General features: G+C 45.1%; 2 protein-coding genes and 1 long non-coding RNA gene across 3 annotated transcripts; 2 read left to right on the top strand and 1 right to left on the bottom strand.

Moving 5' to 3' along the window:
• Positions 1 to 20,734: 20,734 nt before the first annotated feature.
• On the bottom strand, positions 20,735 to 58,292 carry LOC142259203 (uncharacterized). Its single transcript, XM_075331697.1, has 5 exons — positions 57,993 to 58,292; positions 52,949 to 53,200; positions 24,740 to 24,863; positions 24,543 to 24,656; positions 20,735 to 22,445 (listed from the first exon to the last, which is right to left on the bottom strand). Exons 1-5 carry the CDS (start codon positions 58,290 to 58,292, stop codon positions 21,880 to 21,882), a joined length of 1,356 nt encoding a protein of 451 aa, XP_075187812.1. The 3' UTR covers positions 20,735 to 21,879.
• Positions 58,293 to 73,017: 14,725 nt separating this feature from the next.
• LOC142259206 (uncharacterized) lies at positions 73,018 to 85,923 on the top strand. Its single transcript, XM_075331699.1, has 4 exons — positions 73,018 to 73,109; positions 73,193 to 73,290; positions 73,488 to 73,578; positions 82,924 to 85,923. Exons 1-4 carry the CDS (start codon positions 73,025 to 73,027, stop codon positions 83,787 to 83,789), a joined length of 1,140 nt encoding a protein of 379 aa, XP_075187814.1. The 5' UTR covers positions 73,018 to 73,024; the 3' UTR covers positions 83,790 to 85,923.
• Positions 85,924 to 95,637: 9,714 nt separating this feature from the next.
• Positions 95,638 to 97,516, top strand: LOC142259207 (uncharacterized). Its single transcript, XR_012727935.1, has 4 exons — positions 95,638 to 95,847; positions 95,943 to 96,088; positions 96,207 to 96,350; positions 96,850 to 97,516. It is a non-coding gene; the product is annotated as an uncharacterized LOC142259207 (long non-coding RNA).
• The last annotated feature ends 20,240 nt before the right edge of the window (positions 97,517 to 117,756 follow it).

Genomic DNA, 117,756 nt, shown 5'->3' with positions numbered 1-117,756 from the left:
GCCATCATTGTAAAGCTCCATCTCCCCTGCTATCTTCTTGTAGTCTGCCATCATTGTAATGCTCCATCTTCCCTGGTATCTTCTTGTAATCTGCCATCATTGTAATGTTCCATCTTGTCTGCTATCTTCTTGTAGTCTATCATTGTAATGTTTCATCTTCCCTGGTATCTTCTTGTAGTTTGCCATCATTGTAATGTTCCATCTCCCCTGCTATCTTCTTGTAGTCTGCTATCATTGTAATGCTCCATCTTCCCTGGTATCTTCTTGTAGTCTGCCATCATTGTAATGTTCCATCTTCCCTGGTATCTTCTTGTAATCTGCCATCATTGTAATGTTCCATCTTCCCTGGTATCTTCTATCCATCTGCCGTCATTGTAATGCTTCATCTTCCCTGGTATGTTTTTGTAATCTGCCATCATTGTAATGCTCCATCTTCCCTGGTATATTCTTGTAATCTGCCATCATTGTAATGCTCCACCTTCCCTGCTATCTTCTTGTAGTCTGCCATCATTGTAATGCTTCATCTTCCCTGGTATCTTCTTGTAGTCTGCCATCATTGTAATGCTCCACCTTCCCTGCTATCTTCTTGTAGTCTGCCATCATTGTAATGCTCCATCTTCCCTGGTATCTTCTTGTAGTCTGCCATCATTGTAATGCTCCATCTTCCCTGGTATCTTCTTGTAGTCTGCCATCATTGTAATGCTCCATCTTCCCTGGTATCTTCTTGTAGTCTGCCATCATTGTAAAGCTCCATCTCCCCTGCTATCTTCTTGTAGTCTGCCATCATTGTAATGCTCCATCTTCCCTGGTATCTTCTTGTAATCTGCCATCATTGTAATGTTCCATCTTCCCTGGTATCTTCTTGTAGTCCATCATTGTAATGCTCCATTTTCCCTGGTATCTTCTTGTAGTCTGCCATCATTGTAAAGTTCCATCTCCCCTGCTATCTTCTTGTAGTCTGCCATCATTGTAATGCTCCATCTTCCCTGGTATCTTCTTGTAGTCTGCCATCATTGTAATGTTCCATCTTGTCTGCTATCTTCTTGTAGTCTATCATTGTAATGTTTCATCTTCCCTGGTATCTTCCTGTAGTTTGCCATCATTGTAATGTTCCATCTTCCCTGCTATCTTCTTGTAGTCTGCCATCATTGTAAAGCTCCATCTCCCCTGCTATCTTCTTGTAGTCTGCCATCATTGTAATGCTCCATCTTCCCTGGTATCTTCTTGTAGTCTGCTATCATTGTAATGCTCCATCTTCCCTGGTATCTTCTTGTAGTCTGCCATCATTGTAATGTTCCATCTTCCCTGGTATCTTCTTGTAGTCTGCCATCATTGTAATGTTCCATCTTCCCTGGTATCTTCTATCCATCTGCCGTCATTGTAATGCTCCATCTTCCCTGGTATCTTCTTGTAGTCTGCCATCATTGTAATGTTCCATCTTCCCTGGTATCGTCTATCCATCTGCCGTCATTGTAATGCTCCATCTTCCCTGGTATCTTCTTGTAGTCTGCTATCATTGTAATGCTCCATCTTCCCTGGTATCTTCTTGTAGTCTGCCATCATTGTAATGTTCCATCTTCCCTGGTATCTTCTTGTAGTCTGCCATCATTGTAATGTTCCATCTTCCCTGGTATCTTCTATCCATCTGCCGTCATTGTAATGCTCCATCTTCCCTGGTATCTTCTTGTAGTCTGCCATCATTGTAATGCTCCATCTTCCCTGCTATCTTCTTGTAGTCTGCCGTCATTGTAATGTTCCATCTTCCCTGGTATCTTCTTGTAGTCTGCCATCATTGTAATGCTCCATCTTCCCTGGTATCTTCTTGTAGTCTGCCATCATTGCAATGCTCCATCTTCCCTGGTATATTCTTGTAGTCTGCCATCATTGTAATGCTTCATCTTCCCTGGTATCTTCTTGTAATCTGCCATCATTGTAATGCTCCATCTTCCCTGGTATCTTCTTGTAATCTGCCATCATTGTAATGCTTCATCTTCCCTGGTATATTCTTGTAGTCTGCCATCATTGTAATGCTTCATCTTCCCTGGTATCTTCTTGTAGTCTGCCATCATTGTAATGCTCCATCTTCCCTGGTATATTCTTGTAGTCTGCCATCATTGTAATGCTCCATCTTCCCTGCTATCTTCTTGTAGTCTGCCATCATTGTAATGCTTCATCTTCCCTGGTATCTTCTTGTAGTCTGCCATCATTGTAATGCTCCATCTTCCCTGCTATCTTCTTGTAGTCTGCCATCATTGTAATGCTTCATCTTCCCTGCTATCTTCTTGTAGTCTGCCATCATTGTAACGCTCCATCTTCCCTGGTATCTTCTTGTAGTCTGCCATCATTGTAATGCTCCATCTTCCCTGGTATCTTCTTGTAATCTGCCATCATTGTAATGCTTCATCTTCCCTGGTATATTCTTGTAGTCTGCCATCATTGTAATGCTTCATCTTCCCTGGTATCTTCTTGTAGTCTGCCATCATTGTAATGCTCCATCTTCCCTGGTATATTCTTGTAGTCTGCCATCATTGTAATGCTCCATCTTCCCTGCTATCTTCTTGTAGTATGCCATCATTGTAATGCTCCATCTTCCCTGGTATCTTCTTGTAGTCCATCATTGTAATGCTCCATCTTCCCTGGTATCTTCTTGTAGTCTGCCATCATTGTAATGCTCCATCTTCCCTGGTATCTTCTTGTAGTCTGCCATCATTGTAATGCTCCATCTTCCCTGGTATCTTCTTGTAGTCTGCCATCATTGTAAAGCTCCATCTCCCCTGCTATCTTCTTGTAGTCTGCCATCATTGTAATGCTCCATCTTCCCTGGTATCTACTTATAGTCTGCCATCATTGTAATGTTCCATCTTCTCTGGTATCTTCTTGTAGTAATGCTCCATCTTCCCTGGTATCTTCTTGTAGTCTTCCATCATTGTAATGTTCCATCTTCCCTGGTATCTTCTATCCATCTGCCGTCATTGTAATGCTCCATCTTCCCTGCTATCTTCTTGTAGTCTGCCGTCATTGTAATGCTCCATCTTCCCTGGTATCTTCTTGTAGTCTGCCATCATTGTAATGTTCCATCTTCCCTGGTATCGTCTATCCATCTGCCGTCATTGTAATGCTCCATCTTCCCTGGTATCTTCTTGTAGTCTGCCGTCATTGTAATGCTCTATCTTCCCTGGTATCTTCTTGTAGTCTGCCATCATTGTAATGCTCCATCTTCCCTGGTATCTTCTTGTAGTCTGCTATCATTGTAACGCTCCATCTTTCCTGCTATCTTCTTGTAGTCTGCCATCGTTGTAATGCTCCATCTTCCCTGGTATCGTTTTGTAATCTGCCATCATTGTAATGTTCCATCTTTCTTGCTCTCTTCTTGTAATCTGCCATCATTGTAATGCTTCATCTTCCTTGCTCTCTTCTTGTAGTCTGCCATCATTGCAATGCTCCATCTTCCCTGGTATCTTCTTTCCATCTGCCATCATTGTAATGCTTCATCTTCCCTGGTATCTTCTTGTAGTTTGCCATCATTGTAATGCTTCATCTTCCTTGCTCTCTTCTTGTAATCTGCCATCATTGTAATGTTCCATCTTCCCTGGTATCTTTTTGTAGTCTGCCATCATTGTAATGTTCCATCTTCCCTGGTATCTTTTTGTAGTCTGCCATCATTGTAATGTTCCATCTTCCCTTGTATCTTCTTGTAGTCTGCCATCATTGTAATGCTTCATCTTCCTTGCTCTCTTCTTGTAGTTTGCCATCATTGTAATGTTCCATCTTCCCTGGTATCTTCTTGTAGTCTGCCATCATTGTAATGCTTCATCTTCCCTGCTATCTTCTTGTAGTCTGCCATCATTGTAATGTTCCATCTTCCCTGGTATCTTCTTGTAGTCTGCCATCATTGTAATGCTTCATCTTCCTTGCTCTCTTCTTGTAGTTTGCCATCATTGTAATGTTCCATCTTCCCTGGTATCTTCTTTCCATCTGCCATCATTGTAATGTCTCATCTTCCCTGGTATCTTCTTGTAGTTTGCCATCATTGTAATGCTTCATCTTCCTTGCTCTCTTCTTGTAGTCTGCCATCATTGTAATGCTTCATCTTCCTTGCTCTCTTCTTGTAATCTGCCATCATTGTAATGTTCCATCTTCCCTGGTATCTTTTTGTAGTCTGCCATCATTGTAATGCTTCATCTTCCTTGCTCTCTTCTTGTAGTTTGCCATCATTGTAATGCTCCATCTTCCCTGGTATCTCCTTGTAGTCTGCCATCATTGTAATGCTCCATCTTCCCTGGTATCTTCTTGTAGTCTGCCATCATTGTAATGCTCCATCTTCCCTGGTATCTTCTTGTAGTCTGCCATCAGTGTAATGTTCCATCTTCCCTGGTATCTTCTTGTAGTCTGCCATCAGTGTAATACTCCATCTTCTCTGCTATCTTCTTTCTATCTCTTTAATGCCCTGGTGTAATCATTCACCTTGGTCTTCACTCACAGCTGCCAAACTTTCAGGAAAGTTGTCAAGGTGGGAATGGAGGAAAATGCCCTTTCAATCTCAGCAGGCACCTATAAAGCTTGAAATGCTTTCAGAATTCATACGACGATCTTTTTCTAGTTAGGATCTTTGTTATTGCCTAAAAATTTCTCTATGACCTCTTTTTTTTATCATTTTTTTATTTCCAAAATACGTACAGTACAGACCAAAAGTTTGGACACACCTTCTCATTCAAAGAGTTTTCTTTATTTTCAGGACTCTGAAAATTGTAGATTCACATTGAAGGCATCAAAACTATGAACTAAAACATGTGGAATGAAATCCTTAAAAAAGTGTGAAACAACTGAAAATATGTCTTATATTTTAGGTTCTTCAAAGTAGCCACCTTTTGCTTTGATTACTACTTTGCACACTCTTGGCATTCTCTTGATGAGTCAGTCTTGAAGGAGTTCCCAGAGATGTTTACCACTTGTTGGCTCTTTTGCCTTCACTCTGCGGTCCAGCTCACCCCAAGCCATCTTGATTGGGTTCAGGTCTGGTGGTGTAGCACCCCATCACTCTCCTTCTTAGTCAAATAGCCCTTACACAGTCTGGAGGTGTGTTTGGGATCATTGTCCTGTTGAAAAATAAATGATGGTCCAACTAAACGCAAACTGGATGGAATAGAACGCCGCTGCAAGATGCTGTGGTAGGCATGCTGGTTCTGTATGCCTTAAATTTTTAATAAATCCCCAACAGTGTCATCAGCAAAGCACCCCCACACCATCACACCTCCTCCTCCATGCTTCACGGTGGGAACCAGCCATGTAGAGTCCATCCGTTCACTTTATCTACAAAGACACGGTGGTTGGATCCAAAGATCTCAAATTTGGACTCATCAGACCAAAGCACAGATTTCCACTGGTCTAATGTCCATTCCCTGTGTTCTTTAGCCCAAACACGTCTCTTCTCCTTATTGCCTGTCCTTAGCAGTGGTTTCCTAGCAGCTATTTTACCATGAAGGCCTGCTGCACAAAGTCTCCTCTTAACAGTTGTTCTAGAGATGAGAAGGTGTGTCCAAACTTTTGGTCTGTACTGTATATATAATATTACAACAGTACAACAGGTAACAGGGAACAATCCATATAGCTTATGTATATCATCATTCTGAGACATTAAATGTCCCTGTTGACCTCAATAACAGAAAATGAAAATAAGAACCAAGGAGGGGAATGGGGGGGTAAGGGAAAGGAGGGAAAAGGGGATTGGGAAAAATAAGGAAAAAGGGGTGGTTGGGGGGGCGAGCAGCCACCAACATGAGAATACTTTGAGTAACATTGGATCTGATTCAACATATTTAGCAAAGAATTAACCACAGTATGGTAAACATTATGCGGAATGTGAGGGGCTTGGAATTGGGTTTGGAGGAGAGTTGACGGGGTGTAATGCAGATGACAAAGGAGAAGTCGTCCAAAATTCCCATTGTTTAGATACGGCAATTTTCCTATGTAGACTAGGCGCCAAACTCAATTCATACACATAGTGAGCATTGAGTCTTCCGACCAGTTCTTCCTTGTTTGGAGGGGTTGAGAATTTCCACCTATATGCAATACATTGTCTACTTGCAATTAAAAAATGGGAATTTGTGCTTTTGAAGGAGTCTGGGATTAAATCAATACCTATATGAAGGATCGCCAGAGCAGGGTTGAGGTCTAGCCGGGACCAGTAGTCAAGTGTACCATATCAAAGACCATTTGCCAAAATGTAAGTATCTTGGGGCAATACCACCACATGTGACTAAGTGAACCTCTTTGATTACCTCCTCTCCAACATAGTGGGGGATAGTTGGGCAAAAAGGCAGCAAATTGGGATGGGTCCCTCTATGACCTCTTGAAATGCCATCCACCCTTCATTTTGAGGATCTGTCATGGTATTGCTAAACTCTCGATCAGCTATCAGCCTTCTAATTTCTGGTCCGAAAGGCCTGGAAACTTGGTGACCAAGTATTTGAAGCATTGTCGATCTCTTGATAGTAATTTTACAAATTGCTTCATCAATCCTCATTTTATGTGGAGAGGTGGTAGAAGAACTTTATGGGAAGGTACCAAAGTTTCTCGGAGGACATTTTTTTTTCACCAACTGTGAGCACCCTCGGCTGCCAACCCTTATTGGTCAAGTGATTTCGTTGATCTCGACTGTCCCATAGACTCAGAAAAGGGTATTTAGTATAGCCAGCTTGTTGCCCGAGCAGCATGCACAAGACTTTCAAATCCCTGCACACTTGCCAACCGTATTCTTTATTTTTAAGTTTATGAAGAACCAATTCCAAGTCTCGTAGGTTTCCATGAGGTGTACGGAATGACCTACAGGGATGGAAGCATAAAGACCGCCGTTGTGGAGTAAAACTGCTTTGAGACTTCGTTTTGAAGAATCTATAAAAAGACACCATTGTGCTGAATCATATTGGATTTTGAATTGAGCCATCAAACCTTCGACATTGATGCAATAAACCAGCTTGTCTTCCTGGGCAAAGTAAGGAACGAACTCGTCTTCACGATGTCTGAACCATGAAAAAGACACTCACTCCTGGCAACAGTAAACTCCTGCTTTTGAGTCTTGATCTGAGTAATGCCTGCTTTACACGCTACAATAAATCTTTCAATCCGTCGTCGGGGTCAAGTTGTAAGTGACGCACATCCTGCATCGTTCGTGACGTATTTGCGTGTGACACCTACGTGCAATCAAGATTGAACGAAAATACGGTGATCGCATACACGTCGTTTATTCCTCATATATTGGACGTTTTGTTGTATGAACCTAGTCAATTGAAACGTGTGACATCCCTCATACGATTTTGGTGTCTGATGCTATGTGCGCAAGTGTGCGCTCTGCACCGCAGCTTAAAAAAGGTCTGCTTCAGAGCGCAGCTGAAAAGCTGCGTTCTGAAGCGCCTCACAATGTCTGTCATTCACTAATCTCTGTCAGTCCGTCACTATCTCTGTCCCTCTCTCTCTGTCCATGTCAGTCTATCCCTCTTACTCCCTCTCTCATACTCACCGATCTCCTATCCCCGGCCCGGCTCTGCACGGCATTCACACTGCTCCGGCGGCTTTTACTGTTTTGAAAAAGCCGGCCGCCCATTAAACAATCTCGTATTCCCTGCTTTCCCCGCCCACCGGCACCTATGATTGGTTACAGTGAGACACGCCCCCACGCTGAGTGACAGGTGTCACACTGCACCCAATCACAGCAGCCGGTGGGCGTGTCTATACTGTGCAGTGAAATAAATAATTAAATAATTAAAAAAAACGGCGTGCGGTCCCCCCCAATTTTAAAACAAGCCAGATAAAGCCATACGGCTGAAGGCTGGTATTCGTAGGATGGGGAGCTCCACGTTATGGGGAGCCCCCCAGCCTAACAATATCAGTTAGCAGCCGCCCAGAATTGCTGCATACATTAGATGCGACAGTTCTGGGACTGTACCCGGCTCTTCCCGATTTGCCCTGGTGCATTGGCAAATCCCAGCCCATAGCTGCCAATAAGTCCTAGATTACTCATGTCAGGCGTCTATGAGACACCCTCCATGATTAATCTGTAAATTACAGTAAATAAACACACACACACCCGAAAAAATCCTTTATTAGAAATAAAAAACACAAACATATACCCTGGTTAACCACTTTAATCAGCCCCAAAAAGCCCTCCATGTCCGGCGTACTCCAGGATGGTCCAGCGTCGCATCCAGCGCTGCTGCATGGAGGTGACCGGAGCTGCAGCAGACACAGCCGCTCCGGTCACCTCCACACAGCAAATGAAGACAGCCGCGCTATCAGCTGAGCTGTCACTGAGGTTACCCGCTGTCACTGGATCCAGCGGTGGATGCAGCGGTGGCCGCGGGTAACCTCAGTGACAGCTGAGCTGATCGCGCTACTCACCTCAGTTGCTGCGTGGAGGTGAGAGGAGCAGCGGTGAGTAGCGCGATCAGCTGAGCTGTCACTGAGGTTACCCGCTACCACCGCTGCATCCACCGCTGGATCCAGTGACAGCGGGTAACCTCAGTGACAGCTCAGCTGATCGCGCGGCTGTCTTCATTAGCTGTGTGGAGGTGACAGGAGCGGCTGTGTCTGCTGCAGCTCCGGCCACCTCCATGCAGCAGCGCTGGAAGCGACGCTGCATGATCCTGGAGTACGCCGGACAAGGAGGGCTTTTTGGGGCTGATTAAAGTGGTGAACCAGGGTATATGTTTGTGTTTTTTATTTCTAATAAAGGATTTTTTCGGGCGTGTGTGTGTGTGTTTATTTACTGTAATTTACAGATTAATCATGGAGGGTGTCTCATAGACGCCTGACATGATTAATCTAGGACTTATTGGCAGCTATGGGCTGCCAATAACTCCTTATTACCCCGATTTGCCAACGCACCAGGGCAAATCGGGAAGAGCCGGGTACAGTCCCAGAACTGTCGCATCTAATGTATGCGGCAATTCTGGGTGGCTGCTGACTGATATTGTTAGGCTGGGGGGCTCCCCATAACGTGGAGCTCCCCATCCTGAGAATACCAGCCTTCAGCCGTATGGCTTTATCTGGCTGGTTTTAAAATTGGGGGGGACCGCACGCCGTTTGTTTTAATTATTTAATTATTTATTTCACTGCACAGTATAGACACGCCCACCGGCTGCTGTGATTGGGTGCAGTGTGACACCTGTCACTCAGCGTGGAGGCGTGTCTCACTGTAACCAATCATAGGCGCCGGTGGGCAGGGAAAGCAGGGAATACGAGATTGTTTAATGGGCGGCCGGATTTTTCAAAACAGTAAAAGCCGCCGGAGCAGTGTGAATGCCGTGCAGTGCCGGGGATCGGGGATTGGTGAGTATATGAGAGAGGGCTACTCAATTCACTTACTCAGGAGTTTAGCGATCACCGGTGAGCCCTTCACAGGTGACCGCTAATCAGGACGCGACACAGACAGAGCCGCAGCATGACCATGAAGTCGGGTGAAGTTCACCCGAGTTCATTCTGACAGTGCGGCTCTGTCTGTGTCTGCTGTCATCTGCCATTCAGCTCTGCTACATGGCTGTCTGTGTCTGCTGTCAGCGGCCATGTAGCAGAGCTGAATGGCAGATGACATAGTAAAAACGCATCCCTACACATTACACACGCTTTGATAAGGCCGTAATTTAGGTTGATGCAATCTAATCATGCATCCCTCTTAAACTGTCTGCAGTCCAAATTATGAGTCACTCGTGGTAGCATGCATTACCCTCTCTTTCGCTCACACCAGAGAGACGTACTCAGATATGAATAGAAAGTAAGACCGATTTATTCCCGGAAGTGTTACAAATATATATAACCTTATTGGCTAGGTGCCAAGAATACGTAACACGTCTCCTATTGGATAAAGTAGAACAGCTTATTCTGTGATATACAATTTACTGTAATGTGCTTGGTTCCTCATTTATATTAAGCAATGTCAGCATTATTCACTTGTCACAAGAATAGCCCAGACTGTCTGTCTGAGTCTTATGCCAAGAGATATGTGGGGTACAGTTCAAACAACATCTTAAATCTTGTTCTTTATGGATATCTCCATGTAACTCCTATATACTCATAATAATGATAATCACATCCCTAACAGTCCCCCCTTTGGAGATAGCCAAAAAGTCTTTCCTTACGTTTCCAGGTCTATTGATCTGTCCTAATGCTGATGGTTACCTCACTCACATACGAGATACCCCATCCCTTGTGGATGAATCTCCCCACCCAACAGACTATGCATAGGAAGCCAGATCCTGACCGTGTTCTCTAGACTGTCCTCATGGCTATGTTCCCCTGGCCCACGTTATTCAGGAAGGGGGAACGTGGCACTAGTCCTTTAATTGGCTAATATTTATCAGGGTTGGGTTCACTCAGAGTCTCATGCTCCTCAGTCCTCAGGCGGTAATGGTGGGACATCAAAGGTGGGATGTAGAGTCGTCTTCCAGTCCACATGCTTAGATATCATCATCCTGGCACAAAGTATCGGGTAGAAGAGGGAAGACAGCCATCTCCTGGTCTCAGGCAGGTCCGACATCTCTTTGTAGTGGAATGCATGGATCTTCGTCCGAAAGAAAAAGAGTGAGGGAAGAGAGAAAGAAAAGAGAGAGAAATCTAGATCTGGTTGGATCTGGAGGAGAAAACTTCAAAAACGTGTATTAGCATCTCCTGGTCTCAGGCAGGTCCGACATCTCTTTGTAGTGGAATGCATGGATCTTCGTCCGAAAGAAAAAGAGTGAGGGAAGAGAGAGAGAAAGAGAGAGAGAAAGATTGAGAAGAGAGGGAGAGAGAGAGAGGAAAAGAGAAAAGAGAGAGGAAAAGAGAGAGGAAAAGAGGAGAGAGAAAAAGAAAAGAGAGAAATCTAGATCTGGTTGGATCTGGAGGAGAAAACTTCAAAAACGTGTATTAGGCAAATGTTTAAACAAACAACAAGCTTAGTTGAAGTATCTGGGGGTACTTCTAAACAGGATTTCATAGGGTCTCAACCTAGTGATCCCTGCTGAGGTGTGTCTGACACTGAACAATTCAAGTGAAGACTCTCATGCCCTTGCCTTCTACACTGCCCCATCCTCCCAACCTTCCCTCTATTCTGTGGCTGGTATGGGGTGTGTAGAGTCAGTTCTGTGTCTAAGGCCTGCCATATCTCTTTGGCTGGCAGTGAAAGCAGGTCACTAGCCACTTTCCATGGTCTCCGGGAGCCCACAGCTGCACCCTATCTCAGTCCTCTTCTTCTGGGACTTGCTCTTGTAGGGTCAGGACAACGTTTTCTCAAGACTTTCCATCCTTCCTTTCTTCTTCACATCTGGGTCATTCGAAAAGCACAGATTGACTGACTATTTCTCTCGTAAGTGGTCTTGGGGCTTCTTTGGATGTTCTGTCAGTGAGGGCACTTCTTACTGCTTCCCTTGACTCCTCCAATGTAGGCCTCAACCCTGCTCACCGCGACTCTGTCTGGCAATAGCAAAGCTTCCATCCGTTCTTCTATGGCCTCATGGCGGCGTACAGTTCCATTGTCAGTGATCAAGTCTCTTATCCTCCACAGAGTAGATGCTGGCTGCCATCTTGCAGGCTTCAGCGAGAGCACATACATCTGCTTCTTCACAGACAGGCATGCGGGTAGCGACTGCTCTATCAGCACAGCATCTTCTGCTACCAGCACCATACCCATGTGGAACCGTCTTCTTGATGCACATCTTGATCCATCCGCAAAGATGTTAAGTCAGGGTCCAAAGGTGTATCCGTCACGGTATCGAATCCAGAGTTTCAGCTATGCCAGAGTCGACTACCTCTTCCACCAAGGTGTCAGAGGTGGGACACTCCCCCCTTGGAAGAGGGAGAAGTTCAGCAGGATTAAGGACCGCACACCGGGAGTTGGTGACTTTGTCAGGGAGCAGTGATGTCATACGGGCACTGATCTTCAACTGGTGCTTTAGGTAGGTGTTCAATCTGGCTGAGTAGTGTTCAAAGGACTGCTATCTTCCTCCATTGCAAACATGTAGAATGACTTCTGGGCTGGAGATGACATGATGATACTCTTCAGGTGACTGTAACTGTAACTCAGGTGACTGTGACTGTAGCTCAGATGACTGACTGTAACTCAGGTGTTACCAGCTGTAGTTGTTTGCATATGGGCTCTCGGAGACCTGATACAAAGGACTATACCCAGGTTTGTAAGAAAGAGCAATGGGTGTAATTTTGGGGTCAGGAGAACATTGAAATTCTAAAAACTAAAATCCCCTAAAATCCCGGGGAAAGAGAAAAGAGCACAAGAGGGTTTGGAAACTACCAAGCAGCACCCCCTGACTACATCTACACAACTAGGAAAAGCAGTGGAGCGTATCTACTCTACCTCTCCTGTGCTGACCCTGTAACTGGGGGCCCTGCACTCTCCCTCATCCCGACGGTAGACCTGATGGTGGTCAGGGCCGAGCCTCCAGCGTATCCCTATCTCCTGTCAGACCCTGCAAACTAAGACACAAAGGATTACTGGGTGCTGCCAACGAAAACTTTAATATATGTCAACTCCTGATGATCAATGTCCCCTTGGGACCACATGAACCTCCACCCTCTCTATCAGGGAACTCTTGTGCAAGACACCAGGCAGGATAACATACAAGTGAAAATATCTCAAAACTAGGCTAAGTAACAACTGCCATATGCAGAAAAATATTCACTGTCCACCAGGACTAATAGTGAGCAGTCTATATGGTCTACTAAATTGTATAACATACAGAAAAAACAAATATGCAAAAGTGAAGGGAAAAGGTCCACAGGACTATCAGCAATAACCTCTGCTAAGGTTCATTAGTGGAAAAATGGAGTGTGTGTGTTCCAGGTCCCTGTCTCCCCCCTCTGCAGTCCCTGCTATGTCGGCAATAAACAGAGCAGTGACTTTGGCTGCTAAAACAAAAAAAATGGGGAACTGGGTGTCGGCTGGACTAAAAATGGCGTCTAAAGATGAACTATGTAGTGTCTGAGTTAAAACGTCCACTAAAGATAATTACCGATAAGAAACAGCCGCTAAAAGAGGAAGTAGGTGTTGGCCAAAAATGGCGTCTGAAGAGTCCTGGGAGGGAGTGAAAAGAAAGATGTCATGTATTGTGACATCTACATTCAGGAGGTATTCAATCTGTCACCGGGAATATGGATTATATAGGGACCCCTGGGCTGACCCTGTAACTAGGGACCCTGTACTCGCCCTCATCTCGACGGTAGACCTGATGGTGGTCAGGGCCGAGCCTCCAGCGTATCCCTATCTCCTGTCAGCCCCTGCAATAATATCCCCATACCATACCCCACCCAGGGCAGAGTGACAGAAAGAAATCTACATTCAGAACAGAAAATAATGGGGTGGGGTAAGTCCACCCTATCTATCAACTTATGTTTCTTGTTTCCTATTTTCACAGACAGGTAAAATACACATAGTGCAGTTGCTAGATTCAGAATTACTCATCAATTCACATCTAGAATTCTCCATTTCAATATACATAAAACATCTTCCAGTGTCACTTGGGTGATAAGGTACATACACCCTCACTGCAAACCTGGCTCCATTACTGGCCAGAAAGAATCCCCAGCTTTAATCTGGGTGAAAACATCTTTCAGGGAAAACTATATATGAGATATTATGTCAGAGAGAGAATTCACGATATACATACACCTCCATGAGAACGGTCTATCGACTACTCAATAATTCCGATTAAGACCAAAGTTTAGGGGTCTTCCCCAATGTATTCAATTCTAGGTAAGAATACATTGACATCTACTAAAACAAGACCAGTGAGTACGCATACAACGTTCAACTCACTGCTTAGCATGAAAACCGTACCAGGTAACAGTCTAACAGTCAGGGCTCTTTCACCCACTTGTTCCTTAACACTGCACCTGTACATCAGGTCCAAGGTATCAAACATCAATTATTGATGACACGTCACTCATAGGTGTATATATCTCAGTGTTCCTTCACAAGGACTGCAGCCTCTTGAGGCTTCCATGTCACATATTTAGGGCGTTCTTGTCTGGGACTATCGGAATAATGGTGCGATGCCATGTGTGGCCTGACGTCCTCAAATAAGGACAGCACCTGTGGTTTACCTCTACTAGAGACAGTGTTGGTGGTGGGGTGGATCATTGTTAAATCATTGTCATCTTCCTGCCCCCCCTCGGTGTCTTCTGTTGCCCCAGCAACAAATAGGCCAGTGGCCTTGGGACTGAAGATGGCTGGAAAAGGGAACTAGGTGCGGCCCAACCTGAAATGACGTCTGGGCAGGCTAGGGAGGGCGTTTGGTGGGCAGGGGGAGCAAGAGGTAGTAAGGGGGGACAAACTACACAAGTCCAACCCTCTGGGGACGACTTATAAGGAGGGGGGCGTTGTTTCCTAATGGGCTTGGCCACTTCCTGAGATGCCATTTTCTGATCTCATTTTCTGATCTGGTGCAATATAGAAATATCTACTATGCCAATTTTCTATCATCTTTTGACGTTCTATACCATGCCTCAGCATCCATAAGGAGATCTTTATCTTTCAAGATCCCTCGCTTATTTAACAAAACTTGACAGGTGTGGACTGATTAGACCCCATGCTTCAAGGGTATACAACCCAAAACTAACACGTCAATCTGGATGTCTGCTATGCCGTAATCCACTTCCTCTTTTGGACCAGCGACTATACACATCCACAGAATACACAGAATTTCTACCTCAGTCCACACACCACAAAAACAACGGGCTGTCCTACCAGGAAGAGGTGTCACATGGGTGATCGATACTAAATTCACCCTCACTATCTCTTACTTCATGTACTAGTAACCTCTGTTCACACTATATACACCTTATTCTAACGGTCCGTCCAGAACATCAATAATACTGTTTAAAACCAAAGTCACGGGATTCTGCCAATGTTCCTCCTACCTAGGATCGTAGAGAACATCAAATTCCACCGGATACAGTCAGGGTCTCACCATGACGCTGTACCGGCCAAAACCAATCCCCCTATCGTCTCCTCTCTGTGGAAGACGCACCAGGATTCTGCCAATGTTCCTCCTACCTAGGATCGCGGAGAGAACATCAAATTCCACCAAATACAGTCAGGATCTCACCATGACGCTGTATTGGACAAAACCAATCCCCCTATCGTCTCCTCTCTGTGGAAGACCACCAGGATACAGTCAGGACTCTTACCATGACACCTGTACCTGCCCTTCAGTCTTATCAATTACTGACTATCAACCGGACACGTTACGTTACACACCCGTGTATACTCTATATACTCAAATAGAATACTTCAAAGGTACATTTTTCCTTTTTTTTTTTTTTTCTTCACTCAAAGACAGCTCTCACTACATTACGTGACACTTCCTCTTTTTCCCGTAAACCAGCAAGTACTCCACCTGCTGCAAATAGACAGACATTTCAACAGGTAGACACAGGTCAACACAATGACATAACAATAAGGACACTATATACACCATCCAGGTGGCTGATCTCACCTGCAGATATAACCATATATATTCATATATGCAGCGTATATAACAACTTCCTCATTTTCCCTTGCCGTTAAGTCAGAGAAAAATAAAACACAGAACTTCTGCTTTTCTCCTAGAGCAGACAAAAACCACATTACATTTCATGTGATTTACAATTACATTACATAAATTACAGACAGCTTAAGGTGAACCTGACCACCTTGGTGTGAGATCTCTTAGGACGGCTTATCTCATGCGAGATGGCGGTCATTAGGTGTCTAGACTGGGACAGCCCAACCCCCCCTTCGAAATGCAAGTACACGCATGAGGTTTGCAAGGTGAGATCATACAAATTTTCTCACCTGCGTTTGGAGTGTGCACCTCCACCTCCCGTGTAGTTGCCTATCGACTGAAGGTGTCAGCATGGCTGTCCGCCATCCAGAGCTCCGTCCTAAGGTTCGTTGGGCGCCAAATGATAAGGCCGTAATTTAGGTTGATGCAATCTAATCATGCATCCCTCTTAAACTGTCTGCAGTCCAAATTATGAGTCACTCGTGGTAGCATGCATTACCCTCTCTTTCGCTCACACCAGAGAGACGTACTCAGATATGAATAGAAAGTAAGACTGATTTATTCCCGGAAGTGTTACAAATATATATAACCTTATTGGCTAGGTGCCAAGAATACGTAACACGTCTCCTATTGGATAAAGTAGAACAGCTTATTCTGTGATATACAATTTACTGTAATGTGCTTGGTTCCTCATTTATATTAAGCAATGTCAGCATTATTCACTTGTCACAAGAATAGCCCAGACTGTCTGTCTGAGTCTTATGCCAAGAGATATGTGGGGTACAGTTCAAACAACATCTTAAATCTTGTTCTTTATGGATATCTCCATGTAACTCCTATATACTCATAATAATGATAATCACATCCCTAACAGCTTGACAAGTCAATAAATGAAAAAAAAAAAAAGGTGCCCAATGCATACGTCACAGAACACATGATCTAAAGGATCGCACACAAAATTGACCAATTTAACATAGACTACTAACGCTCGTGTGACAGCAAATGAACGACCTATGTGCAATCTCATTCAATCGCATATGCGACCTGGGCGTGTCACATCGCATACGAGATCGCATACCTAATTGTAAGGTGTAAAGCTGGCTTTAGGCTCTGTGCCCACATGTGTGTATTGCATGCAGTCACGCTGCATTCTGCACCGCAGCGTAACTGCATGCGTCCTGCGTCGCCAGCACAATCTATGAAGATTGTGCATAATCCATGCGCACGTTGCGTTTTAGAACGCAGCGATTTGCATGCTGCCAAATCGCTGCGTTCTAAAAAGCAACGTCACTTATTCCATGCGCTTTGGATGCAGGTCCCGCTCTGTCTATGGTGGGGGCTGTATCCAGAGCGCATGAAATCGTCTTTTCCACTGCAATCATACGCAGTGTTTTTGCAGCGATTTGAAGCGCACATGTGCTGTTCAAATCCTTGCAGAAATGTCTGCAGGGACAGGACGCAACGTGCGCACATAGCCTAACTCACCGGCATCTTTGGGAAGATTCAAGTCTCTTACCAAATCATTCATCTCTTCCTGGGAAAACAATGTTGGTCTTGTATCATCTTCAAAGTAAGAACTTGATTCATCTTCTGGTTCAGATATAACTCCACCTTCCTTGGAGATAGTTATCTCTTTCAAGGTAGCAGGGACCTTGAGTACTGGTATATCTGTGCCATGGGGATTGGGACGAGTTGCTGAGTGAAGATTGGGGTATGAAGTGGAATGAATGGGGAACGACATCTTGAATGCACTGATGTGAATTAATTAATAGTATTTGGGCTTTAAATCTGGTTAAAAATCTAAGATCAAAAAAATACAAAAAATTGAGTGAAAAACCTACTAAATTTGAAGAGAATTTTGCATTTTGTGGCAAATCCTGCCGTCCAGTATTTTTTTCTATATATTTTTTGGTTTTCAGGACGCCAAAATACATGGAAATTAGATAAAAGTAATCAAACAGCTTTTTAGTCTCGCACCTGTACAATTGTAATCCTTTAGTCTAAGGAGTTGGAGAGAATATTCTGAGCTTTCTTATATACCGGATTTTTCAAATTATAAGACACACTTTTCCTCCCAAAAATTTGGGAGGAAAGTGAGGGGTGCGTCTTATAATCTGAATGTAGCTTACTGGGGTGGTGGAGAGTGGTCGCAAGAGGCCGGGGGAATGCTGCGGTGGCTGTGCATTGCCTAAGGCAGCTAGTGTTGGGTCAGCGGCGGATGGTGCAGGGTCTGAGGCAGATGGTGCGGGGTCTGCAGCAGATGGTGCTGGGGCGAATGTGCAGTGCCTGCAGCCGCTGTGCGGGGTCTCCGGTGGCTGCTGCTGCTGGGGTGGCTGTGTGGTGTCTGCAGCAGCTGTGCGGTGTCTGCGCGGAGTCTCCACCAGTGTGCTGCAGTGTCTGCACCAGTACAGCCTACAGTTTCTGACACACCCACCACCCCTGCCTCCTGTGACTCCTTCACCACTGCTACTGGCCCTTTCGGTAAGACACCAATGGATTACAAGGCGGACCCCATTTTTTTTCACCTTTTTTGTTCTGAATTTGCAGTGCGTCTTATAATCCGGTGCATCTTATAAAACGAAAACCATGGTAGTCATCTCTGTTTTGGATGACTATTCCATTCCCCCTTGGCAGCTGATATAGTTACTATATCTGAATCATTGTATAATGATTTTAAAGCAACCTTTTCTTTTTTATCTAGGCTATTTTGTGTAGATGAGAGTGTAAAATGTCTGATTTTATTGAACTCTTCAAGCACCAAGTCGAGGCAAGTGTCCAAAAAACTGACCTCGACTTTCAAGGGGATAAAAGCTTGATTTGGGAAAAAAACAATATGTAGTCCTGTGTCATAGAAATAATAAAATCCATAAAGACTCAATAAGACGCTTATGAATCTGACCCCCTCCTTTGGAAACAGGTAACTAAAGACAATCCTCTAGCAGATGTGAGGCCATTCTCAGCTTGAATGCACAAGAATGCAGAAAAGGACAGATTTATGACCGGTAGAGATAAAAGCAGCAGTTGAACAGAAAAATAGCGGAGGAATGCAAATCCTTTTTTATCCCCTTATAGAAAATATGAATTGAGAACTCATCATTTTCTAAGACCTAAGGGGGCTTTACACGCTACGACATCGCTAATGCGATCTCGTTGGGGTCATGGAATTGGTGACGCACATCCGGCCGCATTAGCGATGCATTAGCGATGTCGTTGCGTATGACACCGATGAGCGATTTTGCATCGTTGCAAAAAACGTGCAAAATCGCTCATCGGTGACATGGGGGTCCATTCTCAAAAATCGTTACTGAAGCAGTAATGAAGTTGTTCCTCGTTCCTGCGGCAGCACACATCGCTGCGTGTGACGCCGCAGGAACGAGGAACCTCTCCTTACCTGCCTCCTGGCCACAATGCGGAAGGAAGGAGGTGGGCGGGATGTTACGTCCCGCTCATCTCCGCCCCTCCGCTGCTATTGGGCGGCGGTTCAGTGACGCTGCTGTGACGCCGCATGGACCGCCCCCTTAGAAAGGAGGCGGTTTGCCGGTCACAGCGGCGTTGCTAGACAGGTAAGTATGTGTGACTGCTCTGGGCGATGTTGTGCGCCACGGGCAGCGATTTGCCCGTGTCGCACAACAGATGGGGGCGGGTACCCACACTAGCGATATCGGGACCGATATCGCAGTGTGTAAAGTGGCCTTTAGACACATCCTATAGTTATCTGAAGTCCAGCCCTGTTATGAGTCACCAGAGGGGAAGTATGTGGGTGTAACTTGTGTTTATAAAAAGCTAATGCAGACTATCATCCTTGTTCAATGAAAAGAACATTGCTGTGCAGGATTGCTCCACGTTCCATTGGAGTCCTCCCCTCCAGAAATCAGAATTAATTTCTGTGACCCAGGTTCAGTAATTTTTCTTTTGTTATTCCCTTTTATTTTATGTAATTGCATATGCTGTATTATTTTGTTCCCCTTTGTAATATGTATATTTTTATAAACACTGCCTACTTTTCAGATTAAATATATAACATTTAATAGCGTATGGCTTTGGATGTGATTTATAGATTAAGAGTAACAAAGCTAATTGTAATGTGTGTCCAATCAAACTATATAAGCAGAGACCCTGATTCCAGCGATGTGTCACTTACTTTGCTGCTTGCTGAAGTTTTGATAAAGATCAGTTTTATTTGCTTAAGATCCACGAGTTCTCGATATGCTGTTCTATGTATAACCTCACCCACACCACTGATTGGCAGCTGTGTACAATGAGCATAGACAGAAAGCTGCTAATCAGGTGAGGGCTGGGTTATACAGAGCTAATGGAGATGGAGGATACATGGCAGCAGTTTTACTAGTTCTCTAGTGATAATAACCTAGCGATAATACAGTGATTTTATCAAAACTACAGCAAGCAGCCCAGTAAATGACATATCATTGGAGTCAGAGTCCCTATCTGTCATGGGTAACAGACAGACCTTTGTTGTCCGGCAATAGAAGGTCACAGTATTTGGCTGCGCAAAATACTCTCTGACTTTTTATTTTTTCTGTTGTCAGTATTCAGTGTACTTGTATCTCATCTGTTGGGTTTTCATCCTTGTTTCTTTAGGACACAGGGGAGCTCCTCTTTATTTCAGTTGCTAATAATCTGTATTTCCCCTTGGGTTTAAATACTCTCATTTTCTCTGGACTTGTACTGGAGATATTTATTTCCTTCACAAAGTCTGGATGCAAGCAGGTGGCTTGCATGCATCAGTAGGATAGTAGCTGCTATTTACTGAACTTCTTACTGAGTCGTCTTGCGATAAGTTGTTTGTTGTTTTCCTTTGTTTATTATCCCTGTGTGTCCTTTAGTGCTTGGTGAGGTTGACAAAGAGCTCATCCGAACCGCTCTCTACCTAGGGCCCAGATCAGGGTCAGCCTAGGATTAGGTATCTGGCGCAGCGTGGTGAGGGAATCCAGGGCCCAGTGGTAGGCTTGATCAGCAGTCATCATCTCCTCCTTCCCTAGACTCAGGGTTTCCCCTCCCTTACTTTGTTTGCTTGGTACTTCCCCGTACCTAGTGTGACACTGTCTTTATATATTATTCTGATTTCTAATTAAGGGTTAAATACTTAGTGACAGATTGGCATTTAATTCCCAAAATCCCAGCATAGGTATCATAAATGTTTGTGCGAAATGTCTATAAATCTGCGCCAACCCCAGAGGTTCTGAGGCAAAATCATCACATCTAGACAATAGAGAAAGCCAGGCATGAAGAATATATATTTACAAGCATTTATTAACAAAACAACAAGCTTTGAAATACAATTATATACAATGTGATATACTTCAGAGTTCCAATCTCCAATCTGGGGCTGCGCTTTTTAGTAAATAAAGCAGTGGGCAACCTCAGATTAGTGAATTATCTAAATATAATCCAGCATCAAAACCTTTCATAAATGTTCCTAAAGGCTCTCAAAAGGGCTAACAGTGTGCCAGCTAAAAAAGAAAATGAATATTCACTGCTCCCCACGCCATAATCCCGCCCACCTCTAGGCAGTGAAACCAGCGCCAACCAAGAGGTGGGTAGTATTATCATGGGGAGCAGCGAATATTCATTCTCTTATTTTTTTAAATTATTTTTTTTTTTACTGCACGATATAGACATGCCCACCGACAGCTGTGATTGATTGCAGTGAGACAGCTGTCACTCAGCGTGGGGGCGTGTCTGATTACAAGCAATCATAGGCGTCGGTGGGCAGAGGAAGCAGGGAATAGGAGATTGAATAATGAGCGACCGGCAATTTCAAAAGAGAAGCCGCCACAGTGTGAACGCCGTGCAGCGCAGCATCTGTAATCGGGGAGTATGAGAGAGGGGGTGGGAAGGAGAGACCGACATCGACAGAGAGAGAGATAGAGACAGAGAGAGAGAGAGAGAGACCAAAAGACCTGCGTTTTTTATTGTCAAATAAACATGCAAACGTTCTGCTTAGCATTTTGGTAGCGTTTTTCTACAACTCATTGATTTCAATGGGTGTAGAACGCTGCCAAAATGAACAAAAGAAGTGACTGCTACTTTTTTAAACGCAGAGATTTTCTCAAATTTTTGACAATCAAAACATTGCGTTTAAAACAGCATCGTGCGCACGGATTTTGCATGATTCTCATAGATACTTTGCTGGTGAAGCAGCACGCATGAATTTTGACAATGTGACGCTGCAGCTTAAAATGCTGCAGAAACGCAAAAAAAAAAAAAAAGAGCAACGTGCGCATGAGCCCTAAACATTTCAATTATTCACAACATGAAAAAGGTTCTTTCCCTGTATGGCTTCAGCAAATGTTTAACGAGATCCGATTTCTGAGAATAACATTTTCCACATTCAGAACATAAAAATGTTTTTTTGATTGATTTTTGATTTTGTGTGATTTTTTTGATGGTAACCAAGACATAATTTCCTAGTAAAATATTTCCCACACTCTGAACATGAATATGGCTTCTCCCCTGTATGAGATCTTTGATGCACAACAAGTTTTGATTTCTGAATAAAACATTTCCCACATTCTGAACATGAAAATGGCTTCTCCCCTGTATGAGATCTTTGATGCACAACAAGTTGTGATTTCTGAATAAAACATTTCCCACATTCTGAACATGAAAATGGCTTCTCCCCTGTGTGAATTTTTTTATGTCTAACAAAGTTTGATTTCCGAATAAAACATTTCCCACATTCTGAACATGAAAATGGCTTCTCCCCTGTGTGAGTTTTTTGATGATTGGAATTTTGGACTTGTTTGAAAAGATCAGATGATAGATCAATCCTAGGAAGGACTGGAGGTATATCTGGGACAACAGCATGCTCCTTATATGTATCATGTGTGATACTTTCATCCTCTGTTATAAATTCTGAAGATATTAGAGGTCCATCTGAACTCCCAATACAGTCATCTGCTAAATATAAACACAATGTTATTAGTTTTTAATGATATTTTGAAAGCACATTGTGTTTTAAACCATAACATCAGAAATTAAACTAGGAACCAAATTATTCTGAATCTATTTTCTAATTTCGAGATCTTAGGGTTACATCTTCGTTAATTCGGACCTCCCATTCCTGTCTCCAAAATATCTCTCCAGTAGCACCAGTTCTCTGAAATTTCCTACAGTAAATAATCTGATTTGTCACGATATGAATACAGGATAGCGAGGCACAAGGGGCTCCTATACTGTCCCTCATGCTAGGAGACCTTAGGCTCTCTCTAACTTCTGGATTACTCCTGTAAGTGGAGATGCCAGAGTCTTGGGCCTTACTATTCTCCTGACCAGATGACAAATCTGTTATCCCCCTAGGGAAGGAAGGGGCAGGAATATGATGGAAAAAGATTAAAACAAATAAGAAAACCAAAATTCATACATACTGCAAACTCACAGAATTAAACAATGAGAGACTAAGGAGAAAAGCAAGAGCAGGAAAGCAGCAACATAAAAGACAACAAGGGTTAACACCAAAACTGGTCACAGCAACAATTCACAACACCTGACCAGACCAGTATAGGTAAACTACAGCTGGCATTAATGGAATAGTCCACCCAGTATATACAGGAGGGGAGCGAATGACACTGGCTCCCCTACAGCATGTAATGAAAGATATTAACAAGCAGCCTAGCAGAGATTAACTCTTGCTAGCCTGCCTAAGCCTGTGGTTTCATGCCTGTGTCTACTTGAGCTGCTCACAAATATCAAAGAAGTTAGCAGGCAGAGTGCAGTATCCACAGATCCTGACGCTGCCATGCCAGTTGTCAGAAGCTGCAAAATTCTCCTAGTAACATTGACACACAACATAGACAATTTCAATGAGGGTTTTTTTTAAGACGAAAATAAAATAGATAAAGACAGATGTCGGATATTTAACAGTGTTGTCCGGGACTGTAACGTTGATGGCCTATTCTGAGGCTTTTTAACCAATGCAGGTAGCAGGGTCTTGCGGTCTATACAAATATGTCTTCAAACCAAAAGAAGAAAAAGGGTTAATCCCGCACAATCTGCCAGAATAAAGGCTGCTTTACACGTTTCAATTAAACGTGCGATCGCATTTGTGATTGCACCCGCCCCCATCGCTTGTGCGGCATGGCCAATTTGTTGCCCGTGTTGCACAATGCTGTAACCCCCCGTCACACGTACTTACCTGCCATACGACCTCGCTGTGGGCGGCGAACATCCACTTCCTGAAGGGGGAGGGACGTTCAGCGTTACAGCGACGTCACACACCAACCGCCCAATAGAAGTGGAGGGGCGGAGATGAGCGGGACGTAAACATCCCGCCCACCTCCTTCCGCATAGCCGGCGGGACACAGGTAAGCGGTGTTCATCATTCCCGGGGTGTCACACACAGCGATGTATGCTGCCTCGGGAACATTGAACAACCGGATGTTCAATTTTTAGAAAATGAACGATGTGTATGCGATCAATGTTTTTGCGTACAATCGGAATCGCACGTAGGTGTCACACGCAACTACAACACTAACGATGCCGGATGTGCGTCACTTAAGACATGACCCCGCCGACACATCGTTAGATATATTGTAGCGTGTAAAACCCGCTTAAGATGTGGAAATGTTAAAAGATTAATAACATCATGTCACATGACTCTGATGTGATCAAAGGTCCTTAAACAATCAACTTTAGAATACCTCTGATGGCGTCCCTAAGAGAGTGCGGTTCCTGAGAAATTGCGCAGTTTGTTTCCTCCCAACACTGGTCCTGACTGTAACTAGATCTTATTATTTTATTTCAACCATTCTCCAAAAATCCCAACAAATCATGCTAGCTCTTATTTTTGGTGTAGGTCGTCTTTTTGGGGAAACAGGATATTCATGAACCCTCTGCAGGTCTTTGAGTTGCCTTCATAACGACATAAAGAAGGCACTAGAAACAAACAGCAGAAGAAGCAGAAGCAAAGAAAATACAGCTGAAAAACCAGAGCAGAAAGTCTAAAAATGTAAACACAAAATTAGTGCAGAAAGTACATGAGTAGATATCTCTTACTGGATAGAGCTGGAGGAAACACATCCTGAGGAACATCGGGATCTTCTTGTTTACAGTCCTGTGGGAGAAGAGGACGGGGACATCTCTCTGGTGTTGTCCTCTTACTGGATAGACCTGGAGGAGACACATACAGGGACTGAATTCATTCCTTACATACAGAGAATTATAGGCCGTGTGTATTTAGTCCTGTCTATTACCTGGTGATGTGAGGGGCTGTGGAACCTCCATCATGACGTCCTTGTACAGCTCTTTGTGTCCTTCTAAATACTCCCACTCCTCCATGGAGAAATAGACGGTGACGTCCTGACACCTTATAGGAACCTGACACATACAATGATACCGTCACCCCCGATCCCTTCATAGCGTTACTGTATAATGTCCCAGCATTCCCAGCAGTGTCACCTCTCCAGTCAGCAGCTCAATCATCTTGTAGGTGAGTTCTAGGATCTTCTGGTCATTGATGTCCTCATGTATCGGGGGGTGAGGTGGAGGCCCCGTGATTGGGCTCAGGGGTCTTCCCCATCCCTCAGACACAGGGGCCTGACAGCGCTCACTAGAGGTCTTCTTCACTACTGTGTAATCCTGGTTATGGAGAGACACAGTAATAAATCTCACTCCAGACATTTCCAGAGTCCTCACCTCTCCAGTTCTGTCCATCTGTTATTCCCATAGATAAGAATGATGTAATGCGACGTCATCAGAATCTCTCACCTCTCCAGTAAGCCGGAAGAGGATCTCTAGGGTGAGGTGTAATATCCTCTCCGCCATCTTGTCCCTGTCCATATCCATCCTTCACGGGGAAATCAGGAGAATTCTCTTCTATAGAAGATCTCCACTGAGAGGATCCGATATTATAAGGACCTGAATGGGAAGGAGATGAGGCGATATGTAAAATTAATGGAGATAAGGGAGGTGAGATATTATTTGGGTACTAAAAAATATTCAACATGAAATGTGCTATGTAAATAGTACAACTGTGAAAGTAGCACATTATCGTTATAAAAAAACAATCCTTCATACGACAATGTGAATGGAAAAATAAAAGAGTAATTCCTTCCATAATAAAGCGGGCTTTACACGCTACGACATCGCTAATGCTAAGTCGTTGGGGTCACGGAATTCGTGACGCACACCCGGCCGCATTAGCGATGCCGTTGCGTGTGACACCTATGAGCGATTTTGCATCGTCGCAAAAACGTGCAAAATCGCTCATCGGTGACATGGGGGTCCATTCTCGATTATCGTTACTGCAGCAGTAACAAAGTTGTTCCTCGTTCCTGCGGCAGCACACATCGCTGCGTGTGACGCCGCAGTAACGAGGAAGCTCCCCTACCTGTCTCCCGGCCACAATGCGGAAGGAAGGAGGTGGGCGGGATGTTACGTCCCGCTCATCTCCGCCCCTCCGCTGCTACTGGGCGGCAGTTCAGTGACGTCGCTGTGACGCCGCACGGACCGCCCCCTTAGAAAGGAGGCGGTTCGCCGGTCACAGCGACGTCGTAGGGAAGGTAAGTATGTGTGACTGCTCTGGGTGATGTTGTGCGCCACGGGCAGTGATTTGCCCGTGTCGCAGAACAGATGTGGGCGGGTACCCACACTAGCGATATCGGTACTGATATCGCAGTGTGTAAAGTGGCCTTAAGAGTAGGAAAATAAAAAAGTACAAAAACAAATAATTTCCCAGTTTTTCAGTTAAGAACAGGACAATGGGATTAGGATTCGATGTATTCTTGTCTCTAACGGAAGAAGAGGGGCCACACATGGCGTACGGATCTGTGCACTCGCTGACACACAATTTGCCACCCATTGCTTGTTTGAAGGCAGCAAAATAGTGAAAATTACCCAATTACAAAATGTGCCCACATTATATTTCACTCCTAAACTAGAAAAATTATGTAAATAAAAAAAGTTTAGATATTCTAAACTGGTTTCGGAGCTTGTAGACTTTAACCCCTTAACGACCGCAGGAAGTAAAATTATGTCCTAGCGTTCGGTGTTAATCCCCTCCCGCAGCTGCCGGCAAGCAATAAAGAAATCAAGTGTATGCCGCCCCCCCAACATCGGAAAATTTCAGTGGTTTCATCTACCAAGGGTAGCTCAGTCTCTGGAGACCACGATTCGGGCAGAAAAAAATGATTTATCTCCCACCTGGCATGATTAATCATGTCAGATGGGAGATAAGTCGCCTCCCCCGGTCCCCGAATGTGGCCAAACTGCCCCCCCACCCAATCAACTAAAATGGACCATCCTTCTCCTCTGAGTTCTTTCGTATCTGACATGTCAGATGCAACATCAAAGTTCTCCCCAGGTCCAGCCAGGTCACCCCCTGTCAATCCCAAGTCTCCCGTTTCCTTCTGCAGTGACGATCCCCCACAATCCCTCCTCTTCCTTCTCAGAAGATCCTGTCCACATATGCAGAGCGGCTCTCAGCCGGCTCCCTGCTAGTAGTGACACTGAGCTTACTGCAGCTCACACTGCCATGCTGTGGACCCGGGAAGTGTGAGTGCAGTTATCACTGCACCCACACTCCTCCCATGGAGGGTTTGCACTTCCAGAAAATGGGGGATACGTTCTCAAAGTGTGCGACCCATATTCTGGAAGGTACAAAATCGTTGTAGGACCTCCAAAATGGATTACGGCAGACCGGAATTTTTTTTCTTTTCAATAAATTGCTGAAAGAGGGAATGTGTTGGGGAGTGTTTTTTCAAATAATTTTTTTTTGTCCTTTTTTTATTACTGACTAGGTTAGTGATGTCAAGTATCTGATAGATGCTGTGACATCATTAACCCTAACCCCAACAACCCTATTTATTTCCCCATTTGCCACCGCATTACGCCAATGGGAAGAGTCGGGGCGAAGGGCCAAATAACCATGGGTCTTTCCACCCTGAGAGTACCAGACCACAGCTGTCCACTTTACCTTGGCTGGAAATCCAATTTGGGGGATGTCATGGTGTGATATTGTGGGTTAAGTACCATTTTGTGTGGGTTCATGTTTTGGGCGTGGTGGTCTGTCTATTCGATATATTGTTTGTCCTGTTAAGTCAGGATTTATTCCCTTGAAGTGCTTCTGTGCCTAGGTCTGGGGGAGGGGACCTGGAATCCACCTAAACTCGGTTTACCTGAGAGATTAGTGATTCTGGGTGAGACTTACAAGAAAGAGGAAGCTAGATTGAACCTCTGAGGGAGACGCCGAGGCTGCAGCCAGCACCCCAAAGACACTGTGAGAAACCCCGATTTCCCTGGAGAAGGATTGCTGGAGGAGTATGACTGAACTCCGGGACATTTATGCCATTTCTACCCTCCGTGTGGTGGATTATTTAATGGTCATTCTATATTGCATAGAATAAATATGCTTTGGATTGTTCACTCATCTCTCGCTCTGTTAATTGTGTGAGAAAGACCCCTTCACAGGGGGACCCCACTTTTTTTTTAAAATTATTTATATATTAAAAAAACAGCATGGGGAGACCTTCATTTTGTAATACCAGCCAATATGAAGCTGCCAGCTGTGGTCTGCAGCCGTCTGCTTTACCCTAGCTGTTTTTTTTTATTCTGTTGTTTTTTCAATTATTTTTTTATTTTTTTTTTAGCTAAATACAAGCCTAAACACCCTTTAGTGCCACATGAAAGTCACTAAATGGTGCCAGCTTAGAATATGCAGGGGGGTGGGACATTATATATGTGTTTGACATCTATTTATCTATCCATCCATCCTAGCTTATTAGGCTATGTGCCCACGATCAGGATTTGCATCGGTTTGGACGCAGAGTGTTTTGACTGCAATGTTGTGCAGTACAAGCGCAGTAGCGGGATGTTTAGAAATCTCATCCCGACTGTGCTTCTTTTATCTGCAGCATAAACTGACCAGCGGCGCGGCTTCCTGAGACGCAGGATGTCAGTTTATGCTATGGAGATGAGTGTGTTCTTCGCAGCCTGGAGAATAAAGTCCGCAGTGGCCTGAACCCAGATCGTGGGCACGGGCAGCTGCATTCTCGTGTGGAAAACACTGGCAGCTGCACAGAAGAGCTGACACTGCGTCACAGTCTAAGTGAGAAACTTGGCACTACAGCAACATTTTTGTAAACTACCTGTGGAGTTAAAATGCTCACTGTAACCCTGAATAAAATTTTTTAGAGGTCTAGTGTCCAAAATGGGGTCACTTGTGGGGAGTTTCTGCTGTATAGGTACCTTAGGGGCCCTGCAAATGCAACATGGTGCCCGCCATTTATTTCAACTTTTCCAAAATTCACAGGGTGCTCCTTCCGTTCCAAGTCCTCCCATTTGTCCAAACAGGGATTTTTGGCCACATGTAGTCTATCAAACTGTGCAGTTTACTTTTTCGTGTTTCCTCTTGAAAAAGTGAGAAATTTGGTGCTAAAGCAACATTTTTGTTAAAAAAAAAATGAACATTTTCAATATGACGACCTAATGTTATAAAATTCTGTGAAGTACCTGTGGGTTCAAATGCTCAATATACCCCTGGATAAAATCCTTGAGGGGTCTAGTTTCTAAAATGGGATCACTTGTGGGGGAGCTCCACTGTTTAGGCACCTTAGGGGCTCTCTAAATGCGACTTGGCATTCGCTAATAATTCCAGCTAATTTTACAGTCAAATGACACTCCTTCCCTTTCAAGTCCTGCCGTGCGACCAAACAGTTGATTACCACCACATATGAAGTATCTTCGCACTCAGGAGACATTGCACAATAAATTTTATGGTGCATATTTTCCTGTTACCCTTGTGAATAAAAGCTATCTGGTTAAGGTAATAATTTTGTGGTAAAAATGTTTTTTTTTTTTAATTTTCACGGCTCAACGTTATAAAATTCTGTGAAGCCTCTGGGGGTTCCAGGTGCTCACCAAACATCTAGAGAAATTCCTTGAGGGGGTCTAGTTTCCAAAATGGAGTAACTTGTGGGGGGTTTCTGCTGTTTAGGTACCTTGGCGGCCCTACAAATGCTACATGGTGCCCGCAATCTATTTCAGCCAAATTTCCTTTCCAAAATTCACATATTGCTCCTTCTGTTCCGGCTTCTCCCATTTGTCCAAACAGAGGTTTCTGACCACATGTGGGGTATCACCGCGCTCATAAGAAAGTGGGTAATAAACTGTGGGGTCCACTTTTTTGGCGTTACCTTTCGAAACCTGTCAAAGTGACACTGGTAAGAATTGTAGAAAATGGCCGAGTCATGACGTATAAAACTGGCTCCGTCCTTAATGGGTTAAACTGAATGTACATGAGCCGGTCAGGAATAGCGGGAAACTGGTCCTGAACTGGTTAAAGGTGAAAATAGCTGAGACATGAAGGGGTTAATGAGAATGAGGACCCCCAAATAATAGAGCCCCTGCACCTACCTCCACCTGCAGAGCCGCACACTAGATATATAATACCCTGCACCTACCTCCACCTGCAGAGCCGCACACTAGATATATAATACCCTGCACCTACCTCCACCTGCAGAGCCGCACACTAGATATATAATACCCTGCACCTACCTCCACCTGCAGAGCCGCACACTAGATATATAATAACCTGCACCTACCTCCACCTGCAGAGCCGCACACTAGATATATAATACCCTGCACCTACCTCCACCTGCAGAGCCGCACACTAGATATATAATACCCTGCACCTACCTCCACCTGCAGAGCCGCACACTAGATATATAATACCCTGCACCTACCTCCACCTGCAGAGCCGCACACTAGATATATAATACCCTGCACCTACCTCCACCTGCAGAGCCGCACACTAGATATATAATAACCTGCACCTACCTCCACCTGCAGAGCCGCACACTAGATATATAATACCCTGCACCTACCTCCACCTGCAGAGCCGCACACTAGATATATAATGCCCTGCACCTACCTCCACCTGCAGAGCCGCACACTAGATATATAATACCCTGCACCTACCTCCACCTGCAGAGCCGCACACTAGATATATAATACCCTGCACCTACCTCCACCTGCAGAGCCGCACACTAGATATATAATACCCTGCACCTACCTCCACCTGCAGAGCCGCACACTAGATATATAATACCCTGCACCTACCTCCACCTGCAGAGCCGCACACTAGATATATAATACCCTGCACCTACCTCCACCTGCAGAGCCGCACACTAGATATATAATACCCTGCACCTACCTCCACCTGCAGAGCCGCACACTAGATATATAATACCCTGCACCTACCTCCACCTGCAGAGCCGCACACTAGATATATAATACCCTGCACCTACCTCCACCTGCAGAGCCGCACACTAGATATATAATAACCTGCACCTACCTCCACCTGCAGAGCCGCACACTAGATATATAATAACCTGCACCTACCTCCACCTGCAGAGCCGCACACTAGATATATAATACCCTGCACCTACCTCCACCTGCAGAGCCGCACACTAGATATATAATACCCTGCACCTACCTCCACCTGCAGAGCCGCACACTAGATATATAATACCCTGCACCTACCTCCACCTGCAGAGCCGCACACTAGATATATAATACCCTGCACCTACCTCCACCTGCAGAGCCGCACACTAGATATATAATACCCTGCACCTACCTCCACCTGCAGAGCCGCACACTAGATATATAATACCCTGCACCTACCTCCACCTGCAGAGCCGCACACTAGATATATAATACCCTGCACCTACCTCCACCTGCAGAGCCGCACACTAGATATATAATACCCTGCACCTACCTCCACCTGCAGAGCCGCACACTAGATATATAATAACCTGCACCTACCTCCACCTGCAGAGCCGCACACTAGATATATAATACCCTGCACCTACCTCCACCTGCAGAGCCGCACACTAGATATATATAATAACCTGCACCTACCTCCACCTGCAGAGCCACACACTAGATATATAATACCCTGCACCTACCTCCACCTGCAGAGCCGCACACTAGATATATAATACCCTGCACCTACCTCCACCTGCAGAGCCGCACACTAGATATATAATACCCTGCACCTACCTCCACCTGCAGAGCCGCACACTAGATATATAATACCCTGCACCTACCTCCACCTGCAGAGCCGCACACTAGATATATAATACCCTGCACCTACCTCCTCCTGCAGAGCCGCACACTAGATATATAATACCCTGCACCTACCTCCACCTGCAGAGCCGCACACTAGATATATAATACCCTGCACCTACCTCCACCTGCAGAGCCGCACACTAGATATATAATACCCTGCACCTACCTCCACCTGCAGAGCCGCACACTAGATATATAATACCCTGCACCTACCTCCACCTGCAGAGCCGCACACTAGATATATGGCTGCTCTGTGCTTACAGCACCTGTGATGATGTCACATGGAGGGGAGGAGTCAGAGGTCACATGGTCAGCTCCTCAGTGTATGCAGGACTCTGCTGTGCTGGGTGTCATGGTGCTGGATGAGGGGAAGTTTATGTGTGGGGTCAGGAGGGGTTTACAGTGTGGATGTAGCAGAGCCGTGTGTGTACGAGGTGTACGGAGCGGAGCCGTGTGTGTATGAGGTGTACAGAGCGGAGCCGTGTGTGTACGAGGTGTACGGAGCGGAGCCGTGTGTGTACGAGGTGTACGGAGCAGAGCCGTGTGTGTACGAGGTGTACGGAGCGGAGCCGTGTGTGTACGAGGTGTACGGAGCAGAGCCGTGCGTGTATGAGGCGTACGGAGCGGAGCCGTGTGTGTACGAGGTGTACGGAGCGGAGCCGTGTGTATACGAGGTGTACGGAGCAGAGCTGCGTGTGTACGAGGTGTACGGAGCAGAGCCGCGTGTGTACGAGGTGTACGGAGCAGAGCCGTGTGTGTACGAGGTGTACGGAGCAGAGCCGTGTGTGTACGAGGTGTACGGAGCAGAGCCGTGTGTGTACGAGGTGTACGGAGCAGAGCCGCGTGTGTACGAGGTGTACGGAGCGGAGTTGTGTAGGGACTTTCCCAAAAATGGGTGTTACTGTGCCATTGGGAGCCATGGTCTTGGATTCTGTCAGGGGGTCACAAAGTGAGGTAATGGAAGCTGTAGGCAGACAGGAGGCTGAAAGCCGTGGACGGACATGTAGCAGATATCCTGGAAAACCTGGGACGAGCAGCAGAGGCACTACCAGTCACAGGCATACAGCAGAGGTCCTGAAGACTGCAGACAGGCTGCAGAGGTACTGACACCCACAGGCAGACAGGTAACTGAGGTATTGGAAGCCGCAGACGTCCTGGAGACCTCAGACAGGAGCAGATACTGGAAGCCACAGGCAGATTGGTAGCTGAGGTGCTGGAGATGTTCTGGAGACTGCAGACAGGTCGCTGTGCACAGACAGACTAAGGCTATGTGCGCACAGTGCATTTTTCGCGTCGTTTTTGCGTGTTTTTCGGGTGCGTTTTTGGCCTCAAAACTGCATGACTTTGCTTCCCCAGCAAAGTCTATGAGTTTTCATTTTTGCTGTCCGCACACAACTGTTTTTTTAAGCTGCGTTTTTGAGCTTGAAAAAAAAAATTGGACATGTCAATTCTTTCCTGCGTTTTTCTGCGTTTTCCGCCCATGCAATGCATTGGAAAAACGCAGCAAAACGCAGAGATCAAAAACGCAGCAAAACGCAGCCAAAAACGCACCAAATCGCGGTAAAAACGCAGCGTAAAAAAAACGCAGCGTGCGCACATAGCCTAATAGTCCTAATACCAGGACACAGGGGTGTATCTTGGTAGCCTTATAGAGGCCAGTTAAGCTCAGCACATGGAGCGTGTCCGGCTACTTACAAAGCCCATCGTGGAGCACAGGAAAGTTTAGCAGAGCGGGGGAAGGGGCAGATCCCAGACACGGGACAGGCGTGTAACAAGTGGATGTTGTCAGCCAAATATCCAACAATGATGGATAAAATTGTGACAACTCTCAATTTCCCTTCCCCTTACATCTATTGATTAGTTTTCTATTGATCTCTTCTCCCCTTTATCAGTGAATAACATTTATTTTTATCCTTTATCAAGTAAAATAATAATTGCAGATAATGAAAGTCATTCTTCTGTTACCCAAATCTCTGCTGAACATTACACAATGTACATATCACATTCCTCTAAAGCAGGGGTCTCAAACTCGGCTGGGTGTATGGGCCGCACAGAGGAGAAAAATATTTTGGGGGGCCGCATTCTTTGCAGGTCAAAATGACATTTTTATTGGTACCATTTTTTTTTTTATTTTTATCACACCTTTGGATCACAGATTTTGAACATTTTTCACTTGCTTATTATAACAAATGTGCACATTCTTTGTTTAAATATATATAAAAAAAAATTTGATGGTTTAAAAAAAAAGTCATGCCTTACTTTGAGGGTTTTTTTTTACATTTTATCCCTTTCTTGTAACTAATAGTGTTACAATTAGCACTATATAGACATTTTGGCCAACATCTTTTAGTAATGTTCCCAATCTTGTTGTAATGTGCCCATCCTTGTCCCCTTGTAGTATTGTTCCCCATCCTAGTCTCCATCCTTCAGTAATGTGCCTCATCCTTGTCCCCATCCTATAGTAATGTCCGCAGCCTTGTCCCCATCTTATCGTAATGTCCCCAATCTATAGTAATGTGTCCATCCTTGTCCCCATCTTATAGTAATGTTCCCCATCCTTGTCCACTTGTAGCAATCTCCCTATCCTGCAGTACCGTCCCCATCCTATAGTTGTCCCATTCTATAGTAATGTGCCCATCCTACAGTAATGTCCCCATCCTTTAGTAATGTGCCCACCTTGTCCCCATCCTATAGTAATGTGCCCACCTTGTCCCCATCCTATAGTAATGTCCTCATCCTATAGTAATGTGCCCACCTTGTCCCCATCCTATAGTAATGTGCCCACCTTGTCCCCATCCTATAGTAATGTGCCCACCTTGTCCCCTTCCTATAGTAATGTCCTCATCCTATAGTAATGTGACGGCTGAAGGGGGGCAGTGGCGCTATAACTTACCAATCGCTCTCCTCAGCTTCCACAGACGCCGGAGTGAAGTTGAGGGGAGTGGTCTCCGGTACCAGATCCACAGTGATTGGCGAGATCGGTCACAAGGCCGCTCCCTCCAATCAGAGCTGGGGGCGGGTGAAACACAGGTCACCCAGCTCCAGCCAATGATCAGTGCTATAGCTGCACTGATCATGGCTGGATTTCAATGTTTTAGCCATTTTCAGAGGCAAAAACATTACAGTGGCTGTGATTGGCTGAGCGGCTTTTGCCAGCCAATCACAGCCTCCATAAGTCAGGGGAGGAGACACCACCCCTCCTGAGGTCAGGCAGAGGCCCCCTCCGCCGCAAATCAAAGGTATTTGCAAAGCGATCGCAGCCTCCGGGGCCACAATTTCGCCATGACGTACTTAATACGTCATGGGTCCTTAAGTACCAGGGAGCCATGACGTACCCAGTACGTCCCCAGTACGTCATAGGTCGCTAAGGGGTTAATGTGCCATCCTTCACATACACACACAAAAAAAAAACAAAACACCATTCTTCTCACCTGTCCCACGTTCCCTCGGCTGCCTCATCTCTGCTTCTTGCTGTCTGCAGGCCCGTGCCCCCGTTGACTATTGCGGCCGGTGCAGGGGCCGCAGCCCCGGTCAGCAATTTGTCAGGTGATTGTTTTGTCGCAGCTGCGTGCGCAGAGTCAGGCTCTTTATGCTCAACGTTTCCAATGCAGCCGTAGCCGTCCGCCAATCAGAGGTAACCAGCTGAGGACAGGCAGTTTCCACTGGAGGAATAGTTGTGCACAGAGCATTTGACTCTGAGAGCGCAGCGCCGGCAAAACATTCATCTGACATAAAGCGCAGACAGTGGCTGCGGGTGGCCCCTACACCGGCCGTGATAGTCAACAGGGGCACGGGCCTGGGGGTCGCACGAAGCAGCCTGAGGGGCCGCATGAGACCTCTGCTCTAAATAATGGGTACAATCTAGTTATACCTTTATCAATCCATTCTGTGAAATTCCCAAAGTGCTCACAATTCCTGTTCTTCCAGATCAGAGCACAACATAAGTAATAACCTATACTAAAATGGAGTTTATTTCTGACCAACACAGATCAAACATTTTTCCCTTCCAAATTTGTCCCCTGTTTGTCCCAGGAGTCCCACTTCTAGGGGGAGAGCGATTGCCGCCTTTCTCTGCACCAGGATAGACATTTGGCTCATAGCGCAATGTCGGGCAAACACCTTCTTTCACAGAAGTAAATCTTAAAGAAAACCCCTCACAATAACTATTGCACGGACGCTGCAAAAATCTACAGATCTGGAATCTTCAGACTGTAATCCTGATAAATGTGATTATCAAAGAGAAAATGTTCATTCTAATACGTCATTCAGAGAATTTTGGAATTCAGAAAATAAAGAGGAGGAAGGAGAATCAATAAGAAGGATATGACAAGATCTCCAATATGGAACAAGAAAAAATGAACTTGAATATGAATGAATTTATGGATAACTAGCTGTACTACCCGGCTTCGCCCGGGTTAATAACTGCTGTTAACAAAATAGAATGTATTAACAAAAATATATTCTGCACACATAAACCACAAAACAAATAGAAATGTAATTATAATGTCTATCTCCCCCTCTGTATATATCTCTCTGTCTCTCTCTCTCTCTTTGTCTGTCTGTCTCTTTCCCTGTCTGTCTCTGACTGTCTCTGTCTCTTTCTCCGTCTGTCTCAATCTCTTTCCCTGTCTGTCTATCTATCTCTGTTACTTTCCCTGTCTGTCTCTTTCCCTGTCTGTCTCTTTCCCTATCTTACACTGTCTGTCTCTTTCCCTCTGTCTCTTTCCCTGTGTCTGTCTCTTTGTTTGTCTCTTTACCTGTCTTTGTCTGTCTCTTACACTGTCTGTCTCTTTCCCTCTCTTTCCCTGTCTGTCTGTTTCCCTGTGTCTGTCTCTTTACCTGTCAGTGGCTGTCTCTTAACCTGTCTCTCTCTTTCCCTCTCTTTCCCTGTCTGTCTCTTTCCCTATCAGTCTGTCTCTTTGTCTGTCTCTTTGTGTCTGTCTCTTTCCCTGTCTATGTCTGTTTCTTTCCCTGTCTGTGTCTGCCTCTTTCCCTGTCTCTTTCCCTGGCTGCATTGTGACACGCCAACATTCCATATAAGGGCGTGGCTGCGCATTCTTCTGAAGTTCTGGCTGCACTGTGGCTCCCAGCTCCATTCGCTTTAATGGAGGCAGGTTTTTTGGCGAATAACTGTAAAGCGCGGGGTTAAAATTTCCCCTCGAAACATAGCCTATAATGCTCTCGGGGTCCAGAAGTGTGAGTGTGCAAAATTTTGTGGCTGTAGCTGCGACGGTGCAAATGCCAATCCCGGACATACATACACACACACACACACACACACACACACACATTCAGCTTTATATATTATATGTGTTATGAGTCTGTCCCGCTCTGGGGAGACCTCTGGTGAGTCGGGGATCAGAAGGTCACAGCAACTTATTGTTTGCAGGTCTACAACTTAATTTGACTGAATCTACTTTCTACTGTAGGAGTTAAGGACTCTTTCTAATCTGGCTATCCTTTGTAGCCTTAATCTCAGGTGTATCTCTTTTGTGACCACTCCCCTTTGTTATAAAAAGTCATGTATCTTACCATCTGATGCCAGTTATAGATTCTCATTCTATACTGACCTTTTTGGAAGGAACCTGTTTCTGGAAGAAGCTGAGGAGTTGTGACTATTGCTGCTGTGGTGTTTAGCTGCATTCATTGGAAGGCCTTGAAATGTTTTTCTTTTTTTGTGTCTATTTGCCCTCTCTCTGTGTACTGCTCTCGCTGGCCTTCTCACTAGCCAGGGTGAGGTTAAAATGAGCAAGGGCTGACAAAGGAGGGGAAGAAGACCCATATAGACATGTTAGAAATCATAGGTGAGTTGCAGGTGGTGTCCCCTCTCCCCATCATCAGGACCTTCCTTTATTATCATTTCCATTGTTTTCCTTGTGTTACGCTGCACGCTGAGTGTCTGTACACTCTGGCGTGACATAATGTTTTGGTTTTGACAACCCGCAGTTCTAGCCATTAAGCAGATCAAAGTCCTGGACAGGGGCTTACATTTTGTCCCTGGCGTTTTTTTGCTGAGGATAGAAATGTTTCAGGTCAGAATTACTCTAATTATCAGCAAAGTTGAAAAGAGGAATTTAATACATAACCTTTAATAGAGTATTAATTAAAACATTGCTCAGTGATGCAACTATACAATTTGTGCAAATAAACAAACAGAAAACCCAATTCAAGTCCGCCTGGACCAAATCACAATGAACTAATGCAGGAGCTAGCACACCGATTAGGAATAATTACTGTCAATAATGTATAAGTATACTTCAGACAGGCTCCATAGGTTCAAATATTCAAAAGGTATCCGAGGTTTACAGATGCTCCTAATTAATTGATATGATCTGATTCCTAGGCCAAAGAAACCTATATCCGTTAGTCTGCCAATTCAGCCAATATGCTCCAGTGGGAACCAAAAATTAGTACTCTCCCAGACTTATATTAATGCTGCATAATGGTACACTGTTAGTGTCATACAAGAGTGCCCTCTCATAGTTATATAAAAATGCATTACATTAGAATTGTTATTTCATTGTAAAGAACGAACTAAGTGTTTCACCAATATTGTTCCAGGAGACTGAGATATTACCACTAAGACACAAAACCCAACAGTGGTGTACTGTGGGTTTATCAAAAGTAATCTCAGAGTGGCTGAACTAACGTTCTTTATGCCCAATAAATATGCATACAGATCAACAAAATCCTATCAGTGTGTAATTACACAAATGATAACTTTAAGAAAAAAGGGTTAGTCTCACCCATTTGTGGATCCGGGTCAGTTATTGGAGGGGGTCAATATTCTCATAGGGTCGGAAAGCTGTCCACAGCGGGGCATACGATCTCTCCCCAGGTGGACTATATATACCCACAAGAACCCCATAGACGCCAACCCTTACAAGGGCAGTACCAATCTGACCCTATTTAAGCTGGCCCTGTCATAGCTTCAACAGCCTCCCGACACGTTTCTTCCGCTGGGATTCATCAGGGGAGATGCTTGGTTTAGGCCAAGGGCTAGTATTACATCAAAATCGGACCCAAATAGTGATGGTCTAGATCTGGGACCACCTTCCACCACAATGTCTATCCTTAAATAGGCCTTCAAAATCTAATTGTCTTAATTGCTCCAAGTGGAGGACACACTTCGCCAATCATGTATATATAAATCACTCACCTGTCATCCTTAATGTGATTAAAACATGAACTGATAGCTGCCACATATCCAGCGTGGGAGAGTGGTGGGCGCCGCCATCTTGGCCCGCCCCTTAGGATGCATCATCAATCACACAGTGCATCGGGATTCCCATGGTGCACCAGGCCCGCCCCTTAGGACGCATCATCAATCCCACAGTGCACTGGGACTGCCACTAGCTGTAGTAAACAGCATAAAGCAATGCAACCCTCAGGTCACGCCCATCGGGGCATGGTCACTGGGGCGCGTCATCAATCCCACAATGCATCGGGGCCACCGGTGACTGTGAAATCCGGTATGGATTGATGCCGCCCTCTTGTCACGCCCCAAGGGCGCGCCATCATTAAAGAGGTGCACTGGGCGCGTGGGAGCACGGGCATAGCGTGCTATGACGCTGCCTTAATGTTACGCCCCTTAAAGCGCGTCATGTGTTCCAGAATGCATAGCAACCTCATATACCACAATGCTATGCTGAGCCACCAGCGCAACTATACGTCATCCTGCGCTTGCTGCGCAGCTCTCACACCAGGATATTATAAACCACATCTACTGCTCAATGTAGTTTACGGCGAAAATATAATTCATATATGGTGCTGTGGCAGATTACAGAATCTGTTGAAAATGAAAAGTAAAAAATGTTAAAAAGTTTTTTGATCTATCAGCATATGTGCAGGTTTAACAATCATGATCAAAAAGGGTAAATATGTGTCCAAGGTTATAATTGAGTTCACACAGGAAAATGGTTCACATCATATGAGAGGTATGTATCAAGAAGAAGGGGTGAGTTCACTGAGGGTTTCTTGGTTAGCTCATAAAAGGTTTTCTGGACGGGAAACCAGACTAAATTTACCAGAGTATCACCTACACAAATCTGTGCATTATAAATGATGGGATGGGGGACGATAGTAAGGTAAACAGAGAAAAGCATTATAGAACACAACTGACCTTTTGGTGCTGTTGTGTCTAAGGTGAAAATCCATTTGGATTCTCTCTGTAAAATAGACCGGTCCCAGGGGCCACCTCTCGGTGGTTTCTTCACAATATCAATGCCTTAAAACCGCATGGATTGTGTGTCACCGCTATGTACTGTATTAATATGTCTGGCGATGGGGGTGTCTCTTTTGTGTGAAACATCCCCCAGATGGTCACCAAGTCTCCGCCGCAGTTCTCGCTTTGTTTTACCAATGTACTCTTTATTGCAAGAGCATGTCATTTTATAGATCACACCTTCGGACTTACAATTGATAAAATCTTTGATGACATATTCTTTCCCTGTTACATCGCTGATGAATGTCTTACTTTTAATTATGTAGGGGCAGGCAATGCAATTCCCGCATTTATAACATCCTGTGATATTGGATTTAAGCCAAGTTTCATTGGATGGTGCCTTGAAATGGCTGTGGACTAACCGGTCCTTCAGGGAACAACCTTTTTTATGGCTGATACTAGGCTGATCACAAAGGCCTTCTTTCAGGTCGTCGTCCATCTGTAGTACTCCCCAATATTTTTGCAAGATCTTCCTTACCCTCTGGGCTCCATTGTCATAGGTTGTAATAAATCTAAAAGGCTCGGTTTTTGACGGTTGTTTTTTTTTATTAATGGGTTGAGAAGTTCTGTCCTGTTCTTATTTTTTACCTCTCCATACGCTTTTTTCAAAACGTGACCTGGGTAAACCTCTGTCTAGGAATCTTTGTCTTAAGTCCCTTGCTTGTCTGTTGAACATTTCTTGGTCCGAGCAGTTCCTGCGAGCCCGCAGGTACTGACCTTTTGGTATGCCACGTTTCAATGTTATTGGGTGGCTACTCTCCCATCGTAAGAGAGAGTTTGTTGATGTAGGTGTGCGGTACATATCTGTACAAATCTCACCTGTTACTTTTTTCGTGATTAAAACGTCCAGAAATGCAATTTCTGTTTCGTTATTTTCAAAGGTGAAGGCCAAACCCAAATTATTAATGTTCAATAGGCTAATGAAGGAATGGAATTCATGCTGTGTTCCCGACCACAGGATGAAGACATCATCCACATAGCGGAGCCATAGTTCTATTTTAGACAGATAGTACATGTGAGCCTCAGAGGTGTTGTCAAAAAACACTTTTTCCTCCCACCAGCCCAGATAGATGTTTGCGTACGTGGGGGCACAAGGGCACCCCATCGCCACGCCTCTGAGCTGATGGAAGAACCTGTGATCAAAAAGGAAGAAGATGCGTGCAAGACAGTAGTTTAGTAATTGTTTGACAAAGGTTTTATGGGTCTGAAATTGTAGCCTCTTGTGCTGAGGAAACTGTCTACTGCCTCCATGCCTCTTGTGTGAGGGATGGAGGAGTAGAGAGCCTCAACATCAATGCTTGCAAGCAGGGTTTTGGGGTCCACGGAAAGGCCATCCAGTTTTAATAAATATTCAATAAATCAGAGGTGTCTCTCACGTATGATGGCAAGGCAAAACAAAGACAAAACAAGACAAAAGGAGTCAATATTTCATCCAGATAGAGCCCACTGTTTTGACTGATGTTGTTCACGCCAGATACAATGGGTCTACCTTTTAATGGGTTTAACCCTTTATGAATTTTGGCCAAACTATAAAAGTTGCCACAACGGGGTTTACAGGCATCAAAAATTCAAATTCGGTTTTAGTAATCACTCCTTCTGAAAGGCCCTGACACAGGATTTCTTTCATATTTTATCTTTCAATATTGACCCCCTCCAACGACTGACCCGGATCCACAAATGGTTGAGACCAACCCCTTTTTTTCAAGTTATCATTTGTGTAATTACACACTGATAGGATTTTGTTGATCTGTATGCATAATCTTTGGGCATAAAGAACATTAGTTCGGCCATTCTGAGATTACTTTGGATAAACCCACAGTACACCACTGTTGGGTTCATGCCTTAGTGGTAATATCTCAGTCTCTTAGAATAATATTGGTGAAACACTTAAGTTGTTTTTTACAATGAAATAATTCTAATGTAATGCATCTTTATATAACTATGAGAGGGCACTCTTGTATGATACTAACAATGTACCATCATGCAGCATTAATATAAGTCTGGGAGAGTACGATTATTTTTTGTTCCCACTGGAGCATATTGGTTGAACTAGCACATTAACGGGTATAGGTTTCTTTGGCCTACCAATCAGATCATATCAATTAATTAGGAGTATCTGTAAACCTCGGACACCTTTTGAATGTTTGAACCTATGGAGCCTGTCTGAAGTATACTTATACATTATTGACAGTAATTATTCCTAATCGGTGTACCAGCTCCTGCATTAGTTCATTGTAATTTGGTCCAGACGGACTTGAATTGGGTTTTCTGTTTGTTTGCACAAATTTTATAGTTGCATCACTGAGCACCGTTTTAACTAATACTTTATTAAAGGTTATGTATTAAATTCCTCTTTTCAACTTTGCTGATAATTAGTGGTTACAAAATAGCTAAGACATATTTACATGTGATCATAAACATATAATATGACAGTGTCCGGCTTTCAGTCATAGGGATGGCGCCGTTGAGGTTTTAGTCATTGCTCAGTATACAGTGATCAGTGGTTGTATACGCGCTCTTAGCACTGACTGACAGCAGGTTCTAATGCTGAGCGGCTGTCAGTCACTGCGGGGGGCAGGGTATATATGTGGTAATCACAGACATTTCCCTTATTTTCCCACCCGTATCGCTCGACATCAGCAATAAAAACTCGATGCTGAAGTTGGTTTCTTATTTGCATTTTTTTCAGTTTTTCTTTTTACAGGTTTAACAACAAACGTAAAAAAATCCGAATAATAAAGTACAATACAGCGAGGAGCCCTGATATGAAGATACTTAAAAGCAGCTACAAAAACTATAAAAGTGGCACAAAAAAGGCCATCAAAGTGGGCACCGGAGGGTATTTTTGAAAGGGTTAAATGGCCTTGGGTCACTAATCTCACACCACCATTATATAGTGATGTCTCGCATCAGATTCAGGTCACCTCAGCCCGGCCCAAATGGGTTCTGGGCATCAGAACTGGCACCAAAGTGAGCAAATAGCCAATTCACTCAGATGTGAATAAGTAGCTGGTGTTCTGTAAAGTTCTCTTCCGGCTGATGGAAATGGGTTTCTGGCATTAATTAGTAATCACAAAGGGAAAGCCGCCATTGTTCTCTGATTTCACTCTATGGGCAAATTATTATGGTTTTATATAACGCTCTTCGGTGCCACTTTGATGCTGATTTTTGTGCCAGTTATATCATTTTTGTTGGTGCTTTTCAGTGTATTCACATCCGGGCTCCGCACTGCAGGGGATTATATTGTGATTTTTTATTTTTGTTGCTAAAAACCATTAAAAAATTTTTAAAAAATTGGTCGAATAAGAAACCGACTTCAGCCTCGTCATAAAAGTAAAAACAAAAAATACGACGACAATAACATGAAAATGAAGCCGAGCAAATCACGAGAAAATGCGCAACATTTACTGGAATGTCCGAACAAGGAAAAAGATTTTCACAGATCTTTAACCCCTTTATGACTGCCTTACGGATTAAAACGGTAGCAGAAAAAGCTACTTATTCTGATTCGCCGTTTTAAAACAGTGGCAAGAAATAAAGTGTATACCGCCCCTCAGCATCGGAAAAATCTCAGTGGTTTCAGCTACCGGATGCAGCTCAGACCCTAGAGATCACGATTCAGATCGCAAAAAATGATTTACCGTATCTCCCACCTGGCATGATCAAACATGTCAGATGGGGGGGGGGGTAAGTCGCCTCCCCCGGTCCCCCGATATGGCCAAAGTGCCCTCCCCCCAGTCCCACGCTTCACACGCTGCGCTCATCCTCCTTCTCTGTCGCATATGCGACATCAAAGTTCTCCTCAGGTCCAGCCAAGTCACCCCCTGTCAATCCCGATCTCCCGTTACCTACTGCAGTGACTATCCCGTTACCTACTGCAGTGACCCCACGATCCCTCCACTTCCTTCTCAGAAGATCCTGGCCACATGTGCAGAGCGGCTCTCAGCCAGCTCCCTGCTAGTAGTGACACTGAGCTTACTGCAGCTCACACTGCCATGCTGTGGACCCGAGGAATGTGAGTGCAGCATCACTGCAACCACACTCCTCACATGGAGGGTTTGCACTTCCAGAAAAAGGGGGATACGTTCTCTGAGTGTGCCCCTCATATTCTGGAAGGTCCAGAGTCATCATAGGACCTCCAAAATGGATTACGGAGGACCGGATTTTTTTTTCTTTTCAATAAATTGGTGAAGGAGGGAATGTGAGGGAATCTTTTTTTTTTTACTACTGACTAGGTTAGTGATGTTGGTTATCTGAAAGACGCCATGACATCATAACCCTAACCCCAACAACCCCATTTATTACCCCATTTGCCACCACACCAGGGCAACGGGAAGAGGTGTGCGAAGCGCCAGGATTAGCCCTTCTAATGGATGCGCCATTTCTGGGAAGCTGTGGCCTCCCATTTTTAGGCTGGGAAGGGCCAAACAACCATGGTTCTTTCCACCCTGAGAATACCAGACGATAGCTGTCCACTTTACCTTGGCTGGTAATCCAATTTGGGGGACCTCACTTTTTTATTTCATTATTTATAAATAATTAAAAAAAAACAGCATGGAGACACCTCCATTTTGGATTACCAGCCAAGCTGAAGCTGCCAGCTGTGGTCTGCAGCCGTCTGCTTTACCTTTACCTGTTTTTTTTTTGTTTTCTTGGGGCGGGCTAAATACAAGGTTAAACACCCTTCAGTACCATATGAAAGTTACTAAAAAGTGCCAGCTTAGAATATGAAGGGAGGTGACACATTATATATGTGTTTGACTCCTATTTATCTAGCCATCCATCCATCCATCCTAGGTTATTAGGCTGTGTGCCCACGATCTGGATTTGCAGCGGTTTGGGCGCAGAGTGTTTTGACTGCGATGTTGTGCAGTACAAGCGCAGTAACGGGATGTTTAGAAACCTCCTGCCCCCTGTGCTTCTTTTATCTGCAGCATAAACTGACCAGCGGCGCGGCTTCCTGAGACCCAGGATGTCAGTTTATGCTGTGGAGATGACAGTGTTCTTCGCAGCCTGGAGAATAAAGTCCGCAGCGGCCTGAACCCGGATTGTGAATATTTCAAAAGACTGACCTGCACATCCTACAAGTGTGTATAGGTGCCAGCTGAAAAAACCTAGCAAATACAAAATGGATACAGCCGCACACTAAATGCCATCAATGTATAAGGGAACTCTGGTACTGCATTACTGCTATATGAAAAAATGAGATTTTTAGTTTATGAATTGGCCAATGCATGTAAGCCCGGAAACCAAACGGCAAGGCAAATCTCAATATTCCGGGTCCCTAACTAAAATGCCACTATCCAGGTTAAAACATCCATGTCTGGGCAGCTAGACTAAAAATCTAACTTGAAATGCCACTATCTGGACTAACCTCCATGCCTGGGCAGCCAGGACTCCTGGTATAAGGATTGTGAACACAGCCTGGTTTATAGGGCGGAGTGCCCAGTCAGAAAAAAACTTACTGCAAATATTTGAATCAAGTTAGATTTTTAGCTGGCACCTATACACACTTGTAGGATGTGCAGGTCAGTCTTTTGAAATATTTGCAGTGAGTTTTTTTCTGACTGAGCACTCCGCCCTACAAACCAGGCTGTGTTTGATGGCATTTATGCCACATTGATGGCATTTAGTGTGCGGCTGTATCCATTTTGAACCCGGATTGTGGGCACGGACAGCTGCATTCTCGTGTGGACAACACCGGCATCTGCACAGAAGGGCTGACACTGCGTCCTAGATGCAGTGTCACCGAATCGTGGGGACACAGCCTAAACGTGAGAAATTTGGCACTACAGCAACATTTTTGTGAACTACCTGCTCACTATACCCCTAAAAAAATCCTTGACCGATGTAGTGTCCAAAATGTGGTCACTTGTACGGGTTTCTGCTGTATGGGTATCTTAGGGGCCCTGCAAATGCGACATGGTGCCTGCAACTTATTTCAACTTTACCAAAATTTATATGGTGCTCCTTCTATTCCGAGCCCTCCTGTTTGTCCAAACAGAGGTTTTTGGCCACATGTAGGGTATCACTGAGCACATACAAATTTGTATAACAAACTTTGGGGTCCACTTTTTGGTGTTTCCTCTTGAAAAAGTGAGAAATTTGGTACTAAAGCAACATTATTTTTAACAAAAAAAAATTTAAATTTTCAATATGATGAGCTAAGGTTATCAAATTCTGTGAAGTACCTGTGGGTTCAAAATGCTCAATACTGGATACCACTGGATAAAATCCTTGAGGGGTCTAGTTTTCAGAATAGGATCACTTGTGGGGAAGCTCCACTGTTTAGGCACCTTAGGGCCTCTCTAAACGCGACATGGCATTCGCTAATGATTCCAGCTAATTTTACAGTCAAATGGCGCTCCTTCCCTTCCAAGCCCTGCTGTGCGCCCAAACAGTTGATTTCCAGCACATATGAGGTATCTGTGTACTCAGGAGAAACTGCACAATAAATTATATGGTGGATTTTTCCTGTTACCCTAAGGCTATGTGCGCACGTTGCGTACAAGCCCTGCAGAAATTTCTGCAGCGATCTGAAGAGCACATGTGCGCTTTAGATCGCTGCAGAAATGTCCGTAGTGAGCGCCGATTCCATGCGCTCTGCCTGCAGCTCCTGCCATAGACAGAGCAGGAGCTGCCGGCAAAGCGCAGGAAAGAAGTGACATGTCACTTCTTTTTGCGCAGCGCTTCGGCAGTAGCCGAAGCGCTGCGCTCTTAGACGCCACGTGCGCACGGCCCCTGCACAATCTCCATAGACTGTGCAGGGGCCGCAGGACGCATGCAGTTACGCTGCGCTACAAAGCGCAGCGTAACTGCATGTTTTTACGCAACGTGCGCACATAGCCTTATGAATAAAACCTATCTGGTTGAAGTAACAATTTTGTGGTAAAAATGCATTTCTTTTTATTTTCACAGCTCAACATTATAAAATTCTGTGAAGCCTCCGGGGGTTCCAGGCTCTCACCAAACATCTAGAGAAATTCCATGAGGGGTCTACTTTCCAAAATAAGGTCACTAATGTTTAGGTACTTTAGGGGCTCTACAAATGCTACATGGTGCCCACAATCTATTTCAGCCAAATTTGCTTTCCAAAATTCTAATATTGCTCCTTCTGTTCTGGCTCCTCCCATTTGTCCAAACAGAGGTTTCTGACCACATGTGGCGTATCGCAGCGCTCATAAGAAAGTGGGGTCACCTTTTTGGCGTTACCTCTCGAAACCTGTCAAAGTGACATTGTTCAGAATTGCAAAAAATGGCCGAGTCATGAAGTACAAAACTGGCTCCGTCCTTAAGGGGTTAAACTGAATGTAAATGAGCCGGTCAGGAATAGCGGGAAACTGGTCCTGAACTGGTTACAGTTGAAAATAGCCGAGACATGAAGGGGTTAATGATAATGACCCCCAAAATACTAGAGACCCTGCACCTACCTCCACCTGCAGAGCCGCACACTAGATATATAATACCCTGCACCTACCTCCACCTGCAGAGCCGCACACTAGATATATAATACCCTGCACCTACCTCCACCTGCAGAGCCGCACACTAGATATATAATACCCTGCACCTACCTCCACCTGCAGAGCCGCACACTAGATATATAATACCCTGCACCTACCTCCACCTGCAGAGCCGCACACTAGATATATAATACCCTGCACCTACCTCCACCTGCAGAGCCGCACACTAGATATATAATACCCTGCACCTACCTCCACCTGCAGAGCCGCACACTAGATATATAATAACCTGCACCTACCTACCTCCACCTGCAGAGCCGCACACTAGATATATAATACCCTGCACCTACCTCCACCTGCAGAGCCGCACACTAGATATATAATACCCTGCACCTACCTCCACCTGCAGAGCCGCACACTAGATATATAATACCCTGCACCTACCTCCTCCTGCAGAGCCGCACACTAGATATATAATACCCTGCACCTACCTCCACCTGCAGAGCCGCACACTAGATATATAATACCCTGCACCTACCTCCACCTGCAGAGCCGCACACTAGATATATAATAACCTGCACCTACCTCCACCTGCAGAGCCGCACACTAGATATATAATACCCTGCACCTACCTCCACCTGCAGAGCCGCACACTAGATATATAATACCCTGCACCTACCTCCACCTGCAGAGCCGCACACTAGATATATAATACCCTGCACCTACCTCCTCCTGCAGAGCCGCACACTAGATATATAATACCCTGCACCTACCTCCACCTGCAGAGCCGCACACTAGATATATAATACCCTGCACCTACCTCCACCTGCAGAGCCGCACACTAGATATATAATAACCTGCACCTACCTCCACCTGCAGAGCCGCACACTAGATATATAATACCCTGCACCTACCTCCACCTGCAGAGCCGCACACTAGATATATAATACCCTGCACCTACCTCCACCTGCAGAGCCGCACACTAGATATATAATACCCTGCACCTACCTCCACCTGCAGAGCCGCACACTAGATATATAATACCCTGCACCTACCTCCTCCTGCAGAGCCGCACACTAGATATATAATACCCTGCACCTACCTCCACCTGCAGAGCCGCACACTAGATATATAATACCCTGCACCTACCTCCACCTGCAGAGCCGCACACTAGATATATAATACCCTGCACCTACCTCCACCTGCAGAGCCGCACACTAGATATATAATACCCTGCACCTACCTCCACCTGCAGAGCCGCACACTAGATATATAATACCCTGCACCTACCTCCACCTGCAGAGCCGCACACTAGATATATAATACCCTGCACCTACCTCCACCTGCAGAGCCGCACACTAGATATATAATACCCTGCACCTACCTCCACCTGCAGAGCCGCACACTAGATATATAATACCCTGCACCTACCTCCACCTGCAGAGCCGCACACTAGATATATAATACCCTGCACCTACCTCCACCTGCAGAGCCGCACACTAGATATATAATACCCTGCGCCTACCTCCACCTGCAGAGCCGCACACTAGATATATGGCTGCTCTGTGCTTCCAGGACCTGTGATGATGTCACATGGAGGGGAGGAGTCAGGGGTCACATGATCAGCTCCTCAGTGTATGCAGGACTCTGCTGTGCTGGTTGTCATGGTGCTGGATGAGGGGAAGTTTATGTGTGGGGTCAGGAGGGGTTTACAGTGTGGATGTAGCAGAACCGTGTGTGTACGAGGTGTACGGAGCAGAGCCGTGTGTGTACGAGGTGTACGGAGCGGAGCCGTGTGTGTACGAGGTGTACGGAGCAGAGCCGTGTGTGTACGAGGTGTACGGAGCGGAGCTGTGTGTGTACGAGGTGTACGGAGCGGAGCCGTGTGTGTACGAGGTGTACGGAGTGGAGCCGTGTGTGTACGAGGTGTACGGAGCAGAGCTGTGTGTGTACGAGGTGTACGGAGCGGAGCTGTGTGTGTACGAGGTGTACGGAGCAGAGCTGTGTGTGTACGAGGTGTACGGAGTGGAGCCGTGTGTGTACGAGGTGTACGGAGCGGAGCCGTGTGTGTACGAGGTGTACGGCGCGGAGCCGTGTGTGTACGGAGCAGAGCTGTGTGTGTACGGAGCAGAGCTGTGTGTGTGCGAGGTGTACGGAGCGAAGCCGTGTGTGTACGAGGCGTGCGGAGCGGAGCTGTGTGTGTACGAGGTGTATGGAGCGGAGCCGTGTGTGTACGAGGTGTATGGAGCGGAGCCGTGTGTGTACGAGGTGTACGGAGCGGAGCCGTGTGTGTACGAGGTGTACGGAGCGGAGCCGTGTGTGTGCGATGTGTACGGAGCAGAGCCGTGTGTGTACGAGGTGTACGGAGCGGAGCCGAGTGTGTACGAGGTGTACGAAGCGGAGCCGTGTGTGTACGAGGTGTACGGAGCGGAGCCGTGTGTGTACGAGGTGTACGGAGCGGAGCCGTGTGTGTGCGATGTGTACGGAGCGGAGCCGTGTGTGTACGAGGTGTACGGAGCAGAACCACGTGTGTACGAGGAGTACGGAGCAGAGCCACGTGTGTACGAGGTGTACGGAGCGGAGCCGTGTGTGTACGAGGTGTACGGAGCGGAGCCGTGTGTGTACGATGTGTACGGAGCGGAGCCGTGTGTGTACGAGGTGTACGGAGCAGAGCCGTGTGTGTACGAGGTGTACGGAGCGGAGCCGTGTGTGTGCGAGGTGTACGGAGCAGAGCCGTGTGTGTACGAGGTGTACGGAGCAGAACCGTGTGTGTACGGGGTGTACGGAAGGTTATCTGTTGCAGACCCCTACCTTTAGAGCACTCAAGACTGGCTCTAGGGAGTTATAAATTGCTGCGTTCGCAGATGACATGTTACTGATCGTATCAAACCCTAAACAAGTCCTAGGTTCACTTTATACAAGACGTGGAAGTAATGGGTGACTTATCGGGTTATACTAGTAGCTGGGATAAAACAGAGGTAATGATGCTACGAGCCCCCCCTCCCCCCCGGCCCATTGTGGGCATCGAGTTCTCCCTGTCAGTGGACTACCTGCTCTTTACAATATCTGGGAGTGAATGTGACGAGGCTCCCGGCCAGATTATATAATGCTAATATCAAACTGTATAGCGACAATTTACAATCCACTCTGGTTACATGGAGAAGCTTCAGTTTCTCGTATCTGGGTAGAGAGAACCTAATTAACACGACAGAATTTCCACCTCTTCTCTATCTTTTTCACAAGGGAAAAAAAGAGGAAATCTTTCAGCTCACCTTACTCTTTGAAGATCTATTGCTCGGATGCTGCAATGCCGAACAGGGATATATGGAAAAATAGAAAAAATATCCAGCAACCGATCTTCTAAAAATCCAGATCCTTTATTTTCAAATTGTTAAAATAGTAGAAATGGCAGTACAATAAAGCCAGAGAGCCATAATGTCGAAAAACAGACGCGTTTCGGAAAGTTTTAGTCCTTAACACTAGAAGTCCCAGAAATTTCGAGCTCCATAGGGTTCCAATGGTAGAAATGTTAAATGACCCCTCTCTGGGACTTCTAGGGTTAATCTTTGTTTCTGACATGAGACTCGTGCTACATGGCGTTTTACGTCATTTCCTCAGGGTCATGTGTGATGGAAACACCAATACGAATTGATTCTATGATCACCATGAAGCACCTGAGTAAAGGTATATTTGATAAAAAGAAGAAGAAAACAAAAATATAAAACAACATAGTATACAAATGACAAAAGGGAGAGAACACACCGTCTTATAAGGACATACGGTACCGACCAAAAGTTTGGACACACTCAAAGAGTTTTCTTTATTTTCATGACTCTAAAAATTGTAGAGTCACATTGAAGACATCAAAACTATGAATTAACACATGTGGAATGAAATACTTAAAAAAGTTTGAAACAACTGAAAATATGTCTTATATTCTAGGTTCTTCACAGTAGCCACCTTTTGCTTTGATTACTACTTTGCACACTCTTGGCATTCTCTTGATGAGCTTCAAGAGGAAGTCACAGGAAATGGTTTTCCAACAGTCTTGAAGGAGTTCCCAGAGATGCTTAGCACTTGTTGGCAATTTTGCCTTCACTCTGCGGTCCAGCTCACCCCAAACCATCTCAATTAGGTTCAGGTCTTGGGACTGTGGAGACCAGGTCATCTGGCGTAGCATCCCATCACTCTCCTTCTTAGTCAAATAGCCCTTACACAGCCTGGAGGTGTGTTTGGGGTCATTGTTCTGTCGAAAAATAAATGATGGTCCAACTATACGCAAGCCGGATGGAATAGCACGCCGCTGCAAGATGCTGTGGTAGCCATGTTGGTTCTGTATGCCTTCATTTTTGAATAAATCCCCAACAGTGTCACCAGCAAAGCACCCCCACACCATCACACCTCCTCCTCCATGCTTCATAGTGGGAACCAGGCATGTAGAGTCCATCCGTTCACCTTTTCTACAAAGACACAGTGGTTGGATCCAAAGATCTCAAATTTGGACTCATCAGACTAAAGCACAGATTTCCACTGGTCTAATGTCCATTCCTTGTGTTCTTTAGCCCAAACAAGTCTCTTCTGCTTGTTGCCTGTCCTTAGCAGTGGTTTTCTAGCAGCTATTTTACCATAAAAGCCTACTGCACAAAGTCTCCTCTTAACAGTTGTTCTAGAGATAAGAAGGTGTGTCCAAACTTTTGGTCTGTACTATAAATGGTTAATGATTCTGAGGAAAAAGATTTATTCATTGTAATGAAATAACAAGTCCTGTTTTATATTTAACCCTTGTGGACTTCTGCTTTGCAAAATGAACATCCACCAAGCCTCCCAATTTAGGTGTTTTCTTTGGTGGTCTCCACTACGTGGAGATGGAAAAACTTTCTCGATAGCTTGGACCGAAAAAGAACTTACATCTCTATGGTGGACAATTGAAAAGTGCTTAGAAGCGGTTGAACATTTAGCTGTTAGTTTGTTACGTGCATCTGAGAGATGCCGACGCATGCGTATTTTTGAGGGGACAGCTTGTGCAGCCTGTGTATTGAAGGTTGCAACTAGTGCATGTGATTAAATATATTACGAACGCGGTGTTACAATTTATATAGTGTTTTATCTGATAGTTTTTTTGAGTTACTGAGGACTGGAAGATTTTTCCAGGCGCTGCATAATTGCAGCACATGCATACCGTGTGGCCACATTTAAAAAAAAAAAAAAGGTCGCGTGTAACCAAGTTTTTCTTTTGATAAATTGGTGCAAAAAAGACTTGGGGAGAGAAAGTCTCCTTATGTGGGAGCTTTTTTAGCTATGAATCTGACATCTTGGTAGAGAATAATTTTCAATTTAGGGTCTTGGCATAGAATGGGTACATTTCTTTTGATAAGATTGGTAATCAATGTGAATTGAGCGCTATATGCTGTGGAAAAAAACACCCCACTATTGCCAGTATTAGACTTTTTAGGATTTATTATTTTCTCTTTCAAGATGTCATATCTGGTCATTTTATCCACCCTGCCAGCAGCTTTTTGGATCATCCAATTGGGATAATTGTTATCTTTTAATCTGGATTCCAGTAAGTTTTTTTCCTTCATAAATATATTAGATGAGGACGAATTCCTTTTTAATCTGATCATTTCTCCTAAGTAGATATTTTCAATTACTTTTTTCTTATGGCAAGTATTAGCTAATATTAATGTGTTACCCGAAAGTTCCTTACGAAATGGAGAAAATTGGATGATGTTATCTTCATTAATGTGTACTGTGACATCTAAAAATTCAATAGAGTTTTTTTGAGCTTTATGTGTGAAGCGTAAGTTCATATCATTGTCGTTGATGTAAGTGACAAAATCAGAGATAGAATCGTAGTCCTCATCCCAAATAAAGAGCAGGTCGTCAATGTAACAACCTAGCCACTTGATATGGGACGAGAAGGGATTCAAATTTGAAAAGAATTCTTCCTCGCATGCTCCCATGAAAATATTTGTAATGGAGGGGTAGAAGCCCGCCCCCATCGATGCTCCTCTTTTTTGGAGGAAAAAAGTGTTATTAAAACTGAAGTAATTTCTTGTCAGAAGGAAATCAACTGCTTTGCACAAAAAGCTTTGTACTGGTATGTCACACTTAATATATTTGGCCAGATGTAAAGATAATTTTTGTAAGGCCAAGTGGTGAGGAATAGAGGGGTAAAGACTAACCACATCACAGGTTAATAAGACACAGTTTTTGGGCATTTTTTACCATCTAGCGACTGTATAACATGTTTTATGTCTCTAATATATCCCGGTAAATCTTTAACCAAGGGCTGGAGATGGAAGTCCACCCAAGAGCTGAGTTTTTCTCCCAGAATCCCAATGCCCACCACAATGGAGCGCATAGGGGGAGGGAAAATTTGTTTGTGGGCTTTTGGGAGGGAATGAAAAATGGGAAACACTAGAAAATTGACAAATAAATCGTCCACAGTTTTTTGAGAAACCCCCCCCCCCTTTACTCCTTCTTGCAATAATGTACTCAATTCATTTTGAAATTTCTTAGTGGGATTAAAACTCAGCTCTTGATACACTTCTACATCACTCAGCATGGACACATTTAATTTATTGTATAAGCCTGCATTCATAAGGACAACCGCCCTCCCTTGTCTGCTTGCCTGACTAATAAGTCAGGATTGCTTTTTAGACTGGAGAAGATTGCTTTTTGTTCCACATGGCTTATATTATATTTAGTAGATTGACAAGATTTTTTGAGATGCTGTAGTTCCTCTTCTAAAATTTCTTGAAAAATGTCCAAAACCGGAGGTCTGGAATTGACAGGGTAGAAGTATGGATTTTTTGTTTTCAAAAAATTAGTAAGGATAGAATCTTGTATAATGGAATCGCTGGAGAGATGTTTGAGATCTCACAGGCTGCATTGTTCTTGGAAGCTTCCAAAGTGTGCTGAATTAGTGTCTGCACGGGTTTCCAGGGTGCTGTCATTTTCTGAGTCCACCTCAAAGTAATGGCAGCGTAAGGTAAGTAAAGGCCACGTCACACTAAGCAACATCGCTAGCAACATCGCTGCAGAGGCACAACTTTTGTGACGTAACAGCGATGTTGCTAGTGATGTCGCTGTGTGTGACATCCAGCAACAATCTGGCCCCTGCTGTAAGGTTGCTGGTTGTTGCTGAATATCCTGGACCGTTTTTTAGTTGTTGCTCTCCCGCTGTGAAGCACACATCGCTGTGTGTGACAGCGAGACAGCAACAACTGAATGTGCAGGGAGCAGGAGCCGGCTTCTGCGGACACTGGTAACCACGGTAAACATCGGGTAACCAAGAAGCCCTGTCCTTGGTTACCCGATATTTACCTTCGTTATCAGCGTCCGCCACTCTCACACTGTCAGTGCCGGCTCCTGCTCCCTGCACGTGTAGCAGAGTACACATCAGGTAATTAACCCGATGTGTACTGTGGTTAGGAGAGCAGGGAGCCAGCGCTAAGCGGTGTGCTCTCACACTGTCAGTGCCGGCTCCCTGCTCTCTGCACACGTAGCTGGAGTACACATCGGGTAATTAACCCGATGTGTACTCTGGCTAGGAGAGCAGGGAGCCAGCGCTAAGCGGTGTGCGCTGGTAACCAAGGTAAATATCGGGTTGGTTACCCGATATTTACCTTAGTTAACAAGCGCAGCATGCTTCCACGTCGCTGCTGGCTGGGGGCTGGTCACTTGCTGGTGAGATCTGCCTGTATGACAGCTCACCAGCAACCCGTGTAGTGACACTCCAGCGATCCCTGCCAGGTCAGGTTGCTGGTGGGATCGCTGAAGCGTTGCTTAGGTCTGAATGTGTGACATCTCACCAGCGACCTCCTAGCAACTTACCAGCGATCCCTATCAGGTTGTATCGTTGTTGGGATCGCTGGTAAGTTGTTTAGTGTGACGGTACCTTTAGTGAACAAATCTGTTTATGTCCAACAAGGTATTATAACGATCAAAGTCTTTTGTAGGGGCAAATGATAATCCTTTAGATAAGACTTTTAGTTGTGCCTCCGAAACAATATAACTTGAGAGGTTGATTACTTGCGGGGCTTGAGTGTTCTCTGTCTGAACGAATAGGGTTTTACTTTTCTGGTGTTTTCTTCCTCCTCGCCTAATCCTCCTGCGTTTTTTGAAATTGGAGGAGGGGGAGTATTACATGTTGCTGGCTTATCTGGCAAATTTCTGTTAAAAAATGTACGGTTTCTAGAGGAATTTCCACTATTAAAGTGACGTTTGGTGGAAAACTAAGAAGAATTATCCGATGAACTATCATGGGAAATATCCAAAGTTGTTTCTGTATCAGAGAAAACAGCTTTTCTTTGGTCCCACTTTGATCTCTTATCTCCTTTGTATTTTAAGGCTAGGTTCACACACTACGTTTTTTTGACGCTGCGTTTTTGTGCGTTTTTTTACGGCAAAAAACGCACAAAACGCACCCGCGTCAAAAAAACTCGGCAAAAAACGCACGCGTTTAGCCGCGATTTGGTGCGTGTTTTTGCTGCGTTTTTGCTCACTGCATCTTTATGTGTTTTTTATCAGTAAACAATGCCATTAAAGATTGTTGAAAAAAAAAAAAAAAAGGTCTGATGTCATTTCCTTCTTCAATATGTTCTTCATTCTCCACTAGTGTATGCAATAGAGCAGACAGCTGCAGAACTACAAGGCTCAGCATGCTCCATACAGGACTGTATGCTGGAGGGAGAGGCAGAGGAAGCAGAACTACAAGGCTCAGCATACTCCATCCAATAGTGTATGCAGGAGAGCAGACAGCAGCTGCAGAACTACAAGTCTCAGCATCCTCCATCCAGGACTGTATGCAGGAGTTTTTTGCCCCCCAAAAAAATGACGTGGGCTTCGCCATATTTTTGTATGCTAGCCGGGTACAGCAGGCAGGTACGGGCTGCCCCCAACCCCCAACTGCCTATTTGTACCCGGCTGGGAACCAAAAATATAGGGAAGCCCTTTTTTTTTTATTATTTCATGAATTTCATGAAATAATTTAAAAAAAAAAATGAAGTCAGCTTCGCCCAATTTTTTAGTCCAGCCGGGTACAACTAGGCAGCTGGGGATTGGAATCCACAGTGCAGGGTGCCCATGCTTTCTGGGCACCCCCGCTGTGAATTGCAGTCCCGCAGCCACCCCAGAAAATGGTGCTTTCATAGAAGCGCCATCTTCTGGCGCTGTATCCAACTCTTCCAGCTGCCCTGATGCTGGGTGGCTCGCTGGGTAATAATGGGGTTAGGGCTAGCTGTATAGCTGGCCCTAAGCCCGAAATTCATGGTGTCACGCCAATATTAGACATGGCCACCATGAATTTCTAGTAAAGATAAAAAAAAATACAACACACAGAAAAATATTTTTATTAGAAATAAAACACAACACAATTAGTGACTCCATCTTTATTGAAATAAAGCAACTCCCCTCTGCAGTAATCCTGGGTCAGGGTCCCGCGCCGTCCAATCCGGATCCAATATCATCTGATCGGTTTGCTGGAAGGCAAAGCGATCAGATGATGTGTCAGGTTCTAGGGGCTGAAGCACATCACACATCAGCTGATGCATCGGTGCAAAAAAAAATACTTATGTGCTGATTACCGGCAGCTCCTGGAGCGATGGGGCGGGAGTCTGATCCCGTCCGATCGCTGCAGCAGCTGCCGGTAATCAGGGATGAAGTCTCCTGACGCATCCGCTGATAGCTTAAACCGGCCGGGCGCCCGCGTCACCGCGATACTTACGATCACCTGATGCGTCAGGTGACTGCATCAGGTGATCTATCACCAGGTCCTGCATCTATCGGAGGTGTCCCGGCCGTCTGCACACACCCAGAGCGGCGATACCGTGAGAGGAGATGGGAGCGGGCATGGCACCGGGACCCTGCAGACAGGTGAGTATAACTTTTTTTTTTTTTTTACTGTTCACTTTTGTTTTCGCAGCCGCTTCCACCTCCTGCCCATACATGGCGCCGCACGGCAGCATACATGCACAGGACCGGAGGTGGACGCGGCAGTGACGGTACCGGGAGGATTCACGCTTCTGTGTTTACTGACAGAAGGAATCCTCTTCCTGTACATGTCACTTTACTACCCACCTCCTGCGTTTATAGCTGCGTTTTTGGTCTTAGAAACGCACCAAAACGCAGCTATTTGCGTTTCTCATTGCGTCTTTCAACATCCTATTGCACTCAATGGATGAAAAGCGCAGTGAAAAACGCAGGAATAATTGACATGCTGCGTTTTTGTGGCACCACAAAAACGCAGCTGAAAAAAAACGCTGTGTGCAGACAGCAAAAATGAAAACTCATAGACTTTGCTGGGGAAGCAAAGTCATGCAGTTTTATGAGCAAAAACGCACTCGAAAACTGCACAAAAACGCCGCGAAAAACGCACTGTGTGAACGTACCCTAAGATGGGCTTAGGACTGATAGGTCCTCTTTTCTGCCAAAAATAGACTTCATCTCAGGAATAGTCATTTTGATCTCTTTCAAATTGAGATTTTTTTCACTGAATCAATGTAGTTCTCCAGATCTTTTATTTTTTTTATACATACAGCTATGCCAGTGTTTGTACTCTTTAAGCTGTGTATATTTGGCCATAGATGTTTTGCGCTCTTCAATATCTTTTTTTATATTGCATAAGGAGTTTTTTTCTCTTCTACAATTAAGCACATAAGTTGGAAAGAACAGTCATTCAGTATGTCAAACCATTTTTTTGGAGAACTGCTTAGAATAATTCGTGGTGGGTAGTTTTTTTAACCGAAGTCCTCTGGGTATCATCCATTTGTCCAGGTAGGACTGAATAGTGGTTAAATCCCACCACATTTTAATTTCTTTTGAGAGCAGTTTTTCCAATTGGAACATGTCTTGATCTTGTTCACCCAAGGTGTTGTCATCAGAACATGTTTGGGATAAAAATATTTTAGCTGCAAGAGCTTTGCGATTATTTTCCTCAACAGATGGATTAACATCCTGGGGAGTGCTCTGAGTCGGATGGTCCATAATCATCGAGATGAGAAAAAGGAGTATATGAGACATATAGAAACCATAAATCACAGTTCTAGTTTGTAAAAAACTTCTTATAAATTGTTTTTCAAAAATTGTTTAAAAAATTATGTCAAAAAGGTGTTACCATGTAGGGGTAGGGAGCACAAAGGCAAATATAATCTCAAAAGAAATTAAAATGTTGCGGGATTTAACCACTATTCAGTCCTACCTGAACAAACGGATGATACCCAGAGGACTTCGGTTAAAATAACTACCCACCACGACTTATTCTAAGCAGTTCTCCAAAAAATGGTTTGACATATTGAATGAGTGTTCTTTCCAACTTATGCGCTTAATTGTAGAAGAGAAAAAAACTCATTACACAATATAAAAAAAGATATTGAAGAGCGCAAAACATCTATGGCCAAATATACACAGCTTAAAGAGTACAATGACTGGCATAGCTGTATGTATAAAAAAATAAAAGATCTGAAGAACTACATTGTTTCAGTGAAAAAAAATCCAAATTTGAATGAGATCAAAATGACTATTCCTGAGATGAAGTCTATTTTTGGCAGAAAAGAGGACCTATCAGTCCTAAGCCCATCTTAAAATACAAAGGAGATAAGAGATCACAGTGGGACCAAAGAAAAGCTGTTTTCTCTGATACAGAAACAACTTTGGATACTTCCCACGATAGTTCATCGGATAATTCTTCTCAGTTTTCCACCAAATGTCACTTTAATAGTGGAAATTCCTCTAGAAACCGTACATTTTACAACATAAATTTGCCAGATAAGCCATCAACATCTAATACTCCCCCTCCTCCAATTTCAAAAAACGCAGGAGGATTAAGCAAGGAGGAAGAAAACACCAGAAAAATAAAACGCTATTCGTTCAGACAGAGAACACCCAAGCCCCACAAACAATCAATCTCTCAAGTTAATATTGTTTCGGGGGTCTAAAAGTCTTATCTAAAGGATTATCATTTGCTTCTACAAAAGACTTTGATCTTTATAATACCTTGTTGGACATAAACAGATTTGTTCACTTACTTACCTTACGCTGCCATTACTTTGAGGTGGACTCACAAAAAGACAGCACCCTGGAAACCCGTGCAGACACTAATTCAGCACACATTGGAAGCTTCCAAGAACAATGCAGCCTGTGAGATCTCAAACGTCTTTCCAGCGATTCCATTATACAAGATTCTAACCTTACTAATTTTTTCAAAACAAAAAATCCATACTTCTACCTTGTCAATTCCAGACCTCCGGTTATGGACATTTTTCAAGAAATTTTAGAAGAGGAACTACAGCATCTCAAAAAATCTTGTCAATCTACTAAATATAATATAAGCCATGTGGAACAAAAAGCAATCTTCTCCAGTCTAAAAAGCAATCCTGACTTATTAGTCAGGCAAGCAGACAAGGGAGGGCGGTTGTCCTTATGAATGCAGGCTTATACAATAAATTAAATTTGTCCATGCTGAGTGATGTAGAAGTGTATCAAGAGATGAGTTTTAATCCCACTAAGAAATTTCAAAATGAATTGAGTACATTATTACAAGAAGGAGTAAAGGGGGGTGTTTTTTCTCAAAAAACTGTGGACGATTTGTCAATTTTCTAGTGTTTCCCATCTTTCATTCCCTCCCAAAAGCCCACAAACAAATTTTCCCTCCCCCTATGCGCCCCATTGTGGTGGGCATTGGGAGTCTGGGAGAAAAACTCAGCTCTTGGGTGGACTTGCATCTCCAGCCCTTGGTTAAAGATTTACCAGGATATATTAGAGACATGAAACATGTTATATAGTCATTAGATGGTAAACAAATGCCAAAAAACTGTGTCTTATTAACCTGTGATGTGGTTAGTCTTTACCCCTCTATTCCTCACCACTTGGCCTTACAAAGATTATCTTTATATCTGGCCAAATATTGTAAGTATGACATACCAGTACAAACCTTTTTGTGCAAAGCAGTTGATTTCGTTCGGACTAGAAATTCTTTCACTTTTAATAACACGTTTTTCCTCCAAAAAAGGGGAGCATCGATGGGGGCGGGCTTCTACCCCTCCATCACAAATATTTTCATGGGAGCATGCGAGGAAGAATTCATCTTTTCAAATTTGAATCCCTTCTCGTCCCATATCAAGTGGCTAGGTCGTTACATTGACGACCTGCTCTTGATATGGGATGAGGACTACGATTCTATCTCTGATTTTGTCACTTACATCAACGACAATGATTTGAACTTACGCTTCCCACATAAAGCTCAAAAAAACTCTATTGAATTTTTAGATGTCACAGTACACATTAATGAAGATAACATCATCCAATTTTCTCCATTTCGTAAGGAACTTTCGGGTAACACATTAATATTAGCTAATACTTGCCATAAGAAAAAAGTAATTGAAAATATCTACTTAGGAGAAATGATCAGATTAAAAAGGAATTCGTCCTCATCTAATATATTTATGAAAGAAAAAGACTTACTGGAATCCAGATTAAAAGATAACAATTATCCAAATTGGATGATCCAAAAAGCTGCTGGCAGGGTGGATAAAATAACCAGATCTGACATCTTGAAAGAGAAAATAATAAATCCTAAAAATTCTAATACTGGCAATAGTGGGGTGTTTTTTTCCACAGCATATAGCGCTCAATTCACATTGATTACCAATCTTATCAAAAGAAATGTACCCATTCTATGCCAAGACCCTAAATTGAAAATTATTCTCTACCAAGATGTCAGATTCATAGCTAAAAAAGCTCCCACATTGGGAGACTTCCTCTCCCCAAGTCTTTTTTGCACCAATTTATCAAAAGAAAAACTTGGTTACACGCGACCTTTTTTTTTTTTTTAAATGTGGCCACACGGTATGCATGTGCTGCAATTATGCAGCGCCTGGAAAAATCTTTCAGTCCTCAGTAACTCAAAAAAACTATCAGATAAAACACTATATAAATTGCAACCCCATGTTCGTAATATATTTAATCACATGCACTAGTTGCAACCTTCAATACACAGGCTGCACAAGCTGTCCCCTCAAAAATCGAATACGTCGGCATCTCTCAGATGCACGTAATAAACTAACAGCTAAATGTTCAACAGCTTCTAAGCACTTTTCAATTGTCCACCATAGAGATGTAAGTTCTTTTTCGGTCCAAGCTATCGAGAAAGTTTTTCCATCTCCACGTAGTGGAGACCACAAAAGAAAACACCTAAATCGGGAGGCTTGGTGGATGTTCATTTTGCAAAGCAGAAGTCCACAAGGGTTAAATATAAAACAGGACTTGTTATTTCATTACAATGAATAACTCTTTTTCCTCAGAATCATTAACCATGTACAGTACAGACCAAAAGTTTGGACATACCTTCTCATCTCTAGAACAACTATTAAGAGGAGACTTTGTGCAGCGGGCCTTCATGGTAAAATAGCTGGTAGGAAACCACTGCTAAGGACAGGCAACAAGCAGAAGAGACTTGTTTGGGCTAAAGAACACAAGGAATGGACATTAGACCAGTGGAAATCTGTGCTTTAGTCTGATGAGTCCAAATTTGAGATCTTTGGATCCAACCACCATGTCTTTGTAGAAAAGGTGAACGAATGGACTCTACATGCCTGGTTCCCACCGTGAAGCATGGAGGAGGAGGTGTGATGGTGTGGGGGTGCTTTGCTGGTGACACTGTTGAGGATTTATTCAAAATTGAAGGCATACAGAACTAGCATGGCTACCACAGCATTTTGCAGCGACGTGCTATTCCATCCGGTTTGCGTTTAGTTGGACCATCATTTATTTTTCAACAGGACAATGACCCCAAACACACCTACAGGCTGTGTAAGGGCTATTTGACTAAGAAGGAGAGTGATGGGGTGCTACGCCAGATGACCTGGTCTCCACAGTCACCAGACCCAATCGAGATGGTTTGGGGTGAGCTGGACCGCAGAGAGAGTGAAGGCAAAAGGGCCAACAAGTGCTAAGCATCTCTGGGAACTCCTTCAAGACTGTTGGAAGACCATTTCCGGTGACTACCTCTTGAAGCTCATCAAGAGAATGCAAAGAGTGTGCAAAGTAGTAATGAAAGCAAAAGGTGGCTACTTTGAAGAACCTAGAATATAAGACATATTTTCAGTTGTTTCACACTTTTTTAAGTATTTCATTCCACATGTTTTAATTCATGGTTTTGATGTCTTCAATGTGAATCTACAATTTTTAGAGTCATGAAAATAAAGAAAACTCTTTGAATGAGAAGTGTGTCCAAACTTTTGGTCTGTACTGTATGTCTTTATAAGACGGCGTGTTCTCTCCCTTTTGTCATTTGTATGCTATGTTGTTTAATATTTTTGTTTTCTTCTTTTTATCAAATATACCTTTTACTCAGGTGCTTCATGGCGATCATAGAATTAATTCGTATTGGAGTTTCCATCACACATGACCCTGAGGAAATTACATAAAACGCCATATAGCACAAGTCTCATGTCAGAAACAAATGATTAAGGACTAAAACTTTCCGAAACGCGTCTGTTTTTCGACATTATGGCTATCTGGCTTTATTGTACTGCCAATTCTACTATTTTAACAATTTGAAAATAAAGGATCTGGATTTTTAGAAGATCGGTTGCTGGATATTTTTTCTATTTTTCCATATATCCCTGTTCGGCATTGCAGCATCCGAGCAATAGATCTTCAAAGGGGTAAGGTGAGCTGAAAGATTTCCTCTTTTTTTCCCTTGTGAAAAAGATAGAGAAGAGGTGGAAATTCTGTCATGTTAATTAGGTTATCTCTACCCAGATATGAGAAACTGAAGATTTTCTATTTAACCAGAGTGGATTCTAAATTGTCGATTTACAGTTTGATATTAGTATGATTGTGACGGGGTATGCGGCAGAGCAGTAAGAGACGCCAGGCCAAGGAACAATCCAAAGGGCTTAATTGGAACCACAAAGATAAAGCACCAAACATAAATATAAATCCTTAAAGTCTGCAAGGAGTCCACAACAAAACAAAAGATCCAGGGGTGTCTGGCAATGGTCCTTATAGGAGTTCCTTGAGTCCAACAGGGTGAACAACAAAACACAATCCCACGTGGCCACTGATCTCCAGTCTGTGACAGTCCATACACAGGCTCTAGGATCCAGCCTCAGGTATAGATCCTAGTCCTTCTCCAGCCGAGATCCAACTAACTGAACTAACATGGGTCTCATTGTTCTTCTCTCCTGGGATCAGCCCCTTATGTGGGCAGAAGAGTCCAACTCCACCCGGACACTTGATACATGAATGGACTTTAGACTCCTGGCTCTTTCTTGTTTACCAAGTTGTGGATTAGAGAAGTCCCATGCTGAGAAGAACAAACAATCCCCCACCAGTAGTACATACAGGACAGTCAAGGAGAGACAGACTATTACACCATGAGCAAAGGCGGGGGAGGGACACACTGTTACAACCCCTTCCCCCCTCAATTTGTGTACGAACTAGTGACCGCAACAGGTCGCTTGTCTAGTATGCGTAAACATGCCGACCCTGACTCAGGGCTCCTCTTGTCTGGACAATCCGTCTGCATTTTGGTGTTGGCTGTCCCTTCTATATTGTATTGTAAAGTTATAGGGTTGAAGAGCCAGGCTCCTTCGTAGTAAGCGTCCATTGTCCCCAGAGACTCTGTTCAGCCAGGTGAGGGGATTGTGATCAGTAACTACAGTGAATTCTCGTCCATACAGATACGGCCTTAGTTTCTTAAGTGCCTATACTACAGCCAGACATTCCTTCTCAACAGTTGCATAAGCCACTTCTCGGTCCAGCAGTTTCCTGATGAGGTAGGCAATGGGGTGCTCCTCCCCGGCTGCATTCACCTGGCTAAGTACAGCTCCCAATCCATAAGAAGAGGCATCCGTTTGCACAATTAATCTCCTCTTATAGTCTGGAGCAGCCAGAACAGGGTCGCAGACCAAGGTGTCCTTCAGCCGGTTAAAAGCCTCATCACAGGCTGGAGTCCAGATCACCAGCCGGGGCATAGTTTTGTTCGTGAGGTCTGTTAGGGGCTTGGCCACAGAGCTGAAATGAGAAACAAATTTTCGGTAATAACTGGCAGTGCCCAAAAAAGCCATAACTTGTTTCTTAGTTTGGGGTACAGGCCAGTCTCTAATAGCCTGGATTTTGGCAGGTCCAGGACGTAACTTCCCTCCTCCTACTTGATGCCCTAGATATTGGACTTCACCCATCCCCAATTGGCATTTATCAATTTATCAGGTCGAATAGTTAGGCCTGCTGTGAGAATCTGGTCAAGATCAACAGCTACTTGATTCAGATGTTCCTCCCATGTGTGGCTAAAGATGGCGATATCATCCAGGTAGGCACAAGCAAAGTCGCCACATCCCCGGAGGATCTGGTCCACCATCCTCTGAAATATTGCAGGGGCGTTTTTCATTCCGAAAGGCATGTTTAAAAATTCATACAGACCAAAGGGGGTTATAAAAGCCGACCTTTCTCTACCTTCCTCCATCAGGGGAATTTGCCAGTATCCCTTACTGAGATCCAAGGTGGTGACGTATCGTGCCCCAGCTAGCCGGTCTAGAAGTTCATCAATGCGGGGCATTGGGTAAGCATCACTGATGGTATGGTCATTTAGTCGTCTGTAGTCCACACAAAATTGAGTACTCACATCTTTCTTGGGTACTAACACAACAGGAGAGGCCCAAGGACTATGGGAGGCCTGAATCACCCCAAGCTGTAACATCTCCTCCAGCTCATGTTGCATGGTGTTTTTAACTGATTCTGGTACTCGGTAGGGAGCCTGCTGTATGGGATGGATGCCCTGAGTGTCCACATGATGTTGGGTTACTGTAGTTCGACCTGGTCGGGATGAGAAAGCAGCCTGTCTCTGATGGAGCACTCCCAGCATTTGTTTTTTCTGTAAGGAATCTAAGTGATCTCACAGAGGAACCTGTTCCACAGTGGATGGGGCTCTGGCTGCTTCAACAACATCAGGTAATGGGTCCTCATCCTCCTGACCATTCTTCTAGGGAATGATGTGGGGAATCTTCAATGCCACTTTGTTGGTGCGATAACCAGAAGTCAAGCCAAGAGAGCAGCAGATGTGGACGTGTTCAACCCTTCAATGGAAATGAGGCCACCCGAACTGCCGTAACAGCCGGTGAGTGATTCTTCTTGTTGGTCTCATATGAATGTCACTTGGGATAAAGTTCAGTTTAGGAGAGGCTTGATGGTGAGAAGCTCATCAGCTAGAGCAGCAACTTGTTCCTCTGTCTCTGGTCTCCTCTCGCGCACCCATTCCCTGATTTCAGCAGGGCACCTGGCATAGAACTGCTCTTTCAAGATGACCTGGAGGAAGGTCTCCCAAGTTAAGGCCCCCTCTCCCTCCAGCCAGCGATGGCATACTTGTTTCAGTCTGTGGGCATACATCTTGAAAGACACTTCCCCATCACAGGCTAACGTACGGAACTGAGTCCTATAAGTATCTGGGGTCACGGCATAATGTTCTAGAATGGTCTGTTTTATCTCCCTATACTCACAATTCCACTGAGGGTCCATAACTCTATAGGCGTCGGCAGCTCCACCCTCCAAGAGGCCCACCAGGTGTCTGACTCGCTCTCTTTCTGGGACTTCCATTAATCGGCACTGATGCTCAAAGTCCTGGAGAAGCCCTCAATGTCGCCTGCAGCTTCATTTAATGGCTTACAGTCCTTGCGGGACACTCTGGAGAATTCCCTCATAGTAGGTGCTGTGGTTACAGTTTGTCTGGAGTCTCTAGTTGCTTCCACAGCAAGCCTCCTCTCCAGCAATGCTGCCCTCTCTTGAGCTCTGTGAATGGCCTCCCTCTTATCTTCTATGGTGGCCTCATCTCCAAGCAGTGCCATCTCCTCCTCATACCACACAACCCATTGACTGGTTTGGGTTCCTCCTCATACCACACAACCCATTGACCTCCAGCTCCTGTCTTTCCTCCCCTTGCTGTGGAAATCCTTCCTCGGTGCCATCTTGCAGGCAAGTGTTATCCAATGCCTCAATTAGTTGCTCCTTAGAGAGTCCTTTGTAGCCGACTCCTAATTCACGGGCCTTTGTTTGTAGGCTCCCCACAGTTCAGTCCTTGTACTCTGAGATTCTGATTCCAGATGTTAATGGGCCGTTGTCTTCCATTCTTTCTGCTCTGATCCCGCTGCTGCCACCAGTTTATGACGGGGTATGCGGCAGAGCAGTAAGGGATGCCAGGCCAAGGAACAATCCAAAGGGCTTTATTGGAACCACAAAGATAAAGCACCAAACAGAAATATAAATCCTTAAAGTCTGCAAGGAGTCCACAACAAAACAAAAGATCCAGGGGCGTCTCCTGGTATTCCAACGCCAGGGAAAATAGGGCAATGGTCCTTATATGAGTTCCTTGAGTCCAACAGGGTGAAAAACAAAACACAATCCCACGTGGCCACTGATCTCCAGTCTGTGACAGTCCATACACAGGCTCTAGGATCCAGCCTCAGCTATAGATCCTAGTCCTCCAGCCGAGATCCAACTAACTGAACTAACATGGGTCTCACTGTTCTTCTCTCCTGGGATCAGCCCCTTAGGTGGGCAGAAGAGTCCAAATCCGCCTGGACACTTGATACATGAATGGACTTTAGACTCCTGGCTCTTTCTTGTTTACCAAATTGTGCATTGGAGAAGTCCCATGCTGAGAAGAACAAACAATCCCCCACCAGTAGTACCTACAGGACAGTAAAGGAGAGACAGACTATTACACCATGAGCAAAGGCGGGGGAGGGACACACTGTTACAATGATATACTCTGGCCGGGAGCCTAGTCCCGTTCACTCCCAGATACGGTAAAGAGCAGGTAGTCCACTGGCAGAAAGAACTCGATGCCCACAACGGCCTGGGGGCTCGTAGCATCATTACCTCTGTTTTATCACAGTTAATAGTATAACACGATATGTCACCCATTGCTTCTACGTCTTGTATAAGTGAACTTAGGATTTATTTAGAGTTGGCTATGATCAGTAAGATGTCATCTGCGAACGCAGCAATTTTTAACTCCCTAGAGGCAGTCTTGAGTCCCCAAAAGGTAGGGGTCTGCAACAGATAATGTTCCGTACACTTCGTACACACACGGCTCCGCTCCGTACACCTCGTACACACACGGCTCCGCTTCGTACACCTAGTACACACACGGCTCCGCTCCGTACACCTAGCACACACACAACTCAGCTCCGTACACCTCGTTCACACACTGCTCCGCTCCGTACACCACGTACACACACGGCTCCGCTCCGTACACCTCGTACACACACGGCTCCGCTCCGTACACCTCGTACACACACGGCTCCGCTTCGTACACCTCGTACACACACGGCTCCGCTTCGTACACCTCGTACACACACGGCTCAACTCCATACACTTCGTTAACACACGGCTCCGCTCCGTACACCACGTACACACACGGCTCCGCTCCGTACACCTCGTACACACACGGCTCCGCTCCGTACACCTCGTACACACAAGGCTCCGTTTCGTACACCTCGTACACACACGGCTCTGCTCCGTACACACACGGCTCCGCTACGTACACTTCGTTTACACACGGCCCTGCTCCGTACACCACGTACACACACGGCTCCGCTCCGTACACCTCGTACACACACGGCTCTGCTCCGTACACCTCGTACACACACGGCTCCGCTCCGTACACCTCGTACACACATGGCTCCGCTCCGTACACCTCGTACACACGGCTTTGCTTTGTACACCTCGTACACACACGGCTCTGCTCCGTACACCTCGTACACACGGCTTCGCTTCGTACACCTCATACACACACGGCTCCACTTCGTACACCTCGTACACACACGGCTCTGCTTCGTACACACACGGCTCCGCTCCGTACACACATGGCTCCGCTCCATACACCTTGTACACACACGGCTCCACTCCGTACACCTCGTACACACACGGCTCCGCTTCGTACACCTCGTACACACACGGCTCTGCTTTGTACACCTCGTACACACACACGGCTCTGCTTCGTACACCTCGTACACACACACGGCTCTGCTTCGTACACCTCGTACACACACGGCTCCGCTCCATACACCTTGTACACACACGGCTCCATTCCGTACATCCGTACACCTCGTACACACACGGCTCCGCTCCATACACCTCGTACACACACGGCTCTGCTTTGTACACCTCGTACACACACACGGCTCTGCTTCGTACACCTCGTACACACACGGCTCTGCTTCGTACACCTCGTACACACACGGCTCCGCTCCGTACACACATGGCTCCGCTCCGTACACACATGGCTCCGCTCCATACACCTTGTACACACACGGCTCCGCTCCGCACGCCTCGTACACACACGGCTCCGCTCCGTACGCCTCGTACACACACGGCTCCGCTCCGTACGCCTCGTACACACACGGCTCCGCTCCGTACGCCTCGTACACACACGGCTCCGCTCCGTACGCCTCGTACACACACGGCTCCGCTCCGTACGCCTCGTACACACACGGCTCCGCTCCGTACGCCTCGTACACACACGGCTCCGCTCCGTACGCCTCGTACACACAAGGCTTCGCTCCGTACGCCTCGTACACACACGGCTCCGCTCCGTACGCCTCGTACACACACGGCTCCGCTCACACACGGCTCCGCTCCGTACACACAAGGCTCCGATCCATACACCTCGTACACACACGGCTCCGCTCCGTACACCTCGTACACACACGGCTCCGCTTCGTACACCTCATACACACACACACGGCTCTGCTTCGTACACCTCGTACACACACGGCTCCGCTCCGTACACCTCGTACACACACGGCTCCGCTCCGTACACCTCGTACACACACGGCTCTGCTCCGTACACCTCGTACACACACGGCTCCGCTCCGTACACCTCGTACACACAAGGCTCCGCTCCGTACACCTCGTACACACACGGCTCTGCTACAACCACAACCCCTCCTGACCCCACACATAAACTTCCCCTCATCCAGCACCATGACACCCAGCACAGCAGAGTCCTGCATACACTGAGGAGCTGATCATGTGACCCCTGACTCCTCCCCTCCATGTGACATCATCACAGGTCCTGTAAGCACAGAGCAGCCATATATCTAGTGTGCGGCTCTGCAGGTGGAGGTAGGTGCAGGGTATTATATATCTAGTGTGCGGCTCTGCAGGTGGAGGTAGGTGCAGGGTATTATATATCTAGTGTGCGGCTCTGCAGGTGGAGGTAGGTGCAGGGTATTATATATCTAGTGTGCGGCTCTGCAGGTGGAGGTAGGTGCAGGGTATTATATATCTAGTGTGCGGCTCTGCAGGTGGAGGTAGGTGCAGGGTATTATATATCTAGTGTGCGGCTCTGCAGGTGGAGGTAGGTGCAGGGTATTATATATCTAGTGTGCGGCTCTGCAGGTGGAGGTAGGTGCAGGGTATTATATATCTAGTGTGCGGCTCTGCAGGTGGAGGTAGGTGCAGGGTATTATATATCTAGTGTGCGGCTCTGCAGGAGGAGGTAGGTGCAGGGTATTATATATCTAGTGTGCGGCTCTGCAGGAGGAGGTAGGTGCAGGGTATTATATATCTAGTGTGCGGCTCTGCAGGAGGAGGTAGGTGCAGGGTATTATATATCTAGTGTGCGGCTCTGCAGGTGGAGGTAGGTGCAGGGTATTATATATCTAGTGTGCGGCTCTGCAGGTGGAGGTAGGTGCAGGGTATTATATATCTAGTGTGCGGCTCTGCAGGAGGAGGTAGGTGCAGGGTATTATATATCTAGTGTGCGGCTCTGCAGGAGGAGGTAGGTGCAGGGTATTATATATCTAGTGTGCGGCTCTGCAGGTGGAGGTAGGTGCAGGGTATTATATATCTAGTGTGCGGCTCTGCAGGTGGAGGTAGGTGCAGGGTATTATATATCTAGTGTGCGGCTCTGCAGGAGGAGGTAGGTGCAGGGTATTATATATCTGTGTGCGGCTCTGCAGGAGGAGGTAGGTGCAGGGTATTATATATCTAGTGTGCGGCTCTGCAGGTGGAGGTAGGTGCAGGGTATTATATATCTAGTGTGCGGCTCTGCAGGTGGAGGTAGGTGCAGGGTATTATATATCTAGTGTGCGGCTCTGCAGGTGGAGGTAGGTGCAGGGTATTATATATCTAGTGTGCGGCTCTGCAGGTGGAGGTAGGTGCAGGGTATTATATATCTAGTGTGCGGCTCTGCAGGTGGAGGTAGGTGCAGGGTATTATATATCTAGTGTGCGGCTCTGCAGGTGGAGGTAGGTGCAGGGTATTATATATCTAGTGTGCGGCTCTGCAGGTGGAGGTAGGTGCAGGTTATTATATATCTAGTGTGCGGCTCTGCAGGTGGAGGTAGGTGCAGGGTATTATATATCTAGTGTGCGGCTCTGCAGGTGGAGGTAGGTGCAGGGTATTATATATCTAGTGTGCGGCTCTGCAGGAGGAGGTAGGTGCAGGGTATTATATATCTGTGTGCGGCTCTGCAGGAGGAGGTAGGTGCAGGGTATTATATATCTAGTGTGCGGCTCTGCAGGTGGAGGTAGGTGCAGGGTATTATATATCTAGTGTGCGGCTCTGCAGGTGGAGGTAGGTGCAGGGTATTATATATCTAGTGTGCGGCTCTGCAGGAGGAGGTAGGTGCAGGGTATTATATATCTAGTGTGCGGCTCTGCAGGTGGAGGTAGGTGCAGGGTATTATATATCTAGTGTGCGGCTCTGCAGGTGGAGGTAGGTGCAGGGTATTATATATCTAGTGTGCGGCTCTGCAGGTGGAGGTAGGTGCAGGGTATTATATATCTAGTGTGCGGCTCTGCAGGTGGAGGTAGGTGCAGGGTATTATATATCTAGTGTGCGGCTCTGCAGGTGGAGGTAGGTGCAGGGTATTATATATCTAGTGTGCGGCTCTGCAGGAGGAGGTAGGTGCAGGGTATTATATATCTAGTGTGCGGCTCTGCAGGTGGAGGTAGGTGCAGGGTATTATATATCTAGTGTGCGGCTCTGCAGGTGGAGGTGTGTGGAGATTCCCCATTACTGGGGCAGGCGGCATTAACCCCTTCAGCTTTGAGACTTTCCTGCTGTTTTTCTTTCGCTGATTTCTATGAATCGTGAGGTTTTTGTTCCTTTTCCTCTGATAGATACAGACGCCCCAACTATGAGAGGCCGGAAGTGAGGAAACCCGTCTGCCCTCAGTCCTCGGCCCCTTTCTGCCTTCGGTCCCTGGCTCCTTTCTGCCCTTGGTCCTCGGCCCCTTTCCGCCCTCGGCCCCTTTCCGCCCTCGGTCCTCGGCCCCTTTCCGCCCTCGGTCCCTGGCCCCTTTCCGCCCTCGGTCCCTGGCCCCTTTCCGCCCTCGGTCCCTGGCCCCTTTCCGCCCTCGGTCCCTGGCCCCTTTCCGCCCTCGGTCCCTGGCCCCTTTCCGCCCTCGGTCCCTGGCCCCTTTCCGCCCTCGGTCCCTGGCCCCTTTCCGCCCTCGGTCCCTGGCCCCTTTCCGCCCTCGGTCCCTGGCCCCTTTCCGCCCTCGGTCCCTGGCCCCTTTCCGCCCTCGGTCCCTGGCCCCTTTCCGCCCTCGGTCCCTGGCCCCTTTCCGCCCTCGGTCCCTGGCCCCTTTCCGCCCTCGGTCCCTGGCCCCTTTCCGCCCTCGGTCCCTGGCCCCTTTCCGCCCTCGGTCCCTGGCCCCTTTCCGCCCTCGGTCCCTGGCCCCTTTCCGCCCTCGGTCCCTGGCCCCTTTCCGCCCTCGGTCCCTGGCCCCTTTCCGCCCTCGGTCCCTGGCCCCTTTCCGCCCTCGGTCCCTGGCCCCTTTCCGCCCTCGGTCCCTGGCCCCTTTCCGCCCTCGGTCCCTTTGTGCCCTTTGTCCTCTGCCCCTTTCTGCCCTCGGTCCCTGTCCCCTTTCTGCCCTCAGTCCTCGGCCCCTTTCTGCTCCCGGTCCTCGGCCCCTTTCTGCTCCCGGTCCTCGGCCCCTTTCTGCCCCCGGTCCTCGGCCTTTTTCTGCCCTCGGTCCTTGGCCCCTTTCTGCCCTTGGTCCTCGGCCCCTTTCTCTCCCCACAGTATAATGTTCCCCAGAATGTTCTCATTATGTTTCCCCTTATTCTCTCCAGTAATTGTATTATTACAGCGGATTCTTTCTGATGTTACATCGTCATCTTCTCCCCATTCAGGTCCCTACAATATCGGATCCTCTCAGTGGAGATCTTCTATAGAAGAGAATTCTCCTGATTGCCCCGTGAAGGATGGATACGGACAGGGACAAGATGGTGGAGAGGATATTACACCTCACCCTAGAGATCCTCTTCCGGCTTACTGGAGAGGTGAGAGATTCTGATGACGTCACATTACATCATTCTTATCTATGGGAATAACAGATGGACAGAACTGGAGAGGTGAGGACTCTGGAAATGTCTGGAGTGAGATTTATTACTGTGTCTCTCCATAACCAGGATTACACAGTAGTGAAGAAGACCTCTAGTGAGCGCTGTCAGGCCCCTGTGTCTGAGGGATGGGGAAGACCCCTGAGCCCAATCACGGGGCCTCCACCTCACCCCCCGATACATGAGGACATCAATGACCAGAAGATCCTAGAACTCACCTACAAGATGATTGAGCTGCTGACTGGAGAGGTGACACTGCTGGGAATGCTGGGACATTATACAGTAACGCTATGAAGGGATCGGGGGTGACGGTATCATTGTATGTGTCAGGTTCCTATAAGGAGTCAGGACGTCACTGTCTATTTCTCCATGGAGGAGTGGGAGTATTTAGAAGGACACAAAGATCTGTACAAGGACGTCATGATGGAGGATCCCCAGCCCCTCACATCACCAGGTAATAGACAGGGCTAAATACACACGGCCTATAATTATCTGTATGTAAGGAATGAATTCAGTCCCTGTATGTGTCTCCTCCAGTTCTATCCAGTAAGAGGACAACACAAGAGAGATGTCCCCGTCCTCTCCTCCCGCAGGACTGTAAACAAGAAGACCCCGATGTTCCTCAGGATCATCAGGTAGATGGAGAGAAGGTGCCATGAAATCTCCCTATGATGTGTAGACGGCTGTGAAGGTCTTGTGCTCAGTCTTGTTTTATCCTCCAGTATTATATGTGTTATACTTGTGTAATGAGAGCGGTGGAGATGGCAGGATTAGAGCTGATCATAGATGGGACTTCTCCATCTGTCTGTGACTTTTACAATATTTGTTTCAGGGGGAAGATCTGCCCCATATTAATACTACAGAGACATATGTGAGGGGTGATGAGAGGAGTAAAGAGGAGATTCCTACAGATAACCGCCCAGGTGAGTAGTGACCACTAAATGTAGAGTAGTCACAGATTCCTCTTAGTCACTGGCTGTTGCTGCTTTATCAGGGTTGTAGTCCGGCCATATCAAATGGTCACCATTCTCCTCCTAGACCACCACATGCTCCTCCACCCAAAACTGTCCCGATTATTTTGGGCATTGGACGCTCTTCTGTTGGAGTGAGATCTGTATCTTTCAGATCTTACAGGTAGGATCCACCCTATCCCCTGAAATTAGAAGATGTTGACCCTTAGCTGCCCAGATCTCTAATCTGTAAAGCCAAATGACAGTGTACGCAGAATGTGCAGACAACTTAGAAATCATGGGAAGAAGAATCTAATCAGTATGGTGGACGCCTATGAGAAAGCGGAGGGTAATGATGCTGGTGACCTCCTAGATTCTTAGTTTGGTGCCGTGTTCACCAGGTGAATAAAGATTGATTGCACTCAGTGGGAGAAACAAAATAATAATCTTGTAGTTAATGAGACCTCAGTAGTCTGGAAAGCTTGCTTTGTAACATCATTTATTTTATCTTTATCTGCCATTAATAAGTATCATAACTACAAGATTCTTAGGGTATGTGCGCACGTTGCTTTTTACCTGCTTTTTACCTGCTTTTTTGCTGCTTTTTCTTCTGCGCTGTTTAATGCCAAAATGGATGTGTTCTTCTATTCAAGCAAAGTCTATGGGAATTTGGGTTTCTTGTTCACACTATGTTGTTCAAAATGCTGCCTTTTTGAGGCAGAACTTTGGTCAAAAACTCAGCTTTGCAGTGCAAAACCCAAATGGCAAAAACAATTGACATGTTGCTTCTTTGAAAAGCTGAGTTTTTGACCAAAGTTCTGCCACAAAAAGGCAGCATTTTGAACAACATAGTGTGAACAAGAAACCCAAATTCCCATAGACTTTGCTTGAATAGAAGAACACATCCATTTTGGCATTAAACAGCGCAGAAGAAAAAGCAGTAAAAAGCAGGTAAAAAGCAACGTGCGCACATACCCTTATTGTTTCTCCCACTGAGAGCAATGAATCCATCTTCCTAGAATCTCGGCCTCCTATTGATGGATCTTACTTCTCTCCCTTCTGATGAATGTGCTGATAGAGGCGTTTTTATCCAAAGTTCAGCACAGGGTAAAGGCCACTTCACACATAACGAGATCGCTAACGACATCGTTGTTACGTCACAGTTTCTGTGACGAAACAACGACTTTACCAGCGATCTCGTTATGTTTGACATGCACCAACGATCCGCCCCCTGCTGTGAGATCGTTGGTCGTTGCTGAATGTCCTGGGCCATTTTTGGCTTGTTGGAGTCCTGTTGGGCCGGATGGATCTGTATGTTTGACACCTACCAACGATCTCATTAACGACCTAGATGAGAACTTAAAGTGTGACACGTAGGCGTGTAGTTGCGTCACCTTTTCTGCGCCCACTCTGCACCGATTAGTTGGGCAGAGAACAGTACTGCGTTCTGATTGGGTATCGCTTCATGCTTCGTTCCTTTTTGAGCCTTGCTTTGAGGATAGAACCTGCGACTACACCCAGATTCATTGGTACTTTGTTCCCGATTGCTTGCTTGCTTTTCGGATTGAAGCTGAAGTCGCAGGTTCTATCCTCCAAAGCAAGGCTCAAAAAGGGACAAAGGATGAAGCGATACAAAGTTGCGTTCTAGGCCGGCCGCCTACTCAGAACGCAGTATTGGCCAGCAATCGGAGTGGAGGGGTGTGGAAAAGGCAACGCATATGCACGCCTACGTGGCTTACAGCGTCAAACACTACGCCCATATTCGAGGTCAGAATCGTTACATAGCTGCTGTGTGACAGGGTCCCATCGACCAACGAGATCGTTATACAGGTCGCTACATCGTTACTAAAGTTGTTGGGAAAATGACTGTGTGACATCTCACCAACGATCTCACCAAAGATTTAACAACGATCCGGAAACTGTGACGTAGTAACGATCTCGTTAACTATCTATCTCGTTATGTGTGACTGGACCTTAACTGTAACATATGAGGGATGTTAGGATTATCCCACAGTGGGTACATGGAGGGGGAGTTGGAAGTTTCGCCCTCAACATTTCGTCCCCAGCAGTTCGCCCCCAGGTACACTTCGCACCCGAACATTTCACCCCCAGCATTTCGCCCCCAGGATGTTTCGCCCCCAGCAGTTGGCCCCCACACATTTCGGCCCCGGCTGTTTTGCCCCCGGCTGTTTTGCCCCCGGATGTTTTGCCCCCGGATGTTTTGCCCCCGGATGTTTCGCCCCCAGGATGTTTTGCCCATTTCGCCCCCGCACATTTCGCCAACAGCAGTTCGCCCATGGATATTTCGCCCCCAGCTTTTTGCCCCCAGATGTTTTGGCCCCAGATTAGGCAGGGAATTTCGGCCTTGTGTTTTAGCCCTAAGACGTCTTTCACAGTAGGCACTTACCCAAGTGCTAAGCACTGGAAAATCGCTAAGAAGATTGCCAATTTTAAATATATAAGTCAATGGCTAGAAAAGCGAGGTGTTGTTTCGGCCAGCTCTTTTTTTTTAATTTTATTACAGGAGCTATTTTTGAGCACTTAGCGTTCATCAATAGCCTGTATCTTAAGGGTCATTACCGAGAGCGCTCACAAAAGCGCTCTCAAAAATGACAGTAAAGCAAGTGCTTTGGAGTTCTAAAACAGTGGCAGCATCAGGGTGCTTTCACACTTCCGCTACATATGCACTACAGGCCGCCCGTTCGCTTCTGTAATGCCGCCATTCCGCTAACCTGCAGCGGAACGAAAAGAAGAAAATGCTCTTCTTTTTGTTCTGACACTGATAGCGGAATGCGGCATTACGAAAGCGAACGGGTGGCTGCAGATCGCGGAACCCAGCCGTTCACTTCTATAGGCAATGCAAGCGGAATGCCAGCATTCCGCCAGCATTGCCCCGGGGTCAGCTGGATGTCAGATCCAGAGCGGAGTGACCTCTGCCGGCCCCAAACACAAGTGTGAAACCACTCTAAAATTACAGTGTTGCAAGGGGCCTAAAATCAAAACAATTTTGAACTTTTACCTGACTCAGCACTGACCTGCTTTGTTGCAAGTTTTGTTGCAGATATACCAAGTAGCAGGTCAGATGTCCTGCAAGTTACATTAGACTGGCTTTTATTCCATCTGTACATCAGAATATAGCAGTGTCTGAAATCTCCACAAAGAGAGAGGTGTACTGCCACAAAAAATCAGTCAGCTTCCACAGCAATTCACTTTCTACAACTATGAATTCAGTTCTGTTATGTTGACCCCTAAATAGGTCACAACTGTTGCCAGCGATGACCGAATGTGGAGAGGGTCCCAGTCACCCCCTCAGCTTCTTTCAACCTTAATGAGATACAGACAGAGACTGGTATCTGCACATAAAGCAAGAGTGTGCGCTCTGAACTGAATTGAATTGAAGTTTATTACACATACAGGTTTTTATCAAGCTAATTTGGGCGTAGCTGTTTCGTGTGCATAAGCGTAAGATTCGTTTCTCGGCAAAGCGTAGTTCATGGTTTCGATAATTCATTTGTCCTTGGCTCTTGCCCACCCATCTAGAGCGTAGATGGGTCAGTTTCTACTTCTTGGAAATGGCGTGGGTGACTATCTACTCAAGTTTAGTTAACTCTTTCCTCACAATCCCCCCTTTGGCGTTCGTGATGGGACTGGATCCTATTGAGAAACTGGAGTAGCAGGCTGGTCACCGGATGCTGTCCAAGCCGCGGGTTGCCTGGGGTTGTGAAGTCTTCAAATCCACATCCGTCCTCCGGGTAATGAGCCTGCATACCTCCCGACAAGAGTCCCATAGAATCAATTTGGCGTATTATGATGTGAAAGAGTAGAAAAGCGTATATGTTAGAAATTTCATATTGGCGCTGAATAATTACTATCTTTGCATTTTTTCACGCAGCAGGAAAACAGAGGCATTAACAATTTAAATACTACATAGGCCACTAATAGACAGAGTAGCACTTGGAATACTGATTGCAGTATCCCCATTAACCATCCTCCTATTCCCTTAAACCAGTTTGCGGAGTTGAACATTGAAAATGTATCGCTCCACCATGCATCCGAGCTCCTGATCATGTTTTGATGGCCACTTCCTGGTAAACATGTCCCCCATCCTGATATATATTTCCTAAATTCTGGTATATTTGTCCCCATCATGGCCCCATCCTGGTAAATATACCTCATCCTGGTAAATGTCCTCCATCCTGGTAAATGTTCACCCATGCTGGTAAATGTACCCCATCCTGACATATTGCCCGTCCTTGTAAATGTTCCCCCATCCCGGCATGTACCCCATTCCTGGTAAATGTCCTCCATCCTAGTATATGTTCCCAATCCTGGTTAATTTACCCCCATCCAGGTAAATGTCCCCCTTCCTAGCATGTACCCCTTCCTGGTAAATGTTCCCCTTCCTGGTAAATGTACCCTATCGTGGCATGTTTCCTCCATCCTGGCATGCATGTTTCCTCCATCCTGGCATGCATGTTTCCTCCATCCTGGCATGCATGTTTCCTCCATCCTGGCATGCATGTTTCCTCCATCCTGGCATGCATGTTTCCTCCATCCTGGCATGCATGTTTTCCCCATCCTGGCATGCATGTGTAAGGGGTGGACGGACCCCTTACAAGGAGGCGCAGTTTTCCCCCCTGAAGATGCCCCACTCTGGGGTAGATAAAGTAGTTACTGTTGATGTTATTAATAAAAATGTTTTTACTGTGTAGTGGGTTTTCCCCCTAGAGCCCGGGTGGGACGGCTGTCCCCATAGAAACAGTGCAGGAGGGAGGAGGAGGCGGCAGCTTAGGGGAGAAGGGAGAGAAGTGTGTGTTGAAGGCAGTTGATTCCGGGACGGGGGAGAAGGAACAGCCAGGGGCAGAGTGTGGAGCTGAGTGGACAGGAAGAACGAAGGGAAGGAGAGAAGAAGTGTCCTCAATGGTGAAGCAGAATTTGTGTGGGTCAAGTCTGTGATAGCCGGAGTGGGAGCCTAGGTGAAGTAGAGTAGCCGGGCACATCCCCACTAGAGGAGACGACAAGGAAAGATTTCCCCGGACAGGAATTGTGACCGTGCGCTACAAGATCCGTGCATTGAGCTGTCTGTGAAACTCTGTGCAATAAACATGTCGTTTGGTTTATCTGATCCCTGCCTGAAGAGTCTTCCTGCGGCTGATAGTATGCTCTTTTCCACCACACTCTGCCCCACAGAACAATCCCCTGTCCCAATAGTGACGGCGGGGCCGGGGGTTAGCCTGACAGAAAAAGGGGCCACAACTACAACCCCCGAGGCACCCCTGGCACCCCGTTACACATGTTTCCTCCATCTTGGCATGTATGTTTCCTCCATCTTGGCATGCACGTTTCCTCCATCTTGGCATGCACGTTTCCTCCATCTTGGCATGCATGTTTCCTCCATCTTGGCATGCATGTTTCCTCCATCTTGGCATGCATTGTTCCCCATCCTGGCATGCATTGTTCCCCATCCTGGCATGCATTGTTCCCCATCCTGGCATGCATGTCATCCCCCCCATGCTGTCATGTGCGTTCTCCCACCCCCACCCCATGCTGTCATGTGCGTTCCCCCTCCCCCCCCCATGCTGGCATGTGCGTTCTCCCACCCCCACCCCATGCTGGCATGTGTGTTCCCCCCCCGCCCCACGCCATGCTGGCGCTGGCACTGGGCCCCCCATCCCCACCTTGGCACAGCCGCACACGCGTTATAAAAAAAAAGCAACACACAACTCACCTTCCTGCACCCGCTCCCCCGCTGCGCGCCGCTGGGTCCTCAGTTCCCACGTGGCCAGAACACATCATTACGCCGGCGCCGCTCGCTGACGCTCCTCCGTCTCCTAGGCAACACACCTGCAGCCTGGGGGAGGAGGAGTGTCAGAGCGAGGAGAAATGTCTCCTCCGCTCCAACACAGTTTTGATCTGCCGGTGCGACTGCACCAGCAGATCAACCCGGCAGGATCAGGCGACAGCACGCGTGCCAGCAGAATGGGCTCTGCGTGCCCCTGGTGGCACGCGTGCCATAGGTTCGCCATCACTGTCCTAGAGGTACCCTTCTTCCTTTACAGTCTATCTTAGGAGATCATCCTGCATCGGCCCAACATGTCTTTGAATACATTCAGCAAAAACACTTTCTTCAGGCTTGTAGATAAAATTGTCTTTTAGCGCCCTCTCTCAGGGTTCGAGGAACTGTGTATTGCCCCTTCAATGCCGTCACACACTATGTCGATCATCTATGCGCTTTTGACTGCGGAGCTATAGGGAACTAGCCCCCCGCCCACCTCCCCCCTCCTATTGTAGGGCCTGGAGAGCCCTACAATATTGTTGGGAGCTGGAGCTCAATAGCACGTTTACACAAAACCAATGTGATGTGTTTCTTTTTGTCTCACAAATCCATAATGGCAACAAAATCTCAAAAGACGAGCTTCAACATTGCCTCCAGGTGGTACCGTGATCCAGTGGCCTTGCAGAGGTGGTTCCCAGGGGTGTCTAGTCTGTGCTTGAAATGTGAATTGGAGGAGGGGACGATGACCCACATCTGGTTGTCGTGTCAGATTCTGAAGGCCTTCTAGAAGGGTGTGCTCAGGGTGGTGAAAGCTGTAACAGATGTCTCAGTACCAGCCTCACCAGAGGCGGTGCTCCTCTTCATGTTCCCAATGTCGAAGGTGGCATATAAAAAATCTATATTACGACATATGCTACAAGAAGGCAAAACAAGAATTCCCCCGTCATTGGCGATCCACTGAACCCCCACCCCTCCCCCCACTCGAGGAATGGTTTTCAGAGATCTCCCTGTCCCATCGTATGGAGACATTGGTAGCCCAGTCTCATCAGGAGTAGTGTTCTGTTGCAACCAAATGGTTCCATTGGGAGGCCTTCCTCTCCTCTACAGTGTAACAGACGGTACTAAGATAGCGGAGAAATAAGTGCCCTGATTTCTATGCCCCTATTGGCGGTTCCCTGTATTAATGTCAGTAGATTCCCATGCTCAGAGTTCCTCTATCCCTTCTTCTTTCTTTCTAGGTTTGATCCCTCCCTTCTTTCTTCACTCTTTTTTTCTTCTAATTCTCTTTCCTTGCAAGTTATCTCTAAAAGGTTTATGTCTATTTTCATTCACTCAACTTTGTATATTCGTGAAGGCTTCATGCAACATGTAAATGAGTGTTTGCTTTCTTTGAAAATCAATAAAAATGTATAAAAATGCATGAAAATACGCTACGTGGGCACATAGCCTAATACTGCAGGACACTTCATTATAGAGAGCAGCGCGTGAGGACCTGTGGTGGAACACATGGAGGACCCACAGGTCCTTGTGTGTTGCCCAGGGAATGGGGTACTCAGTCCCGGGAGGTGTATCACTGGGGAATGTCACTTTGGTGGCCGTTGGCTGGTCCCGTGCCCTGGGGGCTTTTTAAAAGGGGAATATTTACAGGGAAAATTAGTCATTAGCGTGACGCCACCTGCGGGTTGCAGTTAGGACGATGGAACCGCTGCTTCTGGGTTGGCTATCCCTAGGGCTGGTGGCAATGGCAGCTGTGGTGGTAGGCCCTCCGCAGGTAGGGCTCAGCCCAGGGAGCTATATGGTAGACGCGCCGGAGTAAAGGAGGCCACACCGGGATTGTAATTCACAGTCTCTACTCACTCTTGGACCCTTGAACAGCTGGTTCAGGTCCCTGTATTTCCAGTGCCAGCTTGATGACTCATTTGCTCTGTTCCCGGCACCCTTCACTGTGTTTTGGGTCCCCGTACCTTGAAGCGTTTTGGGGGCCAACTGTCCCTTATTGTGCCAGTCTCCTTGTCCATATGGCGGGCAGTGTGGATCCTGTAGGGCTGGTCTGTGTCCTGAACCCTGATCCTTGCTTTACTGCTGATGCCCCTGGATCTGTGGGGCAGTGAGGTCCGTAAAGGTCCCCTCACTGTGCAGGTAGTTTCATACGGCCTGGCAAATATCGCCTGACCTAGGGATCTGTGCCCCGTCGGTGCTCTGGTCCCAGCGGTACTCTAGTGTACCCGCCCAGGCAACCACTCTCCTGTGCCCCCGGGTCACTGTTACATGACCCAGCTCAAGGCACCTCACTCTCCTTCACTGTGCACTACTGTTCTGTCTTGTCCACTCCCACCAGGCTGTCTAGTCGCCTGGTCTGGCTCCGCCCTCTAGGTGGCCATTCCCCAGTCTCTGACTAGTCCAGGCCCCCTGGTGTGTCGTGGAAACTAGGATTTTAGTGTGTGTGTGTGTGTGTGTGTGTGTGTGTGTGTGTGTGTGTGTGTAGATGTTCCAGGTTTAGGGGGTAGGCCCTGCATCCTTGTAAAGATGCAGTATCTAGTAGTGCCCTGAGTGGCTCAGGGGCGCTACACTTGCGCACCATTGCACTGCGTCCCAGGATTCTCTGCTTGCCAGAAGCAATCAGTATCTCTGGATGAGGTGAATGTGCGTGTGTGCGCGCGATGTGTGTATGTGAGTGTCTGCCAGAGCAGGGAAGGACCACACGGAGCATACCTGCTGGGAGCACATGCTGAAGATCACAAGAGGACCTGGGAGCCAAGCAGACGTCCGGAATCTGAAAAGTATAATTCTCATGGGAAGGTGGGGGTCTGTTTGTTTGTTTTTTTTTTTAGTTTTTTTTTTTGGGGGGGTGGGGGGGATTTCCCCAACTGAGAATAAGCCGTAAGATGGAAATGAGCCCTAGTGCATTTTTCAGGGCCAAGACAAATATAACAGTGTCATATTTTTGGGAAAACATGGTATTTTGACTCTACAAGCAGTTTCTGGAAATTAGCATGGAGTAGATGTTGCATAGTGAAAATAGTAAATATGTCATTTTATTGCCCAATACATAGTGCCCGGCTTGTGCTCCAGGAGACACGCGAACTGTAAATATTTATGTGGTTTCTTCCCTGTGGAAATGACAAACATGTGGATACTAACAGTGTTTGGGCCACTGCAAGGCTGAGAAACATCAAAGACATTTGGCTTTGAGAGGACAGATTTTGCTGGATAGGATTATGAGGCCATATCTCTTTTCAATAGTCTTTGAAAACACTCTGTTTTTCCACTGATGGAATAGTAGTTTTTTGGTAAAAATTTGGCCTAGAAAACATTATTTGGTGGATTATTATTTCAATATTTGGGAGGCAAAATTAACAAAAAGGGTTGAACATCATGGTCTACTGGTTCCTGCTCTGACGTCCACTGTTAGATTGTGAATGATTTTTGTTTCAGTAAATTATCATACTTTGCTAAATAACTCACAATTTCTTCAGCTATTTTACAAATTATATACTTACATTTTTTTATATATTATTAAAAACAATTTTTATTCTTGCCAGATGTTTGTACCAGGAGATCAGAAACACAACTGACATCTTCAACTTTTACATCAGATGACCTTAACATCATACAAGATATAACTGAAGTGAATGCCATTATTCCAGATATACCATCTTCCCTTCACAGCAAAGATCTGTCATCTGATTGTTTTAAACAAGTCTTACCTTCTGATTCATCACAGACTATTAAGAAAAATGAATGTGGCAAAAGGATCATTATAAATCAAGGTGCTCTTACAGCAAAGAAGCCATTTTTAACTATAGAATTTAAAAAAATCCATCAAAAAATTCACACATGGGATATAGGAGTTTTTTCAGAGTCTGATAGTTACCAGAGAACTCCCACAGGGGAGAAGAAATATTCATGTTCAGAATGTGGGAAATGTTATTTACAGAAATCAGTTTTTGTTGGACATCAGAGAACTCACACGGGGGAGAAGCCATTTTCATGTTCAAAATGTGGGAAACATTTTACATGGAAATCAAATCTTGTTAATCATGAAAAAATTCACACAAGTGAAAAGCCATATTCATGTACAGAATGTGGGAAATGTTTTAGAGATAAGTCAAGTCTTGTTGATCACCAGAAACTTCACACAGGGGAAAAGCCTTTTTGTTGTTCAGAATGTGGAAAATGTTTTGCAGGTAAATCAAATCTTACCACACATCACAGAACTCACACAGGTGAGAAGCCATATTCATGTTCAGAATGTGGGAAATGTTTTACAACCAGATCACAAGTTGTTAGACACCAGAGACTTCACACAGGTGAGAAGCCATACTCCTGTTCAGAATGTGGGAAATGTTTTACACAGAAATGTCATCTTGTTATTCACCAAGAAATTCACACAGTGAAGCCATTTTAACCCCTTCACGACTAGCCAATTTTGCATTTTCCGTTTTTTGTTTTTTCTCGCGATTCTTCTTCCGATAGTCATAACTTTTTTATTTTTCAGTCAATATGGGCATGTGAGGTCTCTTTTTTGCAGAATAAGTAGTATTTTTAAATAAAACCATAAGTTTTACCATGTAGTGTACTGGAAAACGGAAAAAAAAATTCCAAATGCGGAAAAATTGCAAAAAAAGTGCAATAGCATTATTGTTTTTGAGATATTTTATTCACACTGTTTACTATATGGTAACACTGATGTGTCGGTGTGATGCCTTAGGTAGGTGCGAGTTCGTAGACACCAAACATATATAGCTTTACTTTTATCTAAGGGGTTAAAAAAAAAATCTAAAGTTTGTTCGAAAAAAGTGGTGTACGTTTTATGCCATATTCCGTGACCCGTAGCGTTCTCAATTTTTGGGATCTATGGCTCAGTTACTGCTTATTTTGTGCGTCTCAGGCTGACGTTTTTAACGGTACTACTTTTGCACAGATGCTACGTTTTGATTGCCTGTTATTGCATTTAGCGCAAAATTTGTAGCGACCAAACAATTTAATTTTGGCGTTTGGAATTTTTTGCCCGCTACACAGTTTACCGATCAGATTAAGTGATTTTATATTTTGATAGATCGTGCGTTTCTGAACACAGTGATACGAAATGTGTGTATAATTTTTTTTTTTTTTTTTTTTTTTACCCCTTAATTTTCAAAGGGGAGAAAGGAAGGTGATTTGATTGTTTAGGTTTTTTTTTATTTTTTTAAACTTTTTTTACTAGGTCCCCTAGGGGACTCTGATCACTTCCATATCTGCTGCTCACAGCTACACAGCTGTGAACACCGGATATGCTCATTTCCTGTCTCACCCAGCCCTCGGCCGGGTGAAACAGTAAGTGAGTCACGTGAGCTACAGAAGTCATCAAATGACCCTGTGCTATCATGACAACCACTGGAAGTCACATGATCACGTCACGTGACTTCCGTTATCGGTAGTGAGTTAAATTTTTATCACGATTATAATGACGTCACTTATTGACATCGCCTTTGAAGGGATTAAACGGCATGGGCGGATAACAATTCCGCTCGTGCCTAGCAGGCACACATCTCAGCCGTATAAATCAATGGCGGCAGCAGCGGGAGATTAACAATATGACCACTGGGACGTTAAAGGGTTAATGTTCAGAATCTGGGAAATATTTTGCAAATAAATCAAATCTTCTCACACATTACAGAACTCACACAGGGGAAAACACTTTTCATGTTTAGAATGTGAGAAATATTTTACACACATCTTTGTGAAGATCAAAAAATTCACACTGGTAGAAGCCATTATCATACCTACAAGTTTAGAAATATTTTACTTGAAAATTGTAATTTGTTGACCAGTAAGAAAAATTCATATGGGGAGAAAACATATATTTGACAAACTGCAGAAGTAAACACAAAAGAGATAGTCAAAGTAAAGGCAAGTAAGTAAACAAGAAAGGAAAAGCGCGTTAGAAGTTACATTAGGATTAAAATATATATACAGTTACTAATAGACGTTTGTACATGTGTGGTCACTATAAAGGACTGGCACATGACTTATTTCTTCCAAAGACAATACTAAGGACTAGGGGGCACGCACTGCGAGTGGAAGAAAAGCGATTCCGACAGCTAAACAGGAAAGGGTTCTTTACAGTTAGAGCAGTCAGACTGTGGAATGCCCTACCACAAGAGGTAGTAATGGCAGATACTATAACAGCTTTTAAAAAAGGGCTGGATGATTTCCTCAGTACACACAACATTGTTGGTTATAAATGACTTAGTGACCAAATGTAGAACTGGTGAGGAAGGTTGAACTAGATAGACCTAGGTCTTTTTTCAACCTTAGTAACTATGTAAGTAACTATGTTTTCTAAAAATCAAATAAAAATCCATATTCCATGTGCATTGAACATTTCACATTGTTATATATTTATATATTCAGTATACGGACAAGAGTATTACAACCTTTCCCAAAACTACCCAACATTCTTCCTCTCTCTTCTTCCTAACTCCCAATCTCAGTGATCTGCCATTCATTGCAGTTACTTTCAGCGCACAATCTCCATGTCTGAACAATGTCTGTAACTTCTCTATACTACAATAATAAACATGTTCATATTACAAATTACTATTTCCATCTACCATCCATTCCTTCTTTGTGGGAACATCTGATGTGATCGAGTTTCTAAAATCACTTTTCCCTGAGTTTAGTAGTTTTCTCATAATCATTGGGAACTGACCCCCTTCTCTATTCCATAATACACAGATTATAGGTTCTAAGGGGACTATTATTTTAAATACTTACTAAATTATCCCAATAACCTGACACCCAAAATTTGCACTTTAAAGAGAATGTCATCAGGATTTTATACCCCAATGTAATGACCTGTATACCAAGTGACGGTTATTTTGAATAACTACTTTCTAGTAGAAATTAATTTTTTTTTTTTTTTTTTTTTAGAGAAATCCATAGTTGAAATTGTCTGCTAATGAATTATAAGTGCAGTGGGCAGGGGCTGCACTTCCAGCTCTATATACCTATAATTGACCTGTAGTATAGCGTTGTGCACCAAAATATAATCCAAAATTGGAATTTAATAAAAAAATGTTTTCTTCTATAGTCACACCAATCAAGGGCTCATGAGCGAGTAGGGCTGCAATTTAAGTGCTGGCTGCAAAGCAAGTGCATATAATAATAGAATACAATATCATATTTGGGATAACTGTGTAACTGTTTAAGTTATCTGGGGTATTATATATCTGCAATATCTCTGTTACTGTGAAAGGTAAACAAAAGGAGGACGTCTTGTGATTTGTGTCAGGTGATTCATTATTTGCATTGCTAGCTGCTTAGAGAATTACAAATGCCGGTCACACCAAGCGAGGGCTGCTGAGCCTTTTAAGGTTGCAATTTAAGTGCTGGCTACAAACTAAAGGCCGCTTTACACGCTGCGACATCGCTCAAGCGAACTCATTGGGATCACGGAATTTGTGACGCACATCCAGTCGCTTTAGCGATGCCGTTGCGTGTGACACCTTTGAGCGATTTTGCATCATTGCAAAAACGTGTAAAGTCGCTCATCGGTGACATGGGGGTCCATTATCTAATATCGTTGCTGCAGCAGTAATGAAGTTGTTCCTCGTTCCTGCGGCAGCACACATCGGTACGTTTGACACCGCAGGAACGAGGAACTTCTCCTTACCTGCCTCCCGCCCGCAATGCGGAAGGAAGGAGGTGGGCGGGATGTTACGTCCCGCTCATCTCTGCCCCTCCGCTTCTATTGGGCGCCGGATCAGTGACGCAGCTGTGACTTCGCTGTGACGCTGAACGAACCGCCCCCTTAGAAAGGAGGTGGTTCACCGGTCACAGCAACGTCGCAGGGCAGGTAAGTAGTGTGACGGGTCTGGGCGATGTTGTGCGCCACGGGCAGCCATTTGCCCATGTCGCACAACTGATGGGGGCGGGTACCCACGCTAGCGATATCGGTCACGATATCGCAGTGTGTAAAGCGGCCTTTAGTATATAACACAGTTGAACACAATATCATAGTTTGACACAAGCATAGTTTGATGTTACTTTTTATACTTTTCCATTGTTTTTATCTGTTCTGTTTATCCCCATTTAGTATGTGCTCGATGGACAATGCTACCACATGTGCGTCTTGTGAGATGTTGCATGCCTTGAACAACCATTCAAGGGTGAATATGTCTGCGCCCGATGTCAGTGTCTTATATATTTGGAAGCCCAGGTAACTGATCTAAATATGCAGCTCACAACACTCAGGAGCATTGCAAACCTGGAGAGGAGTTTAGAGCTCACTGAGCTTTCTCTGGCTGGGGCCAGTATTATGGAGGAGGGTGAAGGTGGGGAAGTTCAAGACCCAGAAGTAGGTAGCTGGGTAACAGAAGAAGAGGAAGGGGAAAAAGTGTCAGGAAGCAGTAGTAAGGGGTACATATGTCTCGTCAAAAAGAAATCTGACAGGTGCCCTGCCCCTATCTAAGTGTATTAAACACACCCCCTCCCCTCCCCTAACATTCCAAGTGCTATCTGATTTCTACATTCCCTGTATGTTATAGGCTTTTGATTAGGAATTTGATACTGCAATCCTGATAGTGTAAATGATTAGGATCACACCATTTTATTCACTGATTATGATACAGAAATCTGATTTAGTGTAATTGATTGGAATCTTGCCATTTTATTCACTGAGGTTTTGATGCAGAAGTCATTCTGATAGTGTAATTGATTTGATTGGGCATATTATGTATATGGCCAATTATACTATTACGCGTCTTATGCTATAAAGCATTTCTTATAACACTAATTCTGATAGTGTAAAGCATTTCTTATAGCACCCATGTAGAAAGTTTGTGTTTATATTGTGTATAAAATGAAAGACAGACACAATATCAAAATGTAAAAAGTTTATTGCTCAGAATTTAATTACATTCAGTTGCACATTACAGCCTTACCAACACGACAAGTTTCTTACAATTACAATAAGTGTATCAAACCTGTTCATTTAGATACAAAGAGGACCTCATATCTGATCACAACCATCTTCACATACTTCACACACCCTTACCAATACAATGAGACTCTCGCTCTCAAAGCTGATCGTAGCCAGATGCCATACATATGTTGTCTTTTTGAAACAGAGAAATATCTATAGCTGCTTATAGATAAACCCATTTAATCAACATATATTAACTTTATTTTTTATGATCACTTCTGACTACTTGGCATAGGGGCATACAAAGCTGCTTATAAAGACATCCTGAATTGATCGAATGCTCAAGTAAAAGAGACGCGACAAAATCAGACACAATATTGTCATTTGCTTTTAAATCATTACTAAAGCATTGTAATATTTTATTGAATGACACTCCCCGCGCTATATGGTACAAAACGTAAACACAGTAATGTCTAGATACTTTGCTAAATGTGTCCTTTATCTGAATGGATTGAAAAGGATATAGTTTACTGTTTCTATTTAAGAAGGTTACAAACTCGTCAGGAAATAAAACACTTGTCGGTGAACACCCGTAACTGTCAAAGAATATTGCCTTCTTATCATCCCAAAGTACAATCAATATACAATGTCTCCCACTTTGACCGGAACTGTCTGTATTCACAATGTAGGCAGCGTGTCTCTGGGTCACTCTATATGCCGGTAGCAAATCACACAGAAACACACCAGCAAATATGCATTCTGTATAACGATCAGACTTCAACAGGTTTGTGAGATGGAAGTTATCCATAATTAGATGTAATCAAATAATACTTCTCTTCTGTGGTTGATTTGAAGTATAGTTGTGTTGAGGGCATATACTATCATATTTACAGTATGTGGGTTAGGTAGCGCAAACCGCACTTCAGCATGCAGGTTACTCGATTTAACGAGCGAGAAACGACCACCAGGCTTTTGATTTGGTGATAAATCAAATGCAAACAATGTGAACCCGGCCATAAATTCTTCACGATCTATCGCCAGAGCATGATGAGATTTAAAACGTCCAGAAACATGCGTCAAAGACATAAATTCGTGGATGGCTAAAGCATCATTGAAATTAGGTTGGAAAGGGCGGGCTGGAATCTGTTGGCCACCCAGGTAAAGCGCTACATGGCTTACATTGTAATAGTGAAAGCACAATGCGTTTTTATTGTATGACCCGTTAAAGGCTTCATTCTCTACAAAGCCCAATATAACAGTTTTTGGAATTTGTCCCAAGAAGAGGTTCTCGTGGTTTGTAATTCGCGTGCCGGCTGGAATACTGTATACTTTCATGCAGGCCCTATCAATAGCGTATTTGGCTGTCGCGGATAGTAGGTCCTGACTGTGACCTAAACGTACCGCTGGAGAGACTTGCATGCTCTTCACATAGAGAGACGCTTGTAAGATCTGCACTTTTTATACGGTTCCACATCACCAGACATCAAACAGAAAGTGTCCTTATTTCTCGACAACTTGATCTTGAAGTCAAGCCCATTCAGTATGAGCTTCGGTTGATTAAATACATCTCCAAAAATTGGCCCCAATAGATCCACAGGCTTAGAGTGCTCGGTTATACGCGCTCTTTTGACAAATCCAGCATTTAGACCATCCAAGGCCTGATCATTATGATGCCCCGCACTGTCTTTATAGAACAATCCAGAGGTAAACTGAGTCGATAGTGTTTGCGAGCTGTAATTTAAGAGTTTCAATGTACGCTCTATAGCTGTAGAGGTTATCTGACTGCGAGATTAGGCGATCCCCCAGAGTGCTATCAACCTGATTAAACAATGTTGTCAGGGGGTAATTTATAAATGCAACACGCACACAGATAGCCGTATTATCTTGTTTCATGATACGGCAATTTATATACAGTAGGGTATTGTTCCGATCATAATAATATTCACCGCTTCCCGATATGAAAAATTCCAGGGGGCATTGTCTGACAGAGCCGCAACAGGTTGTACTTCTACAAAAAGCGATTTGTCGATACTTGTCTGCGTAGGGGGAATGACAAAAATATCCAGTTCAGATTTTGTGCACTCTACAGAAGCATCATGTACGAAAGCCATTCTAGTTGATTAGAAGATGTTGTCCACAGAGTGTCTTAAGCGGGCTTTACACGCTACGATATTTCTAGCAATTGCTAGCGATATTGTATGCAAAAGCACCCGCCGCTGTCGTGCATGCGATATTGTGTGATCACTGCCGCAGCGAACATTCTCGCTACGGCAGCGTCACACGCACTTACCTGGTCGGCGGCGTCACTAAGCGGCCGGCCAATCAAAGCGGAGGGGCGGAGATGAGTGGGACGAACATCCGGCCCACCTCTTTCCTTCCTCATTGTGGGCGGGACGCAGGTAAGGTAAGGTTCCTCGCTCCTGCGGTGTCACACACAGCGATGTGTGCTGCCGCAGGAATGAGGAACAACATCTATAAACAACCATTAACAATTTTTGGTTTTAGGACGACCTCTCCATGGTGAACGATTTTCACCACTTTGGAGGATGTTTAAGGTCGTTGGTAAGTGTTACATGCTGCAATACCGTTAATGACGCCAGATGTGCGTCACTAACGACGTGACCCCGACGATAAAACATTAACGATATCGTAGCGTGTAAAGCCCCCTTTATTCTTTTCTGACAGTTTTGTCTCTTGGTGGGTCTTTTCTTCATTAGCATTGAGGGCTGTGAATAGCGCACACATCTTTTTCTTTTTTTGTTGTTTTTTAGCAACATAAACTATGCCGGAGCCCTCCTGTGGGTGTGTGTTTATTCGATTCATTACAGCTGATGAGAGGTATGTGACCGCATCTTTAGCAATGTTTTTGACAGCCATCTTTACATGAGGCTTTACTATTTCCAGTCCTCTCCTGAATAATGGTACGGCTCTTCTAAAAAGGCTTCTTAAAATTCCGTCAAGACTGGCACCATACATGTACTCATCACCGCGAAAAACCTGTAATCCATGACCCGATTGCGCTATGTAATATCTGGCATAGATGGTGGGGTCACCATATACCCTCTGAGACACCATTTTTCTGTGTCAACACCTCCGCGGTCTGAGATGCAATCGAACAATACTTTTTCCGTACTTGAATTTAACAGGGGTGCCCTGATCTGATAATATAGAGATTGTCACAGAATCAAAATGTTGTTTTCAAAGGGGTACATAATCGGGTCTTGTGTACTGAATGGTGACAATTTCACTGCTCTTACCAGCTACCTGAACAGTTCTCAGAAGTTGCACGTAGCTGTCACCTACAAGCTGATGTTGAATTATATCTGTGTACACATATAATGTATAAAATCCGTCTTTTATATCTGCATACGACTTCTTCTGTTCCAGACGTGTGTAATCTACAGAGGCCTCAATAAAGGGTTGTAGGCCTAAAATACGTGATAGTTTCGGGCCTGGAGCAAATTGTATCGTTGCTGAGTCTGGCAACACTTCTCTTTACCTCATCGTATCAAAGTTTAAAACCATCGGGTGCCACCTTCAAAACATCAATACACTCATTAATGGCTCTTATGAGATCAGTAATGTTTGAATAAAATCCTGATTTCAAATAAAATTCTTTAGATATATCACCGCGGCGTGCTATAAAGAAATTTCCGTCATTCTGCTCAAACGTATACCATGTATGCGGATATTGAATCTCGGTGAGTGCAACTTCAAACGGACCAGAAAGCTGTACAGGTTTTGCCAATTTGATGGTATAATTTGATATCGTGTTTTTGGGGTACATTTTAGAAGAAGCATTACACGGTAGTGTTTATATAAAATGAGCCCTCCTCCATGATTTATACGTCCGTCAGCTGGTCTTCTGTAATCCAACTGTTAAATGTTGTTGTTAGACCAGCCATTTCACTAGAAAATACGGTGACCTGCTAATATGTTTTTTTCTTAAAATCTTTTCAATTTTGTAGATGCGATGCTCATCCAAAAGTATTTTTTTATTTCTTCTTTATAAAATGAACCACTGATTTCTTTTCCGTTTAAATCAGCAATTTTATAGAGGGTTTTTTTAAATTTGGTGTTGATGGCCGTAATAACAAATATTTCATCCGTGTACGTTTGTTCATGCACCTTAATGAAGATACCTTTATATCATGACACTCTCACATAACCACCGATTTTTAAAGACGGTTTAATAGGCTTAGCACTGACACTAGAAGCGTAAATATTTTTCCAGATTTGTACAAGTAAAATATATCTTTGTACCGTGTTAACCAGTAGGGATAAAAAAAATTGTTTAAAAGAACTGAGAGTCCTCAGTGGTTGATACCTTTTAATGGCTAACTGAAAAGATGGTAATAATTGCAAGCTTTCGAGACTACTCAGGTCTCTTCATCAGGCATGGTATAACACAAAATCTGAAGAGTCACATATTTATACACAACAGGACTGTTGTGTATAAATATGTAACTCTTCAGATTTTGTGTTATACCATGCCTGATGAAGAGACCTGAGTAGTCTCGAAAGCTTGCAATTATTACCATCTTTCCAGATTTGTAGTGAGTTACGCTTTGTCACATCAACAGGTCTACATCGAATTGTAGTATGATAGCTATGATTATAGCTATACACCAGATCAGGTAAAATTTCAATATACCGAAGGCGCGATTCACACGTCAGTGAAAAACACTGATGTGCTTCACTGACGTGTAAAACACGCACATGTTCCTCCATGTTCCGTGATTCACGGCACACGTGGGTTGTCCATGTGCAATCCGTGATTGCATATGGACATTACTCAACTGCCTTCGCTCCTGCTGTCCATGGTGCTGAACTCATCGGCTCTCCAGCGTCCGCCCACCGCTTTCAGCAGCTACTTCCTGGTCAGCTATTCCTGCTCATGAATATTCATGAGCCAGGCAGGAGCTGCCGAGAGCGGAGGCTGCACAGCGAATCACAGGCACGGTAAGTTAAAAATATTTAATATTTAATATGTCCATGATTTTCTGGTACATGTTTCACGGATCACACACGGATCACACCATAGTGTGGTTCGTGGGTCATCAGTGATACCAGAAAAAAACGGACTTGTCTCCGTGCAGAATCACGGCTACGGGTGTACACTGCACGGAGACACATTCAGTGAAAAATCACTGATGTGTGAGCAGACCCATTGATTATAATGGGTCTGCGTATGTCAGTGATTCTGGTACGTATAAAAAAAAAAACACATACGTACCAGAATCACTGACGTGTGAAGGGGGCTAAAAGGTGTTATGTTTCGTGAGATAGCGCCACATTTGTGTTTTTAATGTACGATTAAATCGCTCTACCAAGGCTGCTTTTACAATATTGCTTGTAAAAAATTGATGAATTCTATATATTTTACATACACGTTTCAGGGCGTTATTCATAAATTCTTTGCCACGATCCATCTGTAATTTCTTTGGTATGCGTTGATCATTTTCAAATATTATTTCGAGGGATCTTGCAACAGTTGTTCCGTTCTTGTTTAGTAAGGCCACGCAAATTTTGATAAGATATCTATAACTGTAAGAATATATCTTATACCATCATTTTCACGGGAATAATCAATCATGCTGACAAAGTCAGCCTGCCACTGTGTATCAATATCTCACACAATAACCTTATTTGTTAAAAATCTTTTTCTCACTGGTTTGTGTAAAGTATATGCATCTTGATTATTCAGCCAATTAAGCACCTCTGTCTTTTTAATACGTTGATTGCGTGCTACACGGAATAGATTTTCAGCACCGCCACAGGAACCAACATTTTTAGGGTCGAAATACTGTTTTTGTAATATTTTTTCACAACGCCGAGACCCCATGACTGAATAAATAAAAGTTATGTGATGCGAATCAAGACCCGAATGTCTCTATCAGAAATTCAGCAGTATAAATGATATTAAAAGTGTGTTCGAATATAAATATTCCTTGAAAAATATATTTTCTTTTATTGACTTTAATATTTTATTAACTTTGATATCTCATTATTGCTCTTTGTTAGCATTTCATTACCATTTTATATCTTTTTATAGACTACCAATATCTTTTTATTAAGTTTGGATAGTGTGAGCTAGCGTAATTGGGCGTTACAGAGGTGGCATGGGCTGTTCGTATGGGCTTATACAGAGGTGTGTGCTCTGCTGGAAGGTGTATATACAGTATATATACAGCCTTAGGCCATGTGCCCACGGGGGAAAGTGTCCTGCGGTTATGTCCGCAGGAGATTCCGCAGGAGCTCCCAGAAAACCGCAGCACAACTTTGTCTGTTTCAATGCAGCAGTTTATTTGCGGAATGTCGTGCGGATATCCTGCGGGCATTCTACATTGAGGATACAGTACCATGACTTCAGCACTGCATCCTCAATGCAGAACAAGTGCTGCAGTGATCAAGGGAGTTCATACTTACCTCCATCACACAGCACTTCTCTCCGGCATCTGTCAGTGTCTCTACACTGTGCAGGAGAAGGTGGGTGGGCCTGAACTAGCTCTGGCTGTCACATGACCGGAGCTCGTGCAGGCCCCGCCCACCTCCTCCTTCCTGCTCATGGATCCACCGCGCTCCAGCCTCCTGTGCACCGAGGGAAAGCCGGGTGTCTGCTATTAAGGCATGTAAGTATGGGACCATCTGCAGGTAAATCCGCAGGAATTATTGACATGCTGTTATGTGCGGCTGCGGGATATCCGCAACATATTCCGCAGTCGCACATTCCGCAACGTGGACACAGACACTCCCCATGTCCCATAGGATAACATGGAGAGTGTCTGTACATGCTAAAACCTGCGGATTTATCTGGAAAATCCAGATAAAGCCGCAGGTTTTCCGTGGAAAAATCCACAGAAGCAAGCTCCCGTGGGCACATGGCCTTAAAGTAGCACTAGCCAAACTACCTTGCAGAAGAACTCTAGCTGACAAGACAAAGGTGAAACCATCAGGCCTAAAAAGTGAGTATTAACTTATTTAACTTTTAGCGCCTAATATTGTAACCATTTGTCCTTATTAAGTCTATATAGTTGCGACATTAATTCCAGCGATGTTTAATGTAACAGTATTTATATTTATAACAGTAGTAGTTGTAATTCGTAGGACGTAAAATGTAGTTTATTTATAATTTAGTCATATATTCAATATATTAGTTAATAATTGTTCTCATTTAATTTGCACAATTGTTTATACTGTCTGGGGGTGTTTGTGTTCTCCTGCATTATTTAATTATCATCCCATAGTATGGTTTCTAGTGATTTGATGTTTGGTGTGTTTAACATTACACTAGTTATGTAATTGGTAATAATTTAGATGATGTAGAACAACATTTGGATCTATTTAATCTATCCAACAGTCTAATATATTGCATAGGTACAACGTCAACATTATAGATATATGACTGTTTATTATATAGCATATAAAGTGTATTTGTCCTTTGGTATAGATTTGCATGAAATACTATGGAAAATTCACACAGGCTTAATATTTTAGATGGAAGTTCAATATTTTATGGATGAATTTGATGATAGCCTTCCCAATGCCCAACAATTTGGTATGTATTATTCTGAATATAACTGTAAATGTTACATCATCCTGGTTGAAAACTGGCATAGTATACTACTTTTATATGTATCTTTCTTGTTTAAGATGACACTTTATGGACTGCAGTGCTTCCGATGTATTTTTACGTGCTATAAGTGATGATGTTGGTGCTGATGCGGGTGCAGCGGTGGTAACTGATGCTAATACTAGCCTGTGAGCAAGCGGGACTAATTTACAGCAGACTATGTGCGGTAAGCTGCATATATAGCTATATATTTATATATGTGTGGTGGAGTAAATACTAATTCATTATGCATCTGTCGGGTTTGCTTTGAATATTATTTTTATATTATTTCTTCCTTTCTTAAGATGACTTTATGGATTTTGATCTTGACCCTCTGTTATTAAGCGCTATGGAGTGTGATGCTAGCAACATGACTGTGGCAGGGGCACGGACTGGTGCTAATTCTAGTGCTGCTACAAGCAATATTAATTTACTACAGGCTATCGCCGGTAAGTTGTGTATGTATATGTGTATATATGTATGTGTATATACATACATACATACATACATACATACATACTAAATTTTATACAGATGTTTTGCATCCGGACTACGGGACTGGCACCCATCAGACTCCTACACCAGCTAAAAAACGTGGCACGCCACTACACCTGATCCCAGCGAATAGAAAATGTAATGAGTACTCAGTAATGGTCGTGGGCAAAAGAAATGAATTTTTGCCACAGACTAATGGTTATACATTTTATACATAGACCATAAACTGATGTGGAAGAAAAGCTTATTTTCAAAAGAAAATACACCCACCTCCCCTAGGAAAGCCAGTATTCCCACAACAGCAGCCGCTGCTGCAGCAACTAATATGGTGACATCAACTATCACTTCACCGCCTCACAGCTGTATGTATTTAGATATTTGTATACAGTCTTTATACATGCAATCTTCACATTGTTTCACGTTTCTGACACAACTATAACTCTTTTCTTTTAGCTACACACGCTGTCCAGAAAAAAACAGCTAGTGCGGTTCTACAACCACTAGCGGAGCATGATGCTAACAGTACTACAGTGCGAGTCGAAGTACACGCGACTAACAGCAGTGTGTGAACACATCCTCTATCACCGCTTTGTGTGGAAGGACAAGAAGGAAGCGCTGTGCCAGCCAAACATCGTGAAAAGACATGTCCAATACCGATGCCCCGTAAATTCGAGCAACGCTTAATCAAGACCGCAACAACACCATTACCCACAATAACACAGAGCACAACCACGATTGACCTGATACAAGCAGAATGTGTTGCGCCAACAACACAGAGCATACCAACAACTCACAAGACTCAAGCGGATCGGGAAGCACTCGATAGAGAAATCGACCAGTTAGCTGATGGTAAGACTGTGCGTCATGATTTTAATATTGTGAAGCCCTTGAAGAGGCGACGTTCAGGAAATAGTAAAAGTAAAAAACAAAAACTTAACGCAGCGGAAACATGCATAGGTTCCATTGGTTGGTACGGATAAGAAATTAAAATGGCGGCAAAGTACGTTGAATACAGAAATGTACGTTGCCAGATTTTTTTCTGTGATACCTATGATAGGTTATTATCAGCACCCCCAACACGTGAAAATGTTGCCGAGCTACATGCTTTCACAAAGCAGTATGGAGATGTACCATCTGATGATTCAAATAAATCGATGTGACTAAAAATTGTTGGATATGGAATGCATAAATTGCCTAAAATTACGTTACATAGGTCTAATAGGTCTAGAGTTATAAAACGAGCTGTAAAGCTATTAATGAATGCTAGACACTCACTAGCGGTGAGAAGGTGCAAAGAGGCCACAATAACTACACAAGATCCACAGGCCCCGATAAACCACCCGAACAAGTCTTTACCATCCCAAAATATAGCTGTAGATGACAGCAACATTGCGTTTCCAAGTTCACAAAGTGACTCACATATTGAAACACATGCTGAAAGTGTACATGATCATGTTGGCGCTGGTGATGTTGCTGATAATGCTGAAGGTAGTAATGTACAGGGCGTTAATGCTAGTGGCGACAATGTATGGGTCACTGGTAATCCTGTCGTTTTACACTATTTTTATCACCATGAAAGACAGCTCCGCAATTTCAACACACGCATGCATAGCGGTCATTTTAAATTTGTAAATTTAGAGCGAAATACATTCATTTGTAGAGGCCCTGAATGTTGTCCATGATTCCATTCAATCATTACTGGACAGAATCATCAGAGACATTGAGCCTGGTGACTTTGTTCAGTTAAGACTTGAAGGCGGTGACACCTTAGACCATGGGTCCCCAATTCCAGTCCTCAAGGCCGCCAACAGTGCATGTTTTCAGGATTTCCTTAGTATTGCACAGGTGATAATTTAATCACCTGCACAGTTGATAATTCCAACACCCATGCAATGCTAAGGAAATCCTGAAAACATGCACTGTTGGCGGCCCTCGAGGACTGGAGTTGGGGAACCCTGCCTTAGACTCTATTTTCACTACAAAACAAACACGGGAGGATTTTAGTTCTGAATCATTTTTAAATTCTGTTGCTCGTGCTCTGCAAAGTAATGCAGAATGCATAGCATCCAATTCCCTGAAATTACTCCTGACAATTATTAAAAACAGATGCGGGGGTGTGAAAAGATGGTTGAAATCTATAGCGAGCAGCCAGATCATTAAACAAAAGAGACGCTGGCTATACAACTTTAACAACTACAGCACAAATCAGTGTGTTGCTGTTAGCGTGTGTGCACTGATGGCTGTCACAGACGTCAGAGACGTCGTTTTATTGAGCCGCGCTAAAAGCATACACACAGCCCTGAGCATCCCCGAGAGTCAGCTAGTAAGCTTTAGCGATATTGCAGTTTTTGAGAATCATCTGGACGTCACAATTAAAGTGCTGTACTACAGTAAGGGTGATTGGCGTTACTTTCAAACAGATAATATGTGACGCCCTGACAAAACCAGGTAGTCACAGATGACTGTACCCCCCCACCAAGGGGTACAGGAATCTCCTCCTCCTTGGGAATTAACACCACACATCACACACAGGGGAACATCAGCCACAAATCCTAGTCACCCCCCCATGACACACTGGACAAACCAGTGGGCGGGACCAGGTGGATGGGAACGCCCACCTAGGGGTCTTGAGGTGACAGGGGGTGGGAACAGTCAGTCAGTGGAGTCTGGAAGCTCAGTCGGTGAAGTGTGGAGGTTGGAGTTGAGTGGAAGTCAGAGTGCAGTGGGGTCAGGGTTGGAGCCCTGGGATCACGGGAGGACCGACTAGGTGGCAGACGGCTCTGTAGGGCCATAGAAGACCGCGACTTGGTCGCGGAAAACCCGAAGTGGACCGGGGCAGGGTCGTAGCTCGCCAGTACCGACGGAGGGAATCCGATCCAGAGACCGTGCACGGGCGGGGTACCTGGACCCTAAGACGAGGCAAGCTTCAAGCCCCTTGTTAATTGACCAGCAGGACAAGGTACCAGGCCTTGTTCCCGAGGAGAGAAGCCCAGATGGGCTGCCGGTCTGCTCTAACACGGGAGACAGGGTGTCCGCCAAGAACCCACTGAAGTCCCACGGGTCAGCGTCTGCGGGCAACGGCTCCCTCTGAGTCCAAAGATGCAGGGGAGCGGATTTTTCCCGTTCCAAGCGGGGTTAATCCACACACCAAAAGACACAAGTGCAGGAGGAAGGGCCCCTACATTGTCAACCCCTGTTTTCGGGACCAGCACACCCCTCCAGAGGCAACCGGCATCCGGCCTTGGTTTACAGTACGTACTCTGTGTGGATCATTCATAATTGTGAGTACACCGGTGTCACCCGGTCCAACCTGCCGACAAACTCCCCAGCCCTGCTTCTTACCCACACCTGGCCCCGGGACTACAGACAACCCCTACCCGTGGAGGGGGAACCACCTTGCTGCCCCCCCTACATGACCGGCCCCGGACGGCGGCCCTGAGAGACAGCGGCGGTGCCACCATCCCATCACCGCAACCCTCGGGTGGTGTCACCGACAATCTCCCCTGTAAATACCCCCTCTTTCACTATGTGTGTGGATGGGCGGTTGCGCGAGCCCCGGGTCCGGTCACCACTCGAGCCCCAGACACGATCCCGGACCCAAGCGCCACTCGAGCAGCCCTGGTTGCCGCAGCAGAGGCGGCACCTGTCCGCGACAACACAAAACCTGGCGTCACGAACAGGGTTCTTACCCCATCAGTAGATGCCGTGTGCCTTGCTTTGAAATCCGTGAAACGTTCCAAAATTTTGGACTGCCACCATCTTGCCCGCCATCTTTGGCGCCAAAACAACAATAGCATCATCTTCCCCAAAAAAGGCGCGAAGCTGATGCTCCGCCCCCTTAGAACGCGGGCGGAAGCTGGTGACTCCCAAGACAGGAAGCGCAAAGGACAGTGGGTCCCGCGAGACTGCTGTTGAAAACCAAGGGGGAAAGAACGGAAAGATGTCGGCGCCCAATAGTGATGGTGGAGCCGCGGCTCCCGCTGCTGTACAGGATGACTGAGACGCAGCAGGACCCGCTCCGGTCGCAAGAGCGGCGGACCCCGCAATCCCGGCAGTCACGCAAGTCATGCCGATTACTTTGCCTTATGTGCCCGGTGCCGCCTGGATGCCCCAGTATGATGGCCGCCCTGACGCCCTGCAGGTCTTCCAAAAAAAAATATGTACTGTCCTCGACATGTATGCAATGACCGGCAGGCAGCGTGCGTCCGTGGTGCTCGGACAGCTGACAGGCGCAGCCGAGCAGGAGGTTGAGAAATGGACTGATGAGGATTGGGCCTCTGTACCCACCATATTTGATAAGCTACAAGTTGCCTTCGAAACCTGTACGGAGGCGGAGCTACGAATTAACTTTTATAACTGCAAGCAGTGTCCCCAGGACAGCATCTGGGACTACGCTCTGAGACTACAAACCGCTCTGCATACCCTAAGACTCGTTGATCCGATCAACGAGCCGGAGAGCAACAAAATGCTGGTAGAACAGTTCTTGCAGGGGCTGGGGTCGGCAGAGGACTGCAAACAGCTGCGGCTGTGGGCCCTGGAACATCCAGACATAGACTTTGCAGTTCTAAAGGAAAGAGCCATAAAGGCTCTGCAGGCCCCTGAAACCAGTGACCCTACATCATCATCCTGGCCGGCAGGCACCTCCCACTTGCTGGTGAAGCCCCCTCTCCTGCCTTTACCAGCGCCTGCAGTGCCCACAGACCCCCCAGGAATTCCCAGTGATCTGACTTCCCAAGTTCAGCAGCTGAGCCAAGGACGTCGCCAGGATCCTCGAGGCCATGCAGCTAAAGCCAAAGCCCAAGCCACCGGAGAAGATCCAGCTCACCGACAGCCCTGAAGACGTCCCCTGGATGCAAAGACGAAACAACAACCGGTATGGACAAACCGTTGGTTACAGGTGCAACCAGACTGGCCATTATCCCGTCGGTGCCCTTTGAACGGGCCACCCCTGAGACCAAGGGCTAATCCTTAGGAATAGACCAACAAGGCCCAGCTGATTGGTTGGAGCGGTATGTCAGAGGCTGCCCCATCATCTCCCTTACCGTGGATGGGATCCCGACGTTCCCGCTCCTGGACACCGGCTCACAGGTAACGACTACCTCAAGTATTGTACAAGTGCTACTGGTCTGATGCTGACCTTTCCCCACCAGATTCTGGCCTGACTATCATTGCAGCCAATGGACTCCTTATGACCCAAGTGGGGTTCAAGGAAGTGACTCTTAAGGTGGGAAGGTTGGAGTTAGAACACCAAGGACTCATAGTGGTGCAGAAGGACCCAAGTGACCGTAACCCGAAAATGGTCATAGGGATCAATGTAATTGAGAATTGCATGGGGGAAGCAGCTTCAGCAGCTGTCTGCAACCGCAGGAGTGGGCTGGCAGAGGGCTTTGCAACGTGAGATCTGGGCCCCTTCTGCAGCGGCAACAGGTGAACCTGTCTGGTGGAGAGACAGTGTGCGAGTGATGGATGCATCACCTCTTGTTGTGCTTCTGCGGAGTGAGATGATGATTTGGTGTAGGGCAGCTGTAGGTACCCAAGGACAGGATTATCAGGCAGTGGTGGAGCCCCTGCCTTCAGAACACTGGCCCACAGTTTTGGCAGCCAGAGGGGTGATTGATGTCCGGAAGGGGAGAGTGCCTGTGAGAGTGATGAATTGCAGAGAGGAGGAGGTTAGGCTACCTAGATATGCCACTATTTCCAAGCTGTTCACAGTAGACACACATGCCATCCAAGCAGCAGCCCCCACTAAGCCTACACCCCTACCACAGTCAGTGAAGACTCACCAAGCCAGTCAGAGGAGTGGTGTGAGGAATTACATGTAGGCACTGACTCCACACCTCCACACCACAAGCAGGGGATCTACAGGGTAGTACAAGACTACGAACAGGTCTTCAGAAAACACCCATTCGATTTTGGGAGGATCAAAGGGGTCCAGCATCACATTCCCACAGGTGCACATCCACCCATCGAGGAGAGGTATAGGCCAATACCACCTGCAAATTACCAGTGTGCCAAAGACATGTTGAGGAACATGAAGGAGGCAGGGGTAATCCGAGATAGCTGTAGCCCTGTAGCTGTAACTATAAATTGTATATGATTGATGCTAATGGTTCATATTTCTAATTGAGGGGTGGGGTGCGTGATTATGGGGTCCTGTGTGTGGTTATGCCGGCATTGTCCTTCGTACTAGTCATGTGGGAGGGCTTCTCGTTTGAAGCTTGTGAACTTTCCGTAATCTGCGCAGACGCAATGAGGTAATTCCCACGGTCTGAACTCTATTAACCCCCACACATGCGCGGTGTGGTTCTCTCCCACGGACCTGAACTCCTGTTCCCCTCACGCATGCGCACTCCTGCTTTGCTCTGGCACTCGCTTTCTGAACCTTCACAGCTAGAATCATTATACTAAGGAATACAAATATATGGTGCACATCAACACTCCCCACCAATAACTAATATTATTTAATTCAATTAAAATTCATTATTTCAACATTCCTTTTTGTTTTTAAAACTGAAGAAATGTTCATTAATTACTTTCCTCCATGGATTTTTCTTCATTGCTTCCTGAGCAGCTTCATCTGTATTTGCACAACATGAAAACCCGCAGGCGCACCGCCACCTCCATGGCTTCTAACTGGGTCTGTTTAGGGCCCTTATACAAAAAGAAATTTTTTAAATGTTCACCCATATTGCTTTTTTTGCTTATATGAACTCCTTCTAGTTCGTTAACCTCATATGTACGATTGCCGCACGCGGTCTCTGCACACACACTGTATATAATGTCTGCACTACTATATGAAACCTCTCAACACTTCTTACCCGTAAGGGCTTTCCTGCTCGTGGTCTCTGAACATTCGCACTGCATATCAATTTTTACACAACCCGTCACTATACACACGCAATTTTTTATTTTTCTTCAGTTTTCGCCTTTTCCCTTTTGAGAAATAATACATGATTGTGAGATTCAAAATTTTTAATTATTTTTCTTTTTTTTTTTTCTATCTCTGTAATATCATCATCAATTTAGTTTTTCAACACAACCTCTCCCATTTTTTAACACAATAAATACCATAACCTTTCTTCTCTCCCCATTGTTTATCATGATCCCCTATATAGGGCTGTGGATAGAGCTTCCAGCCAGTGCATTACTACGATCCCCAGTAAATTCCACAGTTCTAGACTCTCAGCATTCTGTTATATTTCCAAGAAATATTTTTGTATTATTCTTTTTCTCTTTTTTCTTTTTGTTTTGTAATTTCTATATTGTTGCGATATTTGTTACACGTCCAGGACTTTTAAGTTGTCTTTTAATACATTATGTTTTAAATCTTGTTGCCGTTATATGATAAGTCGATTGTTGTAAAATAATGAGTTATGAATATTTATTCCATAACATCTCTACATACATTCTTATAATGTATGTATAGTAATCACAGGCCTTAGCTTGTATGAAGTGTGTTTGTGAGGTTGGAGAACTTCTAGCTAGCATCTGACATGATTAAATCAAACCTGGCTGACAACTCAGTGCTATTTTTCTATGTGGTTTTGATAAGGCCTTAATTTAGGTTGATGCCATTCAGTCGTGCATCCCTCTTAAACTGTCTGCAGTCCAAATTATGAGTCACCCATGGTAGCATGCATAACCACTCTCTTTCACTCACACTAGAGACGTACTCAGATATGAATAGAAAGCAAGACTCCTTTATTCCGGAAGTTTGTACAGATATTTAACCGGACTTCTTGGCTAGGTGCCAAGAATACGTAACACGTCTCCTATTGGATAAAGTAGAACAGCTTATTCTGTGATATACAATTTACTGTAATGTGCTTGGTTCCTCATTTATATTAAGCAATGTCAGCATGATTCACTCGTCACATGAATAGCCCAGACTGTCTGAGTTTTATGTCCAAATGCAGAACTAGGTGGGGGTACACAGTCTGAAACAGCATCTTAAATCCTGTTCTTTATGGATATCTCCATATAATTCTTATATACTCATAATCTTGTCCATAACAGTTTCTTAGCGATAGACTGGAATTAGCATTGAAGCCCTTCTAAGCATTACTTTAGGTCAAAGGTCAACTAGCCTCAAAGCCTTCTATACATTCTTTAGGTGAAAGGTCAACTAGCTGGTTTTGGAAAACCTGTTCTGCGCAGGACACTACGTGTGCAGATTTAGGACCACGTGACAATGACTTAATGCATGGGCTAAAACTGAGAATGAGTTATATTAGGTTTTTGAAGACATGTTTAAAGCCATGTAAAGACACAAGTGAGGAAAGGAGGGTGTGTTGAAATGTATTTTAGCTTGACCACATTTCATAGAGTTTGGAATGCGGACCATTCTCAACCAGATGGAAGACTGCCTGCATAACATCACAGCTATGTAAGATAATGGACTCTTTCTCTATCTTTTTCTCTCTTAACTCAATTCTAACTAAAGCCAAGCATTATTTTCCTGTAATGATTTTTTAACCTTTATTGAATAAACCCACATATGGTTTGCACCTATATTTCTCTTCAATCATTATATACTGGCTAAGCATAATATACGTCAAATCCTATTTTTAACAATTGTCCCGCCAGTATTTGACATACAGCGGCCGATCCTCTGACGTATCTGTATGTATGTATGTATATATATATATATATATATATATATATATATATATATATATATATATGTTCTTTCCTCTGTAGTAGACTGTTGATTTTTCCTTGATGTCCTGATGAAGGAGACTGAGTTCTCTGAAACGCGTGGACCTGAATAACAGCATAAGAAGATGAAATAATCAACATCTGATTTTCTGGTGATAGCGCGGCATACACCCGATCTTTCCCCCGTTACGTCTGAATTCGCTTTCGCTTCCACCATCCTTTATGTGCATTTAGGAGTTGTGACTGGCACAACCCTTATAGGTTAATGAAATTACCAGGTAAGGTAACAGATAAGCCAAGGTAAGACCCTGTCCTGCGCTTCTATCCACAGTATTTCCTACGTACACTGTGATGTTTAGGCAGAGACTGAGTGAGTTGCGTGATGAGCGGTGAAGTCTGAAGTCACCTGAGGTCAAGTTACCTGCTGTCACAAGTGTGGGACCGTGGGAACCTCCAGCTGTGGCCACGGCTAACCTGAGTGACGTCACCACTGATCGCTGCTCAGTTTCTGCCTGAACCTCACAGCGGGTGGTCATGTGCCATGATCACGTGCTGTGACTACATGTAGCAGAGCTTGAATCGTTGTGTAATCTCGTGTGGATTATGTTGGACTTGCACAGGTGTTTTGGGGATTAATAAAGTGGTAAAAGCGGGTATCCGCTACATACACTGTGTACACATGGCTCCGCTACATATACATTGTGCACCCCCGGCTCCGCTACATACACAGCTCCACTACTACACATAGCACTGTTCAATACACATCGTACACATGCGTCTCTGCTCCATATACGTCGTACACACATTTTCAGCAAATTGTGATCAAGACCGATCAGGTCCAAATGTTTTTTTTTCTAAAGTCGCTCAATAAATCTTCTCCTCACCTGAACTCATCAATAAAGAATTCAATTTAGCAAAGATTGAAATGAATTTGAAGGGGTCACAAACATACGCAACAGGGGTCACATACATACGCAACAGTGGTTTTCTATAACCGTCCACTGACACCGCACCTCATCCAGTGTGTGCACGCCAATATAGGACTACACTGAGGAGCTGATCATGTGACCCCTGACTCCTCCCCTCCATGTGACATCATCACAGGTCCTGTAAGCACAGAGCAGCCATATATCTAGGGTCGTGGCTAAATCCCAGTGGCTAGAAGGACCTGGTCCCTCTGCCCACTGGGAAATAGCCTACTCTATAGAGAGAAAGCTAAATCCCAGTGGGCTAAAGGACCAGGTCCCTCCTTCCACTGGGATTTAGCTTTCTCTATCCAGAGTCGGCTATTTCCCAGTGGGCAGAGGGACCAGGTCCTTCTAGCAACTGGGATTTAGCCTGCTCTCTATGAGAAAGCTAATTCCTAGTGGGCTAAAGGACCAGGTCCTAATGAGTGTTTTAATATGCTTTTTAGTGGGAAAAAAGGACCAGGTCCTTCTGCCCACTGGGATTTAGCCTGCTCTCTATGAGAAAGCTAATTCCTAATGGGCTAAAGGAACAGGTCCTAATGAGTGTTTTAATACGACTTTTAGTGGGAAAAATGACCAGGTCCTTCTGCCCACTGGGATTTAGCCTGCTCTACATAAGAAAGCTAAATCCTAGTGGGCTAAAGGACCAGGTCTTAATGAGTGTTTTAATACAACTCGTAATGGGGAAAAAAGGACCAGGTCCTTCTGCCAACTGGGATTTAGCCTGCTCTGTATGAGAAAGCTAATTCCTAGTGGGCTAAAGGACCAGGTTCTAATGAGTGTTTTAATACGATTTTTAGTGGGAAAAAAGGACCAGGTCCTTCTGCCCACCGGGATTTAGCCTGCTCTCTATGAGAAAGCTAATTCCTAGTGGGCTAAAGGACCAGGTCCTAATGAGTGTTTTAATACGATTTTTAGTGGGAAAAAAGGACCAGGTCCTTCTGCCCACTGGGATTTAGCCTGCTCTCTATGAGAAAGCTAATTCCTAGTGGGCTAAAGGACCAGGTCCTAATGAGTGTTTTAATACGATTTTTAGTGGGAAAAAAGGACCAGGTCCTTCTGCCCACTGGGATTTAGCCTGCTCTCTATGAGAAAGCTAATTCCTAGTGGGCTAAAGGACCAGGTCCTAATGAGTGTTTTAATACGATTTTTAGTGGGAAAAAAGGACCAGGTCCTTCTGCCCACTGGGATTTAGCCTGCTCTCTATGAGAAAGCTAATTCCTAGTGGGCTAAAGGACCAGGTCCTAATGAGTGTTTTAATACGATTTTTAGTGGGAAAAATGACCAGGTCCTTCTGCCCACTGGGATTTAGCCTGCTCTACATAAGAAAGCTAAATCCTAGTGGGCTAAAGGACCAGGTCTTAATGAGTGTTTTAATACAACTCGTAATGGGGAAAAAAGGACCAGGTCCTTCTGCCAACTGGGATTTAGCCTGCTCTGTATGAGAAAGCTAATTCCTAGTGGGCTAAAGGACCAGGTTCTAATGAGTGTTTTAATATGATTTTTAGTGGGAAAAAAGGACCAGGTCCTTCTGCCCACTGGGATTTAGCCTGCTCTCTATGAGAAAGCTAATTCCTAGTGGGCTAAAGGACCAGGTCCTAATGAGTGTTTTAATACGATTTTTAGTGGGAAAAAAGGACCAGGTCCTTCTGCCCACTGGGATTTAGCCTGCTCTCTATGAGAAAGCTAATTCCTAGTGGGCTAAAGGACCAGGTCCTAATGAGTGTTTTAATACGATTTTTAGTGGGAAAAAAGGACCAGGTCCTTCTGCCCACTGGGATTTAGCCTGCTCTCTATGAGAAAGCTAATTCCTAGTGGGCTAAAGGACCAGGTCCTAATGAGTGTTTTAATACGATTTTTAGTGGGAAAAAAGGACCAGGTCCTTCTGCCCACTGGGATTTAGCCTGCGCTCTATGAGAAAGCTAATTCCTAGTGGGCTAAAGGACCAGGTCCTAATGAGTGTTTTAATATGCTTTTTAGTGGGAAAAAAGGACCAGGTCCTTCTGCCCACTGGGATTTAGCCTGCTCTCTATGAGAAAGCTAATTCCTAGTGGGCTAAAGGAACAGGTCCTAATGAGTGTTTTAATACGACTTTTAGTGGGAAAAATGACCAGGTCCTTCTGCCCACTGGGATTTAGCCTGCTCTACATAAGAAAGCTAAATCCTAGTGGGCTAAAGGACCAGGTCTTAATGAGTGTTTTAATACAACTCGTAATGGGGAAAAAAGGACCAGGTCCTTCTGCCAACTGGGATTTAGCCTGCTCTACATAAGAAAGCTAAATCCTAGTGGGCTAAAGGACCAGGTCTTAATGAGTGTTTTAATACAACTCGTAATGGGGAAAAAAGGACCAGGTCCTTCTGCCAACTGGGATTTAGCCTGCTCTGTATGAGAAATCTAATTCCTAGTGGGCTAAAGGACCAGGTCCTAATGAGTGTTTTAATACGATTTTTAGTGGGAAAAAAGGACCAGGTCCTTCTGCCCACTGGGATTTAGCCTGCTCTCTATGAGAAAGCTAATTCCTAGTGGGCTAAAGGACCAGGTCCTAATGAGTGTTTTAATACGATTTTTAGTGGGAAAAAAGGACCAGGTCCTTCTGCCCACTGGGATTTAGCCTGCTCTCTATGAGAAAGCTAATTCCTAGTGGGCTAAAGGACCAGGTCCTAATGAGTGTTTTAATACGATTTTTAGTGGGAAAAAAGGACCAGGTCCTTCTGCCCACTGGGATTTAGCCTGCGCTCTATGAGAAAGCTAATTCCTAGTGGGCTAAAGGACCAGGTCCTAATGAGTGTTTTAATATGCTTTTTAGTGGGAAAAAAGGACCAGGTCCTTCTGCCCACTGGGATTTAGCCTGCTCTCTATGAGAAAGCTAATTCCTAGTGGGCTAAAGGAACAGGTCCTAATGAGTGTTTTAATACGACTTTTAGTGGGAAAAATGACCAGGTCCTTCTGCCCACTGGGATTTAGCCTGCTCTACATAAGAAAGCTAAATCCTAGTGGGCTAAAGGACCAGGTCTTAATGAGTGTTTTAATACAACTCGTAATGGGGAAAAAAGGACCAGGTCCTTCTGCCAACTGGGATTTAGCCTGCTCTCTATGAGAAAGCTAATTCCTAGTGGGCTAAAGGACCAGGTCCTAATGAGTGTTTTAATACGATTTTTAGTGGGAAAAAAGGACCAGGTCCTTCTGCCCACTGGGATTTAGCCTGCTCTCTATGAGAAAGCTAATTCCTAGTGGGCTAAAGGACCAGGTCCTAATGAGTGTTTTAATACGATTGTTAGTGGGAAAAAAGGACCAGGTCCTTCTGCCCACTGGGATTTAGCCTGCGCTCTATGAGAAAGCTAATTCCTAGTGGGCTAAAGGACCAGGTCCTAATGAGTGTTTTAATATGCTTTTTAGTGGGAAAAAAGGACCAGGTCCTTCTGCCCACTGGGATTTAGCCTGCTCTCTATGAGAAAGCTAATTCCTAGTGGGCTAAAGGACCAGGTCCTAATGAGTGTTTTAATACGATTTTTAGTGGGTAAAAAGGACCAGGTCCTTCTAGCCACTGGGATTTAGCCTGCTCTCTATGAGAAAGCTAATTCCTAGTGGGCTAAAGGACCAGGTCCTAATGAGTGTTTTAATACGATTTTTAGTGGGAAAAAAGGACCAGGTCCTTCTGCCCACTGGGATTTAGCCTGCTCTCTATGAGAAAGCTAATTCCTAGTGGGCTAAAGGACCAGGTCCTAATGAGTGTTTTAATACGATTTTTAGTGGGAAAAAAGGACCAGGTCCTTCTGCCCACTGGGATTTAGCCTGCTCTCTATGAGAAAGCTAATTCCTAGTGGGCTAAAGGACCAGGTCCTAATGAGTGTTTTAATACGATTTTTAGTGGGAAAAAAGGACCAGGTCCTTCTGCCCACTGGGATTTAGCCTGCTCTCTATGAGAAAGCTAATTCCTAGTGGGCTAAAGGACCAGGTCCTAATGAGTGTTTTAATACGATTTTTAGTGGGAAAAAAGGACCAGGTCCTTCTGCCCACTGGGATTTAGCCTGCTCTCTATGAGAAAGCTAATTCCTAGTGGGCTAAAGGACCAGGTCCTAATGAGTGTTTTAATACGATTTTTAGTGGGAAAAAAGGACCAGGTCCTTCTGCCCACTGGGATTTAGCCTGCGCTCTATGAGAAAGCTAATTCCTAGTGGGCTAAAGGACCAGGTCCTAATGAGTGTTTTAATATGCTTTTTAGTGGGAAAAAAGGACCAGGTCCTTCTGCCCACTGGGATTTAGCCTGCTCTCTATGAGAAAGCTAATTCCTAGTGGGCTAAAGGAACAGGTCCTAATGAGTGTTTTAATACGACTTTTAGTGGGAAAAATGACCAGGTCCTTCTGCCCACCGGGATTTAGCCTGCTCTCTATGAGAAAGCTAATTCCTAGTGGGCTAAAGGACCAGGTCCTAATGAGTGTTTTAATACAATTTTTAGTGGGAAAAAAGGACCAGGTCCTTCTGCCCACTGGGATTTAGCCTGCTCTCTATGAGAAAGCTAATTCCTAGTGGGCTAAAGGACCAGGTCCTAATGAGTGTTTTAATACGATTTTTAGTGGGAAAAAAGGACCAGGTCCTTCTGCCCACTGTGATTTAGCCTGCTCTCTATGAGAAAGCTAATTCCTAGTGGGCTAAAGGACCAGGTCCTAATGAGTGTTTTAATACGATTTTTAGTGGGAAAAAAGGACCAGGTCCTTCTGCCCACTGGGATTTAGCCTGCTCTCTATGAGAAAGCTAATTCCTAGTGGGCTAAAGGAACAGGTCCTAATGAGTGTTTTAATACGACTTTTAGTGGGAAAAATGACCAGGTCCTTCTGCCCACCGGGATTTAGCCTGCTCTACATAAGAAAGCTAAATCCTAGTGGGCTAAAGGACCAGGTCTTAATGAGTGTTTTAATACAACTCGTAATGGGGAAAAAAGGACCAGGTCCTTCTGCCAACTGGGATTTAGCCTGCTCTGTATGAGAAAGCTAATTCCTAGTGGGCTAAAGGACCAGGTTCTAATGAGTGTTTTAATACGATTTTTAGTGGGAAAAAAGGACCAGGTCCTTCTGCCCACTGGGATTTAGCCTGCTCTCTATGAGAAAGCTAATTCCTAGTGGGCTAAAGGACCAGGTCCTAATGAGTGTTTTAATACATTTTTTAGTGGGTAAAAAGGACCAGGTCCTTCTAGCCACTGGGATTTAGCCTGCTCTCTATGAGAAAGCTAATTCCTAGTGGGCTAAAGGACCAGGTCCTAATGAGTGTTTTAATACGATTTTTAGTGGGAAAAAAGGACCAGGTCCTTCTGCCCACTGGGATTTAGCCTGCTCTCTATGAGAAAGCTAATTCCTAGTGGGCTAAAGGACCAGGTCCTAATGAGTGTTTTAATACGACTTTTAGTGGGAAAAATGACCAGGTCCTTCTGCCCACCGGGATTTAGCCTGCTCTACATAAGAAAGCTAAATCCTAGTGGGCTAAAGGACCAGGTCTTAATGAGTGTTTTAATACAACTCGTAATGGGGAAAAAAGGACCAGGTCCTTCTGCCAACTGGGATTTAGCCTGCTCTGTATGAGAAAGCTAATTCCTAGTGGGCTAAAGGACCAGGTTCTAATGAGTGTTTTAATACGATTTTTAGTGGGGAAAAAGGACCGGGTCCTTCTGCCCCCTGGGATTTAGGCTGCTCTGTATGAGAAAGCTAATTCCTAGTGGGCTAAAGGACCAGGTCCTAATGAGTGTTTTAATACGACTTTTAGTGGGAAAAAAGGACCAGGTCCTTCTGCCCACTGGGATTTAGCCTGCTCTACATAAGAAAGCTAATTCCTAGTGGGCTAAAGAACCTGGTCCTAATGAGTGTTTTAATACAACTCGTAATGGAGAAAAAAGGACCAGGTCCTTCTGCCAACTGGGATTTATCCTGCTCTCTATGAGATAGCTAATTCCTAGTGGGCTAAAGGACCAGGTCCCAATAACTGTTTTAATACAAGACTCAGTGATCTAATGGACCAGGTCCTTCTGCCCACTAGGATTTAGCCTGCTCTCTATGAAAATGCTAAACTCTAGTGGGCTAAAGGACCAGGTCCCTAGGGGCGTTTTTAAAATGGACACACTTGGCTAAAAACCATGTTATCATGCCAATTGGGCTTTATTCTACTGTATCTGTAGGTTATCTGCAGTAGAATCATAGAATGTTATAGTTGGATGGGACCTCCAGGGTCATCAGGTTCAACTCCCTGCTCAAAGCAAGATTCACTATATCATCCCACACAGGTGTCTGTCCAGTCTCCTTTTTACGTCTTCCCTTGAAGGGGAACTCACTACCTCTTGTAGTTCCAGTCATTGATCACCCTCACTGTCAAAAGGTTTTTATTCCAAAATCTAATCTGTGACGCTTCCCAATCAGTTTCATTCCATTGCTTCTATTCTTTCCTTGTCCTTGTCAACCCTAGTTCGACAGCCTTTGAGATATTTGCAGACGGCTATTAAGATTCCTCTCCGTTTTCTTTTTTTCAAGCTAAACATTCCCAAATCCTGTAACCATTCCTCATCGGACAGTTTATAGACCGGTCACCATTCTGGCTGCTCTTCTGTGAACTTGCTCCAATTTGTTGATGTCTTTTTTTAAGACGTGGTGCTCAGAATTGCAGATGAGGTCTGACCAAAGAGGAGTAGAGGGTGATAATTACTTCACGTGATCGATGGCTGGACCATATATGACAAGCTTTTCTCCCCCCATTCACCTTTTGTGTCTCCCCTATTTCCTCATAGAATGTAAGCTTACGAGCAGGGCCCTCACTCCTCCTGGTATCTTAATTTTGTTATTTTGTATTCTCATATTGTCTGTACATGTCCCCTCTGAATTGTAAAGCGCTGTGGAATATGTTGGCGCTATAGAAATAAAACTTATTATTATCTGTGCTTCTGTTAATACATTGCAAAATTGTGCTTGTCTTTTTTGCTGCTGCATCACACTGTTGACTCATGTTCAGTCTGTCATCTATCAGTATGCGATTAGTATATTAGTGGTACTAGATTTGAAAGTGTTCACATTTTTTTCACATAGATTAAGTGATATGGAAGACTACAAAGTAAGCTCTTAGGTTGCATGTACAGCAGCTGACGCAGTGTCAGCCCGCCTGTGGAAATGTGAGTGTGCTCTGCAGGAGAATGCAGCAGTCCGCGCCTACTATCAGGGTTCAGTGTGCTACCTACTTTTGCTTTTTTCTCCCTATGGAGAACATTCTGGCCACAGGAACATAAATTGACATGCTGCAGCTTGGAAAGCCGCGCCACATGTAAGTTTACGGAGCAGAGAAAAGAAGCATCGTGGGCAAGAGATTTCTATAAATCCATCCACTGTGCTTGTACTGTAGAACGCAGCATTCTGTATGCAAACAAACACGCTACTTCCAAAACGTTGCAAACACTGACTGTGCAAATACACTGTGTGCAGAATTATTAGGCAAATGAGTATTTTGATCACATGATACTTTTTATACATGTTGTCCTACTCCAAGCTATATAGGCTTGAGAGCCAACTGCCAATTAAGTAAATCAGGTGATGTGCATCTCTGTAATGAGGAGGGGTCTGGCGTAATGACATTAACACCCTATATAAGGTGTGCTTAATTATTAGGCAACTTCCTTTCCTTTGGCAAAATGGGTCAGAAGAGAGATTTGACGGTCTTTGAAAAGTCCATAATTGTGAGAGGTCTTTCAGAGGGATGCAGCAGTCTTGAAACTGACAAACTTTTGAAGCGTGATCACCGAACAATCAAGCGTTTCATGTCAAATAGCCAACAGGGTCGCAAGAAGCGTGTTAGGCAAAAACGGTGCAAAATAACTGCCCATGAATTGATGAAAATCAAGCGTAAAGCTGCCAAGATGCCATTTGCCACCAGTTTGGCCATATTTCAGAGCTGCAACGTTACTGGAGTATCAAAAAGCACAAGGTGTGCCATACTCAGGGACATGGACAAGGTAAGGAAGGCTGAAAAACCACCACCTCTGACCAAGAAACATAAGATAAAACGTCAAGACTGGGCCAAGAAATATCTTAAGACTGTTTTTTCAAAGGTTTTATGGACTGATGAAATGAGTGTCACTCTTGATGGGCCAGATGGATGGGCCAGATGCTGGATCAGTAAAGGGCAGAGAGCTCTACTCCGACTCAGACGCCAGCAAGGTGGAGATGGGGAACTGGTATGGGTTGGTATCATCAAAGATGAACTTGTGGGACCTTTTCGAATTGAGGATGGAGTGAAGCTCAACTCCCAGACTTACTGCCAGTTTCTGGAAGACAACTCCAAGCAGTGGTACAGGAAGAAGTCGGTATCGTTCAAGAAAAACATGATTTTCATGCAGGACATTGCTCCATCACATGCATTCAACTACTCCACAGCGTGGCTGAACAGTAAAGATCTAAAAGATGAAAAAAATAATGACATGGCCCCCTTGTTCACCTGATCTGAACCCCATAACCTGTGGTCCCTCATAAAATGTTAGATCTACAGGGAGGGAAAACAGTGCACCTCTCGGAACAGTGTCTGGGAGGCTGTGGTGGCTGCTGCATGCAATGTGGATCGTAAACAGATCGAGCAACTGACAGCATCTATGGATGGTCGGCTACTTAGTGTCATCATAAAGAAAGGTGGCTATATTGGTCACTCATTTTTTGGGGTTTTGTTTTTGCATGTCAGAAATGTTTATTTCTAAATTTTGTGCAGTTATATTGGTTTACCTGGTGAAAATAAACAAGTGAGATGGGAATATATTTGGTTTTTATTAAGTTGCCTAATAATTCTGCACAGTAATAGTTACCTGCACAAACAGATCTCCTCCTAAGATAGCCAAATCTAAAAAAAAACCCCACTCCAACTGCCAAAAATATTAAGCTTTGATATTTATGAGTCTTTTGGGTTGATTGAGAACATAGTTGTTGATCAATAATAAAAAAAATCCTCTAAAATACAACTTGCCTAATAATTCTGCACGCGGTGTAAATGTACACCCCCAAACCAGATTGAGCACCATCTTCACTGCGGTGATGTTCTATGCTGTTTGGCTGTGACATCACGTCAACATTGCTGCAGCCAATCACAGATCTCCGTGGCTCATCCGATGTAGCTGGAACGAGTTGCTGAGGTCAGTGATTGGCTGGAAGAGACCAATGTCTCGATGAAGACACTTCTGAACCTTACTAAAGTTTCTTGTTGTGTTACACATGGAGTCGAAGGAAAGAAAAAAAATTAATGAGTAGTTAATCAGGATAAGACCTTTAGTTGCAGGGCGCCCTTTGCAGATGTTTTTTTTCTTTCAACTCACTATTACAAACTTTGCTATGTAAGGTTTATTCCCTTTAAAGTGGTTATTTTATGAAATAAATCTATTCCCAATGATGTACATGCTGCCATATTCATCATATAGGTGAAATGTGTCTGACCGCAGCTTGTAATGTATTCCATGTAATAGGGCGGTCGTTCAATGCTTCATAACTTCTGTCAGGGGCCATCAATCACTAGTGAGTAACGTTATGCCAGGTAATACAATGAAGAGCTAAGGATGTGGTGCGGTAGAGACCGTTCTCATACCTCCTGTCCATCTGCCGCACATTACACACCGGCCAGGTAATACAATGAAGAGCTAAGGATGTGGTGCGGTCAGAGGCCGTTCTCATACCTCCTGTCCGTCTGCCACACATTACACACCGGCCAGGTAATACAATGAAGAGCTAAGGCTGTGGTGCGGTCAGAGGCCGTTCTCACACCTCCTGTCCATCTGCCACACATTACACACCAGCCAGGTAATAAAATGAAGAGGTAAGGCTGTGGTGCGGTCAGAGGCCGCTCTCATACCTCCTGTCCATCTGCCACACATTACACACCGGCCAGGTAATAAAATGAAGAGCTGAGGATGTGGTGCGGTCAGAGGCCGTTCTCATACCTCCTGTCCATCTGCCACACATTACACACCAGCCAGGTAATACAATGAAGAGCTAAGGCTGTGGTGCGGTCAGAGGCCGTTCTCACACCTCCTGTCCATCTGCCACACATTACACACCGGCCAGGTAATATAATGAAGAGCTAAGGATGTGGTGCGGTCAGAGGCCGTTCTCACACCTCCTGTCCATCTGCCACACATTACACACCGGCCAGGTAATATAATGAAGAGCTGAGGCTGTGGTGCGGTTAGAGGCCGTTCTCACACCTCCTGTCCATCTGCCACACATTACACACCGGCCAGGTAATATAATGAAGAGCTGAGGATGTGGTGCGGTAGAGGCCGTTCTCACTCCTCCTGTCCATCTGCCACACATTACACACTGGCCAGGTAATATAATGAAGAGCTGAGGATGTGGTGCGGTCAGAGCCGTTCTCGTACCTCCTGTCCGTCTGCCACACATTACACACCGGCCAGGTAATATAATGAAGAGCTAAGGCTGTGGTGCGGTCAGAGGCCGTTCTCACACCTCCTGTCCATCTGCCACACATTACACACCAGCCAGGTAATATAATGAAGAGGTAAGGCTGTGGTGCGGTCAGAGGCCGTTCTCATACCTCCTGTCCGTCTGCCACACATTACACACCGGCCAGGTAATACAATGAAGAGCTAAGGATGTGGTGCGGTCAGAGGCCGTTCTCATACCTCCTGTCCGTCTGCCACACATTACACACCAGCCAGGTAATAAAATGAAGAGGTAAGGCTGTGGTGCGGTCAGAGGCCGTTCTCACACCTCCTGTCCATCTGCCACACATTACACACCAGCCAGGTAATAAAATGAAGAGGTAAGGCTGTGGTGCGGTCAGAGGCTGTTCTCATACCTCCTGTCCATCTGCCACACATTACACACCGGCCAGGTAATATAATGAAGAGGTAAGGCTGTGGTGCGGTCAGAGGCCGTTCTCACACCTCCTGTCCGTCTGCCACACATTACACAGCGGCCACTGTCACAGGTCTGGAAAGTTAACGAACAGAAATTCCATCTTTAGGCCCTGTGCGCATGCTGCGTATTTTGCCACGTTTTTTGGTGGTTTGTTGCCCAAAACTGCATGCATTGTCTTCCCCAGCAAAGTCTATGAGAATTCAGACAGGCTGTGCACACGTCGCTTCTTTGTTCCTTGCAGTTTTTATGGAAGGAAAAGCAGCAGCATGTCACTTCTTTCTGTGTTTTGGAGGACTGGCAGATCAATCCCCCGCTGGCTCCAGGTCAGTGGGGGATTGATCCCCAGTGTCTGGTCAGATGCTGGTCCCCATAAAAAGTCTATGGGGAACAGAATCCGGCACAAAGCATTAGGAGCAAGCACTTCATACTCACCGATCACCGGCGCGGCTGTCACACTGCTCCTGCGGCCTCTCATTCTTCTTCCTGGGCCGCTCATTAGGCTCATACATATTCACGGCTTCCCCTGCCCACTGGTGGCTGTGATTGGTTGCAGTTAGATGTACCCCCACACTGACTGACAGCTGTCTGACTGCAACCAATCACAGCCGCCGGTGCGTCTATATTGTACAGTAAAATAACAGTGTGCAGTCCCCTCAATTTTGATACCCAGCTAAGGTAAAGCCTCACAACTGGTGGCTGGTATTCTCAGACTGGGGAGGCCTATGGTTATTAGGCTGCCCCCCCCCCAGCCTAAAAATATCAGCCTGCAGCTCCCGGATTGCTGCATCCATTAGATGTGACAATCCCAGCACTTTACCTGGATCATCTTGATTGCCCTGGTGTAGTGGTAAT

Source organism: Anomaloglossus baeobatrachus (assembly GCF_048569485.1).
Source record: "Anomaloglossus baeobatrachus isolate aAnoBae1 chromosome 5 unlocalized genomic scaffold, aAnoBae1.hap1 SUPER_5_unloc_30, whole genome shotgun sequence".
Lineage (NCBI taxonomy): Eukaryota > Metazoa > Chordata > Amphibia > Anura > Aromobatidae > Anomaloglossus > Anomaloglossus baeobatrachus.
The sequence above is the reverse complement of the archived record's forward strand: the minus strand, read 5'-3'. Positions and strand labels throughout refer to the sequence as shown.

Excerpts from the sequence above, each read along its gene's own strand:
- LOC142259203 (XM_075331697.1), bottom strand. The coding sequence starts at position 58,292 with ATGATTATGGACCATCCGACTCAGAGCACTCCCCAGGATGTTAATCCA. Across the intron at positions 24,864-52,948 it reads ATACTTGCCATAAGAAAAAA|GTTCCTATAAGGTGTCAGGA; the intron begins GTAATTGAAAAT and ends TGTATGTGTCAG. Across the intron at positions 24,657-24,739 it reads ACAGCCCCTCACATCACCAG|GTCTATCCAGTAAGAGGACA; the intron begins GTAATAGACAGG and ends TGTCTCCTCCAG.
- LOC142259206 (XM_075331699.1), top strand. The coding sequence starts at position 73,025 with ATGGAGGAGTGGGAGTATTTAGAAGGACACAAAGATCTGTACAAGGAC. Across the intron at positions 73,110-73,192 it reads CCAGCCCCTCACATCACCAG|TTCTATCCAGTAAGAGGACA; the intron begins GTAATAGACAGG and ends TGTCTCCTCCAG. Across the intron at positions 73,579-82,923 it reads TCCTACAGATAACCGCCCAG|ATGTTTGTACCAGGAGATCA; the intron begins GTGAGTAGTGAC and ends TATTCTTGCCAG.